Here is a 144179-nt window from a genome sequence, read left to right as displayed (position 1 = left end):
GTAATAACTGAGCAATCTGAAAAATTCAATCAAATGTGTCTGCACATTTGGGGAATAAATAGATTATAACTCTGGAAGGGGTGTGTGTACAGCTGAGAGAGAAGGGGGGTGCAGAGGGGACAGGCTTTTACCCCATGTGAAAACTGGCCTTTTTCCCCCTCCATGAATCTGTGTGCAAGATCTCTCAAGCTACACATATTGTACACAGGTTGTTTTCCAAAAAGAGATATTAAACTTATAGTTGGTTATTTTGCCAATCACTGAGAATAGGACCCTCCAGCAAAAGAGGCTTTTACCATATTTGTGTAATGATGATATGGGGGTTTTATGTTGTTTGTCAATGATCTTGATATTTGAGTTGCAAAAGCAGAAGTGTGGTGATTCTCTCCTGTGATAGTAGTGACATTTTGTGTTTCATTTGTCTTATGGAGACTATTGACTTGAGATCAGATATGTCAAAAGGAAAATTCTTTTTTTGAAATAAAAAGTGACATTTTGTGTTTCATTTGTCTTATGGAGACTATTGACTATTGAGATCAGATATGTCAAAAGGAAATTTCTTTTTTTGAAATAAAATAATAGTTTTAAATTTATCTTGATTTTCTATGTTACAGTCACAGGTTCAGGGGTATATTTACCACAGGGATGTGTTTGTGAGTAGCATATTTATAAAAACAAATGCGCAGCTCAAAGAAACTTCAAGAAATGTGACAAAAGAGACTCTGATGGATACAGTGGATCATGTCCAGCATATTCAACTACTCCTGAACACAAGCCAAGAAGCTAACTAGGAAACACATGAGTGCTCTGAACTTATGATTTTCCATATCAATAGGGAAAAATCCTGTAAACAATTAGGTTTTTTTCTGCTGTCTTACAAAATTTCAATAATTGCTCCTGCTTATGTGTGTGGTCACAAAGTTTCTGTGCTGTAGCCAAATGCTGCATCACTAATGATCCTGTTTTGATTGATCTTAGAACTGAGGAGGAAAAGAGAATGATCATAGGAAATTGGCTTTAAGGGCACTGATGAAGGGCAAGGGATGCACCAAGTGACACCTGGTCATAAACGGCATGTACAGCAGTGATTGGATTGAAAAATAGGAAGGGAGCAACTCAGTAAATAAACATTTACAGGCAGTGTATTCTTTACTGAATATTAATGGTTCTCTTTGCAGTTATGGAATGAAATCCATTATTGCTACTAACATAAATATTACCTGTTTAAAGCATTTCATGAAGGAAATATATATTCCTTCTGTTCAAAATACAGTTTTTCAGAAAAATTAAAGCTGTTATTGGGGAAGTCCACTAAATATCTGATTGCTTACAGCCATTGATCCAGGACAGAAAGTATCCTTTCACTTTAAATTGCCAACTTGATGAAGGAATTCTATTTTGTACTTCATTTAGGGTTTTAGATCAAAAATCCTTCAGGGTCCATATCCTGTATCATACAAAAGAAGGAACTGAATGAGCTCATTTTCTGTTGATTCATGAAAGAGGGTGGTGAATCTAGAAAAAAATTGGCTTTGTGAGGAAGTGCACAGGAAATGAAGTTGATTTGATCTCTGTCAGTACTTCAAAGTTGCGGGATTTGGGCAAATTCCTAGCTCTGTTTCTATAATAAAGTTACAACTACATTTTCTTGTCTAATTTCTTTGCAAAAATGATCTGCTTTATGATGCATAGCATAGTAGGGATTTTCTATTAGTTAGGGCCTTTAAGCAGGATTTTTAGTAATGATCTGTATACTCGTGTGCCAGTAAAGTAGAGTAAAATAAAAATTGGAATTAAGCACTGTATAGAAAGTCATAAAATGAAACTTAGACTGACTTCATTGGAGCATTTGGACAGGGGCTCTGAATAGCTTCAGAAGAGTTTGTGGCATTTTCCTTGAGCCTCAAACTTTCTGCAGAGATTTTTCTAATGTCTTTGCATGACATCTGGAAAGTCATAATTTTCCACTCAGTTCATAATTCCCAGCAGGAACACCTGGCATGGCAAGAACTCCTAACCTGAGTTCATCATTCTGGAAAGTTCAGTGGCTGCTTGACAGCCCACCCCTCCCACAGCCTTGATAATCACAGTAATGCATATTCACTATTTGGTGTTTAGAGTAAGAGAAGCTGTAAAATTTCAATTTTATCTTTTAAGCATGTTATAACAAAGATGTTTCAGCCCTAGGCTGGACATCTGTGCTTAATTCTTCATCTTAGCCACCCTCAGCAGGGTGGGCATCTGTACATTGTTCCTTCATTACACTTATTTTTCCTTTTTGAGGTGGGATTTAGAGAATGCAGGTGGAGGACCTCATTCGCCTTTTCCAATGAGGTGCTGTCTTCTCATTTTATTAGACCAACAGCTAAGATATGCCTTCTACTGGCAGTCTTGATTTGGCTCATTTCTGGTTTAATGTAAATGTTGCAGCAAACCTCTTAATGGCACATAGAACTCTTATTGATTTATCTTTTCTCTCCTGCCAACTGCTGAATGCAAAGTGAAGAGGAGTAATTCCTTGGATTTAAGAGGATTCTCTACAAAAGTTTCCTGGAGGAAAAGGAAGGGATTTTTATGCAACACTTACATTAAAGGCACCTTGTCTTGTAAGGTGCCTGGTTTTTAGTTTTCCACAAGGATTTCCTTGGTCAGATTATATGGCCTGATATAGTCTCCTTTTGTCCAGTTTCCTTTCTTCTTCAGCCTAAAGCAACATTCCTGTGACTGCATCACAGAATCCAAAACAAGGGGCACAGAGGAATTGCTCTTATACTTCACTTTTGTCTCCATTCTTTCTTTCACCACTTCATTCTCAGATTTAAACTGCTTTTCCAAGGATCCTCCTATGGTTTCACACAAGGAGAAAAAGCTTACATTGTCTCCCAATGTAGGGAAATAATGCTGAGAAAGCTTTCACAAATGTTGGTGTCTTGGCTATATTAGGTTACTGTTTCCATGTTAATTGAATTCCATGCAAAACGGTAGCAAATACATGGTTGGTTTCTTGTAATGCCACTAAGATGCCCAGAGAGAGAAGTGAGTTAAGTGTTTGGTAGTTTTGGGAACAATTTTTGTCATCTTTACATGTGCACTTAGGCCCATTATTTGCAGAGAAGCAGGATGCTCTCTGAGGCCATACAAAAGATGTACAGCTGAACAAGAGATGGCAGATGTTCTGGGTACAAATCATTAGAGAGTCCTGACAGAGACTTTAAATAGTCATGAAGGCTGGCTGGATACAGGCTTCTTAAAAGTCCAACTGCTTCAAATTGCAGTGATGCCGCTGGAAGCTGCAGGCACAGATTAAGGGTAGTGGCTGTCCCTTAGGGCAAAATTCTCCACTTGAACTCTTCTCTGCACAACAGATCCTAAGCATGTCATGCCCTTGTTCCATGCATAGGGTTTGCATTAATCTCAGAGTCCCCTTCTTGTTGTTTTGTTTGTGGGTTTTTTAAAGAAAAGTCTTGCTCCCTGAACCAGTGGGGACGCATGTTAGTTTCTTACTGTGCTAAATGCTAGAATCCACAACATCAGGTTTTGAACTTTGATATCATGGTAGGGAAAAGGTGTGGGTCACACAAAGTCTTTGAAACCCATGGAGTTACTCCATGGATAATTTGATGTTGCCCAGAGTAGAATCTCTCTCACCATGTTTGAAAGAAACAAAAGATGAAACATTTCCATCTTCCATTAACCTCAGAGGAACCAGCCAGCGTGACCACAGAAGCAGCATTGCAGGAACAGTATGACTTTTCTCTCTGCTTCTTTTGTAGACATGGCAATGGCCTTCAGAGTGCACTGTGTACAGATTAATCTATAGATTTGGGAATCCTCTTCACAGATTTCTGCTTAAACTGAAAGCTGCAGCTAGTCAAGGGAGGACGTAAGAGTGGATACAGAGGATAAAGACAGCTAAAATAATTGGAACAAGCAATTGCTTGTCAGAAAGGCTCTTCTAAATTGGAGAAAAGTATTAAGCAGAGTTCCCAAAGGGGTAGTTGTTGAACATAGTCAGTATCTAATGTATATACATGACTGACAGGGAGAGTGAACTAGTTAGTTGCTTATTAAACTAAATTTGGAGCAGCAGAGGATGAGGAACAAATAATAAAGGAGAATTGAAAGAATTCCAGACTTAAGTATGAGCCCCAGTGTATTAAATGAGCTTTAATACAGATAGATGTATACCACCATAGAGCAAGCAGGAAAAGTGTTCTAAACAACAACAACAAAAAAAAATTTAAACCGTAAGAGAATAAAGCTCAAGGGCTGTAACTCTTGCAGACCGAGTAGAAAGGTGCAAAGAACAAACAGCATGTCTTTACAACTATTGTTTCCCATTGAATTAATTGATTCACTCAAGTAGCACCAGATTTTTTTGCCATATTTACACACCTAATTACTTGGCCCACAGATTATTCCCAGTCCGTTCCTGAAAATATTTCAAAGTATTAGAGAATTGATTTGTGAGGCAATTCTAACTACTGATTTTTCCCAACAGTAAGAGCAACTGGGGCAATTCTGTGGTAATTCTGTCTCATATTCCATTTAGCCATCTGTAGGTCTGAAGCTATATGGAAAAAAAAAAAAAAAAAAAAAAAAAAAATTAAAAAAAAAAAAAAAAAATTTGGACTATCAAAGAACCAAAGTAAAAGAGCAATATGTGTTTATTTTCAAGGTGTATGTGATTTTCAGCAAAGTTAATAGTACACCTATGCTCTCAGGTATTGTGCTGATATACAGCCAGAATGTTCTGGAAATCACATGTGTTGTGCTGCGGCTGCCAGGGGTCCCCTTATCTCTCTGTTGCCTCCATGTGCTAGATCTCCACTTCTCCTGTCCATGGATATAATGTGAATATATTCCCAAATGCTGTCCATCTACATCTGTGTCCAAACAACTTCAGGGTAGGTTACTTACAGAGGCCCCTCTGCAGCAGAATTGCAGGAGGTACAGGAGATGTGTGCCTGCTCAGCCCAGGGTCTGCTGCCACTGCAGGGGCACGTGGACTCTCCATGGGCTGTGGCAGCATTTGCCAGCTCTCTCTTCACCACGTGCAGCTGCATCCCTCCTTCTCCTGTAGGTGTGTGGACAGTGTTCAGACCATTCTCAGGGACAACAGGAACCAGCCAGGCTTTGGGGCAGTGACTGCACATCATCTCCAAAGCTCTTCCTCATCTCCTCTGATGAAAAGACAACAGGGCAGTTATAAACATCCTGCTGTCTCGATCTGACAGAACCTTGCAATCTTTTATTGCTGGCATGAAAGGATCTGTAAATCCAAGGTCCTTGTCCTTTTCCTTACAGCGACTTCTGTGAGTTACATGCCCCTTTTTGCAGTATTTCATTTTTACACAACCCAGAGGAGCATTGTAGAATCATGTACCCAGAACCCTGCCCAGAACTGCAGCACTACAGTGCTGCTGGCCAGGTGAGGCTCCAAAGAAATCAGTGCAGCGAGGCAAAGCATTTTATTGCTGTTGGTAGTGTAGTTATATTTTATTGTCTTGGCTGTCACCTTGGACAGCTTTTTTGGCACTGGCTGATGTGGGTTAATCATGGTTACTGGGGCAGAGATAGGGTTGTGTATAAATTACTGCCATCAGCTTAGAGAAGGAAAAAAGTCAATAGAAACTTCTGATCATTTTATTTTCAGTTTGGAAATGGACTGGCAAGCGGCTTTGGTAATGATCTAAAAGTGCATCTTAGAAATGTTTTTAATTATGATTAAGATAGCTGCTAAATTTAACAAGATACAATTAAATACCAGTTTATTAAGTTTGAATTTGTTGCTGATTAGTGGTTACGCATGATGTAGGTTTTTAATGTTCCTTAATACTGAATAAATGGTTTGGATAATCAGTTGGTATATAATGTATTAATCTATTTCAAAATGCAGAGATAAACATGCAGTTCTGAGCTGTGCATTACACCTGCCCCCCTATTCCAGAGCTGATCTCTTGCACTGGGCCATATAAAGAAACTTCAGCAATTGTAGGATAAGGCCTCAGAAGTTCATTGAAGTAGGGATTTTTGGGGTTTGGTTGGTTGCTTTGTTTTCTTTTGGGGTTTTTTTTTGGCGGGGGGTTTTGGGGGGTTTTTTGTGGGTTTGTTTTTTTTTTTTTTTTGGTTTTTTGGGGTTCTTTTTTTGTATTTGCAGTCTGCTGTATGACTTGTATATGGCTGTGCTGCAAAGAGAGCAGTGGCCATTCAGAGACATGGTAGCTTTAACCTTTGTCCCACCTTGGGCTCTGCTGAACAGGATCCAGCTCAGCCTTAGCTATGGCACCTTCATTGCTGCTGCTTAATACTTCAGTATATTTGTCATTGAAAGCACTGTCAATAAGAACACATGTGGTGCCTTCAAGAAATCCAATTTTAATTTAGAAGCTAGAAGATTTACTAAATGTCTGCTTTGTTTTCTGTATTTTAGAATTTACTTTTTTAATGGGATGCTTTGGAATACTGTTGCTTGGAGCACACAAGCTAATGTTTTCAATAATTAGTGCTTAACACACCGCTTCTTCGCAAGCTGTTGTCAGCTGTGTTACTTTCATGGGGGTTCAGAGCTTTTTGGAAATGTACTTTGTCTGTGCACAGGGTTTTCAGGAGGCATTTGCTGTGATACAGCACTGATGCCTTAAAGTCTGAATACTGGTGCAATTTAACTTTTCCGCATGTTTAATTAAGTGCATTCAGATACCTTACTCTGGAGCCTCAGTGCCTACCAAGCTCATGTTTGGGCTAGGTGGGTGTTTCAGCCTGCTGTTGTGCCTCATACACTAACAAGGATGCAATGTGCTTTACTATGAAGACAGATCTGCAGTTGCAGAATAGTATTTGCAGAGCAACAGATATCACAAAACAGCATAAATAGATTGTTACATCTGCAGAAATATCCTGCATACTTGGCTTTCCAATATCTTCCCCAGCTCTCTTGCCACATCACCCCAGGTCCTCCTACTGAACTGTCTCAGTAATCAGGAGAAAAACACCTGAGCTCTTCTCATAAGAGACTGTTGAATGGCTGGTAAGATCTTGAACTTAAAGTGTCTTAACAAATTGTTGTGTTACTTATAAGCCCTTTGGGAATTCTGGCCTACCGGATGCTTTGGATGCACATCCTTCAGGTGCCAGCTGTGGGATGCCCTGCAGAGCAGAGCAGGGGGAGCCTCTAGAGCCCCCTCCAAGGTCTGCTGCAATCATGGTCAGAAGTGCCCCTGCCCTGTGACCCAAATCATCTTCACAGGATTTTGCTCCTTCTGACTTTTAACTTCTCATTATTAAAGTCTCATAGAAGCTTTTTGTAATCCATCAAATAGAACTGAGTATTCAAGTGTCCAGATTTAATCCTCTGAGTAATAAAATAATAAAAAACAAGAACACATATGAAAAAATAAATAAAATCTAATAAATATGTTACCTTATACTATTTTGGCCATCAGAATTATCATATTGTGTTCTTGAATAAGGGGCTTTGCTTTGGTTAATAAGAGCCTGAAAGCTTATCTATTTTTTTCCCTGGATCCATCAGTCAATCCAATAAAAGGTCCATAAGTCCCTATAAACATGGCCTCATTTACATTCTTTATTTATTAAAGCTACATGAGAACTGGATCTACAGTTTCATTGTAGCAGATCTTTTATGGTAGTGTAAGTCATAGGAGTCATATAGCCTTTTTCAAGGAGATATCCAGATTTGGGGGTTGGTTTGTGTGATGGGCTTTGGTGTTTTGTTTGCATTTTAAAAACCTTCATTAAAAAATAAATAAGCAAAAAACCCCACAGCAACAATAAAACCCACCATAAGATTTATTCCTTGATTTTGAATTGAAAGGACAACTTTAATCTTTGGTCCTTGCTCTGTTACTCGGTGCTTTTTTTCACTGAGCTGCTTTTAAATTAGTGGTATATAATATTATTGATGTCTGCTTTGGAGAGAAGCTTAGTGTTGACTTTTCTGGCATGTCATTTAATGAAGAATCCAAGATGAATTATTGTGTTAGGGATTGAGACTCTTGACTCCTACAAATGAAACCAAAATGCCCTTTGATGTACTGCCACCAGGGCATGGTGTGGTGCTGTCCTTGAACTGCAGTGAAAGGAGTCAAAAATAAGCCTTGGAGGCAAAACTCAAACTCTGGTTTAAGCAGGAAGTCTCTATAATTGCTGTGTAATGTAATCTGTATTTGGACAAAATCTTTTGCTCTTTCTTGGGCAGACTGCCCAGAGCAGGGACATCCCTCCAAAAGAACAGCAGGTGGTATTTTGGGTATTGCCTTTCTCTTTTCCTATTGATCTTCTGTAGACAATATGTCATTCTCAAGAACATAAATCCAAAGCTTTCACATAAAGACTCAAACTTCCTTTCAGTCTTATAAGTTCTTCAATAGCTGGTGCTGAAAATCCATATATTTCAGATTTGGAAAGTGTTTGATCCTTTCTTTTAAGCTATACAAATAGCTAAAATTTAATATTTTCAGGAGAACTTCAGCTCACAGAAGTATGCTCCACAGTCTTTATTTTATCATCTAAGCCAATTCAGGCTTTGAGATGCATGGATTTCACAGATTTCACTTTAGGGAATCCTGGAGGTGGGAAGGTTATTGTAACTCTTTAGGGGGTTAGGGAAAAAGAGACCTCAAGGCCTTACAAGGAATAAGTAACAGATAATCAAACAGGAGAGTTATTCCGCATAACTGCTAACATAAATGTACTGCCAGCTTTATCTCCTTTAAGAAGTGTAGAGGGATTCTTGCAGTCTTCAAACTTTGTGACTTAGTTGCATTTCCAAAGCCAAGCTGCCCTGAATGCAAAGTGTCCATCTGCCATTTTTTGAATCTCAGACAAATTCCATTTTATTTTAAATTTTTTTTGTTTGTTTCCTTCTCTTTCTGCTATGTTTTTTTTATACTTGTAGTTAGGGAAATGAGTCAAAATCTGAACCATCACAGGGCTGCTGGAAGGAAGGATGACAGATTAATTTGGCCTAGACAGGTAGAAAACATCTGTGATCAGTGGTGCAATTGTATTGCAACTCCTGCTGTGCTTTCCTCTTTCTAACCACACTGCCTAAGGTGTTCCCACCAGATAATTAGATTAACATCCCAAAAAATTTTTCCCCATGCCTTCTGAAAAAGAAGCAGCATAGCATCCCACCAGACAGATTGGATTTTATTGCTATTCTTATATTAGAAAGCAGCAAACCACGAGACAAGAAAGCTGGGAAGTTGGTTGTAAAATTTAAATCAGGACTCCTGTTCTCTTTCTGAAATAACTTAACCTTGAGCTTATTTTTCTCTGAGAAAATTATCTCTGATGTCAGAATCACTCAAATAATCACTGATGTTGCTTAGTCACAAGACTGAATTTGCTGGTTCATTAAATATGTCTTGCATTTGTGGTTTTAGCTAAGCCTGTGACGAGAAAAACGACTGCAGCTGAAGGAAAGCAGCTTTTTATTGGGTTTGGTTTAGATGTCCTTTAAATACTGGGATTCTCCCCAAATCTGATGATAAGAAAAAGCAATTACTGAATTAATGGGAATATTTTTGAAGTCTGTTTGCCTACATGATTGATGTATGTTTCCCAAAGAGAGCATGAGGGGTGATGTGTTTAACACTCCCTGTGCAGCACAGAGTAAGGAGTGTTTGACTGTGAGGCAGCACAATTAGATCAATTGTATTTATTTATAAAATATTATGCATTTGCCTGTTCATTACTGTAGGTAAGGATTTCTAATGTAGAGAGGCATACATACGACATTTTGAGATGCTTTTGAACATTCAACAGGAAAGAGGTTTGAGGGAAAGTGTGCTTTGCAGCAAGGGCAGATTAAAAAGCCAGGCAATGGAACTGATCTCTGTACTTCTCTCTGAATCTTGCTCTTATTTGAGAGTGACAAAGAAAAAATGGTTGTTACTGCTGTTAGACTGGCAAGCTAAAAGAAATTACCTCTTATTTCACACATTTTCTGTTGTGTAGGGAGACAGACTCATGCCTATAGTCTCTGTGAAATAGATTTGAAAAGACAGTCTTGGTAAAAATCCAGGCTTTCTGCATATCATAAAACTGTATTATCTCTCCTTCAACTCACTCCTAACATCATTTCTCCCAGGAGTAGCCCTAAAAACATTTCTTCTTTGCAGTTGTATGTGTTAGGTGCAAATATTGCTTTTCCTTTCTCCAGACTGTAGTGAAATTTAAGCTGAGATTCATGATGTCTGGGGAAACTTGGTGTCCTCAGATGTCTCAATACCTAGAATAGAGAGAAGGGAAGAGTTTGGTAAAAGACTGTTAAATTTACATTTCTTTTGTTTCTTGCTGTGAAGTAATGAAATTGTAACATAAAATATTTTTTAAGAGACTGTAATAAATTCTTATTGTTTTACTGCATATTGTGCTCTTACCACAATATATTCTTTTTATTCATCTACTTAGTTATCACATCCATCTGTATTTTGTATCTCACGGAAAAGTATTCTGCTGATTTTTCCTTGATTATAGCTGGATTACGTGGGAAGATTCAGATCATGATTCTTAGCCAGATCAAAGAGACCTCTCTTCCTTTATAAATCAAAATAGGGTTTTCCTCTCTTAGAGGAGCCCCCTCGATCCTTGCTGCAATCACATGACTAAATAAAATCTAACACTGCCATCTAGTGCCCTCGCTCGGGGACAGGACACGCTGAAAGCGCTGGTGGCAGAGAGCCTTTGATATCGCTGTAGCTGTGGAGTTCTCGACTCAGAGAAACACTGCTTTTTGCCAAAACTTTCCTTTTAATCTCTCTCCCCCCCACCCAAAGAAATAACTTCCTATCTGAAGTCATAATAACATTCAGTGCTTTATAATATTCTAAGAACTTGGTCTCTTGCACAGTTTCTAAAGGATTGTGTTCAATATTGGAGTCAACTGGGATAGGAAGTGCAGAGGGTAAAACTTCTCTCTGTGTCTTCCCCTCGCTGTTGTGCTGGAAGCTGCTTGAAGAATTGACACAAATGAGCTTCTTGCCACAGAGCCTGGGGGCAAAAAATTCCCTTGGAGAATGTGTCCCTGCAGTTTTGTGACACAAATTGTCAAAATTACCCTAATGAAATAAGGAGAAAGGAAAACTATTCAAGAAAGCATTTCATATCTCTGGGGATTTGTTTAGAAATAACATGTACAGGACATATTTGAATACAAAGAAATATCATGTCTCACAGGGGAAAGCCCAATTTTCAGTAGAGATCCCAACAGCTTGCAGAAGAACTCATTGGCTTTGAGCACTGAGGGTGGCAGCGTGAGCAGACTGAGTGTGCTCCCCTTCCTGCTTTATGTGCTTGTAACATAACTTAAACATATATAATGTTTAGAAGTACCTCTTTAAGAGATGCATTGATTTTAGCTCTATTCACTTCTTAAGTAAAATGAACTGCTGCACTGAAAGCTCCTTTCAGAATTGAGCCTGATAGCCCCAAGCAGCCTGTCAGGCTGCATGTTTATTTACTGCTCCATTGCACCCCCATGATTGATTCTTTCTCACATTCCACTATTGATTTTTCTGTTCTGTCTTTCTTCAACCACAAATATGAAGAAGTTCCCTGCAAGCCAAGTTGCCTTAAGCACTGTTTGAAGAGCCCTTTTTTAGGGTCTCTGTCCCCAGCCTGTGGCAAACAGACAGGAGCCTCCAGCTCAGCCTTCCTCAGCTAGGAACACCAGCACAGCTCCAGCCATGGGAATTGTGGAGAGCAGGCAGAGAGCTCCAGAGAACTGCAGAACTCCCCACAACCAAAACCTGTGATGTGATCACAGGTGATTGTAATAATTTTATTCCTGGAGCTTTATAGCAAAATATATTTTGCCTGTATTTTAGAAGATTTCTTATTACTGCCCTTTTCTATTCACAAACACAGAAGATCGACAGATGTCCACAAAATTTTCTGGGATCCCCTTTTCCATAGTCAGGTGGCTGTTGTGTTCAATACAGTCTCAATCTTTGAAATTCAGTGTAAAAATTTGAAACTTTGACTGGGAGATGAGGAATTAAGTCAGGTAGGGTTGTTAATATGCTTTTAGAGCTGTGCATTTCTTTGGTTAAGAGGAACTTTGCTTCTCTGCAGTTTTGCAAACACTTACAAATTTCTCCAATAAATCTTTTACATTTACTGGTTTGACTATTTATTGCTCATGTGTTTATGTTTCTAGTTTATACTCCTGTCTAATGAGATTATACAAGATCTAAAAAGATACTCAAATTTGCTAAATTTTACTGAAAGCTCTACTCACATGCATGATGAAAGTGATTGTGGTTGGTTTTGGGTTGTTTTTGGATTTTTTTGTTCTTTTTTTCCCCCCACTGCTGTGTTTCTTTTCCTCCTGGTCAATGAAAACTAACAAAACTTCTTTTAATCAAGTATCATTTTGTAGGTGTTCTTTGTGGCAATATTTAGTTGCCGAATTAGTGTTGTTTAATTGCAGTGTGTACATAGTGCAGGAATATAGAAAAATGAGTCGTGAAGAACTTCTATCTAAGGAAAATTAGGTGTACTTAATATAGAAGGTAAATGTTGCATCTAACTGAATTGGAAGCAATTTCTTTCTGTTGATAAAAATATTCTATCATTGGCTTCATTCTATGCACTAGCAATGTCCTGTCATTCCTCTGGACTAGAATTTACTTCACATGCCCGTGCCTTATGAAGGTTGCTTTTTTTTTCTCATGCCAATGGCAGGTACTGGCACTAGGAAGGTGAATTTATTCCTCTAGAGGCAAAGATCTTCCATCCTCAATGTCAAACGAGTTAATAAATCACTGTAAGCCGTGGGCTGGTGCTGTGAGCTCAGGTACAGTTGATCATCCATGCTCAGATGTGACTGCCATGGTTTTTTACAGGACAGAAAGACACCCTGGGACACACAGGTTCAGATTTTAGGTGGGAAAAAGGCACATGTGAAATGGTGAAAACAGCCAGTGAGAATTTTCTATCAGAGCTCAGAGAAATATGACAGGAAGGGAGTTTACATGTGGAAATGGGAAAGCTGCCTGTGGTTTCTCTTGTCTAGTTCCACACGGAGCTGCCTGGCTCAGACCTTCCCACCCCACCACAGCTGAAAGGGAGCTGGATTCCAGAGGAGCTCATTTCCATGGACACCAAGGAAACAGCTGACCAGCCCTGCACGTATTCTGCCAGGCTCTCATCAATACAAAATTACTAAAATAGTGCTCTAAAGCCAGCGAGATGATTTCTGTGATGGGTACAACAAACTACAAGTGATGCTTTCAGGAGCTCTGTTGTGTAAGTGCTGTACCTGGCTCAAGATCAGTCCTTCATATTTTGGTGCACTCAAAGTCACAATAAATAGCATGCAAATTAGCCCTTTACCCCTTGAAACAGTTACAGATTCTCCTCCCCAGAAAAATATTAGAATTGCAAATCATAATGAATAACATTAAGCAATCAAAAGCTAATATAGAAATGTATAAAGCAGATATTGTGTTCTGTTGGTTTAATGAAAAATGTCTGTTGCTTTTGTAGTCATGCTTTTATTTGATCTGTTTCTCGGGCTTTTTTGTGATGAAAAATCTGAGCAAATTGATTCATAAAAAATTACTATTCTCTGGTCATTTTCTTTTATAAACATCTATTAAAAGTTCGAGTCCATTTCTATTTAAAATTTGTTTCCAGGAAAAAAAATATGGTGGAGTTACTTTTATACTGCTTGTCTTAGAGAACTTGGGATTACCTATTATAAAACCCAGAATTTTTTATTTTCTTTTTGCTTGTGATAATTTCTGTCTCTCAAGCAAGCTTTCAATATGACAGTGAAATTAAGAGAATATTGTTTCCCTTTTTCTGAAATGGAAAAGAACTACCTGAAAACTATTTTAACAGAGGTACAGGCATTCAAAATTAATAAGTATCTAGGAAGCAAGTATTAGTGCCAATGAGGAATGAGCAGTTTCTGTGCACTTGGCTATCTCCTAAAGAGAAGTCAGCTAAATATTTGTTATTTATTGAGGCTTATTAATGTATGCAGTCATGTAAAAATTATTACAGCTTTTTTAGGAACAGTTTCACCCTTTCACTATAGAAAAAAAAAAAAAAAATATAGGTCAACGCTGTATGGTATTAACACTGAATAACATTCCAGCACAGTAAAATTGTATCAGTTACCTGTTTCTGGAGGTGAGAAAAATACTGCAAGTATGTAAAATCTCAGCCTTTAAACTAAAGTCTCAAGCACACTATTTTCTTTAGATGATCTGTTTCATTTGCATGTGTCTTTATAAGTGATTTTGAATGACTAGGTTCTTAACAATAACTTGTAAAAAATTTTTCAGATAACTCTACTTGCAGTAGTCACAGTATTTATTTCATAATAACTACTCTCTCTTTTCACTGAACTTACAATAAGGACATTTGCATCTATTACAGCTCAATTGCAAGTATTTCCATATAGCACATCTCACACATTATCAAGTTGGTGTTTAAGACATTCTGCTCTCCTTGCAGTAGTTTGAGTATTTTTATTTTGAAGGTGGTAGTAGTTTTGCCTCCTTTTTTGGATCACTTTTATTTCTCTGTTAAGTAAAAAGTAGAACACTAAGTTAGGTCACTCACAAACCCTTCTAATTTTTATTTGCAGATTTGTGTTAGAAATAACACTACAGCCTTTATACAAACATATTCTTTATAACAGGCATAATGTTCACCTGTGTTAGTACAGTTGCCACAGCCCTGGGGCACTGGGAGAGTGCAAATCCCCAACAATAACAACTGATCATTTGGGGGAGTTTATTTTCTGCTTGAAAATTCAGAGGTTGTGGTACTTGGCTTTAACAAGTTTCACACTAAGCAGCTTTCATTTTCCTCTGTTTTCCATGTCACTATCCCTGTCTGAGGTCCTTGATGTGGTCTCCATCTGGCTGCCATCCTGCTCCATCAGGAAAGCAGCATTTGCTTTCCTGACAAGGCTTCATCTCTTCCCTTCTGGAGTGCAGGGCCAAGCCACTTGTTCTGCTGGACCAGACTGGTTCATGTGTTTGTTTCTTCAGGATTCTTTTAAAACCTGAGACCACGGGTCAGAAATTAATAGACACTAATAAAGTAGATATGAGATATTTATATTTAACTTGATCACTTCAACTTCACATTGCTCCTGAGGGGACAGACAGTAGTTAGTCTGAATCACTTCCATGGGGGGGAAACAAAGTTGTGTTGAAAATTACTCTGTGAGGGTATTATCTTACAGTATTTTTGATCTTTGCAATGATGTGTTGGATACTGAAGTTATAAAGAAACTTGGCTTTTCAGGGAAGGAAAGGCTGAGACCAAAGAGCTCAGACAGGAGTAAATTCTGGCCAAGACACCAGCCTGTGTTTTGGCTCACTGAGGGAGGAGGTCCTGCTCCCCTCTCAGAGCAGCTGAGCCGCTTAAGGAGGTGACCTTGGATGGGGTATGACACTTGAATGTGAAAAGGGAAGGGAAAGAGATACAAAGCCTTAACTTTAGCAAAATCAAACTGTAAGGTAAGACAAACAAAAGCATCAGGGAAATAGCTTGCATTAAAATGAATGTATTTCAATTATGGTTGTTTTGCCTCTGCTTCATGTTTTCTTTTCCATCCATCTATCCATCCATCCATCCACTGGATTTCATCATCTCAGCCTTTCAGAGCTATGCTTTATTGTTTTCCCTCTCACTAGATCACTGTACATAATATTGTCATTTATTCTTGTTCAAAGCCTTCTTTCAAGCTTTCCTGCTGCCTGGACCTACTGATACGTCCAGTTAAGTACTGTTTGCTTAACCATTGATGGGGCCACAATCATCCAAATGCCATTTTAAAGGATATAACTGATTTCAGCATTTTTCTTGAACAGGATGCCTAATGCACAAATAACAATAGGAATCAATTAGCTGGTTTAGTTACTGTGAGAAGTGAAGGTAGAATGTTTATAAATTCTATTTGAGCTCTTTGTTACTGTAATACCTGGCATATAGTCTGAGAAATGGTTGATCTGTTTAGGTGAAAATGATCACCTTCCAGGAAGAGGAATAAAGATGATCTAAGGGTCTCGATTTGAGACTTTTGAGAAATCTGGAATACTTCTTATAATGTTGGACAAATATTTTTCTCACTGTAGCTCTATAGCCATCTTTCCACATGCCCTTGTTCTTTTGGTTCATTGAAATTATGTATTCCTTCAAGAAGGAACTTTTACATATTGTGATAAGTTACACATCTTGGCACAAGAAAGACCTGATTGTTTTCAAGCACTTTTTGATGTCTTACAAAGAAACAGCCGGTGTTGAAATTACATCATCACTGTGTTATTGGATTTTGCAAATGCATGGTCACTATTAGACATGGCAAATCTTTAGAAGTGTCACCCAATCACATAGACAAGCTCAAAATCCTCAAAATGTAGAAAGTGTTTGTTCTGACCAATACAAATTTAGTTTAATTTATTAAGCATAAACTCAGTGGGTAAACTGAGAATAAACTCTATTAAAACATGAAATAAAACAAAAAATGGAAAAATTAGGCATTGATGATAATAGTGGCTTGGGTTGTTTTTTGGCATTTTTATCAGAGCTTTTGTCCATCCCACTCCTGTCCAGTCCAAACAAAATTATGGTGATGTTATTTGAGGCCAATGATTCAGGCTGGTTGAATATCTTTTTCCCCATAACAGCTGGAAGCCGCCAGAAATCCTGTAGTGGCTAATTATGAAATTATCTGTCTCCAAGGATAATTTCTTCTTAACTGTGTGAGCTGGCTTATTCCCTGGAGGAATAATATTTTATATTTTTCATATAATTGTACAAGGGAGCTTAGAAAGTGCTGAAACAAATCCTTTTTTTAAAATAAGTGGATATTAGAAAATTATAAAATCAATTTTCAACTTTAGACACAAAATAACTGATATCTAAAGACACAAGGTGGGGAGGGGTGGGGGGGGGGAACCTTCCAGAATATTCCCTTTTATTTTGAAGGGTTATTTGAATATTTTCTCTTTCAGAAATGGCTAATAAGAGTGGATTCCATACTAACTGCTGTGTAGAATGGCAAAATCACGTCTTGCACACCCTCTCCCATACCTAGTCCCAGACTTGCTGGCTCTAACCCACTACTGGCCTGCACCAGCAGAACAAAAACCATTTTCAGCTGATCTCAGATATGAGAGTGTGAAAAGAATGTCCCAGATACATCTAGCTATAAAACTCTATTAAGTTTGTAGACAGTGATATAAGTTAATTGGGCATCACAGTCCCATAGAGACCATATAACAGCATAACCAGAGCTGAGTCAAGACCTTCTGTGGTTTTGAGTCTGTCAGCTCACACAGCATCCCACACTCTGAGGATGGGCTGAGGTTAATAATTAGTCTAATTAATCACCTACTAAAATTGTGCCATTGTAGCACAAGGGAGATGTGTGCAGAGGGGGCAGGAGGCAGTGTTGCTGTGATTCTGAGAGGCTGCTGTTAATGTGAAAATAGAAAACACCACTCGCTGGTGAGCCCTGGTGGATCCCAAGACAGGGGGAGTGCTGTCTTGCCACCACAGTGAGCAGCAGATGTGGAAGAGAGTAAAACTTTCCAACTGGTTTCATGCTTAGCTTGATGCTGCTTTTGTAGTTTTCCTCCCCAGGTCCTTCCTGTGTGATAACCCTGGGATACAGTGAGAGTGGATCAGAGCTGACCACATCAGTTTGGGGCGTTCATCCAGGACTTGGGCAAGAGCCAGGAGCTAATTTTGTCTCAAAGCCAAGGAAATCTGACTGATGAAGAGCACTGCAGGCCAGAGGATTCACAAGGTTGGGACAGAGCCAGTCACAGAACTGCTTTGCACAAGCAGGTGAAAATGAAATATCATGGTCTAATACTACAGTCTATTAGTGACTACAGACAGGATATTTATGGTATGCAGTGTTTAAAGCAATGGAGTGTATATAAGAAAATCTGATTTGGAAAATAAAACAACACCCATCTAAATGTCATATGCACATCTTAGAACACTGTTTAACTATGATGATAACAATTGAGCTTATAATGAAAAGGGTGAAAGCCTCTTCAGTAGGTTTCAGCAAGTACAGGCCTATCAAAATGTTGCTTTGCTTTGCAAAAATGTTAAGTTGGCATACATGAATTATTTAAGTAATTCTTGAAAGCCAAATGCCTGCAAAGGTACTGAGGTTGCATGTAAATTCAGAAAGACAAGGATACTGCTGGAGACAGGTACAGTGCAGTAGAGCATAAGAAATGCAAACTGAATTGCACAGCATACAAGTAGCATTAAAGAAATGTATTCCAGCTTCCAGTCAGTGAACCCAAACATGTTGTACATTATGCAGACTGCTTGGTAATTTGCATAATTATAAATTCCCCCTGAAACAGTAAACATAACTGCAGAATTCAGTAATACCAAAGAAATCATCATTGGTATGAATTGCTTATTTGACTTTTTAATTTTTCTGGGGTCTTTGAAAACACACTGGTTTTAGAACAAGCCAAAAAGAGACTTTTACAGTAACAAATAATCTATATTGGAAAGAAATGGAGCATAAAATAGAAACTTTCGGTTTTAATACAAAGTAGTAGTCTTGTTGACTTTTGAAGCTGTTTCTGCTAAAGTTTTATTTTACAATTTAGATACATCCTTAAATTCCTCCAAAGAGTAATCCATTAAAGCACAGGTTGTCAATATATGAAGGGGTTCAGAAGAGATTATCTTTATTGCTGCGGATGGCAGACAATATGATTATGTTAGGGGACTCTGCTGTGGCTGGAGAGCAGAAGAGCTGCATTAGCAGCAGAATACTAATATTGATAGTACTTCACAGGAGATTGCAGAGAGCTCTTCCAGGGAGATTCAGGGAAGAAATATAGAAGTTTAAATATGAAAATGAAAGAACCCTCAAGGAGACAGGAATAAAAAAATAATCCTTTTGTTAACAAAAAGAAGCAAATAATGCATTGGGAACTTTTGTGAGCTTTATGTCTAGTTCATATTTTAAAGAAAGCCTGGTTTGGGGAGCAGTTAGGGAGAGAAACTTCTGCCCCTGGTTGTCCCCTGAGGGGACCTGTCCTGGGGTAATTTATGTCATAGCTTCAAGTAGATTTGTCATGTTTTTGTAGAGTAAGTGACCCCACTAATGCAAAGTCTGCAGGGCAACTTCAGCCTGTGTTGGCTGCTGAAAACTCTTACTGGGAGGCAGCCACAGGAAACAGTGGTGGTGCTGCTCAGAGCAGCATTTCTGAGGTTCCCTGTTGATTCTGGTTTGTGTACTGAAAGATGTATAAGGGGAAAAAAATAATGCAGAGATGGAGTGCTTGCAGAGTCCAAAGAGTTCTAAAGGATGAGTGGTATGTTGGTGGTGCATCACTGCCCTGGATGTTTCTGACCTCTCCAATTTCGTTGCAGGGCTGTTTGTGTGAGCTTTGAGACAAGCAAAGATGTGTTTGCATTTACCTCTGTGAGCGCTCTGAGTCATCCTTCATTATTCCCCATTCCAAAGCAAGAACATCCTTAATTCCAGGCTTTTAAAAAAGCTTTTAGAAATTAAATAATTAAAACGAGCACCAGGAAAACAAACAATTATCAAGCAAACAAAACAAAAATTATAAGCTTCTATGCAAAAGAAATAATTACCCTGGCAGAGTAAACTACTTCTAATTTTTTCTAGTGAGAATGACATAACAATGAGTACTGTGTAATCTTTCTTTTTTTCTGTTCCTAGGAAAGACAAAAGCTGCTAGCTCAGGCAGAGCAGGATCCACTTAATTTTCTGTATCCTCAGACCAATTAGTCAAGTTGAGGAATCAATCTCTGTCAGAGTCATGCCTGAGTACTGCCTGTGTGGGAGGGGAATAGTTGTAATGGCTAATAGTAATTTATTTCAGAAAGGTAAGAACATTATTGCTATATTTAGTCCATATGTACAATAATATTGTCGTTAAGACAAGTTTTCTGAAAGGTTTTCATTATGAATACCCTTTTTACAAAATAGTTGGAGACTCTATTCTCTTTATTTTTCTTATGTTTAGCATCCTCCCATTAGTGTGACCAATAATGGGATTTACATGCAAGTGATCACTAATGACTAAATCCATAGAGACACTTTATCTATATGGTAATTTCAGGAGGATTAGGAAGGTGTGGACTAGAAACACACACCAATATTAGAATTCTGTTGTATTTCTGAGGCTTAATTTGAACCACCAGCTCAGCTGCTTGTTCCACCCACCTTTTGTGGATGAAGTACTCTGCAAATCTTGCACGGATTTAAGCTCCTGAGCTATTGAGCGCAAGTTAATGCAGACTGTGAAGCTGTAGGGCAAAGGCTACCAAACTTCCTGACCCTGAGGGCCATTTTCTAAATTATTTAATTGTTTCTTATAGCCATATCCTGTTGTAATTCTCTCTGTGTCCCCTGTGTTTTACAGACCAAGCCCTTACACCCCTTTGTTTCTTCACTCATCACTGTTCAGAAACAGAGCTAATTTTGGCAGATTGCTGTTATTACATTGTACAATAGAGACCTCCAGGTTATTGAAGAGTAAAGTTCTATCTGCTCATTAACAAGAATGCATACTTATGGTTTTGTGTTGTTTGTGGGGTTTTTTTTTAACTCCTCCCTGTTTCAGAAATGCACCCAAGTTTAAACTCATTGTTCTGGGATTGGCTGTTCCCCCTTCCTGAGCTTGTGCTCACCTCAGGTTCAGCAGACAGCACTCACTCTCCTGCCCTTCCACACCTCTGATTACAAACACCCTTGAGTTACTCTGCACTTGGCCAGATTTTTCTCCCATGTGCTATTGCAGGCAGAACCCTCCAAGCAAGTGCCCTAATTTGAGGTTATCCAATTCCACATGTTCTCAGTCACTCTGGAAACATGCTTTTAGTAGTTTCACCATCAAAACTGACAATAATCCAGCATTCTCAGTTGACAAAGGCTAGCAGAGGTAGGGGAGATTTTGCAGGTACTCTGCCCAGGTAAATAAAGAGTACAACCTTTTACATTTACACAATAACTCATGTGCTATGTTTGTTCTTTGGCTGTGCCACTTTTATTCCTGCCTTGAGCTATGTGCACCATCAGTCTGAATAAACCAGTCAACACAATCTTTTCTCCCTGTTCTTGCTTTTAGTGAGCTTTGTAATTATTTGTGTAGCTATCTGGGTGGAGTGGGCCCAGTTGTTCAGAGGAGCAGACCTGGGGCTGCCTCTCTGTGTGCAGGCTGGGCTTGTGCCTGTCTGCAGCATCCTCAGAAAAATTCTTTGGAGGAGTGGAGAGTCTTTTCTAGGCACCCAGGGTCTCATTTTAAAATAAACTTTATGTAATGAGTAAACACAAGGAGGCTGTTTTCATTGTTTTAATAGAGTTTATGTGCCAGGATCAAATAATGTAAGTAAGAACCAATTAAAGAAATCTGGGTGTTTTCTTTAGCATTCTCCAGGGTGCTGTCAACAAGCATATTTTGCTGCCTGCAGCCTGTCTGTTACCAATTGTTACCTTTTACCACAGATATTGTTTTATTTTCCTGCCCATTGTTTTAGTTACTTCATGAATAAAGAGAATTTAATTTGCCTCAATCTTAGAGCTACTGCATTTTTAAGTAATTGCAACAGATATGGGACTATCAGAGCTTAGCATATTATAATATGTATTAGCTGCTCCAGCTGGCTCTTGTAAACAACCTCTTTCAGTAATATTTCATTTCTATGCAGCTGGAGGTCTGCCTGAGCATGCAACATTTTAGCCTAGAATTGCTAAAAGTACATTTGAAAAGCAGAAATTCAGGAAGTTAGTACTTGCACATACTGGGCAGTGTTAATGTTCCTGTCACATTGAAAGAATTTTTCAGCCTCTTATTTTAAATTAATTTATGGATTCGAGTCTTGCAGATAACTTGCAAATAGTCTGTTCTGGATTGGACAGCAAACCATCAGGATTTACAGAAGATGTTTTTAGAGAACAGGGATGTTTCTCCCAAGCCATCACTCCCTCTGCTTCATCTCTCTGCCTCTCCTTCTTCTGTGTGCAGTGAAGTTCTTCTTCATTAACAGCCTCTGGAAGATAAGGCATTGAGATCCCCAGAAGTGGCCTTTCCACACCAGGTGTGCGTCGGTGTTCTTTTTTATTCCTTTTTCTAACTCATTATCTTATTTTTACCAAAAGGCTTTTCAGGCAGGTCTGCTAGGAATTGCTTATAAAACCAGCCAGCACAGCGAGTAGAGAACTAATACTGTAATGTTCTACTTTGTCTGGAGTTTAATTAGCCAGAGAGGGGGTTTTGGAGCTCTGAGACTTTCTGAGCAGCATGGGCAGTAGACTGCAGGCCTCTGTGTGTGGGTGCTTTCAGGCCAAACCACCCTTTGACTTCCAGTCAGATGCTCTTTTTCTGGTTATAGAGAGAAGAGAGTGCCAGGTTTTACAGATATTAAGGCCAAATATCCTGTTAGATACACACACCTCTCCCCTCTTAGTTAGGCTATTGATACACTGTGTCTTCTATCAAAGCACCTGAGGGCATGAATCACTGCTTTCAAACAGTGGAAAGCACTGTAGTACTTTCCACAGTACACTGCAGGCCTCTGTGTGTGGGTGCTTTCAGGCCAAACCACCCTTTGACTTCCAGTCAGATGCTCTTTTTCTGGTTATAGAGAGAAGAGAGTGCCAGGTTTTACAGATATTAAGGCCAAATATCCTGTTAGATACACACACCTCTCCCCTCTTAGTTAGGCTATTGATACACTGTGTCTTCTATCAAAGCACCTGAGGGCGTGAATCACTGCTTTCAAACACCTTTGGGGAGCAGCTGTAGTACTCACAGCTGGAAACTTGACCTTAAGTAGTTCTTAAAGTACATAAAGCATATAGATAGAGACATTCTACCTGTTATTGTCATTTTGCAGGATCAATTATTTTATTGATTGACTTTATATTAATCATTTGTTCTTTGTGTTTGTATGGTGTCTGGTCAGAAACTCTTATTCATTTACAAACATTAATGAAATTGTTCACCCAATTGTTCACCTAGGTCAGTTCAGGTGCTGTATGTGCTTCAAAATTGCTCCTCTTTGGTGTCTTTTTGAGTGATATCTTTTCTCTGTTCCTGTGTCAGACCTGTCCAGGACAGAAACCGGCAGATGAAGGGTTTCCCTGCAGTGATCCCTCCTTCATCCACCCTCTGCACTGCATCTGCTGTAGTTGACTGGCAGCTGGCACAGTCACCACTTTCCCCAAACTTGCAAAAAAGTGTAGGTGATGAGACAGCTCTGTTACTCCCACAGGTGGTGTGATAGTGCCAGGAAACTAAATAAGTTGATGTAGACACAAAACATGAGAATACAAGTACTGATAGTGACTAAGTAGAAAGTGCTGTCAGAGTAAAACCACTTGGGAAAAGAAGCATGTTTTCTCTTTCTTATAACTTTGTGTTATGATAATCTCAGGGGACACAGGATCTGTGACAAGAAATTGCATGTTGTGACTATATGAGGAAAAGCAATACTGTAGCAGTGGTCTAGTACTGAGCTTTTGTCAGTTTTTATTGCCTGCATGTTGTTGAGAATGATCAAAGCAATAGCAAGCAAACTGCTTCATTTAATAAAGTATTAAAGATGTCTTTGGTAGTGTGATCTGACTCAGAGGTTTATTGCCTGACTTTACTAGAAGACCAGCGTTTACATCTTGAACTTTCTAGGCAATACTGTTTCATGAGCTTTCATGAGTGGTTTATGTACCTCCAAGACTAAAATACCAAATAGATGAAGTTCTTGTATCATTCTTTCTGTGCTGTTTTAATTATCAGCAATACTAATTTTTTTTACTCTCTCTTAAGGGAATGTGAATCTTGAACTTGCTGTGGTTTGTGCATAAGGGTAGCATCTGCCTTTGCTCCCTGGAATGCTCTTCAAGGAATGTGTGGGTTTCAAAAGGTCCAGTTTGGATTCTCAGTGCTGTCCACAGCAACCAATTTGAACATAATTCACACAAAATAAAGCACACAGCTCATTTATCCCTTTGCTGAACACAGTTTTGCAGTTGTTCTTGCCAGGTGAGTGCAAGCGGGTCTTGCTAAAGGAGTTCCAGAAATTGCCAAGCTCAGCCCTGGGCTGCTGCCATGCAGAGCAGCCAGCAGAAAGGTTCAGGTCAGAGCTCCAGAGCAGTGTCCTGGCAGAGCTCAGGGTGAGCTGTGCCATCAGGAGCAGGAGGTGTGTGCCCAGCACATGTGCTGTGACCAGCAGTGGTGACCTCTGGCAGAGGGCTTTGGCAGAGGGCTCAAGGATGAGCTCAAATCTGAGCTGCCAGATTTGCCAGTGATTTTCAATCAGTCCTGAGCTGGGAAATGCAAGCAGAGTTCTCAGCAATACCTGCATGCTTTGTGAGTTCCTTTCCCTGGGGGGACAACAGCACAGGCTCATAGGGGCGTGCAGATACTCTTTTGCTGGCAGGCTTTGCTCCACCTACTGAAGTGCTGCGTGAGGCAGAGGCAGTGAGGCCCGGCCATTAAATCCCACGTCTCCAAGGGGCTCATTAGCTTGGGCTCAGTGCTTTTAACCACAGCTACACAGCTTTCTGCTTTGGAGAGGAGTCACATCTTCGAGCTCAACGGCCAGGCTGAGAGCTCCCCTCTGCAGACAGCAGAATGAGCAGACCAGCTCCAGAGCCGCGCTGGCACACAGGTGTGGTGGTGATCCTCACTGGGACTCTGATGCTCTGCCGACTCCAGTAACTCAGAAAAAGTGAAAGCATACCTTTGATGTTATACTCTTGTAAAAGTAATATTTAAAACTGAAAATAAATTGCAAAATGACAGGGCCAGGCTGCCATAACAATCTGATAATTCACTGCTGCCACCTGTCCAACCAACAAGGCTGTGACTATTTCAGGTGTTTCTTTGTATCTCCCAGCATGAAGAGTACTCAAATCACACTGGCTGGTGCTTCTTGGCTTTTTAGCTAGGAAAATATTAATTTTCTGAACTTATGCTCCCAAAATTGTCATTGCCTCACACCATAGTAATAAGATACCAATAGCAAAGCTACAGATTCAAACTTTTCTAGTGTCTTTTTAAATTGTTTAATCCCTTTTGCAATACTAGAGGGCCTGAGATGCTGTTTAGAAGCTTAACATTGACTTTTTTTTCCCTTAGAAAACCCTATTGTTTTCACTTTGAGTTAAATATCCTATTTATTTCTGTAGGCTCAACCATGAGAAATGCACTCAAAAGTTTTGGGTTTGGGGCTTTTTTTAAGGAAAAAGTTAACATTTTCTTTTAATCAATTTTAATAGTAAGACTGGGGAATTCAACAGGGTTTTGCCTTTGTACTGATGACTGCTGTGAATTCTTAAAAAATCTTGTTTGCATTTGGCATTTAGTTTCAGTAAATAGAACCATATATTTTAAATATCTCCATTACTTTATGCTTAATTTGCACTTAGCAAAACTATATTAATGGAAAAATAATTATGAAAGAAACATTTCTGGATTGATAACCTGATCTTTAAGTAAAAAGTTGTTGCAATGGCTGTTTCTAACAAGCTCCTTCTTATACAGCTGCAATGCTTTTTTCAAACTGACTTATTTGCTCTTTGATGTGACAAAACCCCCTGCACTTATTTCATCTGAATGATAAATGATTGCAAGGAGGGAAGAATACCTTGCAACAAAAGATACCAGTGATGCTCTTTTCATTAATGATTTGTTATTGCAAAGATCAAGAAGTGAGAGATGTGCACATCTAACTTAGATTATTCATTATTCTTCATAAAATAACCTTCACATGTGAGTTTGTTTCAGCTATAGCTGTGGAAGTCTGCAGGTTTTAATCATTTTTTCAACCACTTGGACCAAAACAGAAATGTCCCTTCCTATGAAAAGTTTTCCATTTGCAGTCTTATTGTAGATCTTTATTACAAGGGGTTTTTTAAATGCTGAAAGTCCAATTTATGGAGGATGAGAAAAATTTCCTTTACAAAAATGGACTTTAATAAATGGGGATTTATCTGTTTTATCACATATCCTTATTTCATTCCTTTTTTATTTTAGCTGATTTTTTTTTTCTATAGAACCGAGTGCACTTGGGATGATTATCTAAAAATGAAAAACAAAAAAAATTCAGAATGTTTAGACCTGTTGCTCTATGATGTCCATTTTAGTAACAGCTTTTCAGCCTCAGTTTTCCTAGCATAGGGACTTCCCACAGTGTGGAGTGGGCTGGGAGAGCAGAACTCCTTGGATACCTGTGGATAGCAGTGTGAGGTGTGACTGGCTTCTGCACAGGGACATGGGAAAGAGTTCAGAAAGATCCAGGGGTCACCAGGGCTTGTCTGGCTGCTGAACATTCCTGCTGTTTGCTCTGTGCCTGCCCCTGTATGACCCTCAAGAAGGATTAAACTTGAGAGTAGCTGATTTCTGACATGGAGAGATCTCTGTGACTGGTAATTCAAAAGAGAGAGAGGTTTTGGGTTTGGAACTACCACCTATGGTCACATCTCAGCTGTGTGGCTGCATGCTCTTGTTTTCATGTTTCAAGGTCTAGACGAGAAAAATGATTGAAGCATGATTAAAAACAGTGTGAGAGATTGTGTATGTATGTACCAAGATGTATCAACACACTGCTTTTCCTTCTGGCAGCTCTGAGCAGAGTTCTAAGCTCAGGTTTGGTTGGTGACATGCATTTTATCATCACTGTTATTTATTTATATTGAGTATTCCCTGGCAGGAGTACGCTCTCTGAGGGTTAGCACAGAGTCCCTGCAGTATCACTGAGCACCTCTCTGTAGTCAGGATGGAGTGAGGAGTCTCTCCCAGTCTCCCATGACAGGCTGAGACTGTTGAACCCCTTGGCATTACTGCAAGGCTCACGTTACCACCCAAATGGTATTTATGCAAGGTCTGATGGTTCTGTAGAATATGGCTTATCAGGCAACACAGTGTGCTGTCTCCATCTCTCTGGGTGCCTCCCAGTGAACCCCGGCCAGCCCCAGGTCAGCATACAACGGGGGGGGGCAGCCCCGAAGTGACCGACAGCAGGGGGGGACACTCTCTGGGTCCCCGAGGGTACTGAGGGCAGCTAGGCTAGTCGCCTTTGCAGCAGAAGAGATGCTGGAGACATCGGTAGAGGGTAAAAGGCCGACTCTCAGCAAGGGGCCAGTTTATTTGGAGAAAGCAAGGTTTATTTGGAGCTCCTCACGGGGCCCCACACCTCAGTGGGCTCCTTGCTGAGAGTAAAACAAAGGAATCTCAAGGTTACATTTAAAGGGGGGGCAGAAACGGAGGGTAGATACATTTGCTGACCAATAAAGACCCTCCAGGGATGCAGCCTTAGGGGATGGACATTTGGGATAGTGTATAACATCATCCTTGGGGGGCTGACCCCTGGCCTTGGCTAATCACTCAACGGCTTTGACCGAAAATTCTAGATAGAAGGGATGGGATGCTGAGTGACTGACAGAGAGCCAGGGCAGGGATTTGGGGGATGATCCCAGGAGAATGGTTACACAGGTAAAGGAAGGGGGTACAAAAAGGGGTACATCATCTGGGGAAAATAAGGGGATACAAAATAAAAACTATTACAAAGTATAAAAGCACACTACAACAATGTGGTAATTGGGCTAATAGTAAAACCGAGAGTTCCTCTTGTATTCTTCTCCTGACATTTGGATGATCCTTCATCCACCAGACCTTGTTGCAGTCCTTTGGTAATGTTCTCCGCTATTTTAACTCATTTTCCAACTAGACCTAAGCATTTCCAATTTAGCAGCTAGTTTCCCATACCCAATTTTTGAAACATGCTGGAGCCTTTAGAAGCATATAATGTTCTTTGAGTTCACAGCATCTGTTCTGCCAGGCTGCTTTATAACTTCGTACTTTGTAACTCACTTTGGAACACCTTGTACATAAAAACACTATCTGAAAAAAAATTCTCTTCATTGTCTTGTTCAGGTGAATTACCACAGCAAGGAATTTCTGCCACAACCCCCTGTTGTGCTGATTTTTAAGAATTTTGGATGAGATTATGAAGAATAAAGAGAATAGATGAGCCTTGTATACTTAGTCCTGATGTCCTCATTTAAGTTATCTGACTGAGTAGAACTTGGAGCACTATTTCTAATGTATCCAGAAAGGCATTTTTGAAAAATAAATCAATAATGTAAAATATTTTTTTAAACCATTATATTTAAAATAAAGATTAATATATTGTCAGGAAAGAGGAAAATAATGATGCTGATAATTAAAAGCACAAAAATGTTGGGATACCCCAGGGCAAAATAAAAATCTACCATTATGCTTGTCCCTGAAAAATCATTTCATAATGCTCTTGTAAATTCCATTTACAGAAAGTGAGAAGAGATATGGGACTCTAGAAAACTGCAAAATTTATTTTAAGCATCACTGGACAGTAAAGTTATTTTTACCACAATATGCAATAGAAGAGCTTGAGTCTCTTTGAAAAACATTGAGTCCGTTGAGTAGGAGAATATGAATGAGGTCATCATGTCAAGATGAGGAAAGCAATTAGAAGGATAAACTGTTGAAAAGCTGTAAGAAAAGCTTCACTTAACAAAGGTTGCATACAAAGGAAGTTCAGAGCAATTGTATGCTGTGTAAGTGTGTGCTAGTTTGAGGGCAGACCAGTGGGAGGAATTAACTCCACACAAATATCTTGTGAGAGATTCCAAGTCAGAAGTACAATTTAATAGGAAAATTAAAAATAAAATTAAGGCAATAGTACAGAAATACTGGCTTAAACTGACAAAAGTCAGAATAAACTGGACACCCTGTTGGTCAGGGTGGTGGTAGCAGTCCAATTAAGTGGTGGCTGCAGTCCTGTTGGACTGGTAGATGTGGTTCTCTTGAAGCTGTGATCCTGCAGAAAGATCTAGTCCTTCTCTGGAGGTCCAGTGGTGGTTAGCAAGCTCTTGTCCTCTGGGCATCCAGTGGTAGGGCTCTCATGGTGTTCCAAATTCGAGATTATATCCAGGTAGGAGTGTTTGATACCTCCCTCTGGGCGGGGCACCTCACCATGGTGTGATTCTGCGAGTCATGCAGGGAGATTTGATGGCCCATTAGAGGAGATAGCCCCCTGGAGGGAGTTATCAGAGCTGAATCATGCAGAAGATAAACTCTTCTCTACCTATTTTAACATTTTATGTCAATGGTAATAGGGTGCATATTTTGGTTACACCTTTCATTGTAACCCAAGACAAAGTGGTAGAAGATAATCTAACAGGGAAGAAAGACAAAGTTGCAGAAAGTTCAGATAAGGCCATAGACTCTTTTTTTCCCATCACACATTTTGTTTCCTGGAATGTTTTGCAGTCCTTCAGGCAGGTGTACAATATTTCAGCAAAGCACATAAGTGCTATGAAATAATGAGGACAAGGCAAAAACAGATGTAAAGGGGTTTGCACAGAGAATGTTAAGGGTTTTTTTTCAAGTAACTTCCAAGGCGACATTACCTTGAATGTCATGACTGGATTACATGACCACAGATCTGTGGAGGACAAAACCACTGCTAGCTGACAACGTTTCTTTTCAGATTTCTGAACTGAAATTAGGAAAATATATAATCTCACCTATCCTTTATGGCTCATTGCTTTGTTTGACTAGTTGGGTAGCATTATGTTTTATCACAGGAAAGCTTAATGACCCATGATTCTAATTTATAAACAAGAAATTATTTTTATTAAAAGACTGTCTGTAGAACACTCTAGATTCTTCTGCCTAGACCTTCTGCCAGTCAAATCATGGTGGCATTTTCTGATAGCACTTGTCACTATTTATTTGTTTATGCAGTAGAAATACAATGCCTAGAATTATTACCCTTATAAGCAGGAGAGCAGAAATATTTGTAATCATTTTTGGCTGACATGAAATCTGTCCTTTAGTTTTATATTTGCATGTGTGTTTTCCAAGAGTAAAATAGAAGATTCCCATTGACCCAACACTTGATGTTTAAAGAGGGGGTGGAAAGTTCCACTCCAGTGGGGAAAAAAAAAAAAATCTGTGCAATTATTATTATTATTTCAATGAAATCCATTATTGCTCATGGTGGCGAGTGGCCAGAATCCATTATGTGCCACCATATTGCCTTTTAATTAATTGCTTTTAGTCTCACAAAACATTGCAAAGAGCATTAATGCCTCTTGATACCATAATTGTGTTTAATGTGCATTGGAACAGCTGCTATACAAAACTTAACACCATAACTGCATTTTTACTGAATGTCTCTCTTTGGTATTTTATATTGTTGGAGCCAACCTTGAAATCGCCTCCTCGTAACAGAAGTGAACAGGCATTGATGCTTGTCACTTCCTTCACCTGCAGAACAGAATTTTACACTTTTCTGATGGTGAAAATTATTTTGAAAATTATTTATCATTGCTGTGGATTTTTTTTTCTTTTGCTGGAAATATATAGATATGGGGGATGAATTCAAAATGCTCACTCCCTGTACTGCACTTAAAGACAAACTTCTAAGATGGTAACAGCATTTCTCTTTGCTAAGTGGAACATGAAAAGGATTATAAAAAGACACTAGTACAGGTGAAAAGGTCATGCTTTTATATAAACAATGACCTCCCCTCTCAGAAACATAGGAAACTTACTATTATACAAGTGAGCTCTGAAATACAAGTTGTTAAATTGTTCTAAATCTAAAACAGTTGTAAAATTTGTCCATCTCTTTTTTTAACCTGTTTTGACTTATCTCTATAGCTAGTTAAAAATAAAGAGTAAGTAGAAATTCCTGATTTGAGACGTGCAAAAGGGGAGGGGGGGAGGGGTGGGGGGGCAAGTAGAATAACCAACCCCATAGGTTCTATTGTTTATAAAGTAGCTCCTCGTCAGCACCCTCAGTGCTTAATCTATATTTGGAAAGTCATGCATATGTCTTTGCCCGTTATTTCTGCTGTAAAGACAAGATCTTAGATGTAACACTGTCTTTCATATCCACGTTGGCACTTGAGACCATGGTCCCCCATGGTATCTGGATGCAACTTTCATGAATGTGTATTATGAGAGAGTTTCTTTCTGTAAGGTGAAAAAAGAGGAGTATGTCTAGAATTTTAAAGAGATTCCTACTTGTGTATCCACAAGATGTTACACATTTGGTGTTCAACACTTGCTCAGAGACCTTTATGTTTCTAAGCTCTTTATAAAGAAGTAACTGTGACTCCAATCTAGAATGTAGCCTTAGGGGGAAATGTGACTAGATTTTCTGTATTAAGGATGGAGAGAAGAGCTTTTCTCCTAGGCTACAGTATTCCTTGGCTTTGACAAACTTTGCTCATTATTTATCTAGAAAATAAGGAACAGTGATTTTCCTGCTCTAGCTAACTGATGCTGCACTAAAGCAGCCTCCTCCCTCTGGAAGTATTTATGTTGGATGTGCTGCTGTTTTAAACAGTGTAATTCTCATAAATAATAATTGATAGGAGATTCTGTATGACTGGTCCATCAGAGGAGGAAAATCCAGACTGCTGCAGCTGTCCATGACAGCAGTCATCTTTTTAAATAAGTATATGAGCTAGGTACTAAATGTTCTTGCATTTCTCACAACAAGAGAAAAGAGACAAAGAAACAGCTTTTAGATCCTTTGGGTACTTGAAAAGGTAATGGCAATATTTGGGTCTAATTTAACACTTTCATAATTCTTCTGTGTAAAGTCTGGTAGTAATTGAACTGTGTGTTTCATCAGTTTCTGTCAGTACATCTTTTTGTTCCATGCAGGCAGTGAGGACCAGCAATGTGCTGTACAGAAAATCAACAACACCATCAAGAGCATGCCCTTTAAAATTTTAATTTTAATTTTAATTAGACATTGACATCTGGTATGGACTGTGAATGCTTATTTGCACACCTGCAGGCTATTTGATATGAAGAAATCCCAAGTACCTGAAGAATTTGTCTGCAGATGGAGTTTAGCACTTTAATTGAATATAGTAATTGTGAAGAATGTGTTGAATGTATAAGTATTGTAAAAATTGTATGCCACATAGGTTCTAAGTATTTGAAAGCTGTTCATTTAATAAATAACACTTTCCCATTTTGTTGATTTTCATAATTGATAGAAAGGCAAAGGGATAATCTTGACAATATTACAGTCTCTGAGAGTAGCAAAGGTTTTGTTGAAACACTTTGATTTTTAATAACATGTAACCCTTACAAGGGACTGAAGTAGCTATCCATGAAGAAAATGCATTGTACAGCAAGCTCATTTGGGCTAAGTTGTGCCTGAGGAATCTCACATCAAACAGTCAGAGGACAGTGAAGTTCACTCAACATTCATAATTACTTTAATGATCTTGTTTGTTCTGGAGTTTAGTTTTAGTCACAGACTTCATATTAAGAACATTCCTAAACCTTTGCTTCTCCTACCTGAATCAAACACAACACTGCTGAATCTTGAAGTTAAGGATCACATTAACAATTTTCTACAGCAATTTTGAAATGTCACATTCCAGGATGTATAACTTACTGTCATTCTCCTCTGCTCTCCTTTACCAGAAATTCCTCTTGAGAAATGAGAACTGGAGACAAGACCCATGTTTTGTGTTAGATGCTTCTCCCATTTAAAGTTACAGCTGTTCTTATTTTTCTCATTTTTCTGCTGTTTTCAGGCAGAGGAAAGGGCTGGGGCAAAAGAAAGAAAAAAAAAAGAAAAATAAAAAGAAATAAGAGAGTATTTAATTATATATAGGGAAAGATAAAAACTTATTACCAGAAATGCAACATGGTCTGCTTTTAAACTATTCATCCCTTCTGAGGTCCTGACAGTCCTTGCAGAGGATTGCATCTGTTTTGCACATTCTAATCTCAAGGATGCAGCATAAAGTCACTAATGTCACCCCTTCAGCTACTTCAGCAACACATGAGGAAGGGATTCATTTGTGTAAGCTGCAGCAAATGCTGGAACTCTGTCATTTTTACTGCAAGGCCCTTTCCTTTTGGTATGCAAAATCTGACACGTTGCTGCTGGGAGCAATCAGAAGCCTGAAGTTCTGCTGCTTTAGAGCCTTATTTAAGTCTTGATATATGGTCTGGAATGCAAAATCTTTTATTTGTTAACCTATGGGCATCTCATATAAGGATTTACAGGGCACCAAAGCATCTGTCTGGATATCAGATGTATAGTCTATTTTATAGGTTTGTAGCATCTGGAAGAAATTATAGCTTGTGATTTATACCTGGTTTCCAGTTCTCTTGTTTTCAGAATCTCTATCAGAAAAATCCATTCCACTCACAGACTCCTATTTGCTTGGAAAAAAAAACAAACCAACCCATATAGCACACACTGCAGTGATGTCATGAGTTTGTCCTAAAATAATGGGCAAATGTGGTGAATCAAAAAAAATGAACTTGTCATTAGCATATACAGATTTCTATGAGTTATATAATTTTTTTAAGAGAGATTGGAATAGAAGAAAATGCTTTACCTGAGCAGTATCACTTCCATGCAAACCTGAAGGAAAGGTTTGAAGGGACCAGAGCATGTCCCTTGCTGACAAATTATCATCCCACTAGCTATGAGCTACTTTTACAGCTGGTCAAAAGCAAAGACTGTAACCTTTGCTTCTTAATTGCTTATTTGGCATCAGTATCAGTGGGAGACATTGTACAATCTTTTACTATAATAATAGTTAATCACAAGCATAAATGCTGCAACATTAGGGCCTGGTAATAAGGAAATCCTGCCATGCTCTTTGACCACCAGACAGGACTGAGTGACATGTCACTGATGCTTCTGATTTGCTTTGGCTACGGAATTCTAACAGCAGAAAAGACGGGGTCTACCAGTTTGGTTTTTTTTTTTTTTTTTTTTTTTTTTTTTTTTAGCTGGGGTTTTTGTTTTGTCCCCTGTGCAGTCTCTGTCATTTTGCCCAAATCCTGAAGAGTAAATAGTCCTTTTCAGTGTCTGGCCATTTCACCAAGAGGATGAAACACTAAGATTGTTCTAACTGTATTAATTAATATGCCGTGCTCAGGCTTTTTCCCAGAGGCCTGTAAATCTTGAGGATCACAAAAACAGTTAGACCAACAGAGAAGGGAAACTTGGCTGATGTGATGAGAGAGCCTGTGCTTTAATATGTTCTGCTAAGTCCACAGTATTCTGCTGCCTTTGTAGAACTTCTGTCCAAGAAAATCTGTATAATTAAATTTGGTTCAGTCCCTTGACCCAGTGTGTTGTTATTATTTATGTATTTTCACTATTTTTTCCTCTGCTGTCTTCAAGTCACACCTTCTTGTTCTTAAGGATAATAATGGGAAACAGAAGGTAAATATATTTGTTTTCCAAGTAACACAGAAGGTGATACCATATGGCAAATATACTTTTAAGCATATGGCTGAAAAAGTTAGTATTTTCTTTCTTAATATTAAAAAATCTGTATGAGTTTCGTTAGGATTTTGCTGTTTTGTTTCTCAGTTAATGTGATTTATAATAGCATCAGAAAGAAGTGTTGTTCTTTGAGTACAGGTACAAGCTGTCTCATGCACAGGGAATTAAAGCACATTTTACTGCAGGTCTTTTCACTTGCATTGTTAAATTTCCTATAGGAAATAGTAAAAATAACAGGACTAGAAGGGAGAAATAAAAGGAATACTAGAGAGTAGGGAGATTCTCCCTACTCTCAGTAGAGTCCCTGATAGTTCCTTCTGTAGAATATTGCTCTTTTTCACTTTCTTCAGACTCTGTCATTCACTCAGCTAATTGGGGAATTTTAACTAGGTCAGTCAGCTCATTCTCTGTATGTCTGTCAAGAGCAGAGGTAGATGTAGAAGCGCAAGCTGAGTATGTTTGACTGTTGGCTTTAGTCCTTGGCTTATTGTCTGGTTATACAGAATTGTGTTCAGTATCAGTCAAACCAAGCTCTGGAAAGCCAGAGCCTCACAGGCACAAGCAACAAAGTGTCTCAGAACCAACTGTGCCTGTTGTGTCCACCTTGCAGTTGGAACTCCTTCTTGGCATATCACATACTTATTGATTAAATAATTGATTAATGAAGTGAAACAGCTGTTCTTTTATCTAGAAATGCATAATACCGTTTCCAAAGCAAGTAAATGTGCTGCTGAGAGAAAAGGGAAGCACTCAGTGGTCTCTGGATCTTGCAACACAATACTGCCTACACTAACAAAATATTAATTGAAGATAAATGATGGGGGAATTGTGGAAAGCAACTTCTTAGTGGAAAAAATTGTCTTTTCAAGTTCTGACTAGCACTGGAAAGATTCAGAGGGACTTGCTGCGCCTAGAATGAAATGGCAAAAGATCTTGCGCTTAAGACAGGTAATTAAAAAAACATCACAAAAAAGTGCAGGTCATACACAATCCTGTGGCAAAGTGAAAACTAGGAAGGATCTCCTAAACACAGCAAGTGCAGGCATTGCAGTGCTATGCTGACCTCCCCAATGCTGGCAGCAGGCATCCATGGGGACAAGACACTGGTAATGAACAAGAGTATATGTCCTCACTGTTCCACCATCACCCTGGGGACAGAAAAGATAACGGACACATATATTCATCTCCAGAACTTAGAAGCTTACTCCTTCTTTTCATATTACAGTAGTTAAAGTCTTCTAATTTCAAATACTTAGTTTTTCCTTCCCATAGAATTCAAACTATCTCAGGAAAAGAAGGGCTGGCAATGAGTGCCCAGAGTTAAATTATTGTGTTAAAATCAATGGCTGTGTGAAGAGTAAGCAAGTCAAGTCTTGCTAGTGTTTCATGTCTTGGCCATTCAGATCTTTTTCTTGTTGTTGGGTTTTTTGGACATTTTGTGTTGGGTTTTTTGGTTTGTTTGTTTTTAACCTTCTTGTTCCCAACCATCAGGTTTGCTCAGCAGCTTTATTCATGTTTGGCATATCATTTCAAAGGCTAGACTTTTACTTTATTGTCGGAGACTGAAATGCTATAACTAATGGCTAAAACATGTTCATGAATGACTTTTGCCTATTATAGCAAAATTGCATAAAAGCTGCAGAGAAGACCACCACACCCTAAGGCCCTGCGCTGCTCATTGATAGAAATAAGATAAAGTGACTCAGGTGTGGACTGGGGAAGAAGAATACATTCACTGAGGGATGGAGCTGAGCACCTTCAGGGTGAAGAGCACAGCCCTGGGGTCCTCAGCTGCCAGGCTGGCACAGACCCTTACATCAAAGGTGAGGAGAGGTTTTGGGTGTAGCCTCTGGTGAGAGGCAGTGAGCACCCATCCTCTGCTGTGCAGAGCAGCTCAGCTGAGGGGCCCCTTCACCCGGGGAAAAAATCCATGTGAAGGACAGCAGAGGGGGTGTCCTGGCCCATCAAAGGCCCCCAAAGGGGTCCCCAGACCATGCACCTGTGTTTAAACCAGTTTGTAACCCTTCTGTGTTTCTGTGGCTCCCCTGAGGGAGTCTGCCTTTCCCAGACTAAACACAGACTTGTCACTGGTGTCAGCTTCAGCATCACTGGCTGCATTGCTATCTGGCTGCCCTCAGCTCCTGTAAGGCTGCACTGCTTTCACCCTCAGGGTCAGTGGTAGCTCAGAAGGGTCATGGCTGCTATAAAATAACAGACCAAGAAGCCAAGTACCCAAGGGACAAGGATTTCTCCACATGAGCATTGACCCAAGCTGTATGATCATGTGAGAACATGCTAAACCTCCAGCTACCACTAATGGAAAGTTCATTTATGTAATTGGCCAACAGACTCTGTAAAACTACAAAACTCAATTTGTTCTGGGATCATGGTCATTCTGACACAGAAATTCAGTCTCTCTTATTCTTCTGCTACATCTGAATGCTATTAGGGGTGTATCTGCAAGCTTGTGCTTTGGAGAGAAGACACTTGAAAGTTAAAATGTTTAACTCTTTCTCCTCTGAAGCCTTGTTTTAAAATTCTGTTTAGATAGAAAAATGAAAACTAGCATGACCAACCCCAGAAATCTGTCATTTCATTTCATGTGTCCCTCACAAAGCCATTCAAGTTCTCCAGATGTTTGAAAAGATTTTGGCACCTACACAGTGAGTGTTTTGACAGGTTCTGTGCAAATCTGGATGCAGCAGTGGGGAGAAGGAAGAAAGAGGCATCAGAGCCTCTTGTGTTGTCACTTGCAGCACTGTCAATCCCATGAGTAAATCTGCTCCAGCTTTCCAGCTGGCTCACCCTTCCATGAGTTATTATTCTGTGTCACTGAGTGATATTTCAGGAACCAAGTCAAACATGTTAAAAATAACTATCTCCTATCATTTACTATTATGAATTTATATTATTTTGAGCAGCAATTACTGGCTGACTCAGTCACTGGCAATGGAAAAGTGTCATTTTAAGTAACTCAGGCCAAGATTTAAACAAGAATGAGATTATTTGATAAGATGACAACAAGAGAAGGTTGCAGCCTTGTCACTAATGACATTGCAAGTTCTCTCGTGTTCTGTGCAAACTGTCATAACCTTTAAACAGAGGTTTCAGCAAGACTAATTGCTTATGTCACACAAAGCAGTGGGTCAAATCTAGACTGGAATAAATGGAAAGTTCAGTAGGCTCTTATTTTCTGGGGTTCTACATCAATTCAAATATTTAATAAATAAAGAGAAGTTTTCATAAAGATTGTAGTACATTTTCTTTGGCTAAAGAACACGACTTGAGACTTGGAGACATAAAAGAATGTTAATGGTACTGTGTGCTATGCAGCTTTTGATTTTGAGTGTGAAAATCCTAGAAGCTGGAGTAGTTGGATGTGATTAAAAAACAAGGTGCTTAGTTTCTTGTAGGATGGGTAATGCTGTATACAGTTGTAAATGTAGGGTCTGTCTGTACATTAGTTCTTGAATTGGAACACATATGTTTATACAACAAACCTTGTCTGCTGTTGGAATAATTCCTCAGATGACCCCAACAATCAATTTTAGAGTTCTATTTTTCATTTGAGTGAAAGTCTACATTTAACTTAAAAGTAAAAAGAGTAATAATTATGTCAAAGATTTCTTCTTCTTTTGAATGGGCAGAAATCCCTCCAATGCTTGCAGAAGTTAAATGTATAAACAAATTACTAGATTCATACATCCCATCTAAGCACAGAAAAACAGTGCAGCGGATGGTGAATGCTCCTGCTCTACAGAAAAGTAGCCGCAATTCACCCTTCACATTCCTGAGGATATTGAGTTGTGTAGATAAAGACACCTCAGAAGTGAGTGGAATTGGCTTGGGAGAAGGTGCAGTCAGCACACCAAAAGGAATGTGAATCAGCTTTTCCCAGAATTGGAAGTCAGAGGATTCTCTGAATCATGAAAGTTGCTGTCTCAGAAGTGTTTACGCAGAGCTGTTCTGTGCAAACAGTCCGTGGGATTGACATCAACAGGAAAAGCAGTGAGGGACTGATGGAAAAGGGATGACAAACAACACAATGTGCCATTTTTGGCTAGTGCACAGTTACTGCTACAGCCACTCTCTTGCAACTGTTTATGTCCATAAAGGCAATAAGAGGTACTTATTATTTATAATGTCTTTGTTGACTGCTGAGGCTTTCATCTCCTTCCTGGAAAGTGAGCCACTCTACCCTAACTCCAGATGGAAGGTTTAATAACTCCTACCTTGCTTGGACATGAGAATGTCATCTGGTGTGTTTTCTAAACCATCCCCTCTTTATATTTGTACTTTGACGTAAGAGACTTTTTTTTTTCCACCTAGCTCATAATATATGAAAGACAAAAATAATATATAGGTACAATAATTGCCAACAGATAATATTTGACAGGAAATGACAGGTTCTTTCCATTAAAAAAACCCACAAAGATTTTCTTATCTATTTATACTAATCTCTCTAACAAATTGCTCTTATATTAAGGATTTTGCAGCTAATACGTCTATAACATCAGAAAACAGTCAGACACTTTGAAAGAGCCTCATCAAGTTATCATCTCTTTATGAAAAAATAATAAAAAAGAGCTTTTTTTGTTTCCAAAGGTATTTCATTAAAATGTCCAGCTTGATTAATCTCCTGTAGAGAAAATGTCTGTAGTCAAGATAATAGTGACCAGATTCCATGACAATCACTCCAGATGACAGACAAAAAGTGAAGCATCAGTTGGCAGTGCCCTGGCTAACATTCCCCACAGCTATTATTCACTTTTTCTGTCTGCTTCATCTATTCTTGTTTTCCCACTTTGACTTATTGCCACTATATCTCTTGAGGTGTCTTCTTTTTTTTCCTCCAAATGGTAAAAATCCATACTTGTCCTTGGTTTTGTGCCATCCAAAAATAGTCTTTATAAGATTTCTATGTTGCTATCTTTCAAGCCTCATCTAAAAACTGAATTCACACTCCTAGATCTCATTTTGCCTTAATGTTTATTACTTCTTTTTATGGTAGAGGAAATGAAATGCCTTATCAACATCTAACTTTAAAAAAATCTTTTCTAATTACATCCATTCTGTTCATAACAGTCACCCTCAGGTTATAGAAGTTGTCTTTAAGAGTGCATCTCTACTACAATGTGGTGCAATAATGGAGGTCTCTTGGTTGGTTTTTTACTTTCTGAGATGTGTGTGGTGTTATCTGGCCAGGGCAGGAGCCTGGAAGTCTCTCTGTGCTCTTCCAGAATGCTGTACTTTTTACAGAAATTCATCTGCAGTACTTGAGCAGCATGCATAATGTGGCCTTCTTTCCATCCCTACCATTAGCAAAGAGACCAAAAAAAAAAAAAGAAATAAAAACTAATCCAACCTTATTTTTCTTTCCCTTAAGCTCCAGTCCTGCTCAGCAGGGTTATTCACAACAGCTGAGTGGTTAAACTGAGTGTACCCCAGCTGAGTCCTGCCTATTGCAACTCAGGTGTCTTGGGGTCCAAATATATTTCCACTCTGGAACCAGACAGCTTTTTTCCTCTCACACTTCCCGGGTGTGGTGCCTTACACCCACTGACTGCAATTCAGCATTTGTGGATTCCTCCTCCTCAAAGCGTGGTTCAGATGGGGCTGTCTGGATCATTTCAACAGTTGTTTAAGCTTTGAATCCCAGCTCTCAGTGTGGGAGCTTTATCCCTTCCCAGCTGCAATAATGACAGTTTTCTGAGCTTTTCTGAAGATCTGCAGCAGTCTGTTTGCAGACATGAAGTTCAAAGAGCCCCTTCCACCACAGCTCTTCTTGCCTACCTGCCCTCCCTGCACACTGCCTGCTTCCAGCTGCCTTTGCTCTTTGACAAAACCCTCAGGCAACTGAAATCCCAGGAGACAGAGCTGCCTAGGCCGAGGAAACACTGCCTGTCTAGTTTGCCAAATTAGTCTATAATAATTACATTCTTAAACTGGTCCATTTTCATGGTTAATTTGGCTGGCAGAAAATGAAGCAGCTATTTTTGCAGTATATGTGCACCATATGAATATAATCACTTGGAAGCACTGCAGACTCCAGGATTGAATGCTTTTTAAAAAAATTTTCTAATGAGCATGAGCAGGCTCTGCTGTTTGCAGTTGCCTGGGTAACTGAGATGAGACCTTTACCTGGCTCTTTCTTGTACCTGTGGAAGAATATACACTAATTCTGATGTTTGGGCTTTACCCTAAAGTATTTTACGGAGATAGGAAAGGTCAAAAAAACATCTTTAAGCCTGACCTTCCTGCTTGCAACGGAGACAACGTTCAAGCATTTGATCTGTTTCATAGGAGAGTTGTGTGTGACTGGAATAGAAAGGAGTTGATTCCCTTCACTTCTGCATCTGATTGCAAATTCTGTCCTGTGATGACAGGCACAAGGAAGCATTGTGGGTGTCTACTCTGAGTCTGATTGGACTTTGGGAAGCAGCTCTGAATGCCAAACATGGGGATTGCAAAGTGTTTTCCATCCACACAGTCACAAGGGCTGCAGGAACCTGCTTCTGTGGGACCCCTGAGGCCCAGCCTGGGCTGGCTCTGCAGAACCCTGAGAAATCTGTCTGTGCAGACAATGTCCGTCTGCCTTCACAGTGCTGCTTCCTGTAGGGAGCACATCTTCTCTGCACAACTCAATAAGCTGCTTGAAATTTCTGAATTACTTGTGTCCTAGTAAGCTTGGAGATTACATTTCTCCTATAGCTACAACTACATTGTTAGAACGGAAGTTTAGTGGCTTTGGAACATTCTGCAAGGCTCTGGATGCTTGGAAAAGGGGGTAGATTTGAAGGTGAAAATGGCACAGTATTGGTACATCCAAGGTGTGGTAAATAGGAAAGGCAGCCCAATCCTTAACGTTGAGATATACTATAGTGCAGATAGCTTTTACTAGTACAGAGAAGTAAGAGACAATGCAGAGGAGAGATTATCAAAAAACCCACTTTTACTAGGAGGTGAAGATGAATAAGCATTTTAAGAAATATTAATAAAAATTTTACTTTGGCTTGTTCCTAACTTGGCATTTGTGACTGAAATAAAGGCTAGAGTGTTATTAGCTGTAAACATGCTGGTTTTTTCCTGTATAACAGTCAAAGAAAATCATTATGCAATAATTATGCCAGAACAGGCTATACCGCTAGAGCTTCATGGTAAATCTCCTTGTGTTGACAAGTTCACTGGCTGCCAAATAGACACAGAGGCCCTGAAGTTATTGCTGCCTCTTTCTGCTGCAGCGTGTCTCACAGGGGGTTTCACAGATGAGGACTGAAAATAGGAAGTGGATTTAAAAATGCTTTCTTTTTTAAACTGTGAGAGAACTGAGCAGGGAGCCTGAGATTTTTCTTCTAATTTAAGATTTCAATTTTTCCACTTAAGAATAAAATCCCTATTTCTCTCAACTGGCCAAGAGAACCGCTACTGTGAAACACTCTTGGCTGCCGGCTCTGCCACATGCCGGAGCTGTGAGCTCAGCCGGGCGCAGGCCGGCGGCGGCGGGGCCTGGGGAGCACGGCGGGGTGGGACAAGGGCCAAGATGACCCTCCAAGCAGAGAGCAGAACACCTACAGCCCCTGTGAGAGCAGAACACATGCTGAGGCATACAGGAAAATCAGACTGGTCCCTCTCACCTGGCATTTTTCCCTAGTACCATTTCCCATCTGTATCTGTAAAACTGAGATTGTGTTTTTCTAGTTATTTCAATCAGAAAGCGTGAGTAAAGTCATACTGGATAACATGAGAAAAGATAGTCTTTTTTCCCAGGAAGATGAACAGAGTCCATGTATGATACAAATCCACTGAGACACAAATCTCCGCGTCAGAAAACCAAATGGGTGTCACTGTTGTCATCTTCCTTCATACACCATGTATGGAATTTTTGCTTAAGAGGGCTGTTACTGAGCCTTGTGTTAACACATTCCAGAGCAAGGGAGTTCTGTGCATCAGAGTAGCATGGATGAATGCATTGACAGATGCCCAGGAAAATGAAGTGGCATCAAGCTCCTAAGATTAGCCTGCTTGCGAGTTCACTTTCATTGCTCAGAAGCACCTTCTTCCTCTGCTCTTCTGCATCTGGAGAGCTTGAGAACTGGATGGGCTATTAGGGAGCACAGGTTTCATAGAGAAAGCAGGGAAAAGTCAGGAAAGCTGCTGCAGCCATTCTGTGTCTTACTTTCTCATATATCTTCAGTTTTCTGTTCTCTTTATGGAATACAGCGGGGAGGGGGTATTTTGAGTGATCCCTAACAGGGATCAGTTTTCTACCACCTGTGACTTAGAAACACTGCTGAAAATTCAACCTCTTTGCTTTAACTTTCTTCTAATCATACTTGGGCTGCTGTCATGTGAATGATGGTGAATGGCTAAGGTGGACAGATTTCTTCAGAAAAATCTTCCTTGGGAAGGTGGCAGATTGTCAGAAACTCAAGACTCCATCCTGGGCTCTGTTGCAAATCTGCCTCAAAGTTTCCCAGCAACAGCCACACATTGCCAAGAACACTTGAAAATAAGGCATCAGTTATATTTTCCTGATCTCCTGAAATGTCTGGCAGCAAGCTCTGCTGAAATCACCACCTGTGCCACAGCCAGGGACAGCCCTGCAGGTGCCCTGCCAGCTCCCGCGCAGCTCTGAGCCTGACCTGTAACATCTGGAGCTCACACCCAGCACAGATTGACAGCTCTGCAGGATGCTGCTGCCACCCTGACAGACACTCCCATGTTTAAACACCAGCTCCTGTCCAGCCACATTCACAGAGTGACCTAAGCAAGCTTGAACTTCTAGGGCTCTGGATGCCAAATGTGAACAGAGTGCTTTGAGAATTTTCTCTTGCAGTGCCACAAGCAATTTTTTTTATTCTAATGTGTTGCTTGGCTACAAGTCTTTCTTTGCATTTGAAAGCTCACATAAAAAACTAAATAGACTTCTCTGGCGGTGTTGGCTGCTGAAAGAATATTTTGTTTTGCAACCAGGAGTCTGAAAATTAAAATGTTCTGTAAGGCTTTGCTTCCTTGCCACGTAGCCTATTCAAATATTTGTGCCATCCTTTAAATAAAATCTATGGCAACTGGAATAACTGATGCAGAAAATCACAGAGCACAGCATTCTGTATTTATTGTTTGTTTTTCAGTGACATGGCCGTTGTTAGTTTTAGTGGACTTGATAGCAGTTCTTCCAAGTGAGCTATGTAACATAACTACATTATGGCTTCTTGCTCTCATTAGCCTAACTTTGCCATCACAGTTGTTCAACATGGGCTCTCAAAAAAAATCAGTTCATTTCTGTCAGTGATATGGTAGGCAGTGAGGAGGTAAAGCACAGAACACACCAAGATGGCCATGTCTGGTTTCTGCTTGGCTAACTGGGGCTGGACAAGGAGCAGGGCAAAAGATTTCTGCCAGGAAATGATGAGAGTTGTACTGCTGTAGTTTGAATAATTTATCCAATATGCCTGAGTGTAGCTGTGGCTCTTGGTTGCTGACAGTCAAATAACAGCCTATAACCCCTGAACTGTTTATTTGGCACTTATTGGGGTGTGGGGAGTTAACTTCCCCTCTAATCCTTATCCTTACTACCAGTCCTGCAGGAAGAGCTCGCCCACAAATGCAGCTGAGAAACAGAGGGTTGGTCTGGCTGCATCTCTCACAGCCTTCTCTCGTCAGGCTGGGGTCACCAATCGTCACTGCAGTGCCCCAGAAATGTGTTGCCATAGGAGATGGATCCACCTCAAAGCCATCACACAGAATTTTCACGTATCTGCCATGGTTTTAATGAAAAATTTGTAGTTTTGATTTTGCTGACCTTTTTATTTCTGTCATATCCTGATCTGAATATACGATTACCGATTAGTTGTGCCCATTAACTGAGCTTCCAATTAAACTAACATTTAAAAATTTAGCAGTCAATTTCGAAAAGGCTGGGGTTAGCTAAATGAAAATGTTGTCAAAGGAGCTGTATTAAAGGCGTTGCAGCTAAATTCTGAATGAAAACAGGTGTCATGCTTTCCTGAATATTAATTTTTATTAAATCCTTGACTCCAACAAAACTTCTATGAATCATTCTACTATAGTTTAACTACTTTGTGTTGGAAATAATGTACATGTCCCACTTCTGATGCAGTAGCTAATTAGGTTAACAGCCCTAAACATGTATAAGAATGTAATTAAAAATTAGGCCACACTACCCATAACAAACTAGAGACATATCTGGCTGCAGAAAAGTTTGCCCTTTATTCTGTACCTCTCTGGAGCATGAGTGGATTTTACAATGCAGAGAGAAGAAAGAGTACATTTTTCCTTCCCCTACCCTTTTTCTACTATCTAGTACAATTTCAAGTGGCTCTTAAAAAAAAAAAAAAAGTTACTGAAATAAATGGCTGCAGCTTTCAGGTCATGCCCACCTCTTCTAAAACACTTGCATTTTATATTGTGTCTGACTGGCTCAGTTGTGTGGAACAAGTTGGGCAGTCTGAAACTGGGGAGATTTCTAAATATGTTCAGCAGTTTAAACTCTGGACATTCATAATGCTACAGTAATAGTAGATGGTGCTATTTTTCCAAGGTTTTCTGGACATTTTAGAAATTGTTGTTTATCCTTTGTTGCATATTTTCATCTCCTAGGGGTAGATACTTAATTTAAAGCATTGACCTTGTACATTTCTTTCCCTAGACAGTTTACATAATTACAAGAAACAGGTTCCTTGTGTTATCTCAGATTCTCTCAAATCATCCTTTGCAACTCTCTCACCTGTCCTTCTACCTGAAGGAAGATTAGGATATGAATGTGGGTATTTTGGCAGTATCTCCCTAGAACTGTTACCATCACACAGCAGAATTGGTACCCTTATGAGACGTCTGGTCTGTGTGTCTCTGAAGTTCTTTAAGAAGTATCTGTGGTGCCTCTGTCCTTGGAGATAGGCAGAACTTGAGCAGACAAGGTCCAGAGCAACCTGATCTGCCTCTGAAGTTTGCCCTGCTCTTCTATGGGACATTGGATCTCTAGGGGTCCTGGCTAGTGTAAATTATTCTGTGCCACTAAATTCAACAGCTCAGGGCATAACCTTGCAAGAGTTTCCTTTCAAGCTCTCAATTCAGAATAGTTCATCCCCTGAAGCAGGAAATGAAGGAGAATACATAAATCTTATATGTTTGTAAATGATACAACTATAATTCTAATTTGGATAGCAAGAAACATGCTCCCAGTGTATCATGTATTTTCCCTTATGAATTTCTGGGGTTTACTACAGTTCTTCAAGCTCTAACCATTCCTTGAAAGACCAAGTGCTCAGAAACCAGCAAAAATCATTTCTGCTCTGTCTAGTAAGTCAGGAGGAAAAACATTTCAGGATCTGGGGAGGGTTTTACTTGCTCTAAGTCTGCTCTGCTGCTCTCTGAAATGGTGCTTGAATATGCTGGATGAAAAGAGCATCCTGGATTCAGCACTAAGTAGGTGAAGTGATCTGGATGGGCTCCGAGGGCTGCTTTCCAGCCCATGTGGCTAACATGGGTAATGTGCCTGTCTCTTCCAATGAGCAGCACAGTGTGGAGAATCCAGTAGTTGCAGGAAAACAGACAGAGAGCATGTGCCAAGAGGATTGTAAGATGGCCTGTTAAGCGCTGAAAACATCGTTTGGAATGTGTCTTGTTGAAAAGATCTGATTCAGTTGGCACTTGTTTCCAGCTTCAGCAGCATGTCTGGAAACAGAAAGCTACTGTGAGTCAAAGCAGGGATTTAGGCAGATAGGAACAGGAAGGAGAGAGCACCCATCTGCTGGAGCTGTCAGCAATGTGTGAGGTTCCCCAGGGGCTGTCCACATAAAGGAGCTGTCTGGGTGGGAGGTTTGAAGGAAAGCCAGATGGCTGCAGTTGCTTGCAAGAAGGTTGATATGCCAAATAACTTTTTACATCTGTAATGTGTGAAAAGGGATCAGCCCTTGACTTCAAAGCAACAGAGTGCTTGTCATGCTGCCTGATACTTTTCTGGCTTTTTTGCTGGTTTTTTGCTTCCCAGACATCAGGGTTTGCTATAGCCATCCTGCAAATAGATCACAAGTTACCTTGTGCTAAATCTGTGAGCTGCCTAGCCAGCAGTCCTGCCACAGCAAGTAGTGGGGATGCGGTGCTATTGAGATTGGCAGCAAGCATAGAGTTCAGAGTTATGTGTATCTGGCTGAGTTCCAAATGGATAATTACATTCTGCCTACCTAAAATTCCCCCATAGAGCTTTTTGAAACCCATTGCTCAAAGTTGTTTTTTATAATGTTGCTATCTGCTCTTAATCAGTAACTAACTTCCACTCTACAGGCAACTCCATTTCAGTGACAAGTGAGGTGACCTTGTATGCATTGTAGTGTCCCCATCATCAATTGCAAATCCATGTTAAAAAATTGAACTTTTTCCTGCATGCTTCATCCCAGCTGCCATCTCCCCAATGATATGTTTCTTGTACTAGATACTTGTAAAGTAGTTGCCTCTAGTTTACCTAAAAATTAATTTTTCAAAGTTCTTCTATCATATAGTTTCTTTCTGCTGTTTTTGCAATAAGCCTTTTTTACCTTTTCTTGGTTTTTATCATTTTTTCACCATGTGCAAAACATCATTGGCCTGTATCCCTTGTATTTAAAGTAACCTTAAATTCAGTGATGAGAAAGAGATTACTCCAGATGTGAACACCCCCTGCAGAAGCTTCCATGCATTCAGAATCTGTCCATAATGTTGAGTCATAACATTTAATAAGATATGATGAAGTAGTACAAAAGTAGGTAGATCAATATCAGCACCTGTTGTAGGAGATATTGTCATCCCAGTGGCTGGTCCATCAACAGGGTCCATGAAATCCATTTTCCCATTTCCAGGGCCATCTGAAAGCTGATCTTGGAGTCCTTATCACACAAAGCTCAGAAGTGGGTAGTGCCAGGTGTGGGTATTGAAGGCTGAAATTATACAAGTTCTATATTTAACTGTAATTAAGCAGATACTTGAGTATCCGTTCATCCGGTTTGTGCTTTTTTAGGCTTGCCACCATTCAGTAAACATATCATTTTAGCTGTATTCCTCAGAAAAGGTATATACTCGGGAATGATTAAAAATGTTAAGCTCTGCAGGGTGGACTTCACATAATTCTTGTGGAAAATGTGTTTTGATGCCATTTCCATCCTGTTTCCCGCAGCCTCCTCTAAAAAGGAAAAAAAAATGAAGACTTGTTTTAGAATAGTATGTTCCTCAGTGGGAAAGAGAAGAAAGCAGAACAAAACATGTGCAGCACATTGGAGACTTGCAAACTTGTTCTCAGTTTTGCAAAAAACGTCACAAGGAACCTCCCACTTAGAGATCTGTCGTAAAAAAATGAATCTGTGATGTTCTTGCTAATAACACCATGTTCCATGTTTCAGTAACCTGTTTATGCTCTGAAGCTTTGAAAAAAACAACAAAACAAACAAATGCTTGAGCAGTGCAAGTTCTAAAGCCTGGTTTAGGGCAGGAATATCAGCCACCGCAGAATATCACAGCTTACACTTGCATTGTGGCCCTTCTTTCAGGGAAAATTGCTGGTGCTCAAACTCCCTCATTGTTTATTTGTTCTCCGAGAGTGTATTTCTGCCACAGGCAGTCCTGTGAACCAGATTACATGATTTAATATTTTGCAGGAGTTGTAATAACGAGGCAAGTAGGACTATCCAACGTGGACCATCTTCCATTTCAACCAGTAGGTGAAGCTGAGGAGATTTATTGGAAAGATATACTGCCTTCCTGCCATTAATAAAACTAAAGGGTTTGGGTAGTGCTGCACAGTTATTTCTCCTTGTGAATTTATGAGGGCATTTGTGGAGAGCTGTTTTTCTTCCCCAGGTTCTCTTTCCCTTGCAGTGAGTGATGGTTGTGCCGTGCTGGCCGCAAGGCGAGCAGAGCACAAACAGTTCATAAATGTAACTACCTTCAGGAGAGCTCCTGGAGCACAGCAAAGTGCTCTAATGGAGGGAGCAGGAGGGTGGGCAGGCTGGAAAATAAGTGCATGGCTACTTAAAGAGTTGTCTTTGCTCTGTTTATACCTCACTTGCTGCTTGATACGGACTGAGTGGAAATATTTTCAGTAGAGATATCTCTGAGTCTTAGGCTCATCTTCAGTGTGCCCTGTCAGTCACCTACTGCCTCTGTGCCTGTCCTGGTGATCTGTGCTGTGCTGCACAGGGAAAAAAACCTGAATCAATGCCGGGAACTCATAAACTTACAAAAGTCACATATTTAAAAATTTAATTCTAATTACTCCTTGCACACTGTATAAAAGGAAAGATTGTTACTATTTTTAGTTTGTTTCTTAATACCATATAGCTCAGCGAGGAAGTTTGTTTAGTTCCTATGGTTCAAGAAGGGCACCTTCTAGGTTCATTAAGAAAAAAAAGGAAAGTTTTTAGTAAATCTATGTTCAAAATCTAATCTAGTAGAAAAGTGTCTTTTTTTCCACTAAAATCTGTCTATATTTTTTCCTCTAAGGGCCACAAGATAAATATATTGTTTTCTTTAAAACACTCATTTCTAATAAATGGCACTGACCTACTTCAGTGCTGTTACATGTGTAATTGGGGCAAAATAATGTGTTAATCTTTCTCTAAATATGGGAGTATCCTGCAAAGCTAAAACATGTAAACATAGGGGGGAAAAAAAAAAAAAGGAAATAGAGCCCTGAATCCACATAGTCTGCCTGCTGTTTGTCTTTAAATATTGTGCTGTTCAAATTATAGCTGTGAGTTTGCCAAGCTCAGAGACTTGTAAAATACTCGGCTGATGAGGGTTAACCCAACATTCTTCAAAGTTCTACTTTTTACAAGCAATACTTTGATGTGAAATCCTGTTGGGATGAGTGTAAAACTGGGACAGTTGTTTCTGAGTTTTTGTCTTTGCCTGTGACAGTAACAGTCATATTTCTATTTGCAAAATGGGTGGTTCATTTACATCATCAGCTCTTTACAGTGACTACCTAGTTAATGTTTGCAAAACAGACAGAGGGCTTCAAAATAATTGGTAAATTCTTTCTTGTCCTCCTATTATAGTAATTACAGCCACAATCATTTGATATGGCATTATTTAATATTTGACCTCTCTGCCTGTTTTCTCATGCTGTCACTAGTTACCCGCTCACTTGTGTCCTGGGTGATTAGCTGGGGTTGTGCAACCTCCTTGTCTTGCCTCTGCACTGAAAACATCTCTAAAAGGCTTTTTTTTTTGGTAACCTTAGCATCTGTGTTGCTATTCTTTGGGTAACCACCCATTTGCAGCATACTGTGCGACAGACCTCGAGGGGAACTGCCTTATGTAATACCACTAATCCCAAGAACCATCATCACCTCTTGGAAATGTCAGCAAAAAGTGGAACTTGCTATACAACAGTCTTGAAATTGTTTTTGTTCCTTTCAAATTTCTGTAGGAAATCACCCTGCTGTGTCTGTATAAACCTGTATGTTATGTGATTAATCAAGAATTCCATCAAGCACATACTTAATATAGGCACAATTTGATAAAAGTACTGGCAAGTGTGACAATGGGAAAGTATTGATGAGTGTTAACAGGAAATCAGGCTATGCAATCTCATGCCTCAGACAACTACAAAACTAGGAATATTGACAGTCCATTTTTAAAAACAGCTCACTTTTCTCTTACCAGTGAGAGCGCAGCTCCTTGGTAATAATTATCCCTTGTGAACATGGTTCCTAAAGTGTATGCATTGCCTTTCATGCCAGTGTTCCATGAAAAAGTTGCTGAGATATTACAGATGTGCTAGACTGTTCTGTAATGGCAAGGGTGACCAATGTGACCTGTGGGTTTTGTCCAAGGGGAACTTACTTCTGAAAATAATTTCTTTTGTAGAATTCTCATGGTGCAGTAACAAACCGTATCTTGAGGCACTGCAATGCACTGATGAATGAAAAGATGGTGTACTGAGTACAGAAATAGATGATTTTGCCATGAGACTTTGTCTTCTAACTGCTAAGAAAAGCAGTAAAACCACCGTGCAGCACCTTCCAGTTTAGACTGGTGTAATAGTAACTACAGATTGCTGTGGTTATCCTATAACCATCACCCACTCAAGCAGTGATCACAGTTATTGTTCTTGGAAGGACTTGCAAATGTCACACCTCTTATTCCAGGTAATGTAACTCCCAGCAGCCCGTGGTATTTATAACTTCACTATATGCTCATGTCATATATGCTTTCATGAGAAAGGACACAGAGATCAACACACACAGCACTCAATTTAGAGAAAATAATTAAGGAATAGAAGAGAAGAAAGAACACCATTTGTTGAAATTTGTAAAGTTGTTAAATCTGTCTCTGAATTTAGAGGAAAAGGAGTTCTGCTGTTTGCAGCAGGTCAGCTGGGTTTACATAAGATAACTAACAAATGAGTAAAATTCCAGGAAGTTAGACTGACAGCTTTCCAAGCTAATAGCACTCCCTGCTCAAAGCAAAGTTGTAAAGAATTATGGTTTCCACCATCCACTTTAGGGTTATAGCTAAACCCAGCTCACTTAATAGCTGGAGAAAATGACTGAGTGAAGTGCCACGTGTAACAGCAGGCTGTAATCAACTTCAGTGTGAAGATATAAATTGCAATCCTGTGCTTTTAAAAGCAAGAAAAGTCAGTTTGAAATCACTGTGGTAACACACAGGTAGATTGCTCTGGCAAAAACACAACCTTTGGCAGTGGCACAGAAGCTCTTTCACACACTCTGGGACCAGTTGTAACACTTCAGAATTTGTGAGGAAGACTTGGCTGAAAGTCTCTCTTGTGTCAGCAGTATAAGTAAGAAGAGGATGATAAGAACTTTTTTCCTTTGACTCAAGAACAGACTCATGACCTAATGTGATTTCAGTAAAATTATTGTGTGTAAAAAGTCAGCCTGGAAGTGAAGGCATTAATACATCAGACTCAAAGAGCATTTATGTTACTAATGCTTTTGGTTGTGTTTAACTTTGGATGTCATCTGGTTTTGATTATAATTAAATTAATTGACTACTTTGAATAACCAGTCTTTTAGTTTGTAACAGAAATTAGCCACCCTCAAACTTTAAAGGCAAACAAAAATATTTTCTGGTTTTGTTCAAACAAACCCTGGCTACAAATCATCAGAGTGATTGTATGCTCATGTTCTGCTCTTTAAATACATACTAATTAAAACCTGAAATTTTTTCCAGTGTTTATGATAAAGTTCTACAACCAAACAAATATATTGCAGAACAGAAGAACAAAACAGGTTTTTATGAGTTAGAATTTAAATGCTTACATTTTAAAAATTAAGAGAATAATAGCAGAAAATATGTTTGCATTAGTTTCTTTGGGTTTTTGTCATTTAATGCAAATCTTCAGAATGTTTTCTCAGTCTGATACTTATTCTGCTTTAAGAACATATTTCATTTGAGCAATCTTAAGAAAAATTATAATTTCTTCATTTCATTGGTTAAGTAATAATTAACAACATATATTATGATAATATTGTCTTAGATGTTGCAACCAGATGTAAGTGAAGAGCAGACATGGAATCAGATTTATTAAATTCATTTTGGGTTCAGCCTTAACAGTTGCCGTTCTGGTATCACTTGGATTCCATTCTGCCTCTCATTTCTGGGATCAATCAACTGTTTTCCCATTGTCTTGATTATTTTGCATTCACAAAAATGACTGCACAAGTCATTTGTTGCAAAGTAACAAAAAAGTAAGCCTAGGGAATCTTCAGAAGGACAGAGGCATATATTTGCTTTTTACCTTAAGGTTTCATGTGAGATTTCAGACCAGAAATAAAAATCTGCCAATGTTTGCTCTTCGTTTCCTTACCAGAGATTTTGTGATAAACTTTACTTGAAACACAGAGTTTGAACACAGATTGGGAGAGCAGGTTTGAATTTGCCAGAGATTCTGACAAGGCATTATCTGTACCCAGCTCTGTTGGGATAACACTCTGTTAGGCCCCATGTAGTTATGGCATGGGACATTTGCTTCCTGTCAGCCCATTTTTCTTGGCCTTGCCTAATTTTATAAAATAACTACACTGCTGAATAACAAAGAGGTGCTTCATCAGGTCTGACCCAGTTCTGCTTTCTAATTCTGGTATTTGCATATCATCACTATGTTCTCTAAATGCAGCCTGCGTGAATCAAATAAAATAATTTTCCTGAAATTTTTCTAGATCTCAAAATTTTATGTGCTTTTGGGTCTCTGCTTATGCTGCCTCACTGCAGTACATCTGATATTCTGCAATTACATGGTTTCTGACATTATTGGGTTAATTTCTCTTGCTTCAGTTATGTATTTTTCTATGGGGATGAGATGTGACGTTTTCCAAAATTACTTAATAATCCCTGTTTCCTTGCAAAAGTCTGGCTTGAGTCACCTTGCAGTACAAACATAAGCTCTCTTTGTCTCCATGGAACATTGCCCATGGCCACTTCTCCCTGATTTCTTGCTTTAGAAAGAGCCAGAATAGCTGGACTAGATTTAGGCACCTGCAGTAATTTGCAGTGTGAGTGCATCAGTGTTTACCTCCTACCCCTGTCTTCTCCCACTCCTCCATCAGTGCTGCCTGAGCTGGCTGCCTGTCAAGTGACTCATTTTCTCTGGAATAAGAGACATTTCCTAAGGTTAATGTTGTAACTCTGTGACCTGACAGATGGAGGAGCAAGCAAGATTAGAGATATGGATAGGATAAGCTGGTTTTTTGTAGGAAAACCAGCCTCGCCTGGGCATACTGTAAATTTTGGCCTTTTAGATTTTATTAATAGGGGTTTGGGGAGAAACACCCTGCCAACAAGTGAATTTTTGTATTATACTATTTTGTGGTCTTATAAAATAATTTCTGTCATATTATCCTGTTTTATCTATCTAGTTTATTTAAATGCAAAAAACGTGTATCTTAGTTAACCTAGCCTGGGAGAGGATGGCAGTATAGAAGGTGAAATAGGATTGAAAGGAATTTTACTAATGTTATTAAAAGGGAATTAATGCTACCAAGGAGCATTTTACAAGTACATACTATTATGCATTTTATTCTCAGATTCTTATATAGAAATTCGCGGTACTCTTCAAGGCCAAGGAAACCCGTGAGCAAGAAGGGGAGATCAGTTTCCTGTATCCAGGTTAACCTGTGTCCATCCAGTAGCTGACATGGCCCTCTCAGGTCTCCAGGTGTTCTCCATGTGGTGCACGACTGCCAGCAGTGCTTTTCTGGACTGACATAATTTTCATGTCATTCTTTCAAAATTTCCTGAAAATAATTGCTCTGGAGAGAACCAGAGCAAGTTCATGCCGTGTGCACGTTGTGCACACCACCAGCCCAGGTGTCACTGGACATTCCTTCAACAATGCTGGGTGATTAGGTCCTCATTAAGCTTTCTCTTGATCTTTGATTGACATGCAGCTGTGCCCTAGTGAATTGGCAGTCTTTTTAGCTTTTCTGTTTTTTCTTTCCATTTCATATAAATAAGTAACCATTCTCTTTGAGGCACTTTAATATTCAGATTTGGAGAACTGAAATTAGAGTCAGCACATTCTGACAAAAACATAGATGCATAAAAGGTTTTTACATATAAAGGATCTTCTGGTCAGTTTCCAGTTTATTTTCATTTTTTTCTGCTTCCTTTTGGAATTTTTTAGCATTGCTGAGTTCCCACATGAACATCTGCAACATAATTTTCCGCCTAAGTGCTTTATAATCATACACACTATAAATATTAGATTGTCTTTTAGAGGCCACTTCACTTTGATTTTGAATATTAAGTGGAACAAACAAAAAAAATTATTATTCAGACAATTGCTCTAATTTTGGTGTCCTCATTTCTGGGCTAAAATGCAACTAAATTCTGCTGTTGCTGGAGTTTGAAATACATGGTCTTCTAATTAAACAGTGTGCAGGATCACTCAGAGAGCTGCAGGCAGAAGCATACACTGGATAACAGGTATTGGTTTCCTTTCTAATAGCAAACTCAAAGGACTTCTAAATAGGCAGATGAAACCACAGGGAACATTTCCCAATCCTGCAGCAGAAAATGCTGCTCATGTGATTTATTTAGAAAAACAAGAGACAGCTGTGCAAAAAGCCTCCCCCAGACATAGATGTTGGGCAGGAAACATTTATTTGCAGTTTACTGAGTAAACCTTTTCTGATTAAATGGGCTTCCAGTACAGTGGGTCTAAACTGTCTCACTTTGCCCTACAATAATCTTGACTTTCCTCCCCAGTCTGTCTCTCTGTGCTTCCTTTTCCCCAGGATCTGGGTGGAGATGGCTTCTTGCAGTGTTACTGGTGGCCAGGATTGTGTCTACCCCAGAGGTGACTCTGCTCAAGCTGAGTTACTGCAGTCATGCTGAATTGATGTTTGGGAGGGCTTATTGCAGCCTGTTACTCCACTACTCCCAGAATATACTGGGCCCAAAATTCCTTAATACTTTTTAAATCCTTAAAGATGGACTTTTCTCAGCCATGGAGAGATGGTAAGAATTGTCAAACTCTGATGGTGCTGGTTGCTGCTGTTTTCTCTGATTATTGGTGTCTGAAGTGTTTTTATAGATAAGGAAGGTTCCCCAGATGCAGAACACTATCAAGATATTTTCACTTCTATATTACCTGTAAATCAAGAAGGCCTCAAATAGCACAAGTCTCTTCTAAGGCTTTATTCCATTATTCCAAAATTTTTATTTTATTTCCTAATTGAAATTAGCAGCAACTTTTCTTCATGTTGCCCTATATGGATGATGCAGCATCCATGCAAAAGAGCAGTGGTGAGCTGCAGATTTATGTCCTGTGAGCTGAATGAGTGAGAGGCACTGTAGCACACCCATCTTTTCATTTCCTTATCTGGGTTAGGGTTTTTTCTGATAATCAGGTTATGGAAAGAATGGAGATGAAGTTTTCTAGAGCTCAGGAAGGAGTTATGTCTGGAATATTTTTACTTTTTCCCTTTGAATTACCCTTTCTTCTATAAGTAAAGAAAGAATTGTATGTTTGCCTGTATTTAAGACCTCATATGGAGGCTGTTTCCAAAGGTCAGTGGTATAGGCTGTATATACAATTTTGTTTAGGCCAATGTATGTTCATGTGGCATGGAAATTTTTTTATATTATTTAAAGTGAACTATAAGAGATTCTGTATCATGTCTCTTATGTTTCTCAGATAAGATAGTAAAGGCCTCTTTTCAGAAAACCTCTGTATTTAGGACAATACCTTCATGTGCATCCTCAAAACAATATCCATGCTGATACGTATTTCTTAAAATGGCCTTACTTCTCAGTCTCACTTCTACACTGGCCTGAGCCTGCAGTCTTCTGTCTGCAACTATGTTTACTTATTTGAAAATATATATGCATATAAAATATTTTTAGGAATCCACTGCCAAAGTCTGGCAGTAAGAAAAGCCATAGGAAAAGTCATGACAACCACAGCCTTGGCTGCTGTTTCTAGCTGATGTCTCCAAGTAACACCATGCCATTTTGGGCTTTGTAAGGGCTCTATGAAAGTGTCATTTTCCAATGTCTCCTCAGCTGAAAATGTGAGCTGGGCAAATGTAATCCCTGCTTTGAAAGGTGGCAGAAACTGCCTCTGCCTACACTTGTGAAAAGTACAGTGGGCCCAAATGTAATAATAGCCCACTGTAGTTCTTGGGCGTGCTGGCAGCAGTGATATTCCTTGCAGCAAGCCAGATAATTTTAGTCTAACTCTCTATTTAAATGAGCACATAATGTGGGAGACCAGAGCAAGCTCCTTATTCACAGATGAAGTTAACACTGCATCCAACATTACTGTTTGCAAGCTGGAAACTTCCCTCTTGAATAATATTTGATAATCATCCTTGTCTGCATGACCTGTATGTCAGCATATGCTGAGAGCACATCTATTTTGAAACCAGTCTTAATAACACAGCTGCAGCCCTGCAGAAGGGAGAGCTGTCTGAACATGCCTCTGCACTGCTTAGCTACAGCAAAGTTCTGCATCCAGCACTGAAATCTGGGCTCAGGAAAGAGCCTCATAATTAACCTATTATTGCAAGGTTTTTGGGTTTATTCCCCAGGAAAGAGCATCTAGGTAAGACATGGGAAACGTGTCAGTCTAATAGAACAGTGAAGCTCTGTGGTCTGACGCATTGGACTTATGAAAAGCTCTTTTCTATTTATCCCTCACAAACACAACCTTGGACTGAAAACCATTATATAATTGTTAATCCATAATACATTTCTCTTGTCAGTTGAATGACAACAGTCTGCACTGACTAAGATTTTTGAATGAAGCTCTTTTTTTTGGAGCTCTTTTTTCACTTGAGCAACTTTCTTTAATACTGCAAGTATTATAGCTTTGCTATAAAATGCTACAGGATAATTTTAGGCTGTGGTCTGTATCCTGCTAATCAATACAACTTCATTCTTCATTCTCCCTAATCTCCTTTCCTTTTCCCATTAGTCTTAACTACATGATACTGTCTGTGAACTGTGACCAAGGAAGAATTTCTATATAGTGTCACCAAAAAGTGAAAGAGCTTTCTAGCAGATAATTGCAAAGCAGATAAAGAAGCTTGTGGCTGAAATTTCTATAATACTCAGTTCACTTGGTAATGTTTATCTCCCTGGTCAAGCCTTCCCCAGAATGGCTCTTTTGAATGGATGCTGCATCATCCATATGGGGCAGCAAGAAAAACAGCTGCTGCTGCTTTCAATTAGGAAATAAAATAAAAATTTTGGAATAATGGAATAAAGCCTTAGAAGGGACTTGTGTTATATGAGGACTTCTTGATTTACAGGTAATGTTGAAGTGAAAATATCAGGTCAAAACATGGAATAATTTACTTAGTTATAATTCTTGATAATGCACACTCCTGAAAGCAAATGCTACCACTGCACTTTCTCACTGATTTTCAAAAATAAGCTCTACCATGTCTGAAATTTTGCCCTGAAGTTCCAAAAACTAGCTTTTAAAACAAGGTGCAGATCTTGTCTTTCTTTGATGGTTCTGAAAATGACTGTTTTGTATCTCTACCTTCTGAATTTGTTTTTGCATATGCCTGTGAGCAGGGTTGTTTTTCATTTGGAAATATGTGGATCCCTTTAATAAACAGCACAAGGCATGATTGTGTAAAACTTGTTTTGCATATGCAGGAGAGACAGGACTCCTTTCTCCAGCCTTTTAAGTCTGGGATGCAGAGATCTGCAGCTGAGCCTGTTATTTGGAAGAAATGAGGCAACCTCAAAAGAGAGAAAATTGTTTTCTTATTGCTGACTTTCTTGTGAGCTTTCTCCTACAGTTAACAATACCTTTTTTCTATACAAGAGTCTTCAAAAGAGAGATGGCATTTGAAAAAATGCTTGTAAATTATATGTCACAACCTGTCCTTCCTTGCTAATAGCGTGAGCATAGCTCTCTAATGCAGTCTGTTTCTGTCATATAAGAGGGAGTTTTTCTCTAGTATTGGATGAGATGAAGCAGTCACAGGGAGAATACTAATTATATAGGCTAGCTATGAAAAATTGAGAAGGGCTCTTTTCAGTGTTGACACAGGAGCAAAAGGAAAACACCATCAGAGATCTGTTGCAGCATCCCTTTTCCAATAAAGGGAAGCATTTCCCAGATATATTTTGCTGACTTAGAATTGCAGTACTCACAACTAGAAGATAAAGTATTTGGAGATAAAAATGCCAAATTGTGTCTACTGCATGCTAGGTGTACATTGCTATCTTCCTACTGGTTTCTTTCTTGTTAAGTTCTTAAAAAGTTCACAAGTTGCATAAAAATGCTTACAGCTTCCCATTATCATATGACATATATAAAATAATTTTAAAATAAACAATGGCCTGGCTGGGAAGGCTTGAGACAGGTAAGTATATGGTATATATATATACTGTGACATGCAGATCCATCTGTACATGTTATAATCCACACTTGGAAACAACTTGCCATGGTGACTTCCTTTGTCTCTGCCAACCCAGTGTGCCTTTCAGCTCTTCCAACCAAAGGAATAAATAATTACCCTGTTTCTCTCTTTTTTTCAAATGTGTTCATGTGCCCTGGATGCATTATATGATAAATACAAGCACGGGCTATCTGTGAAAGTTTATCACAGTGCAGGCTAAATCACGAGCACAGTGACTTCACAGATGTTTAGGACAGAAAAGTAGCACAATCTTACCAATGATGAACATTTCATTCATTGATTAAATACAGGAAGAAGAAAATAAAAGAGGCTTTCAAAACATGAATGGTGGCCTTGGTTTTTATAAGGTAGAATTAACAGCTGCTTATTGCAGTGAATAGATTACTGTTGTGATATGCAAAATCCCCCTTAGGAGACAGGCTTGTCAATAGCTTTTCACATACAGGAACTTTTTCAGAATACCATTACAAAACTATTAGGGAAAAAGTGCCCCTTCCAGGAATAGCACGATGCACTCTTTTAGTTAATAGAAGATGGATATTTTAATCCACATGCAAATGACAAATTGTTTCCTCACACTGTTCCTCTGAACTGGCTGATGACACAAGTTACCAAATGGCACTCCAGAATCTACAGAAAGAGTATGGCAGTGCTCCTTTTGTTGCAAAGAAATTATCTTTTTTCAATAGCTGCCTGATGACATTGTGAATGATACCATTTTAATTTACAGCATATCATTCACTTCATTCTTCCATCAAATGTCAGAAATCTTGGAAACTTTCTGGGACACCCTTTCTTCCACAGCTTTTTGGGAGAGGTGCAAAGGTTTTCACACTTTTGTTACTGCTTCATATTTCAGACATTTTGATGCAGCTTGTGAAATAATGTGAGTACTGCATCTACCCTCCTGCACTGACACCATCTTACACAATTATCATCTCACATCTTAGTGTAACTGAGTGTCTAGCTGGCATATTTCTGTATGGGAAGTCACCTTTGCTATAAATAGATAGTAGTTTAATCACTTCTGTGTTGATGGTCTGGTTCATTACAACTGCAGAAGTTCAGGAATTGAGATACCTAGATACATTTTAGATTTTTGCCCATCTCTTGAGACTGTAGTATCTCCAATCGAAACACAAAGACTGACAAAAAACTGGGGAGGAGTGCTTTTTCTAAAAGGAAGAACAAAAGAGGTAATGTTCAGCTATAATTGTATATAATGATTATATCTCTGGGGGGTTTAGAAATTTTGAGGGGCATCTACACAAGGGGGGAGGGGGTATGTCCTAGGCTAGGTTGCACAGTTTGCTCCTAGAAAACCATGTAGGAGTTACAGATGGGAAAACTGTGTCTGCCCTATTGAAAACTGCCCAAAGAGCATCCATCAGTAATAGAATAGAATAGAATAGAAAGAAAGAGGGTAAATCATTTTTGAAATTGAAACTTTTTAGGTTTTCAATTAGGGAATGATGATAACAGCATTAATTGACTGAAACTTTACAAAAGAGGGTAAATCATTTTTGAAATTGAAACTTTTTAGGTTTTCAAAAAACCTAAAAAAGGTTTTTAGGTTTTCTAGACTGAACAATGAGACACTAAAAGCTTATGCTGTATGATTATATAGCAATAGAGGGGGAATTGTCATGGATATTCCTCTGCATGGCTCACCAGAAGTGGCTGCCTCCTACTTATTAGCTTTTGTGAACATAGGTTCACATTTGAAGAACATAGATGACTTCTTTTTGTTCCCCCTTCTCCAAGTCTGGCAGTGCTGAGCTGCACTCAGCCATGGCTTGTCCATACATTTCTCATCCTGTTGCACAGGGACAGGGTGACAGCACAATGCAACTTTCTGCAGCCCTGCCTGCTGTTTCTGATATTCCCATGGAAAGTCTCAAAATCCCAGTCAGAAATCAAGCATGAGCTTCCTGGTTCCTTTTGAAGGCAGTATTTCAGAAGTGGCTGACAAAGGGCAGCTCAAGCAATGCTGCAATAGCTCTAAATGTGCCAGCACTGGAAAAAGCACCTGTTGTAATCACTATGTGAAGTGGAATAGGTGGTAAATCCCAAACAAGATGATGTTGGAAAAGTCTGCATCACCTTGGTGTTTCAGGATATGAATTGTGGTGCTGAAGCTTCACTAACCAGATGAAAGCAAGCCAGCTACTTTTGTAAAAGTATGTTGAAAAAATCCACACTACATGGGTTCTTTTAGTGCTATCTCTGTGAAAATATAAAACAAATAAGTGTGTAGAATATGCTAGAATTGCAGAAAATGGATTTTAAGATGCTTTTTCAAAAAGAGTTGGGACAGACACATTAAATATATTGCCAAAGGAGTGCAATATGTTTTGTAGATTTCCTGCAGTACAAAAGATGGCACAACACATCAAACTTCCAGCAAGTTGGAATATTCTTTTAAGACGTTGTCTGAATTATAGAAAATTGTCATTTTACAGAAGTTTCTGCTATTTTTTCACTCTCAGCACTGAAGTTCACAGGTCAGGAAAACCATTATCTTGCTGCTTTGATTATGAGTGCAGTTGTGTAATTCCCCCACAGAACACTTGCTTAGTTCTGTGTGGTTTATGAGGAATCTCTACATTTCCTGCAACACCTTCAGTTGCCTGATGGCAGCAATTGGCCTCTCTTCATGGATATTGCACTGTCTGACTACTGCCTTTCAAAGACAATTGGGAGGAGGGCTGAATTCCAAACTGAATGAAACTAAGTCATTTCATTAATTCATTGTACAGCAAGAAATTTGTTAAGATGGAGAGCAGAGAGACCCTCTCTTGAATGTCAAGCAGGCTTGCCTAATTGTGATTTGTGAAGCTTTAGAAAGAGTTTCCCAAGGGAAGTTGTGGAAGACATGGTTCTATTATGTGTAAAGCTGCCTTAATTAATCTTGTCTGCTTTTATTTTTTGCGATATGCTTGAAATTATTGTTTGTTTCATTTATAAATTCTAAGGAATTTCAAACTACCTTGATGTATCTCAGATACAGAATGAGGTGCTCTGTTAGGTAGTGAGTAACTCTGTCACCTGCAACTTATAGGAAGATAGATATAGATATATATATATAGATATATATATAGATATATGTATAATGTGGTTAAAGATGTATGTAGTACAATATGTATCTGGGTCACTTTTCCATCCACTGTTCAGACCTTAATTTAAGCTGAAATCAGCTGGGGAGTTAATTGCTCAGAACAAGAACAAGGTGGCAGAATTTTCCAGGTGTCCAGCCTTTAACCTAGAAAATATAAAATCTATCATTTCCCTACAATGTTTTCCCTGAGTACTCATTGTGTATTTTTTGGGAACCACCAACAATGGAATTTCTGACTTTTCATTATAAAATCCTTCAGCATCACAGTTTAAAGATTACACTGTAAGGACATGATTCTAAGTTAGTATATATTGAATATAACTTTGATTTTAGTTAAATATTTATTCATTTGCACACTGGCAGAGGAGTTTTCTTCCAAAACTCAAACATGCACATATTTTTTAATATGATTAAGGGTTTGGGTTTTTTTCTAAAGAAAGTCACATACTCTGTATTTCCCCCAGTATAAATTAGGTGGATTCAGTTCACATGTTTTTTTCAGTGGAACCTTGAAGCTGCACAAGGCCAGTACCTTTTATTTTTGGTTTGCTTTTCCCCATTTAGTGCCTTGTCATTGCATGGCAGCTTCCAGTTCTCAAACTCACGCTGTTTGAGTGAGATTTTGCTGTGTTCAGATTGAGCTACTCTTGTGTGGCTGGAGCTGTGCATCTGGCACGCTGCATCACACCTGCAGCTGTGAATGTGGAGCAAACCAGGAGACAAATTTTCAATGATAATAGGATTAGCATTGGTAGATTTAATTCCTTTATCTCTCCAACTCATAAAACATCCATTGTTTTAGTGCTGGCTGGGATTTTCCTTTCAAATCAGATTTCTTTGAAGACTTTGGAAAACTGTTACCTGTGTGTAAATGTGATTAAGCTGATGCTGCAGCTCTTTATTATCTGAGCTATTAAGATTCAAAACCTGAACCAGTCTTGCTGTAAGAATGAACAGGAAAAGTATTGTAAGAAAGTCAGACATTTTAAGAAAAATGTCTGAATAGATTTGGTGGCACTTTATAATTTGAAAAATAGGATACAGGATTCATGATGGAAAAGTCGATGTTCACCACTGTTAAATTGGTTTTATCTCTGTCAATTTGCTGTTCTAAGACACAGAAAATAGATTTTAGATATTTTTTCATCTCCAGAGATAGAAATAGATTTTCTCATATTGAAGATTTTGTTGTGTCTTTTATTCTCTGCAGAAGTTCTAAGATCAAAGAACATGCACTGCACTGAGCAGGAGAATTGTCTTTGTGTTAAACCTCTGCTTGCAAACCATGAAGGGAGTTTTCTACCAGGGTGGAATTGGATTTCAGCACTTGTCCTGCTTTTCTCTTTCAGCCTGCCCTCCCTCTGCAAATGGCTTTGTCTGTGGACTCGGCTCGGTACCGCTGGCAGCGACGGGGAGCTCGCAGTCCCTCCCAGGCTCCCTCAGAATCAACACCACTGCTGCTTTCTGTCAGAGCCAAACCAAAACTCAGTCTAAACACGTGGAGGATTGTGCTGCCTGACAATGGGAGACAGTGGGAAGAGTGGAAACAATCTTCTACATTTTATTCTAGAAACAGGATACAGACCACAAAGTCCACGTGGTTCACTTTTTTGCCCCAAAATCTTCTGAGACAGTTTCACAGGTAAAAAAATTCATTCAATGTAGGCACACAGTTTGTGTGATTGGGACAGGGCTGGCCCAGCCCCATCCCCATGGCACAGCTGTGAGCAGCAGGTGAGCAGCACTGACAGCAATGAGCCATGGAGTGCCCAGGGGCACTGAGCAACTACCAAAGGGAGCAGAGGGCACACAGGGGCAGGGCGTGAGCAGGAGGGGTAAAAGGCTGGGCTGAAGGACAGGAAAGGCAGATACATCTAAGTGATGTGATGGTACTCTGTATGGGCTGAAGCTTTCTGAAATTGTGTGGTGATATTCTGTGTATCGTGGCCATCTCAGCTGCAACAATGCAATCAATGATCCTTGAGATTTAAGAACTCTCTCTGAAACTGTGATATTCAGGCATGCTGGAGAAGGGCTGCTTTTGTAGTTGCAACCATACTAAAACTTACGTGATGATAATTTGTAACAAAATGGCTCTCAGTTGGCACTGAAATGGTGGATTAAACCAAGCAAGTGCTTAACCACTGCTGTGACCAGCTTTTTTAATTGAATGCTGCAACAGTTCTCTTTGTAAAAAAAAAAAAAAATCAAGTTTTTATTTAAAAATCCTTCTGGTTTTGTGTTGCATAAACCTCTGGTTTTTAGAGCACAAAAGGAATTCATTGGATATGTTGAGACACTTATGAAATTCTGCTCAATTTTGATATATTTTTAATGTCACAAAGTGACTGTCTACAGATGTAGAAATATGTATGTGCAAGGTCAGGTTTTTTTCCAAATCTTAGTTTAAAATTATGTAACACCCCCCCCAGCATAATGAATCAAGTCAAAAAGATGCTCAGGGAACAATCATCACAATAAAGAGAAATGAAAGTTGTATACCCATCTCTAGCTTTGACATTTTTGTTCTGTATACTAGATTGGCCCATTCCTAACTTGGCTTGCCATTTGCAGAATCTTTCACAGATCCCTGATGGAAACATTTCTATCAATTCATTGGTTAGTTTTTAAAGTTTTGTTTGTCTTTTGTTTAATATTGTGCTTATTTTCAAGACTGAATTGCTGAGGGGCCATTAAAGACCTTGGATATCCCAGAGACAAATATTATTCCCAGCATGTGAGAAACTGGAGCTAGCTATAATAATATGAAAATTACTTCATACTATTCACAGGCTCTTCTGAAGAAAAAATTTGCATCTTGGTTAAGCAGCTGATTAATTTGTTCTGGTGAAAGGAAAAAGAGGGTAGAGGATTGAAATCATTAATGTTCCTTTGACACAGAATGGGGGTTGTTCATTAAGGAAAGGATACATTCTAATTTCTGACTTTTCATTTATTTTATACCTTTTCAGGCTGGGTAATCTTTACTTTTTCTTTCTGGTGGTTCTGAACTGGTTCCCACAAGTGGAAGTCTTCCACAGGGAGATTACGATGCTGCCTCTGGTTGTGGTGCTGCTCGCCAGCATGATTAAGGATGCTATTGAAGACTACAGAAAATACCAGTATGATAAGACAATAAACTTCACTAAAACCAGGGTATATGACAAGTAAGTAAACCAAATCAATTATTTGTTTCCTTGCTTCTGTTGTGATATAAACTGCACATCTGATTTTACAGTAACTCCCTCACTGACCTTTCAGAATACTGTAAGTTTGGAAGAACCATTACAAAATACTTTTTCTACCTTTAAAAATACCTTATTTATCTCACTTAAATCATCTCAGTATCACTGAGGCTTTGTTTCATATCACAACATTGTGTGCTGGTATATACGGGTTTTCATTCCAAGATTTCCAAGCAGCTTGTCAACATGCACAACATCCTCTCCCGATAGAAGAAGGATCTGGAGGACATATGGAACTTACTCAAGTCTGGAACACAAAACTAGGGCTGCACAGAAAACTAGAGCAACGTCTTTCAGAGGTCTCACACTAAAACTAGTAATAGTTTTAATTAATGATCAACTACATTCAAGGTGAATCACATAGTAATAATCAGGAAATGAAAAATCAGGATGGAAAATCATATAATAATCAGGAAATGAAAAAGTTTTAGGACTTCCAGTAAGCAGAGAGATCAATACAAGCCATCTTGGCTTTGGAGCTGGTGCAACACCTGGGGGAAGCTGTTTGCTCAGGACTGACTCAGAAGGAAGAAATAATTTCACTGCAATTCTTGTTGCAACATTTTGATTTCATCAGAGTTTCTTGTCCAAGTACTAACTTGAGACTGCTTACCCTCTCACTACATCATGAAGCAAACAGGAGTTTTCATTTAAAATAAGTTTCAATATTTGTGTGCTTTCCTTTTTTCATCTGCCCTTAAGCCCAAGCCACAGAGAAAAAAATTGCTATGGTTTACATACATGTCATTAGCTCTTCTGGAAATGAGCCCTCATCTGTGCTGACGTATTTATGTGTCAGAGGAAGAAGGATCAAAGGTGCTTAGGTGAGAGAGGAAGGTTTGGGGTCTGTTGGGGAGAAGGATCAGGCTGAGGGCCAATCCAGGTACATTGCATTTCACTTGCTTCTGTCCATGTCTGATTCCTCTGGCTACAAAATCATAGGTTTTGTATGATTCCCTTAGCTTGGGGGAATGGGGGTTGGTTGTTTGTTTAATAATAATCGATCTTATGGTCATGAAAACAAACAATAGATAGAGGAAATAAAAGAGAAATGCTCTCTGTACTGAGGCTCGTAGCAATCCTTTGTTGACATCTGGGACGCGGAGCTCTGCCCATTACCTTTGAGCTTCCTGGCAACTCCCAGGGTTATAAAGTGATTCTGAAACTCCTGGGGTGACCTGTGAGAATCGTGTGTGTGTTCTCAGCTTTGCCACTGCTCTGTGTTAAAGCAGAGACACTTCATAAGAGCAGAGAAGGGAAATGGTCTGAACAGGGCCTCCAGGCATCTGCTGGCAGGAAGAACAAAACATTCAGGATGCTTTTGGCAGACGTGAGGTGCAGCTGCCCCAGCAGGATCTAGGGCCTGGTGCAGCTGAGTCAGGATGATCCCTGGCCCTGGCTACGTGGAGCTTGGAGTGGAGGAGGCAGCCCTGGGATTCAGACATCTCAACTCTTCTCTCCACCATTTCGGAGTTCGTTTGGGCTACTGAACTCTTCTGACTTCATTGGTTTTCAACTTGAAGCTACTTTTTGAAAGAAAAACAAGATGCCAAGGAAAATTGCTCCAGGTTGCTTCTCTACAATGACATGGAAAAAACATTTTTTCAAGGAAACCTGCTGCCAGTGTGGTGCTCCAGACATGGAAATCCAAAATGAGGATCTGGAGAAGAGAGGAAAAGTAAGAAAAAGAAAGAAGAAAAATGAAAATAAACGTGCGATCATCTCCAATTTGCCCTTTGAAAGCAAGAAGAGGAAGGAAAATCCAAACAGATACTATGACTCCAATGAAATTAAGACCACAAAATATACCATCTTAACTTTCCTCCCTAAAAATATCTATGAGCAGTTACACCGCTTTGCCAACATTTATTTTGTGTTCATTGCACTGCTGAATTTTGTGCCAGTGGTGAATGCCTTCCAACCAGAGGTGTCTGTGATCCCAATTTGTGTTATAATGGCCATCACAGCCATTAAAGATGCTTGGGAGGACTTCCGGCGGTACAAATTAGACAAAGAAATCAATTATATGGGATGCTACATTTACAGCAGGTAAGCTTTGTATGGCTTCCATTACCAAAAACATTGGGTCAAGATCTTTGATCACTGGTGAAGCTTTTTGTTTAAAAAAAAATTAATAAATAACTGCTGAAAAATCACAGTCATTAGATGAAATAGGGAAAAGTCATGGCCACTGTGTATGACTGGTATTTGTTCTCATACAGGAAAATATTATTATTTTTTTTTAAGTATTGTTGTACTGGGAGTTGAGTTTCATTGTATTGGTGTGTCTATCAGACTCTTAGACATGCAGTGCCCTGAAAACAGGTGCTTAAAGAGCTACAGGCAGCTGAATTTCTAAGATATCTTCAAGAGGGTTTAATTCTACCAACCTAAGGTAGCACAGAAATAGATCTGTCACAGGACTTGTTTACATTCTTAGATGCCAAGAAATCACTTCAAAACCTGGCCCTTTGAACTACATTTTATTTTATACTCTATGTTATTAACTAGCTTTCAGTTATTTTTTTTCTTAGGTAGTATGTAAAATGAACCTGTAAAAACACAGTCTAGAAATGAAGGATAGTAATTTATGCCTCTGTTTAGTCACCTCTAAATGAATTAACTACACGTGTCTGTGCTCACTTCTTCAAAGTGCTTCATGACTTCTTGCTTTTAGGACAGTCAGAAGATTGGAAATTATGTTTTATTGTATCAAAACTGTTCTCTCAGCAAAGTAGCAAATTACTTCTCCCAGATAAAATATCACATCTGGGAGTCAGAAGTGCAAAATTTTCCATCTCCGTGAATGTGCCTGTCATCCCCCAAAATAATCAACAGTGCTTTACATTACATGTGCTTTCACGAGCAATATCTTGCAGAACTCTGGCTTTTATCACATGGGGCTGTCATTTCTCTTTGTTCTTCCTGAAGGTGTTTGTCAGATTTTTATTTTTATGTCCTGCTGGTTAAACAGGAAAGCAATAGGTTTGCTTGTTTAGGGGCTAAACTTAGGCCCACATATGATTTGTCATTTAAAAAAACCTGCACTCCTCTCCTTGCCAACTTCTTAATAAAAAGCTGGCATTTCACAGGTTTTTAAATATTGTGGATTTAAGATCTCTTCTGTGGTGAAGAATGTCAGTAGTTGTAGCTCTTTGGGTAGGGTGGCAAAGTGCCTTTTCTGTCTATCTTTGAAATTTCAATCTGGTTGAATGTTCTAGCTTTTCCAGTGTTGCGTTTGCCTATGAGGCAATGGATTGTTTGTTAATACTTGTTAAAACCAGTACAGGACAGAATAAGTGGGGCAGTAGTAAGTGCTCATGAATAAATCTGCAGAGGGATCTTATTTATTTCCTCTTTACACACAGAAACCATGCCAGGCTAGATCTGAAAGCCTTTTACCATGAGAACATGAAGTAGGGAATACAGTAGAACTTGTTTTGTATAAGGGAAAAATATCCAACATGGAATTACGACATATATTCCAATCCAGATTCAAGATTGTTATACAGAAACATAAGACAGGGCTGCCTTAAAATTGGTTATTCCATCCCATAAAAAAGATTTTGATCTATGAATCAGTCTTGTCTAGGATCTTGTCTTTCACCAAAGTTTTATGGCCCAAAAAGGTGGTGTAAGGGAAAGGAAAATGTGAAGGCTTCAGACTGCAGCATTCATCCTGTCTGAAAAAATTGTGTGTAATAACAATTGCCATCAGATCAGTCACTACAGCTTATTATATTATGAATAATTTCAATCAGGCTTCTCTGGTGCTTTTGGAAGCTGATATTTCTTGTTCTTCTTGCTAGCTGCAAAGTCATGGAAGGGCACAATGTCTTCTAATTTTCTTCCATATGAATCATGAAAATAGGTAATTGTTTTAACATAGGTGAAAGTCTTTTTGGGACACTGCAAATTTTGTTAATCTTGTGGCAGCAAAAAGTTATTTCTAATAGAACAACTGATCTTCCATCCTAGATTAAATATTACTTCGATTTTAAGAGGTAATCTTGGAGTGTATGTTGTCTTTATTTCTGATTTTAATAAAGACTCTGGCACCTGTTCCAAAAGAAATACAAAGGCAAACCAAACTTTTCTAGATACTGAATGTTCTCCAAAGCTTTCTTGAAGACCAGGGCAGTAAATTGCCCTCTTTCAACAGAGAGCAAGGAAAATTAAAATTAAATAGGCTGGCATGTAAACATATTTATTCTAATTTTCTTTTCACAGAGATCAGCTGAAATGGGAACTGTAGTCTGCTGGTCAAATGAAAGAAAAGACACTTCCAGTAGTGTATTTAAAGAATGTACAATTGAAAAAATGAGAAACAATTAATAGGCATTAAAGTGTCCTGGGGAGATGCAATAACCCAGATGTTTGATTGAGGAGTTTGTACTTTTGGAACAAAAACTTTTTGATTATCCTCTGTAGACAATCTGCTGTGCTATTGGAATAAATCACACACCAAAAGGAGAGAACAAAAAATTGAATTGCAGATGGTACAGACCTATGTTTAAATGCCTGGTTTCTCATGGTGTTCTTTAAAATGTACTTTGTCTACTTTAAAATTTTCCAAGCAACGTGGACTTCCATTACTACAAAATGCCAAAGCATTTTCTATGATGCTATACTTTATTATCCCTCTTTAATTGCATTTAAATTTCTCAAGTCACCTGATTTCATGGAACCCTAATTAGTTAGACTCCATCCATAAAAGTTAATTATAATCTTCAAATATGTGTGATTTTTATCACGTTTGCTTTGCTTAACCCAGATGTGGGTGAGGCTCTGTAGTGACACAGGGTCCCCAGGCAGGTGCAAAGGAGAGCTGCTGTATTGCAAAAACCAGGCCTTTTTAAGCAGTTAGCCCATTATCAGTTACATAGTTTTAAAGCATAACAAACATAATTCAACCAACCACCATACACCACGATGTGAACACACCATGGTTATATAATTTGTTTTCCTACCCCTAACTCAGCTGAGTCTCTTTCCCACAGTCCTTTTCTACTTAGCCCAAGTAGCAGGCCTGAGCCATGGTTTTACAAGAGTAACAAGGCTCTTATTTATAAGGCTGTACCTATATGCAACACCCAGAGACATTTTGGTCAAGACTGGCACAGATTACTCTTTTCATCTTTCTAGTCAGTCAGTCCCTCCAAACCTCCCATGGTTATTTTTCTCTAAACTTTCTTCAGTTTGCCATTAACTTACTAACAGGGGCCAGCACTGAATGTGGTACACAAACCTGAAAGTGAATGTCAAGCAATAGTTGCTAAAAGCTATTATATATATTCAATTCCCTTGAAGTTGTATAATGTTCAAGGAACTAATTGATATGAAATTATTATATAGGTTGGCTGTGATATACCCCAAGGGTAATATCAAGTTCTTTAAGTACTCCATAGCATTCAGACAGGTTTTTGCATCAATTTCACATTTTTGAAAGATTAAACCTATTTTTTCCTCAGTGTTTTAGTAGACACTAAGATACAAATGCAAGGGCTATGCACAGTTCAGTATGGCATAGCAGCAGCCACAAAAACATTAACATGATTTAAGCTATTCATATTTCTTAATTGTAAGAACCTAATTCAGATATCTGAGACAGTGACTCAGAGAAACCTTGTTCATGTGCCATTAATCATCCTGTGGCCCTTTTGGAGAAGTAGGTAAGCCAACAGGCATCCTAAATGAGGTAGCCTGATTACTCTTTCCATAGAAAGTTCCTCTGTAATGCTTTCAGACCCTGTCATTTTCAGGTACTTCCTACAAGCATCCATCTCTTCCTCCTCTCTAAGCCCACTGATGCCTGTGGCACAAAAAGTTTAGGCTGGCCTTCACTCTGACTCTTTGTCTACTTAGGGTAAGTTTTTAGAACATTTAAAGATTTTTGTGTCAGCACTAACTCTGGGTTAGCCCTGGAGCAGAGGTATAGAAAGAAGGAAAAAACAAAGTGCTCTTAACTGTGGTGCATGAAATCAGAACTGCCAACAGCTGAAAAACTGAAAGTGGCTTAATCTGGTCCCACTGTTTTGAAAGAGAATTAAAATTTTTCAGTCAATTCAAGTATTGTGATTCTGTGCTGCAATTTTCTCTGACAGCAAAGGAGATTTGCTTGCCTTCAGGTGACCATACATACTTTATGGGAAGCTGGGCAGCAAAGGCTGCCCTTCTGTTTGAACCTCCTTCACCTGCTCTGTTCAGCTGGATTTCTGAACAGAGGATTGTTCCTCCTGTGGGTGCTCCCTCCCCCTCTCTGTGATAGTGCCAGGGATGCAGTGACCAACAGAGGTATGGGGAATCTGGAGAAAAGGGATAGGAACATGCTGGAAAACAGGAACTGACCTTCTGTCAAAACTCAGAGTTTAAAGAAAAACAATTTTTCTCTGGACTCAGAAATATCATATGCAACTCATTCAACCCAAGGTGAACCTGAAAGTTTGTAAAGTGGAAAGCAGGATGAGAGGAAAATCCCATTCTGACAAGGGCACAGTGAGCTGAAAGATTTCTTGCCAACACTTAATTTAAAGTGTTGGTCAGCAGCACTGAGTTTTCACTTGTTAAAGAACCTTTTCTTTCTGTTTTTTTTTTATTTTTGTTTTCTGACAAATCATAATTTTAAAGACTAGAAGCCTGCTGGAGGCTTTAGTGGGTTCATTTTATACACAAAAAAAAGGGCTACAACCTGTGTCCCGTTCAAAACCTCACCACAGGCAACATTGCAGTCTGTTTTCTTGGGCATAGCAATATCAAGGCTCCAGTGGTACCTTCCTTGAACAGTGTAGGAGTCTCATCAGCTGGATGCTGAAGACCTCCGATAGATGAATTCCTGTGACAGCCACAAAGCATGCACTGGGATTAGTTGCAAGTTACCACCTCCCCTGCCTAATGTTGAACATGAGTGTTGTTCTCTGGCAATGGGCATCCCCTGCTCTGCCATCCCTCTAATTTTTGTCTGCTCTTCATGTACTGTGGAAATGTTGTACCTAGTTTAGCTGTGGATACCTGAATTAGCAGTGAGTTTGACTGAAGGCACAAACAGCGCCTTCGGCTTGAGGCATTCTTCAGCCTTGCAGAGAGCTGAGAAAATGTCCTTAACCAACACAACTCTGGTGTGTTGTGTCACCATGACACTGCTTGAAACCAGTGCTGCCAAAATCAGGAGGAAAATAAAACATTTTATGTGGGATATGATGATTGTGTTGTGAGGAATTATGGGACAAGCTGAACTGACTAAATGCAAACCAGCTCTCAGCTGGTCCAGGCAGCAGCACTTGAAAGTGGAAGAGCAGTGAGCTGCAATTGTTGTCAGTCAGGGTGCATTGCTGCAGGGAGGATCCTGGGTCCCTGTGGAAGAAAATCCATAAAATACATTACTAAAGCTACCACTGCTTCATGTATTGCTTGATCAGAGCTTTCTTCAAGATCTATTACCTGCCAAGACAATTAAAGCTGCTTCACAGAAAAGGTGCAATGGCTTAGCAGCAGGTAATGACTAAACATTAAGACCAAATAAATAAGAATCTCTGGCTTTGGCTCAGAGACCTGCAAAATCATGGCCTTGTGGCACTAAGATTCAACCTAACTGTCTGAACTTTTAAAATACCATTAAAACCTGGAGAGTGGCAGGTTTCTACCATGTGACCTCATGAGCTACATGGTCATATAAGGATATGACTACCAAAAAAGCTGATGTAGGCTGTGCTTTCCAGAAATTTTGCAAGTTAATGAGAGCCCATAGAAACTAATGCTAATGATTAGGAGACATCAATTGAATCACCTTGAAATTATCTGTTCCTTCCCGCTGGTGCCAGGAAGAATTGTAACAAAAGTATTTGGTTCAAGACAGTAAAAAAATTTTAAAAACTCCTGAATACAAAAATCTACAGTTTACAAAATTAATCTAGTAAAGTCTAAGCAACATGCTGATTACATCTGTTTTATTTTATTTCCTCAAAGGTGAGTTAAAATAAATCCAAAACCATCTATATGAACAAATAATACATTTATAAAATTCTGCTACTTACTTAAAGTTTATGTAAGCTTCAATGGGCTTGTATCATTGAGAAAGTTACTTGTTATGCTGCTATAGGCAGTTTAAGCACATGAGGAAATAGGATTTGTTACTAGCATTGAGGAATTTGTAATGCCAGTATGATACAAGTGCATGCACTTTATTAGACTTCAGAAATATTCCAATCTAGTTGTTTTTAAAAGGTGCTTTTGCAGTCTTAACATAGTGTTCAAATCCTGAGAGTTTGGTGCTGTGGGGAAGGGCTGGGGCTGGGTACAGGACTGGGCACTGCCAAATTACATCATTGATGCTGATGGGATGGGATGGGATGGGATGGGATGGGATGGGATGGGATGGGATGGGATGGGGTGGTGGCAGGAGCAGTGACAAACCCACCCACACACCCTGGCACCTTCCCATGCCCAGGCAGCATCTGCAGCACAGGAACATCATCAGCGAATTGTGCTGTACTCTGACCTATGGACAGTTTCCAGAATCAGTTGCTGTCTGACCTAGTGCCTTCCTTGAGTCCTAAATCTGCTCCTTTGTTGCCAGTTTTTTTGTTTTGTGGAAGTAGCTCCTAATGGTGAGGTCATGGACATGAAGAGATCTTTGAAAATATTTTGTGAGGAGTTTGCATATAAAAGCTGATATAATCTTTGTTAGCATAAAATTGTGCAAGATTTTTATCTGCAAAAATAGACTGTGAAGGATAAGCAGCTGTGTGATTCAACCTGTTGCCCATGCAGAACCAGGATCTCAGGATATTGGTGTTTTTCATAAAATAGGTGCTGCTTGAAGGAGGCCATTTTCAAATATAGCATTCTAGCAAACTTACACACAACAAAATAGAAATATGTAGGTTTCTCTATTGACAACACTGATACATTTTTCTATGTGCCATGACCTGGTGACAATTTGGGGGGGCAGGTATAGTACAGAACAAACAATATCTTTATTTTGAACTGCAAAGGATCCTGAGATGGAGCTTGCAGTAATTCTAGGGAATAAGATTCACTGGATTAATTGTTTGATAAAATGTTTCTAGATGACAAAGATTTCTGAAGATCTTTGTCTAAGACAATCTAGGAGACACACATGTGGTGGAGTGCATGTGAAAAGTTACTTTTATTTAATCTTTTATGTATAGCAGAAAAATAATTTTTATTTCCCTCCATCCACCAGGAATTTTGGTCCTGTTTTTGTTTGAAGTTTATCTTTATTGAATCCAAGAAAGTGAAATCAAATTGTTGACACAAAGTCAATATTTTATTCAAGTTCCCCCATGATCTCCAACTGCAGCAGGACTTTTTTATGGTCCTTTTTTTCCCAGAAATGCCTTCATAAAATCTGTTTAGTTCAGACCTTCTGTTCAGATTTGATGAGTTCAATAACAGTTCTGGCAGACATCATTTTGACTGTTCAAGGCCTCTTTTCATTGGCAGTATCCTCTGATGGGCATCACTGTGATACCTATGAGCAAGGGCACATTTTTGAATGTGCTTTTGATAAATTGCCAGGTAAAAGAGAGCAGGGACTGAGGAATTTTCTTCTTACAACTTGTCTTCAGTGTGCCACAGCCCTGACACCACATGCTGTAAGAATCAAGTTTCCAGATTCCCACCTATCGAAAATCCCCACATCTGGTGATTTTTATTTTATTGGCTCAATACATTTGCCCTTTTTGTGTGTTTGTATATTTGTTGTCAGAGCATCTTGGATTTATTAAGCTCCTCTGTATATTTAGCAACCAGAGCTTGTGCTGTTAACTGAACAGAAAATGGGCAGTGTTCCCAGTTACAGGGATTGCTGAAAGGAAACTGCTTCATCTGAAAAATCTTGTTAGACAACTAGGACAGTGCTGCCGTGGGGTGCACCAGTTTCATCATGAAGTAATTTTCTTCCTTTCATCCACTGGCAATTCCCTACAAAGTTGTAGAAAAGCTTTGTACTATTTTTAATATTTTAAATTATTCATCTTATAATCAAAATTTTAATCTTACAGGTTCAGAGTTTTCTTCAGGAGCAGAAAATGTGTATTCTTTGAATAATCGTTGGGATAGAGTGACAGTTCACCCGAATGCAGGTTTGGGATTCTAGCAATCCCTGAACTGTAGTCCCTGTGCCTAGTAAGGCTTTTCCTCTGATCTGAAAGAGGTCATTTGGCTTTTCTGACTCACTGTCTCCTCTGTAATTAGTGACTGGGTAGAACCCTGAAGCTTTACTTGTAATGTAGGTTTCATAGGGAGCTATTGGAAAAAAATTACAAATCCATTATTTCTGTGGATTATTTGGGCTAATCTGGTTTCTTTCAGCTGATGTAGAAAGCAGCCAGCTAGACAAGGCCCTTCTATAGCATTTTATGAGTGGACAAAATCAGAAATATGCTCTGTAAACTTCTGAATTGTGCAAGAGTTGACGCACAGAGAGGTAGGATTACCATGGAGAAGCCACAGCAAACATTGTATGCAAACTATAAATGGCATTCAAATGTCTAGGATGGCAAGATAAGACATCTACTTCCTCTAAACTGATCTTGTACTCTTTCTTTCATGTTTTAAACAAACAAATTAAAAAAGTCCTATTCAGACCTTCAGAAGAAGGTGTTTGGCATGGAAAGGATTAGTACTTACATAGTTGATTTGTTATATTAACTTAGTATCTGCTTTGTAGAGGATTAAATACTCAGCATACACTTGCTAAAATACTTTGCAAATAGAAATTTAACTAGATTTTTTTAAAACGTATAGCAGCATCTAATTAACTTACAACAAACCTCTGTTCTTCTCTATGGTCTTTTATGTCTGTTGTTGAGCAAAAGAAAAAGGACATGCAGGTAAGCAGAATCGGACAAAATAAGAAGAATGAAAAATTCAAGAAAGAAAAATTAATGTTAGATGAAAAAATATTGCTACAACCCCATCATTTAGTAAGTGCTTCATAAGCAGCAGTAAAGGGATTCAAATGATCAGGTTGGGGGGTTCTGTTTTTTAATGAAAGTCAGTACCACTGGGAAATGGACAGAATTTAACTTCTTGCATAACCTGCGCAGGTAACTGCTTGTTGTTGTTTTGTGGATAAGGGCACAAGCCAAGTGTGAGGGTTTGCCTGGCAGCGTTGTGGCTGGCTCTGCTCTGCAGCAAGCCAGGAAAGTGGGTTATCAGGAAATAGCCCTTGGCCTGGCAGTGAGGCAGTGCTTGGATGTGTGCTTTGAACTGGAGCAAAACACTTTATCTCTCCCATCACTGCTCCCCTTCTCATGTTACAAACACTTCAATGAAAGATAGTATTCTCCATCCAGTAGATGAGGATGATTAAAAACTTATCCAGAAAAGACTCTGAGCCATGACAAAAGGGCTTTAATTGTCTATCTGGTAAAGTATCATGAGCATTTTCCCTCTCACAGAGCAAGGCATAAGATGATTCAGTTATTCATCCTGAAAAAATAATTTCCTCTCAAGGAGTTAGAACAAAATATGGCTAACAAGCCATTGTTGCAGTGCATTTTTTTCCCACTAACTAATTTTAAAGCTTATTGTCTGTTTGGATGGTTAAGAGCAGTTGAAGGATTAATTACTAAAAATGCAATGTCAAAAAAAAGTCTGCTATTTGCTGAACTTAGTTTGTTGATGAAATAGTCATTTCTTTTCCTTGAACCCCATAGGCTCTTTTTTTTTTTAATTTTTTGTTAATTTATAAGCTCTTTGTTTCTTACTTAACTTTTCTATTAAATTTGGACTCTGGTTGGTTTTTTTTTGGTTTTTTTGTTTTTTTGGTTTTTTTGCTTAATGCTAAGGGACCATTTGTCAGCTCTTCCACCTTTTGAAGTCGTTTCTCTGCACTAAACTAAAAATTTGTAACTACCTCTTGAGAGTTACAAACTGGAAAGACCTGAAGCAAGTGTGGCTGAGGTATCAGTTTGCTTCTTTCAGGAGCTATATGCTGTTGTTGGAAAGTGTCTAGGAAACAGTCACAGTCAAAAACAATAATCTGAATTTCTTCAATAAGATACTCAGAAATACCTCTGTAGGTCTGAACTGCCTGCCAAACTTTGTGCAGATTATAGGACTAGTGCTAGAATGGAAGAGAACTGCTGTAAATGCTTTATTCCATGTAAAGATTTAGTTTGAATGTGACATATGGTGAAGTGGTGCTGTGGAAGTATCTGAATCATTAATTTCTGGCTTCTGTGCTGTGTCCTGTAAGAAAAGGTCAGTGTGCCCCCATGCCCTATTTTGTCTTTTTGAAGCCCCACAACCCAGCAGTTCCTGCCTGCCTAATGTCACTCACCACCCACGACACGCTTTTAATGCAACAGGGAGGAACATGCTTACGTGGAGAAGTGCTGGAAGGATGTCAGAGTGGGGGACTTTGTGCAGCTGCAGTGTAACGAGATCGTCCCAGCAGACATCCTGCTGCTCTACTCCTCTGACCAGAACGGGATCTGCCACCTGGAAACCGCCAACCTCGACGGGGAGACCAACCTCAAGCAGCGCCGTGTCGTGATGGGCTTCAGCAGCCAGGTCAGTCTGGGAAATGCAGCCCACAAACGGGCACATTTGTCCCCAGCTGTGGCCACTGTGCCACAGCAAAGCCACTGCCACGAGGGATTTATTTCTGCATGGCAACTGGAAGAAAGCTCATGGTCCCCTGATGCAGCATCCGTGGGTTTCCTTATGGACTCTGTGTCTCCCTTGTCATGACACACCACACTCACTGCATGGGCAGATGGAGGTGTGAGAGCTCAGCTGGGAGCTGCTCTAAGGCACTCTGGGCTGGCAGTTTAACAGGAACTCAAGGTAAATTTATTTTTTTTAAAGTTAAATGTTTGAAATCAGTTTCTAATTCAGTTTGAATTCTTAAAATCACCACTTCTTTTTCATAGGCAGTATGGTTTCCTTTTTACCTTTTTCCTTTACTTTAGTGCTATGTTCACGTGGCTGGTATTGGATAAACCTGAAGTAAACTAGAAAATATGACTTAGGGAGAGTTGTTACATTTTCAAGTATCTTTAAACACATAGCAGGGCAGTTTTTCAAATAACCCAGAACAAGTTTAAGGAGTGGTAGCACATGCAGAGGAAAACTTTGTTCCATTGGAATCACTCCAGCAGACAGGAAATAAACTTCACAGATAATTCTAGGAATTACATTAATTTATTTAGCAATTAGTACCAGTACCACTAGGAAGATCTTTTGAGGTTACTGGTGTTTGGGACACAGCTGCCATTGAGCAACCAGACATTAAATAAAAGTACATTTCCATGGCCAGTTGAGATCAGGTGCTGTACTTGTGTTATTTGCTTGTTGTTCAAAAGGAAATCACTTTTCAAAGACAATTAAGGCCTTTCTCATATTGTGGCATAGCACAGGCCTTTTCCAGTGCCTTCCAGTGACAATTAGGGAGAGGTTTTGTTCCTGAGACACACTGGAAATTTTAATATGTAAAGATTTAGCAGAAAAACAGTAATCTGGTTACTTAACATTTTTTAAATGTTGCATTTTTGTCATGTAGTTCTAATTCACATGTTAGGTTTTCTGTTTTTCCTTTTAGAGGAGAACAGGGTGCTCTACCATTGCATAAACTGCAAACTTTTGCCTCAGTGGTTTGTAATGTGTGGAAGTCTTCCATTATATCACAAAATAGCCCCATGCCAAATTATGCCCCAGGTGATATTCATGGTGATTTTGCCTAGACTTTGAGTTGTTACTGAGATAAGCTGTATGCCTAGGAATGTCTATACTTAAGATCTCCTGTTATATTAACAGAGTGGGATGCAATTCTGGCCATGGTGGCAGCCAGTGCTCAGGAAGGTCAGAGCTGACAAACTTCCTGTATCACCCTGCTCTTGTGGTGTGTCTGTGTAAACAGTGTGCTGCATGAAAACCCCAGTAGTATCACACTGCAGGTTTTAGTGTGCCAACTTCTTCCTTGTTCTTTGAGCTTTGCTTAGTCCTGTGATTTATGAACTGCGTAAAACCCCTCGGATGTAATTCTGCCTATAAAGTGACTCTTTAAGCAGGGAGGAAATAAATACATATTAGTTAGTTCTTCAGTTGGGTTAGAACTAACTGGGGTTAGTTCTTCAGTTTAGGATGCAAGAAAGGTGGAGAAAGACTATTACTTTGAGTTGTTACTGAGATAAGCTGTATGCCTAGGAATGTCTATACTTAAGATCTCCTGTTATATTAACAGAGTGGGATGCAATTCTGGCCATGGTGGCAGCCAGTGCTCAGGAAGGTCAGAGCTGACAAACTTCCTGTATCACCCTGCTCTTGTGGTGTGTCTGTGTAAACAGTGTGCTGCATGAAAACCCCAGTAGTATCACACTGCAGGTTTTAGTGTGCCAACTTCTTCCTTGTTCTTTGAGCTTTGCTTAGTCCTGTGATTTATGAACTGCGTAAAACCCCTCGGATGTAATTCTGCCTATAAAGTGACTCTTTAAGCAGGGAGGAAATAAATACATATTAGTTAGTTCTTCAGTTGGGTTAGAACTAACTGGGGTTAGTTCTTCAGTTTAGGATGCAAGAAATGTGGAGAGAGACTACTTAGAAGAGCATGGAGGGGCAGGACAAGGGGGAATGGCTTCAAACTGACAGCAAGTAGGTTTAGATGAGATATTAGGAAGAAATTCTTCCTCTTGAGGGGGTGAAGCCCTGGAACAGGTTGTCCAGAGAATTTTTTGCATTTCCCATCCCCGGAAGTGTCCAAGGCTAGGTTAAATTGGGCTCTGAATCAACCTGGTCTAGTGGAAGGTGTCCCTGCCCACGGGATGATCTTTAAGGTCCCTTCCAAAGCCCTTACCATTCTGTGATTCTCTGATATGCTTAGGAATATTGAATACAACTCTGTGTAAAAGACTGAGAGAAAGGATTATAATTTTTTCCTTTTATGACATTTTCTAATTTGAATTATCAAACATAAAATTCTTGTCATCAAAAGAGAAAAAATTTGAGACAAGAAACATTCTTCTGGACCCCTTTCTATCTAGAAGCCTAATAGTTTTCTTTTTTAGCAATGAAAATGCCAGGTGACTTTTGTATCTTCCTGTTCTCCTGTTGTACAAATACTTCTAGCAAAACAGAATATGAACTGATTTTCCTGTTGAGTTTTCAGAGTTGAACAAGATTCAGCACAGGTGAAAATCTCTTAACAGACATTCTAAAAATACTCAGCCAGATGGGTCAGAAGGTATGCAAAATGCCCTTAAATTCCTGAAGTTTTTATATTTCCTCCAACAATTTTTTATCATATTCTCTACTTTTTTGTACTTATATATATGTATATAGTTAAAAAAAGGAATATATGTATCATTTATGAAAAAAAGAATCAGAGAGAAAATAATGTAAAAATTAAAGCACAATGCTTGCTTTAGAAAAAGGTAGGGAGACCCAGTAGCAGATTTGATTTCCAGCTTTCCCAATGGAGGATTTTGTATTAAGTGAGCTTCAGTTCTTTCAAAATGCTGTGGCACAGCAATAATTATTATCTTTCACATTTCTCACATCTCATTTTTATTACATTTTCTTAATCAAATATCAAAGTTCTGTGTATTTTTCAGTTAAGACTAAGTCACCACTTGTGGCAGCCAAGTACCTCTCACTCTGTCTGCTTTCTGGACTGCTTCATGCAGTCCAAACCCCAGGCTGTTCCCCTGAACACTGGGGAACTCAAGTAAAATCCTGTGCCTCAGTTAACTCCAAACTGAGTGAGCACTTAGCCTGAAAAGCTTTGTCTCATTTTGTCTCTCCCAGCAGTGTGGGTTTATTCTACTGCCTTCCCTTTTCTGGATTTGTTCTTCATTTTATGTTTGGGTGGTGGGGGTTTTATGCTCTTTGTCTTGCTTTTAGTTTTCTTTGATTATGATACATTCATTCAAATGTGTGTTCTCTTTATGATTATACCATCATGGATATACATAATCAAAAATCTTGTTAAATCCTGAAATTATTTTCATTTGAGCTTGTTCTAGGTTGACCACTGTTTTTCTTTTATAAGTAATCTGAATATTTCACAGGACCATAGAATCCCAGAATGGTTTGGGCTGGAAGGAACCTTAAATTTCATTTTGTTCTAACCCCCACCATGGGCAGGGACACCTTCCACTATCCCAGGTTGCTGAGAGCCCCATCCAACCTGGCCTCAAATACTCCCAGAGATGGGACAGCCACAGCCCTGGGAAACCTGTGCCAGGGCCTCTCCACCTTCACAGGGAAGAATTTCTTCCTAATATTTAATCTAAATCTACTATCTTTGTTATATTCACTTAAAATTAAGTGTTTCCACTAATTGGCATCTGTGATATCTTGTTTAATACACAGCATTTTCTTCACTTAATTTAACCAGTTGTTATTCTAACAGAAGGAAATACTCAACCCTTCAGAAGATTTTCTTCAGGCTGAATGAGTTAAAATGTCTTTGTCTCTCTTTCTAGGCCAAGTGCTCCAGCCGTGGTGGTCTAAATTAAGCTTCTCTTATTGTTTAACTTTTCAAATACTTATTGGATTTGACACTCATTCTCAGTGTGTTTTCTCTTGTAGGATACAGTGTTTGAACCAGAATTTTTCCAAAACACCATCATCTGTGAAATGCCAAACAACGATCTCAATAAATTCAAAGGTTATATGTAAGTACTTGTTATCCATAAATACATTTTGAACCTATGCTTTGATATTCCTCTTGGAGGAATTGGATGGAAGGAACATATTTTGAGGAAATTGATGGTTGTCACTATTATCTATTCCCAGATTCAGAAGTCAATAAAAAAGGTAGACTTGGACTCTGTTTTGTGGCAAGGTAGAACCAAGGCTTGGCATTACATTTACAGTTGTTTCCTGCAAACTATTTTCACAGAGATTCAGCTCTCTTCCAAACTTAGACATAAGCTTATTTACATTTGACCTGTTGATTAGACTAAACTAGATTTTAGATAAATCTTTCCACTTGTTTAAAGGTATCCAGCTGCATTCCTCTAGGTTTCTTCACTTTTACAGCTACAGGGAAAGGTGTCCAAGTTCTAATAAACAATCCAGTTTCTTCTTATTAGAAAGGTAGAAAAAGCAAACATGCATGCAAACTGCTATTGCACTGGACTAGTATAAAAAGGTAGGGTAGGTTTCTTTTTTGTCTTTCTTCGTTAAATAATTTTGGCACAGGCATAACAGCAAATTCAGCAGATTTAGCCCCATTTATGAATTATAAGGCAAATTTCTATGTCATGGCTCATGTCTTAAAATTCTCTTACCCTCCAACACAGAGCAGCCTTTCCCAAGGCTCTCTTCAGAGCAGTCATCAGTCCATTCTTATTCACACACCACAGCAGAGAGAATTGTCCAAAATACCTACCCAGACCAAATGCCCCATTGTTATGCAGAAAATTGAACTGCGTGAATGTGCCAGCATCCTCATCCATGCCCCAGCTTTGCTAAGTTTACCAGTAGCTAAACCAGAATTTAATGGCTCTGCAAGAAGCAGTGAGAGTGCTGTACCTGGAGGAGCTGCAATGGCTGGGGCTCTGACAGAGTAAAGCAGGGATTATCTCCCATTAGCACTGACCATACCTAATCTGCTTTTGGGGCTGTGCCCTGTAAGAATGGTGCCTCTGATAGCAATGCCTTTTCTCTTCTGCTGCAATACCTTACAAGGGAAAAAGAGGTCGAGTTTGTATTGATTGCTGGCTGTGGCTGTTGGCTCCAGGGAGCACTGGGTATAATCTGAATTGAAGCAATCCCTCCAATTAGCAGAGAGCACTGAGACTATAGAAATGTAGGAGATGTATCACAAGAAAACACACACAAATACACACCCTTAGGACTCAGGGCTGGCTTCAAAATATTCAACTCTCCACTGAAAGTCTGTAACAGAAATCTCTTTGGTGAAAGCCTATTATCTCTCTCACTTGATGGAATATGGAATTAGCTGCCTTTCTCTCCCCTCTTCAGGAACAGAAGAGAGCATTTGCTGGGTAAAATTACTTGCTAAGAGTAGTGGAGTTGCTGTCTTTAGTCTGCTGAGATTTGAGCTATTTTGTAAACACAAATTATTTGGAGCAGGCTACATTTTTGTCCATGAACCCTTAATAAATTATTGAGGCTCTATTGCCTTGCTATAAAATAGCAGGAGTGCTCTCTGATAAAAATGATAAGAAATAACTTCGTGGCATCCATCTGACATGTCTGATCACAGAAAATTCTGTTCAAGGGGATGCAAGAAGGCTTCCATTAAATGAGTTCCCCAAGGAGGAATTTAGATTCCAAAAGAAACAGATTTCTGGCATTGTTTTTACAATTCCACCAGCTGTAGGTTGTTGACACCTACACCTTTTCTCTTGTCTAGTTTAAGTTGTGTAATCATGTGCAGCTGCACTTAGACATTGGACTTTACTTAGCTCTAATATAACACCTAGCCTTGCCCTTCATTTGAGAGATGAGACTATTTACTGGTAAATGAAACACAAAATACTAAATAGAAAGTAGAGAGAGATGATTATTCTAGGAAAAAAAAGGTCTTTTCCCACCCTGACCTTTACATAACAAAACAAGACAAAGCATCAAAACAGAAGCTCTCAGCTTTGGTAAAGATCTCAGGAGGAACCTGCCAGTGTAAAATAAAAGCTGTGTGTAGGGGTAGGTGTGTGCCATTAATGTTCAGAGGCAAGAAACAAATTGCCTGCCTGATGGAGCACTAACATTATGGTTTTCACCAGTTTGTTCTGCAAGCAGAAGGACCTGGTCTGTGGTGGGGCACCTTTGGCCAGGATGAAAATTCTTCTGTCCAGGATGAGATGAGGAAGAGCTCCTCAGCCCGAAGGCTGCTGCAGTGAACTGAGATTCACAGAGACCTTTGGTGGCTGATGGAGTCACAGAGGCTCTTGCAGGATGTAGATTATTCATCTGAACCTCTGCTCATCTTTCTAAAATAAATTTGTCTGTAAGAAATTGCAAAATTGGTCTTTTTCTTCCATAAGATAGTGAATCTGCCAGATAAGTTTCCAAGTGAAAGCCAAACTTGCTTTGTATTGGCATCGTGACACACACTGTGCAAGTGGTCTTTAAAAGAAAGACTTGGACTTCTCTGTAACTTTTTTGCTGGGAAAGTTTCCTTGAAACTGAGGGAAATAAAAGCTAAACAGAGCCTACAAAATTACTTTATTTCAACTTGAAATAGACATGCATATGAAAATTTTCTTTAACACTCCATTAGAACAGAAAAATTAATTGCTCTATTTGATTATATATCTTCTAGGGAACAGCCAAACCATGAACAGGTAGGTCTCAACATTGAAAACCTCTTGCTTCGTGGATGTACAATCAGAAATACTGAGGCTGCAGTAGGAATCGTTATCTATGCAGGTAAGACATATTTTCTGTTCAGGTAAACTGAGAATTACCCTGTAAATATCCTTAAAAAAATAAGTATAGCCTAATATTGCAACATAGTTTGACATTTTGTTTTAAAAACTGGAAGTGCACAGAAAAAGTATATAACTTTTTTTTTTAATGAAGGTATTACTCATCCATCTCCAAATCCAGAATATTGCAACATAATTTGACATTTTGTTTTAAAAACCAGAAGTCCACAGAAAAAGTATATAACTTTTTTTTTTTAATGAAGGTATTGCTCATCCATCTCCAAAGCCAACAAGTCTTGCACTGGGTCTTTGGCAAGTGACAGCATCCTTGTGCATGGCAAATATCTTGTAAAAATATCCAGACAAATAAAAAATTGCTCAGGTGTATTTAACCCTCAGCTCTTGCTATATTACTAATTCCATCTGTCATAAAATCTACACAGCTGCCCTAAGGGAGGCCTCACTCGCTCCTCAGGGTAGAAACTGGAGCAGCTAAAGAGCTAATTAGAAGAAAAAAAAAAAAAAAGTCAGCTGTGAATTTCATTCATGCCTTCAATCTGTGGCAGTGCCAGCACGCAGGAGGCAGTGAGGTGCAGCTGGAGGTGACAGAAAAGGCAGCAGCAGCACAGGTTTGTGCTGACACAGACAGAGTGTGGCTGTGCAGCCATGAACTTCACGCAGGAGACACACGGACAAAGAGAGACTGTTGGTGCCCAGATCAAATGCAGCAGTGCCAGGTTCAGCAGTGGGTCAATTAATCTGTTTCTCAGCATCTTTTACCTTTGGAATGTTAGCACTGCTTTTATTCAGTGAGCATTATTTATCTTTGGCTTTGCCAGCTGTGTCCTCTTCTGCGTCAGATAGAGTGTATCAGCTACCCTCTTCTTTGCAGATTCAATAAAAGTCAATTCAAACACAACAATTAATCCCATTAGCTATAATTATCTTTCCAGTAGAGTTATATTAACTGTTTTATGTCTAATCAGCAGCAAGGGGTTCAGAGTTGAGTCACCTAAGAGAAAAGAGAAGTCACACCTTGACAAGAGTCATTTAGCTTAGATTCATCTCCACAGCCTGGCACAATTTTCCTGACAACAGACTGTCTATTTCACTACTGCACAACTGGACTCTGATGTCTGCAGCTCCCATCTGTTTGTTTTCAAGGCAGCTTTGCCTTTGCAGTTCTCTCACTGTGTGTCTCTGTGAACACCATATGCAAGGGTGGTGCCCACCGGGCAGAGGAGGAGGGCCAGAGACAAACTCTGCAATCTTTTTTTCTAAGCAGCTACTGAGATATCCCTATCTCAGTAGGGATCATTCCTGGTGTAATTGGAGTAATTTATATTCCCTTCTCCTGTTGCAGTTCCTCATTTTCTTCTGTTTAGCTCAGATTTCCCAATATGTTCCCTTGACCACCAGCACAGATCCTAATGTGGATCTCCTTTTATGTTGCTTAAGCTGCCAGTAGAAAAGGTTGGAGTTTTAAAGTTATTCCCAAGACATGGTGGTTTTCATATGAGTAGGTCTTCAAATCAATTTCCAACTGAGTTCTTATTGTTAATGTCAGCATAAAAGTTTTTTGGGTTTTTTTTCCTAAAATTAGACTGGCTTCAGTTAGTATCATCTTCATTTCTAGGGTTCTTTGACATTGATTATACTCTAGCTTTTAATCATGGTCTGTGACCTTTTCTGAACAATCAAGATCAGTCACATTATAAGATGGCACACTTTCCATTTTTATGACTCTATTACTCCTCAAATTTTCTTTCTAATGGAAGCCTTTGTGGGGAGTGCAGCCATCACTCAGTGCCGCTGCTTGGGCTGTGCACTTCTCGTCTGACCCGAGGACAGTTGTACTTTTCATGGCTACCCAATTTCTACACAAAGCAATAGCACTAAAACACAAAAACCTCATTACAGAGTGACAGCCAATGTAGTTTTCTCATTCTGATTGGGACAGCAGTAAGAATTATATGTTTTTCATATACTGAAGTACCAGAAAGAAGTTTTAGATGAGCCCATCATCTTCTAGAAATAGAGAGCCGATCAGCATCTAGAAATAGACATCTATCTAGAGAAATAAAGAAATTGGGATGGTAGGTGAGGTGCTGTGCTTCACAGCATAGGAAAGGGTGAGGATTAGAGGAGAACAGAGCAGTTTATTTCTCATATTTCTGATTTTCTCTTCCTTACAAGGTGATAGCTGTGTTACAGAAGTGTCCTTTTTCTGATGATGACCTGAAGTGGAAAGCAGTGGCAGAACTGATATTTGGAAATAAGCTCATCATGATTTCTTCCTGAAATAAATCCATCAACACTTCCTTGAGGGTTTTCTGGGAGGGATTAGAGGGATTTGGATTTGTTTAATTTCAATACAAATCATTCCACTACGCCTGACATAAAAGAAAAGTGAGGAATCAGATTCCCAGAGCTGCTGGAGGAACAGAAATTCAAGCAGCAGTGCTCTCCCCTTCAGTGTAGCTTGGTGGTTAAGAGATTTTGCTCACCAAAGAAAAGGCTTAGGCTTTGTTCTGAGTTCTGCCTCTATGGGAGTGAACACACATCTCCTGCTTCACAGCCTGTACACTGGATACCTGCCTAAGTGGAACAAGAGGGTTTGTGCTTATGTGTGAGGTGGAAGGGCAGGAGCAGGGGTACTACAAACTGGTCCCACTGACACAGCTCCAGGTTGTGTACATCATTACATATTCATTGGAATAGTAAGCCAGGAGCCCCAGCTCTTGAGTGAATGTCCTGAACATAAGGCTGAAGACTAATTTTCTCTCTAGCTCTCTTCTTAATTAATAACTGCTGATGTAAACCTGGAATGAATCCAGCAGGTGTGATTGAACTGCACCTAACTACCAGTTTTTGGGCTAAATCACTTCCCTAGAGAAAGCTAAAAGTCAGCTTGGAAAACAGTCCTTGTCACACACATCATGCACATACAAATGAAAACTAAATACAAGCCTGCAGGGTCTGTACTTTCAGGGAAAAGGGCTGCAGAAATAAACATAAAAGGTACAAATCAATGTAACAACAGATGGTGTCCAGATATCCCAGTTGTGGAGCCACAGTTTAGATAACATTAATAGAATTGAAAAAGTAATTTCTGCTTCTTGACTACTTGCAGTGCTCTTTTTTTTCATTATTATTATAGCAGCTCACTTCTATCTCACTAAGTTTAAGGATTGGGGATTTTTTTTATTTCTCAAATGACTGTTTTGTCAGCACTTTACAACCAAATTGTGAATATCTAAATATTATTGTTTTTCACTGGCTTGTTGAATTTTATTTAATATGCAAAATGTATCTAGTGGTTTTGCATTGCTGCTGAAAAATATTCAAATGCAGTTTTCAGGAATCTGTATAGCACCTAAATAATTTGTTCATAAAATGCAAAAACATAATATTATTGTAGTTTTCTTGTTCTTCTCATGGATATTTGACTTTTGATGGTTTATATAAACCTTATGATCCTACTTAATCTGCTGTCATTGGGACAGAAAAATGTATATGACAGCTGAAACCTGTGATAAAATGGAGGTTTTTGGTAAACGTCAAGATTTAGAGTCTGATGTAGTCAGTCAAATAGGAAGATGGACAAGGAAAGTTCTGAATGTCAACATTAGTCAACCTGCTCTCAATTGGGGAAAGAATACTTTTTAAAAAGCCAAACAAAAATACAACATATTCCATAAGCATGATAATATTCATTTGTGTTTTGAAGGTCATGAGACGAAGGCCATGCTGAACAACAGCGGTCCTCGTTACAAGCGCAGCAGGATAGAGCAGAGGATGAACATGGATATTTTCCTGTGTGTGGGACTCCTGTTTTTGATGTGCCTTGTTGGAGCTGTAGGTATGAAGCACTGACAAAAATCTATTTCCCAAATGGTGATGAAAATTGATGATGTAGATGTGAGTGAGATCTACGGGTGAATAATGCTCTTGGAGTCTTTAGACTCCTTGGTCTTTCCAATAGGTGAGTTAAGATGGCAAATCTAAGCAATTCAGGTGAAGAAAACATGGCTATAAATGTTTCAGACAAGATTCATCCCCACCATGGTATCATACATGTAAAGCAAGAGAAAGGCATCCTGTGAGTGCATTGCAGGAATGGATATTTGTCAGCTGAGATCTTCCTTCCTTCCCAAGTGCTTCCTGAGGGGGTGTTTGTTCCTTGTGCACAGCAGCAAAAGTAAAATGATTTTGCTTTACTTTCATTTCAGTTGTGTCTTCCTCTAATATGTTTGGGAGTGGTATTAAACAGAGACACACAATTTAGAACCCATGAGCTGCTCATAACTATTTCATTCAGTTTACATCCTCCACTGCTTCCTTCCTTCTCAAAAGCCCCTTTACATCAGGCTGTGAAATTGAGTAATTGCTTATGTTGGAATAGCCTGCATTTTTCTGGGGTACTTGCAGGTGAGCATGTGTGAATTTATTAACTGGTGTTTGTTAACTGACTGGATTGCTAATCTCAAAAATATCATCTTCACTGCATGTAAGCACCTGCTTGCCTTCCAGCTCTGATTGCAATCTGTCCCAGGCAGGCCAGAATTAGCAGGATCTCATAATTCAGAGCAAAGGACCAAATTTTAAGTGTACAGACTTTTGAATGGGGCAATGCTTTAAGGAGATAGCAGGGGCTCCCATGAACCCCTTTTTCTTTTAATGGATTTTGTTTCAGTGCCAATTTACTCAGTGCTGCTGCTCTGATTAAGCAACAGTCAAATCAAGTTTTCCTGTGCCTGCCCTGGAGGCAGGTGGGGTGGCACCAGTCAGTCATCAGGCGTGATACCATGGCAAGTAAGGACCATGCAAAACAGATGAACAACTGAACTGACTTGATCACTTCTTTACTATTACTGCTTCGTGTTGCAGTGGGACTTTTCGCACCAAAAGTTTCACAACTGAGCTCTGTGTGAGGGAGAGATTTTATTTTCCTTGTTCCCTAGCTGCTGTCATGTGAATTTAGAGACTTGCCTTTTCTGGTGTGTAGGGGCTCTTGAGTAATAAAGTCCTTCAATTTAAGGTTAAAAGAAGTCTCAGATGAAAAAAAAAAAAAAAAGCATTTGAAAAATAATTTATCTAGTCAGGTTAAAAAAGAATATTCATCATCAAAGTGAAACATGTAAAAGCATGAAAAGTCCATTACCTTCCAGCCATCCAAAGTGTCCAGAGGCTCTACCTCTGGAGTTCTTGCTTTGCAGCCTCGTCTGAATGTAGGGTTCTAGGAAAAAGTGTCACTGGTGGATCAGTTATCAGGATTGTTTTTGCACACAGCGATAAATTGGGGTAAGAAGTGGCTTGTAGAGCAGAGTTTTCCTTGTTCAGATGTGACTGTGGTCTGAAGCAGCCAAAGAGCATTGCTGAAGTAATTTGGATCTTTTTGGCAGCGTTTCAGTAGGCAGATGCTGCAAAACAACTGCTTGGTTAACTGGTGTTAATGGAGATTTTATTTGAGCTGGACTGATAGAGGCTTTTGGCATCTGCACAAATTATGCAATGAGAGAAACCAAGTTGTTTGCCTTAGCTCTGTGGGAAGCTCCTGACGCTGTAAATTTAGAAGCCTCATTGACAAAAGTTCATTTCAATAAGGACAGTATGGAAAGTGGTAAAACAATTGTGATTAAGTCCTGGAACAGAGGCTTTGCTGTAGCAGTGCAATGATATCTGCTGGTATTTAAAACATGAGGAAGAAGCAGTTTGGGATATGAATTCATTGAAGAAATGTAAAGATGAGTTGCTCAGGTTGAATTTAGGGGATTTTTCAACTCTTAGCAAAGACAGATTGAAATCAAGAATGGTCAGGGAGAATCAGAAATGTTTTAGTTTGTCTGTATACAAAGGTTCTAAGCTTTACTTCTGTGAGAGGAAAGAAAGTCTTCAGCTCTGAGGATTTTTATGGATAGGTGATAGAGATGGAATCTTCTAGCAGGGAAACACAGAATGAGAAAAGATCTGTGCAGAGCTAAGAGCTGTGGGAAACACCAGATGAAGCAGAGGTGAATGAAAATATCCCAGAATACTCGTTTGTCACTCGCATAACAATTACGTGCACGTGCTACAGAGCTCTGCAGGGGCTTTGCATTCTCCAAAAGATTTGCAGCATTGCCTGGGGAGCATTGTTTTGGAAATGCTCTCTCTGTTCTGTTAACAGAGCAGCCCATATCTGCACATTTCAGAAGCTTTGTCACTCACTCCACTGCTCAGCTGATTTCAGTCTTGTATCTCATTCCTACAGGGCATGGCATTTGGACTGGAAACTTTTGGGAGCATCCACCTTATGATGTTCCAGACTGGAATGGCAATTTTGTGTCTCCAGTTCTTGCTGGTTTCTACATGTTCCTGACAATGATAATCCTGTTGCAGGTAAAAGACAAAAACGTCTGTGTTACCTCCAAGGGGGAAGCTACTACTTAAAATTGAGTATAATCACTAATGAACAATTAATATCAATTAATAGCTGTGCAGTGCCTTCTTAATCCTCTTTGAAAATATTGCTAGGAGTGTTTCAAATCAGCCAAGTGTGAAATAATGTTTTTTTTTTCTTTTTTTTTCTTTCTTACTTACTGCAGATTTTTTTCTTGCTATTGAAACCCCACAAGGATATAGATAGGAAATACATCTATAATATCTTTAACTCAGAATATCTAGCAGATGCGATAAAGAAGATATTTACATCTAAATGCCAGCTTTTTTTTTTTTCTGCCTATATCCAGAATTCTAAAATAAGAAGGCCACTTAGCAGCTCAGAAAAACAGTGAAACAAAAATTGCCAATTTGCCAGTGGGGAATAATAACTAGGTATGGTTCATCTGGTCTAGGAAAGAAGCTGAATTAGAAGTAGGATACTTGTATAGCTGAGTGTGATTAAGCCTAATTGGGAAAGAATATTTTCTTGGGTGAGGGAAAAAATTACATTTACTTTTCAGATTTCTTTATGTCAGTTCTGAAATTTAAGTGGACAGAATTTCTTTAATATGAAAAAAATCTGAATATAACTTTCTGAGCTGCTCAGAGCTTCCTTGGGGGATTATTCTTCATTACTGAAACAGAATATTTGTGCATCTTAAGAATTCATTATTCTTTCAGGACAAGGAAGCTTGTGGGTGGGAAATGTTGTGTGCAAAGTAATGGTTTGTGAAACTTTTCTGCACTAAGAGTTAGTCTGTGCTAGTCCTTCCTTTCAGAGTTTCAGAAGGGTAAGAGCAAGCATGACCCTATGTCCAGAAAACATGCTTTGTAAGGGCATGCTCTATAAGACCCACCTCTGAATTTAGTACTCTAGGAAATTAGCCTTAAGTTTGCCACTTATCCCTGTTTCTCCATTATCATATGCAGGATCTTTTTTTACCCCTGAATTATTATTCAATAGCCCTAAAATATGTCTCTAGGAACCGTTTCTTTGGAAATCATTAGTATACCTGTGCCAGGACATTGCTGATAGAAAGCAGTGAAATTTATCTCACCTCTCACTGAGAATTTAAACTCTCTTTCAGATTTTAATCCCCATATCTCTTTATGTGTCAATTGAGTTGGTCAAACTGGGACAAGTCTTCTTAATTCACAATGACATTGACCTGTATGATGAAGAAGCAGATTTGCCCATCCAGTGCCGTGCCCTCACTATTACTGAAGACCTCGGACAGATCCAGTACATCTTCTCAGACAAAACTGGGACACTAACAGAAAACAAAATGGTATTCCGACGCTGTACTGTTGATGGAATTGAGTTTTCCCATCAGGAAAATGGTGAGAGACATTTTTTTGTACTTGCTTTTTTTGTCTGAGCAATTATATGTTATTAATTTAAATATTAATACCTAAACATACTGAGCCCTCTGATCGAATGTGGAGTTTTGTGGAATAGTCACTTTTTTGTGAGGGACTGCTGTTATAGAGATTCACAAAAGTGAAGGTGTTTTAAATGATTGAGAATTCAGATGGGAAAGGTTTTCCAGATCCCTCTGCAGGCACCTCCAGGATTTGCCCTGCATTCAAAGAGAACACTTTCTCTCATTTCTAAATGAACACGGGACAACCTTTTATAAGCTCACAAACTGATACTAGTTAATATTTAAACTCAATGGGTCCAAAATTAATTATTTCTGTGACTATGTAAACGTACACTTCTGTGTGATATGAAAAATACAGGTACTCATTTCCTGGAGTGGATCCTGGCTGCAGTCCGGGTCTGAAGGATCCTGGCACGCGGTGCTCTGAATTCATGGTGTTGACTCAGGGCCCTTCTTCACCATTACTTTCATGCTCTGTGTAGTGGAAAGGATCCTGTTAAGCTGGCAAGCAGCTGCCAAAAAGATGTTTGTGTTCTGTGACTGAAAACATTAGCAGATTTGTGAATTACCATATTTCACTCTCCTGTTCCAAATGCAAAAAGCAGCTGAAGAGACAAAACATTAAGAGAAGCTCATAAATGTGACTGATCACTTTGAAAACACATTTTTATTTTCTTGTGATAATAACAGTGGCAATAGCCAGAAACTTCTGGACAGTGGGCATTTTTCTGGTGATGGCTTTTGAAATGTTTTGGCTTTGATTCAGGTTTTTTAACTGATCAAGGAATTCCTCCCAAACAATGAAAAAACAAATCACAGAAGAATCAGAGGTCAGGTTTCATTTTTCTTTTACAGACAGGCGACTGAAAACACAGAAAGAGCTGGATTTAGACAATGAGGATTTTGCAAAGCTTCAGCATTTCACTCTTCCTCCCATGAATCTTGAGAGACCAGCCACCTACAAGCACTGCACCGCGAGGCCTTTGAGGAGGTGCCAGAGCGACCGGGCGCGTCCTCAGGGGCACACCAGGAGCAGGTCGCTCGGGCGGCGCGACAGCAGCCAGTCCCAGGTGGCCTTCAGCAGCCCCATCGTGAGTACCTGCAGCCTGAGCCCACGCCTTCCAGGCCACCCCTTCTGCTGCTTCTGTGACGGAAAGCTGTGGGAATCAGAAAGATAGAAATCTTCACACACTGGAGAGGGTTTGAGTCACAGCCTTAGAGAAGTCTAGATTGATGTGAAAGGAAGGAAGACATTGAACAGAGAAATCACCAACTTATGTTTCTGTAGAATATGCCTTAAGTAAGAAACTGTATTAGATAAGATGATGAAGGGTTTTATAGTGTAGTAATGTGATTGTAATAGTATAAGCTGAGAGTTTAGATGTTATAATAGGGACATATATGTGTACATGTAATAAGACCTTATTGGGCAAAAGTATCCACATTGCAGTAGAAAGAAGTAAAGGTGACAGGTTAGAAAAGCAAAACACTCTGTGGCACCTGTCCATTGGATTAGAAAGTTATATACCTCTTACAACAAAGAACTTATGACCATCTTAGACTATGGCTGACTGCTTGCTGTCTTATAAATCTCATGGCCTTTGGGACTGATGTTATCTGAGCAATAAACCCTTCTTAGTCCGATCTTGGTCCCATCCCTTAGATTAATGTGACAGCAGCCACAGAAAGCCAACAGGCAGAGAGGAGAAATCCAAGCCTTGCTGGAGCTAAGAGAGGGAAGGAGACAAAGAAACAGAGTCCTCGATTGCAGCGTGCAGGCTGCAGTCAGGGGGGAGCAGGATCTGTTGCAATTTAGGTCTGAAGCTTCCCAAATTCATACACAGCCTAATTAAATTCAGACTGTTCTGCTCTTCTTGAAAGCTTTTTAACAGACATTTCAAACAAGGCTTTTGTGAACACTAAAAGGTCATACACTTTCAAAATTAGAATTCCAATTAAAGTTAAAGGCCTGGAAAATGCATCCAAATCTTTTTATTTAAAAAAAATAGTCTATAAAATAGTTGTTAATAAAAAAAAATAAATGCAGCATTCTCAGAACTTTATTTGCTGCAGTTGTTTATAAGATCCTACTTACCTCATTCAATTCTGCTGTCATGTAGTAAGTACCACTTAGAACTCCTACTGTTCTTGGAATATGGGAGATCTGTAAGTTGTTATCCTAGTACTTTCCAGCCCAAACCTCATGAGATGCAGAGACCATTTCAGTGGATTCTTGAGAATCCATGAGCCACAACTTCAAGAACTTCTTATAGGTCATGACTATTGAAGGATGATAAAGAAATTTCTTGCCAGTTCATTTTCCAGATACATTTTTTTACTGCCAGGCCTTTTCTTTTTCTTCTAGAACTAAACATTTTTTTTTTATTTCACTGCAAAGCAATATCTGAGGAACTAGTATCAAATGCCTCTTTTGTAGAAGAACATGAAGCTGCTGTTATGGAAATAAGCAGCCTTAGCTGCTCAAAGGTGTCACTTTATCTGGATAAATTGTTTTAATGCCCTATGACAATTGTAAAGATGTTGTAAAAAAAGAGACATTTAGATATTGCACAGAGACTACCCTGTATGACCTTTAAATGAGACATAGTACTACCCTTTGCCACCTGAGGCAATTTCCTATTAATAAAATGGCAATAATAAATTTTTGGTGTCTCTATAGTTCCAGCCCTTTGGAAATTGCATCAACTCATCTGATGCATTTTTACTCTGCTACAAATCTGCAGCATCCTGAGTACTCCTGGTATAGAGAGTGTGTTTGCAGACCTGTGTGTATGTCAGCAGACAGACATTTGTAAGAAAAATCCATCGTTCAACAATGGAACACAATAGAAAATTAACATTTACTCTGTTTACCTTTAGGAGTTTGTGTGAATTAAGAGAGTGACAGTACATTTCCTTCAAGACTTAATAGTTCCAATAAGTAGTGCCTTGCTATTAGAAACTTCAGAAATATTAGAAACTACAAACATTTAACAAAGATTTTCATTGTCCCATGGTCATCAGATTTTCATGCCATCAAGTAGAAGAAATGCTATCAGGTTAATGAGGAAACCTTAAAACTGAATGGTACTAGCCATTTTATATCAGCATTTTCACTAACTAAAACTGTTAACATTGAAAAGGTGGCAAATTTAAATTATTATCATCATTAGTACTGTTTTATTCCGTTTTCTTTTTGCTTGGTTAGGGTTTTTAATATATAAATATTTTTTAATTTTTCAGCCTGAAAATTCAGGTCAGTGCTGCTTTCACTTAATGTGAAAAAGAAGATGAGAAAAATTTTTCTAATAAATATTGATTTTTTTTTTATTGTTTTGTTTTTAAAACCTGTCTCTGAGGCCACAATTAGCCTGTCAATTTTTGATTTTTCCACAGGAAACTGAGTTCAGAAATTTGCTGCTGAAGTGAAATACCCAGTAGTGCATTGTCATTGTGACAAGAACTTGCAGCAGACATTGAGGATATAGATGAAAAACAAATTGAGTGGGATGATGACAGATAGGAGAGATGAGATACACATGTAATAATTTGGTGTTTGTGATGTTCATTCTAATTGTGGCAATGCAAGAAGAACTTGGATAAAAAATTGTGGAAGGTGTTGGTGAGATTCTAATCTTTCATGTTTCAAATTTCATAGAATTCCCAACATAACTGTTTGAACAGTTCTATCTGCACATATGTATTCTTCACTGGAATTGTCCTGTTAGGCTATTTGGGATTATTCTGTGTATTGGCATAGTATTGGCATGGTATTGGCATGGTATTGGCATAGTCCAATCACCCACAGAACCACTGCAGTGCAATATTGTGAAATGGCTTCTTAGAATCAGCAGCTTTACTTTCCAGCCTCTGATCCTTTTTAGGAGACCTGAGAAGATAACTGAAAAATCAGGTTTATCCTTAGCATGTTTTTGTTTGTTAGAGAAAGGACTGCACCAATACTGCAAACAGGTCCCTGTATGTAAAGTAAAAACACATTAAAATACTGAGCCAGAAGAACCAGAGCTTTCTGCAGCAGGGAAAGTGCAAAGCTTTGTTCCAGCTTGATTTCAGCTGAGCTGCAAAATGAACAGTAGATTAATTTGTAATTATTAGGATTATTTAAGAACTACTTGTCACTTAAGCAAGCAGGAGAGGGAGTGTAACATTCAGCACAGTGCAGCCAGAAAGGTGCTTGGGTGACTTCTGTTGCATGTTTACAGAACATGGGAAAACTCTGCCAGATGGAACGAGGTGAGGGCAATAGCTGAGGTGAACTAGAAAGCAGCTAAATAACTTTGGCAGTTCCTTAAAGAAGGCATACAGAACTGTTGGTTCATGAGAAGATGTCTTTTAAATTTGGAATTCCTTGTTAAATATGGCCCTGAATTTAATCCAAACCAGATTCTGATAACATGAAATTTATATTAAAAGTAATACTCCCATAGCTCTACATCAAATTAAATTGTAGAGAAGTGGCATTGTTAAGTAGTTTGTTTTGCACATTAAGTTTTGATTAGAAAGATAGTGGTGGTAAAATTACAGAAACATTTCAGGAACATGTAAATATGCATTTATTTATTTATTGCAAATACTGAGGAAGAAATGTTTGAGAGCACTTCTCTTTCTGAGTGCAAAATGAAACTGCTCTGGAAACAAAAAGTGATAGTGCTGTAATTAAACCATAAGCACAAAATATTCTCTGTTGAAATAACTATCAGCTTCCACACTGAACTGGGAGACCCCAAGTATACATTCATCTGGAATGCCCTTTAATTCAGGAGTCAGCAGTTTCCAAGTTAAGGAATACAGTATAGATTTTAGTAGATCGCAAAAGAAATTAAATCCTGAGATCACCTTCCTTTTGAAGATGCATTTCCTTCTAATTATCTAGTTATGCAGCTTTTTGAAAGACATCATCTTTCCATAGATGTTAAGTACAAAAGGCATTTTCTAGGTCTAAATTCAAGAAATCTATGAAGTTGCCAGTTATTCCTTGAGGACAAGGGCAAATGAAAATAATCCTGACTGAGTAATTTCCCTTCCAGGAAAAGGACGTGACTCCTGACAGCAGGCTGCTGAGGCGAGTGCGAGAAGCTGCCCTCCAGACTGAAAGCTTTTCTCCTTTTATACATATGAAGACTTCCACATCCTTTACTGACTTTTTCCTTGCTCTTGCCATTTGCAATACAGTTTTGGTCTCCACAGCTACTGAGCCAAGACAAAGGGTAATCTAACTTTAAATACATGAGGAAAATGGGTCATGCTTCCACTTAACAACATAGTGTCCACTGAAACCTGAAGTGGTGAAAAATGGTTTGTTTGAGAGTTGGCCTCTAGTTCCTTTACATTTTCTGTAGTATCTACTGCTTCCATGCCTGTGTATCCCTTCCTAGCTTGTTGTCTTATGTTGGAAGGCTACCACACTTTTTCTTTTAGATTTTGTATTATATATGCTGTAAGAAGTTTGTTGAACACACTGGGTTTTCTCTGATCTGCCAGGCAATTGACAGAACTGCAAGGGCTTCATTACATCTTTGCTTCAGAAGCAGAGATACAAATCACCATCAAATTTGGATGCCATCTCACATATGGCTTCTCTATGAAATCCTTCCATCACAGTTAAATGGCAGGAGAGGGGGAAAGGGGAAGTTGCAGTTATTGTCATTTAGATGCAGAAAAGTAGAGAGAGGTTTTGAGAAGGGTCTTAAAGTTCACATTTATTTATTTTTAACCTTCATTTTTCTCCTATTTCTAGGTCACAATCCCACCACCAATAAAACCTTCAGGAATCACCCTGGAGAAGATTCATCAGATATTTCAAAGGCTAAAATTAGCAAGCCTTAGTCAATCTTTTTCATCATCTCAGTCTAGCTCACAACTTGGTGCCAGCTTCAGTGCAAAGAACGCCGAGGAGCCTCTTGCTGTGCTGGAGGGCTGTGACCTTGAAAACGACGGCTCTGCCAGCAGTGGAGGCCAGGAGCTCCAGGACAAGGCCAGCACAGAGATTGGTACTCCTTCCTTGGATGAAGTTTTTGGGTCTGCAACCAACACTTCTCTGCCAACAGGGTTTTGTTACGAGGCTGAGAGCCCGGACGAGGCAGCTCTGGTCTATGCTGCCCAGGCCTACGGCTTCATCCTCGTGTCCCGGACGCCTGAACAGGTCACGGTGCAGCTGCCACAGGGCACACTGCTGACCTTTGACATCCTCTACACCCTGGGGTTCGACTCAGTCAGGAAAAGGATGTCTGTGGTGGTGCGACACCCTCTAACCAAGGAGATTGTTGTCTACACAAAAGGTGCTGACTCTGTAATAATGGACCTGCTGGACAACTCCACCAAAGGTAATTAGCCAGGGAGCTTTTTCTGTTGTGACTCCTGACAATAAGTGTGCTGTAGTCTTTTCTGCATGAAATCTTATATCAAGATATTAGGAGCATAAAGAAAGAATAAGCTTTGTCTAGTGTTATCCTTGCAGATCAGAACTGATATATTTATTCAACTTCAGAAGTGCTTAGAATATGGAGAAAGAAGATTAAAATTCACTGATAATTCACTGATAATCCTAACCCATGGGGGTTGTGTACTCTGCAATAATACTGTCATAAGGGCCTGACCATTGTTTTTCAGGTTGTCAGCAAGAGTGATGTAATATTAATTTAAAAAAAAAAAAAAAAAAAACACAAGTAATATTATCTTAACGGAAACAGGAGTTTTAGCAAGATTTCAGCTTCTGCACAGCCAATACTTTTGAGCTTTTCAAGACCTTGGTGTTATAATGGAATCCACTTTTCTCCAATGCCAACTCTTTTAATCTTTGGCCATTAGATTGAAAATTATCTGTACTTAAAATATGGAACCTTCTTGTGTTTCACAGGTGACATTAGCTCAGACAAGAGACTGAAAAGAATAAAAGAAAGAACACAGAAGCATCTGGACTACTATGCCCATGATGGACTGAGAACCCTGTGCATAGCTAAGAAGGTGGGAGAGCACCAGGATCCATACATGTCAATAAAATTGCTAGAAAAATATAGTGGTTATAATTCTGCTTCAGACAATCAGCCAGATACAGCCCATCTCTTTGTCCCTCTATTTGCCTTGTCTGGAGTATTTTTTTTTCCTTTTTCCTCAGTGTGACCAAATGAGAGGTTTTTAGTCAGTCTCAAAATATTTATTTCTGTTTCTCCTGTAGTAACTCCAGCTGACCTACTCTACAGGGCTTCCAAGCAAGAAACAGAGTCTGCAGAGCAGTCAACCTTTTTCTCTTTTGCTTGGCATTCAACTTTCAAAAACCTTGCTCTCAGCCTGAATTAGTGAATTTTAGCATCATACTTTCATACAGAAGTTGTCAATGTGCAACAAATAGATCATATTCAAGCTCTGGAGAAATGTAGATCAGCCCTCAGAAACTGTGTGCTCTCAGCTAAGCAACAGTTGTGGGAGCAAGAGTTTTTCTACGTCATATTTTTTGAGTCTCAGTTGTAGATCACTTGTACAAACTACTTGTTCTTGCAGTTTTCTCTTGGAAAAGTTATTTTAAATATGACACAGTACATTACCAGTTTGGATAGGAGTTGAGTCTCTGTGATCCAGAATGTTGGCATTCCTCTCTTATTACAATTTCAAATAAACACTGTTTAAATTGTGTTATGCAGGTCTTGAATGAGGATGACTTTCAAAAATGGGCCAATTTTCGTCGGGAGGCAGAAGCTGCAATTGACAACAGAGAGGAACTGTTAATAGAGACAGCACAGCATCTGGAGACCAAACTCACCCTGCTGGGTAGCTAAAAATGAGAATTGTCATTGCATGAAGTATCACTTGCTCCTGTGATAGTCTTGGCTGTATGGCAGACAACATCCATACATAATACTAATTTATGTCTAAAATACTTCCTCTGTGGTTTGGAAATCTCCAGGCTAGGGAGATAAAATCCAATGCCAGTGTCCATACAAGTTCTCATGCACTTTGGGCAGCAGTAACTTTGAAAAAGTTCCTTGAAGCTGTTGTGTGCCCTGAGCAAAGAATATGCACATCAGCTGTTACTGTGGCTCAGCTGACACAGTAGAGAATGAAGTTCCCACAGTTCAATTGTGCATCCATAGCCTTAGATAAACCTATAAAATACTATAAATTAACTTCCATTTTGAGCACAAATTCTGAAGGAATTTTGGTAATTGAACTGTATTATAAAATCCAGTAACTTGAACATGTAGGTGTTTTCCTACTGAGTTCCTGCTGTTGTTGCATTGTTGTGCCTGCTTTGTGCACTTTGTAAAAAGATGTTTAGCATTAAAACTTACATTGATTGACATTTCTGCATCATTCATCACCGTCATATCTAACATCATTCTGTTAAATTATGGGACACTGCAGTGCTTTCTGTTCTATTTTGTTTGCAAACATTTTGTTCTTTATGACTGACTTTTGGAATTGTCTCAGTCTCATTTTTCTCAGACTGCAATTTGTGCCCATACTTAGTTGAATTTCTGTGATTGCAAGCAACAGCTTGCATTATGGCTTCTCATAATCTCTGCAGTGATTTAAAAAATTAGAGTAATAATGGTAAATGCCTTAAGCAGACCACATAAGAGGTAATGTAGATCTTGTCAGAGTCTGTTACCTTTGCCAATTACTAAGGCTCTATGTACTTTCACACTTTAATTTGCAAAATGTGTTCCCTTAGCCTAAATCGATATCTATATTTAATGTACCACAGTTACAGCATCTTCAAACTGACCTCTAGTGGAAGGGATAAGGAGTATTGTAACATTCAGATGGTCATTTCCCAACATCATCAGGATGAATGTTGGCATCTGCTTCTAAGTTTGTGCATGTTCAAAAAGAAAACGTACTGTATGTTTCTTCTGCCTTTGATGGCTGAAGCATCTGACTTGACAACAGGGACAGCATCCATTTAAACAGTCAAAGTTCATTTTTTCTGGTTGCTTTGATGGGACTTAATGCAGTATTTTTAAAATTCATATGCTGTGATTCCTCTGCCTGCACATTGTCATTTTGGATTATTAGGAAGAAATGAAATGCATTGTTCTTGCAATGAGCAAAATGAAGAGACAGAACTTGATTGTTGACACATTCAGACCTTAATCCAAATGCAGATCATGTGCCTGCATGTTTATTTGTTGGACAAAACCTTGGTTCAATTCTCAATAAGTTTCAGGAGCGTGATTGGAAAGCAAAGAGCTTTTTTTAAACAAGAAAATAGCAACTTGATTTTCAAGAAAAAGAAAATTATTTCTCTTCTTTTCTTATTTGCCCAGGAGCAACAGGGATTGAAGATCGCCTGCAAGACGGGGTACCTGACACTATTGTGTCTCTCCGAGAAGCTGGGATAAAAATTTGGGTGTTGACAGGAGACAAACAGGAGACAGCAGTTAACATTGCATACGCCTGTAAGCTTCTGAACCAAAGGGATACTGTCTTCACCATTAACACTGAAAGTAAGGTGAGTAAAGAAAGACAAAATGCACAGAATTTCCTATCTTACCTTTTCTTTGTGTGTTGCAGTTTGGCATTCTGTTGCTTTAGACCTCACTTAACAAAGAACAGCCAAAAAACCCCAAACAGCATCAGGAGCAAGAGGCACAGTGAGCTCAGTTCCTCCAAGGGCTGGCAGGAGGCTGTGGAGGGCAGGCAGGGCTTCCTTGTGTGACCAGACAAGTCACCCATCTGGGTTGTCTCAGCTTTTCTCCCCAGAGAAACAGGGTTACCAATACAAGCTTGCTTTTCTCAATAAAACTATTGTGAGGATTAAGTAAATACTGCTAAAATACTGACTGTTTTCCTTATGGTGGCATTGCATGGAGCAGTGAGATGGCCTGGTTTCTAACTACTTTGTCTGCAGCTAGTAGCCCTCCAAAGGAGAAAAAATCCTGTGCAAATATCTGTCTCTTTCAATGGAAATAGAGGAACACGCAAAGATGATGTGGAATCTGGCACAGAAAACATACCAAGGTGTAATTCCATTTGAAACACATATCTGCTTTAACAGGAAGCAGAATGAATACATTTAGGATGGAAATTAGATGGTGGCTTGTGCCAGAGCAGAGATGCTATAGGCAGGACCACCCTGGCTCCTGGAAATGCCGGCATGGGCACTCACCCACGGCATCCTCAGTGCCCTGGATCCAGGCTCAGAGGCAACCTGCATACACATGGGGACTTTGGGAATCCCCTTGGTATAGGGGACACTGGATTTAGTTCCCTCACTTTCAAAATTAAACTGAAGACAAACTTCTGAAAGAGGCTCCCAACAGCAGCAATGAAGGACACAAGTCATATATACAAAGCATTTAACCTGTTAATTTTACCAGACTTAGGTCTTGAAGTGGTGTCAGTGGGAAGGGCCTCTCCTTACCCCTGAGCCTAGCAGATTATTCAAACACTGAAAATTAAATATCTTCCAAGAAGATGTAACATAATTAGGTCGCTTGACGGATTTGTTTCAAAAGGCAAGTCAAGGCAAACCAGGAATTTCCACTACTGTTTTTGGTTTGTTCACAGAAAGATGACGTTTCTTCAATATTTTTAGGGGTTTTAAGTGTTCATGCTAGGTGCAGGTTTTTATTAGATGTCAGAAGTACATTTGATTCCAGAACCTCCCACTTAAGTGTAATTTAAATCTTGCAAACATCCTACACATGTACCTTATGCTACATAAAGTGAAAATAACATTATAGAACTGAATCATCACTCAATAGAGCTGACAGAAAAGGCAGAAAGAGGAGTGATTAGCTCCTCAGATATTCAGGGCCGTGCCACAGAAGGAGGACTTTGAGTACTAAGAGGGAGCAAAATAACTTTGATAATATTTTGGATTTTCTCTCCAATTTAAGAGATCTGGAGAGGTGAGAGTTTTCCCCTTAAATCTGTTTCTATCTAGTACTAAGTCAATTCCACTTGTTGGCATCTAAAAGGGGACTTGATCCAACATGAAGCAGATTTGCTAAAACAGAAGGGCATTGTGTTTGAGGCACAGTGCTTGAAAATATGAAGTTTCATTTCTGTTTCTAATTGTGAAACATGCCTGATGTGTGACTTAGAAAAGGCCTAACTCTGGAAGTTACTGGGTAATTTTGAAAATGCAGACCTCTTTTTTCTCTTACCACAGTTTATTTTCTGTGGAAGCCAATGCTGCAATATCTCACATCATTCATATCAGAACTAGATTTTTCAATCTCCTTAAAAGAAAATGTTCTCTTTTTAATTTCTGAACTCTCAGCACAAAGACACACATGCCTTCCTGATGTAAAGATTATTATATTTTCTTTTAGAATAATTCCTTACCTCAGTTAACTGGCTGATAAAATGTGCAGTGTTTTCACTGAGGGATTGGATGGTGTCATATTGAAATAATCTCCAATCAGATGAATCAGTGCATTTCTCAGTAAATTTCCCCTAATGTTCATCTGATAGGCTTAAACCCACTGGCGTGATTACACAAACATACATTTGGCAAGGTGCTGTGCTGTAAAGGGAGATGGAGATAACTATTTCTAGAACCACGTCTGTTTTCTCACAGGAAACTTGTGAATCTCTCTTGAATTTAACCCTGGAAGAGGTGAAGAAGAATTACGAGTACAACAAACCGCAGAGGAAATTTTTTGGCCTCGTGCCACCATCTTTCCCAGTCCCTGAGGCCCCCAGCCCCGAGTTTGGGCTGGTGATCGACGGGCGGACGCTGAACATCATCTTGCAGGGGGGGCTGGAGGAGAAGTTCCTGGCGCTGGCGCGGCACTGCCGCTGCGTGCTCTGCTGCCGCTCCACCCCGCTGCAGAAGAGCATGGTGGCCAAGCTCGTCCGCAGGCAGCTGAAAGCCATGACCCTCTCCATAGGTACCTCCCCTCTGCATCTCACAGAGACACCTGACAGCAGGTTCCTTCTTGGAGAGAAGTGTGTGGAATATGTTGTACGGGGCAGATTTTTGTGCCTCAGGTAGATGCAGTGAGCAAACAGCGTTGGTTAATCTTTCCTGATCAAAACCCATCTAAAAGTGCTGCTTCAGCTTTCATGAAGTAAATCTGCCCTCCTTTAAACAGGATGAAGGCACTCCCGATTCAGAATCTCGCAGCAGTCCCTTTCATGCACATCAGTACAAACACATGTACATATTACCTCCAAAATGTCCTTGTTTTGGGCCTGGAAATCACACATGATTAGTCACTATTTTATCTTTTCATAAAGCCCTTTTCCTGTCAGATTTTCCCTGGTGAAAACAGAATTATCTCCAGAGTGGTATTAAGCACTGACTCATTTGCCTTTTACCTCCAAATATTGTGAAATGCTTTGAGTCTCCTTCCACACTTTTGGTAAGTGATGCCACTAAAATCCTTGATGAATTGATTTAGATAACTCCAAACTAAACAAATACACTTCTGTGACAAAACAAAAAAGGAAGTCTATTGTATTTTTGAAATATTACTTTGCCTTACAGTTCAAACCATAAGCTTTCAGCCTTCTGCATCATTTACTTTACCAGCTAACTTAATTTACAATCTCCACATTGCAAGCAATAAGCATGGCCATTCTTTCCCTGGAAATTTGGTTACATATTTGACATATTGCTGCAAGTTGAAATGAGCAAAATAATTCTTGAAACTGGCTTGTTATGTTGTCATCTGCAATCAAATTTTTCATAGATTCAGAGAGTTCAGTGAAATAAGGTGTTGCAGAACATGTTCCTGAGCAGGCCAAGCAGAAACACAAAATGATGCTGATGTAAATGGTGTTGGGGTTGCTGTGTCACCACCCAGCTGGTCCCAGTGCTGGATTTTGCTCTGGTGGAGCCAGGTGTCCTGGGAAGGAGGGAGACCAAGACCACAGCCTTGATGTCGTGCTTGATGCCACGCATCAGTTCCCCTGATCAAGCTGCCTGGTAGTACAGAATATTTGTTTAGAGATTATTTCCTTGTGATGAAGGCACCCTTTCTTGCATCGTTATTGTTCCCTCCTGTCTTCCCATTCTAGGGGATGGTGCAAATGATGTAAGTATGATTCAAGCAGCTGATGTTGGAATTGGAATATCTGGCCAAGAAGGCATGCAGGTATCCTCTGTTTCTTTCCCCTTTTGTCAGGTAGTCCCTTAAGGCTTATTAAGTTTCATAGCGGCCCGACACTCTCAAGTGTCATCTTAAAAATGTAAGTTGGCATCATAAATTAATATGCACTTTGTAATTATGGGTCCAGCTGTAAAAAAAAAAGAGCATTTTGAGCCAAAAAATTATCATGTGAGGACAAACCTGTGTTTGCTCATGAGACTGGAAAATTAGCAGATGTCTGCCCAGTGTTAGGTGAGCATCTGGTTTCTGAATCTTCTCAGCTGCTGCATTTCCAGGTTTCCAGATTTTGTGGATTCTCTTCCACAGTCTTCTGCCCTTCTGTCCTTTCCCACACATCCCCCTTCCTTATTCTCTTTAAATGGAGAGCTCTGCAGAGACAGAAAGTTCCAACTATGTTCTTGAGGGTTAGTTTGTTAGTTTGTTTCTTCTACAATATTCAGTAGTAGGAAATTACTTCAATGTCTGTGTTCAAATTTTGCTATACAGCATGTGAAAAGGATGTATTGTCATTGTAAATGACCTTCTGTTCCTTTTCCCAAAGGCTGTGATGGCCAGTGACTTTGCAATATCCCGATTTAAGCATCTCAAAAAGCTCCTTCTTGTCCATGGACATTGGTGCTATGCTCGCCTGGCAAAGATGGTGATTTACTTTTTCTACAAAAATGTGGTAAGATGATTAAAATTATTAAGTTTTCATCCTAGCAAAGGTTAATTCCAGGTCTGAGGGTTTTCTTGGTTGTTTGTTTTTTGTTTTTGCAGGTAATATTCTTATTTTTTATGAAGCTATAGCTCGTGTTTCTTCACTTTGCAAGTTTATAGTATGCCACTTCCTTCTTAGCAAGGGTCTGCATAGAGCATTGAGAAAAATACAGGCTCTAAATATATTTTGAAATAGCATTATTCCTGAGGGAAAAAGGACTCAAGGCTTAGCAACTTTATATGGCAGCACAAGAAACTTTATTGATAATACCCATGAGCCTCAAAATAAAATTTGCATAAGGGAGATCAGATTATTAGCACTCGAATGTAGATGAGTGTTCACTAAGAACTGCCTGCCTGTAAAACCTCTGAATTTTTACAGGAACCACTTGCAAGTAATGATGCATTCATAGCTGTCATTTTTATTAAAAATTTAATGTATATGCAAATGATCTATGTATTGAAGTACGATATAAAGTGGAAAAAAATAATTCAGTTTCTACGAGACTGGGAAAACAAGTCCATTTGACATGAAATACGCTCTGAGCATGAAAGGCTTTTTGCCTAGAATTCAAGGTATCTGGTTTTTTGTGAAGTTTTTAATAATTTTCAATAAGGATTGCTTCTTATTACTGTTAAAATTTGTAGTGGAAATGAACATTTTTTGCTTTTTTTGAGTAGGCATCCTTTTAGGGTTCAAAGGCTATTTATTTGCAATGTGAAATAGTTCTCCAGACTAGGATGCTGCTGTTCTTTAATCTCCCCCATATCATTAGGGAGCAGCACGCCTTTGATTCCACATGGACAACAAGATTCTAAAATCTGGTGCTCAGGGCTGTGAACAGTTTACTTAATTATTCTCTGATATGTTCTCAAAGAACCATAATGGCTTTTAAAAATCTGTATCACAGTCGATCACCTTTAAGGTATATTGCTTTATGGAATGAAGTGCAGTGCCTTTAACCAAAATCCTGTCCTCTCAGGAGGCTCTGTTAATAACCAGTGTCTCAATAAACGCCACTGGTGTAACTATGTGTTTGTATTTGCTTCTCCCCAGTGCTACGTCAACCTGCTCTTCTGGTACCAGTTCTTCTGTGGCTTCTCAGGCAGCACCATGGTAGATTACTGGCAGATGATTTTTTTCAACCTCTTCTTCACCTCAGTGCCCCCTCTTCTCTTTGGAGCCCTTGACAAAGATGTTTCTGCAGAAACGCTCCTACGTCTGCCCGAGCTGTACAAGAATGGACAAAATTCAGAGGTATGTCACAATTGCTGAAATTACTGCTTGATAATCCAAAGGACCACAGGTCTTTTTCTTTAGGAATGAGGGAAGGAAGAAAAGAGTTTAGACTTACTTGGAATGCTGAAACAACAGGAGCCCAACCTTCTGTCTGTCCCATAATGCATTCCACCCCATGGGAGATGTGACACCATAGGTCACCACATAAAGTTTAAATATGGCAAATAGTCAAATTAAAATGGCACAAAATCAGTGTTGCATTAGAAGAAAGGATTTTTGACCAATTTTATAACTCTAGAAAGAGCTTGGATAAAGAATTTGAAGAATAAGATCCCTTGTGAAGGGATGTGACATTTGCAAAATTCAGCTTTTAATACTCTTGGTAGACTTGGTAATATTCCTAAGGTCTATCTTTACTTAACATAGATAAAATGCCTGTTTAGAGATAAGCCTTTGGTTTAATCAGCTGCTCAGGAGGTATTTATTCATGGAAGGAGACTAGTTAGCAATAATTTGTAGTCTGAATGGAAGACAAACAGCAATTATGTTTGCGGGACAGCCTAGAGACTTACATCCCATCATAATGACTGTTATCTGTAAACTCCTGCAGATATACAACTTGTCAGCTTTTATTATTACTATGTTGGACGCCTTCTATCAAAGCCTCATTTGCTTCTTTGTCCCCTATTTGGTAAGTAACACACTTGTTAATATTCTCACTCTCCTGTCCTCCTTAGAAGCAGTAAATTCAGTTCTGAATAGTCAGGGTTCACCACAGCCTCTCTGCCTCTTTTGTAGACGTACAAAGACTCTGACATAGATGTGTTTTCCTTTGGAAACCCCATCAACACCATCTCCCTCCTGACCATTCTCTTGCACCAGGCTCTAGAAATGAACACATGGGTATGTATTTGACCTGTCCTGTTCACAGCACTGGGGTTTTTTTGTGAATGTTGCATCTTGTGTAGGCATAGAATTCTCTTTCAGAGTCATTTACCTGAATTCTGGGTCACAAAAGGTAAGTAACAGGTACACTACAATTTCACAAAGTGCCAGAATTTGTTATTAGCCCCAAGTTAATACCTTCACGTGCACAGTGACAGAATTTGTTTCTATCATGACTTTGGACAGGACAGTACCAAATACTTGCATGCCTCAATATATGAGGAAGTGTTACTTGGAGAACTGTATTCACTGCTGTTTTCTAAATTACCTTCTGGCTATTTCTCCTACTGCAGATTTCAGTGAAATGCACTGTTAGATGCACTCTTTCCAGCTGCCTTTGTCCCCTCCTGTCTCACACCCAGCCAGGGTCTCACTGGCATCACTTGTGCTTGCAGACCGTGCTGCAGCTGGTGACAATGATCTGCAGTGTGGCTTTGTACCTCATCTTCTCCATCATCTACAACGCTGCCTGCCTGCTCTGCAACCCCCCCACCAACCCCTACTGGATTATGGAGAGGCAGCTCAAAGACCCCATCTTCTATTTATTGTGCCTCATCACCCCTGTCATCGCGCTCTTACCAAGGTTTGAATGTTCTCCTCTTTTCCTTTTGTGGGTTTGCAGACATGTGAGTGAAGAAACAATTGGGATGTGTTCAGATATGTGATGTGTCAGGCACGTGCTGCACAGGAATAATTGATCAGAGTGGAAGTCAGATGCCTGAGTTCAACCTTCCAGTTCATGAACCATTCATTTATTCGGTTATATAACCCTAGATCAGTCCCTTTATATTTTTACTTTTCCCATCAGGAAAACCTTTCTTTTTGAAGTGCATCAAAATTTACCAGTACAGATCTGCTATGTAATTGTTCACTGTCATAACCACAATATTGTTGAGCAGATCAAGATTATAAGCAAATCTTGGAAATACTCCTAAATGTTTGAGAGTTACTAAATATATTCTTGTTTTTAAGTACATTATGATGCATTACTAAGCTGAATTTAAGAGCATTTCTATACGAAAAATATTCATTGCATCCAGAATTTTAGTTTAACTTTGTATTGCAAAAAATCAGATATGTTAAAGATAACTTTAATTGAAACTGGATAATATTTGGAGAGGGATAGTTATTGTGATGTGTTGCTGAAAAAAAACTGTTTAAAAACCAGAATTATTCTGTTCCCATGTAAATATGGGAACATTACTATTTTCGTGTTCAATACATTACTAATTCTTAAAGCAGGTATGTTTTAAGTTGCACCATTTGTTTCAAATATGTATTTGTTATTTGCTTTGACATTGAAAGAAATGGGTTGGTTAGACTATCTTGCTAGTTTCCTTCTCATCCTAATTCCCATGAAGTAATGCAGCACACTGGTATTACAAAATTCAGGACAATATTTTTAGTATCTGATTTTGTAAGTGCTTTAAGGCATTAGAATATGAGCCTTAACTTTGGCTGAAAAGGAAGTTTTAAAGAATAGATGGTGGTTTTCTTCAAACTATTATTATTTTACCATTTGAGTTGAGATGCTCCTGTGATTTTATGTTGTATTATATAAGTTCAGATCAGAATAAGCAACAAAATTCAGTAAGGTCTCATGGCTTCTAGGCAGGGCATCCTTTCCCAGTCTGTTTTGCTCCTGCATGACTTTTGTTTTCCTATCAGCCCTCATTCACAGTGTCATCTTTGACCCTGAGCTTTCTGCTCAGAGCTGCATCAAGCACATGGTTAGAGAGCTCATGTCTCCAGCCTGGGAATTTAGCACACTTAAGATCCTTGCTGCCTCAGCTGGTTACTGAGATTAAGGGTTATATATTCATATCTGCAAATCTGGACAACTGCTGTTCCTTCCTATTGGTACCCCAGATTATTTTCTGCACACTCCTTCATCTGCAGAATATCCAGGACCTGTTTCTACTCCAGCTGAGCTGTGCCAGCAGATCACAGCAGTGGTGAAACCACCCTTTGCTGAAATGCACTAAATTTTAACTTCCATTCCATGGTCCATCGCACTGTGCTGCCTGCTCCCTATCTCCTCACTTGGTGTCTTGAAGTTCTGGGTTCCTTCTAAGAGGTTTTTTAAAAATAATTGTTCTCCTGGGTTCTTCCCCCCAGTACTGCCTTTTGTTTGAGCTGCAGCACCAGGGGGAGGCTTGGCCTGTGCCCTGCCTGGCCTCACAGCCTGTAGGGAGGTGGGAAGGAGCACGTGAGAGCAGTTTACAGGACAGGAGACACAGCTTCCCATTCCTTCTCTGTCATCCTGTCTGGTTTGCCCGGAACTTGCACAAAAGATACAGGAAACGAGCTGAGGGGAAAGACACAGGACATTGTGACCCACAGCAGATCTACACAGAAAGTCTTGGGCTCTCCCATGCTCTTAAGTACCTGACCAGCCCTGGGATTCTGTTGGGATTGACCAGCCTGAGCACATGCACAGCAAATAAACTTTACCCACTCCTGCTTGAGCAAGCCCGAGAAATCCTTTGCCTTAAAAGCCTTTTCTGTACTGTTGCTTGTTAGCCTTTTTAACCTTGTAAATCTTGTTTATACACATACATTGAGCAGCAGGATGTGAGGATGGCACCTTTCAAAATGCAGTTTCACAGAGTACCCATGTTTGTTATAAAATACATGTTGAAGCCACCTATGTAAAGGTCAAATACTAATAAAAAGATGCCTTGAAAGAGACTTTGATTTTCACACAAAGCTGACATTACATGGAGAGAGGATATACGCAGTCTCACAGTACACAATATTTAGTTACATAAGTTCTCTGTCCTGCAAAGGGCAGGGAGGACGTTTCTGTTGCTGCTTTCTGAAAAAATCCAAAAGCTGAGGTTTTCAACTTCTGATTTTCTCTTATCTAACAAATTAAGATCTCTTCTTTAACCTGTTTTAGCAGTATAAATGCAACTTCCATATTTTCAAATATTGCATCTCTTGAGATTTTTTTTCTATTTTTCTTCACTTTTCAGCAAACAAGTAGTTATAAATACTAAAAAAATGATAATATATACATATAGTTGACTCTATATAGGCCAAGATAAATATATAGTAACATGCTGTGTTAAGATCCAGGAGTGAACTTTCACCTGCCAGGTATAAGGTGTTTACCAGATGTCTGTAGAGCAATGGAAAATTAGTATCTGTATTTGAGAAATGTGATGTAGATTATGGAATGAGCCCACTGATAAAAAAAATCCATTCCCTTCCTCCTTCATCAGGTTCTTTATTTTTGCTCTACGAGGAACCCTTGGAGCATCTCTTGTTCTGAAAGCACAGCAAGTAGATAAGCTTCCTAAGGAGCAACGGGATCTTGAAATCCAGAAACTAAGGTCAAGAAAAGAAGCTACTTTGAGTGCACCTGTGGCCGCACCTGCATCTAATGAGGACCTTGACCAAAGCACCAGCCACTTATGTGTGTCACCATTTCTACATCCAGCAGCAGCCCTGTCTCCCAGGGACACAGAAAATGAGGGAGTTTCTGCCTCTAATCCTCTCGGGAGAAGGACACATGAGGAAGGCTATTACTTCTTTAACAGGTGGGCAGAGGAAGAATCTGCTGCTACTGATTCTTCAGCAGGGCCTTCCTCTGGCCATCATCCCCTTGTAGCCAGCAGGGAAACAGCTCCTGGGCAGGATGGTGGCAAACTGACTAAAGATTATCTCAAAAACTTTAATTACGGAAGCCACCGGCGGTCAGTGAGTTCAGTGACACTCTGAAGAAACATTCAGAAATGGAACCCACAGCCCATGTGGAGAAGGACTCAACAGGGAAAATAAAAATGTTTATGCTTAGCCATTATTCTCACTAGAAATGGAGAGAGAGGCGACTGGAGTGGTGCAATATGCAATGTGCAACTCCAATATGCAACTTTAGCTGAATGCATCCTTGTCTGGGTTTATCAGTACATGACTTTTTGATCTTCCTGGTTTGGTCATGTCACAGGAACATTACATGAGCATCATGCAGTTGCTGAGAATTGCGCAATTACTTTCTTTCAACAGATATTTTTGTATCATATTAATAGGGAATACTTGTGAAGTTTCAATGTTGTTATTATTATGCTATTGAGTTAATAGAAAGAGAATCCATTCTTTATTAAACCAAGTCAAAGCAATGCATCCCACTCTAGATTTTTGCTATCAAAGTCTTAAAAAGAGCTTAGTAACTTAAAAATTATAATTCTGCATGAAAATTTACTACCTGCAGATACTAAAGGTACTTGCAGAATAACAGCAATGGAGAGGCATTAGAGAGTGTTCCAGGTTTCAATATATGTAATTTACACGTACAACAATATCAGCTCTACAGCCTGTGTTCCCTGAAGAGTAAGATTTTTATGCAGATAACAGTTTGACCTGATATTGGTAAGAAAAGGACAAATGAGCTTATGAAGAATACAAATGCTGAACTACGTGAACTGCCAACACAACTCGGTGGTAAAAGGAGTCTACTTCTTCATACCTACAAAAGTAGACAGATATAACAAGTCACATTCAAGGATTTATGCCCTAGAATTCTTAAGTTGTCCCTGATTTTTCTTCTAGAAATTCAGTTTCTCATTTCAGTTCCCCATATTGTTATGTGGTGCTGCTGCATTCAATCAAGTATGAGTCATGCTCCTCCCCACAGCTGGTCACATTCCTTAGCTGATGGATCTCAATAATGGAGATTTTGACAAGCCATATATGGAGGTCCCTAATCATGGTGTAAATGGTGTACATGGTGTAAATGACCAAAATATGCATAAAATGTTAGCCCTTTTCTGGTATCTCAGGGCAAAAAGATGCGGAAGAAAACTATAAGATGTCACCACCATAACTACTTATTGCAATGCAATGAAAGGTGACTGATATTTCTTATAGAAATGTTGACTAGTAAGACCATTTCCCAAGATTTTCTTGACAATGTGGGATGAAATCTTACCTAGTTTAAAATTCAAACTACCTGTACTTTTGTGAATCTACCACTGGTTCTGATTTAATAGGTTTTTAACCTTTTTTTATACATGCTGTGTTTAGCTATTTACTACCTATGACAACATGTGATCTTTCTAATAACCTATTTAGCAAATGCTAATTTAACTTCTGTATGTTATAATAACTACTGTAGCTAGAGTCTTCAAGTTCTTACTTTAAAACAATTCAGGCAAAATTGAGTAGCATATCTCCCACTGGGATTTCTGGTAGCCAGAGCAAGATCATATGTTAAGAACTTCTTTTGTTACAGTATTAATTGTCAGCAATTAAACAATTCAGTAAGAGGTTTTTTTGTTTGGTTTTGTTTTGGTTTTGTTTTTTTTTTTTTTTTTTGTTTTTTTTTTTGGTTTTTTTTTGGTTTTTTTTTTTTTTTGCTTTATGAGCAAAATTAAGGAAAATAGGTACAGATGAGATTATGGTTAATGGAGGGTGAGATTGCTCAAATGTTTACTCACTAGCTGGGAACAGACATGGGGCAGCAAGACTAAAGAGCAATCCTTTACCATTCCCAGCTTTTTTTACATTAAATGGTCCATTTCCTTTGAGCTTAAAGATGTCAATTGCTTACACATTGTACTACAAAATGTGAAGTGTTTTATAGAAATAAGTGTGATAAGGTCATGCCTTGCTGTGCTGCTGAGAAGGCAAAAGCAGAGGTGAAGGAGTGTTTTTCCTACAGTCACCCAGGAGCAGCAAACTCCTGTGTCCAGAGGCTGCTCCTCTGCAGAGCAGGAACCCTTATCAGAAGAGCTAGATGACAAATGTATCTGAATATGCAGGGGGCAAGAGATCATATATTTAACCAAACCTGGAAGACTTCCTGAATTGAATGCCAGTTGTATGCCTTTCCTGAATTGAAGGCCAAGAATTAATCTCATGTTTTCTCATCAGTCTGTGCAAAATGGTTCTACCGTGGATTTTGCCCTGGCTTAGGCAGAAGGGCATATGGAAATAGCATAGAGGGGAGGGAAAACAGGATTGATTAGGAACTCCAGCAAAATAACACCCTAAAAGCTATTTAGTGATGCATTTCCTGCTGTGTCTGGGAATAAAAGAAGTGGAAGAGTCCTTTTCTAAGTATTTTTGAGGCTGCAACCAAAAATAGTTACGTTGGTTAAAAGAAATAAATAAATAATCCAATTTTGCATGGATGCAATTTTGTATGCCTTAAATAATTCTGTAGCTAAACATACAAACTGATAATTCTATTGTGTGGTAGATTGCCACAAATGGTTCAATGGATGAATTTACCCAGAGAGTTTGCAACACAGAGGAAAACCACCCCTTCGTTTTCCGTGATCCTTGAGGAGAGAGAAAGCAGAAATAAACAGAAAAGAAAGACAGCACCATGCAAGGCTTGACCTCTGCAGTGCAGCTGGCTCTAGAGCTTTCTGTATCTCCCCTCCTGGGTGACAGGGCTGCCAGCCATCCTCTGAAGCAGATGCTGTCTCAGTTTGGACCCATATTAACTGCTAAACAGTGTGATCTTCCTTCTGCTCCTGGCTATGCACTTACCATGAACTATCTCACGTTAAAAAAATGTTGAACAGGCACTTACTTCCCTTTGATCATGAGGTAAATTAGCTGAGACTATCCATCCTTTGGGGATGTAAGATTAAGAGAAAAAAACCTTCTTTTCCAGTGAAAACAAGCCTACAGCAAGACAGATACTCTCCTAAGGAATTTCTCTGGAAGAAGGGAAGTGTATTTACTAAATGGGTTATTTAGCCTTAACTGGATTTCCAAGGTAGCTTTATTTATTTATTTCAAGACATATTTAATAATACTGTCAAGGTCCATGTTCCATTAATTCTAATGTGAATGCTCCATAACAGAACAGGTATCTCATTTTTAATGTATCCTCTGGTGATATTCAATATGTCATATGCTTGGACAATAAAACAATTAAATAATGGAGGAGTGTGTGAAATTACTGCATTCTTTTTATTCTTGTCTGTGATGTCATTTTAATGATTCTGCATATTGGAGCAGTGCTTTGAGCTATACATAGCTTTAGCTACGTGAAAAGGAGCAGGTGACATCTCACACGGAGCTGAGCAGGACTGACCTGCCAGGTCTGCTGGCTCTCAGATGCAGTCCCCTGCTGCTTGCAATGGGCAGGGAAGAGCCATCCCTCATGTTCTCAAAACAGGCAAAATCTGGGCTCTTTTAACACGAGATGCAGGGAGTGCAAACACATATACACTTTGTTCATGTCTGTCTCAATACAGCCAGCTGGAGATGTCTCTGGCAGTTATTGATGATTATCTGCTGCCAGTCAGCAATAACTGCACAGTGCAAAACCCAGAACTATCCAGGTGTGAGAGAGGAAGGATTCCAGCTTGTTCTCTTTCCTTACAGATCTCTTCTAATACTCTGTGGAGATGGGTTCTCTGCTGAAGCACAGTGAGCAGCTACTTTTCCCAAAGATGAATTGCATTTACTTTCCCACTTTGTTGGCTGATGCTGCAATGTTTAATTCATTTGTTTGGCTGTAGTTTGAGGTATGAGCACAGAGCTATTAACTTTAGGGGTAAGGTGACTGCAGGCAGGATGTGGCATGATTAGATACTTGTAAGCAGCACTGATGAGTAAAAATATAAATGTGGAGACAAGAGGCTCTTGAAGATAATGATCACAGAGGGTGGGATTTAAAGAGATGACCAAATAATACTGAAGAGCTATAAAGAACTTTTTACATTGCCAGGGACTGGAACTTGCTGCAATTATCAGTACATGAGACAACTGCAAACAGAACTTGCTGTCTGGCCTTTAATATAACACCAGCTTATGCTCAGTTACATGAAAAAGGTTGAGACTGAATTGAGTCTGAATCATGATTTTTCAAAAAAGATCTGAGGATCTGTTGTCTGAAGGCATAGAAGGCAATGGTTATTCCCCCACATTCCCAGTGCAGCTACTGAAGTATGCTTCCACATCCAGCCATCAACATAAATTACAAAAGGGTCAAGTTTTGGCTCACAGAGACTAAATTTTGACCTTCACGTGTCATGCTACTGCTTTCTTGTATCCATTACTGTACAACACCATAAAACTGAGACAAAAATTTAATGGAACTGGGAGGGGAAGCAGTAAAAATATTTGCAATAAGTAGACAATACAATGGAAGAAGAGTCTAAACAGAGGTGGTTCCTGCCTTTTGTATTCCTCTCTATTTTACTAATATTTTTCTATTTAATGTCAAACAAATCATTTAGGGAACTTCCAGACATTTATTGGTTTTATTCAAAAAAGGACAAACAGAAATCAATAGACTGCAGGCAGGTCAGTTAAGTGCATTTGAAATCAGCTGGCTTCCACTGGAGTTTTATTAGTGCCTATCTCATTCTGTTAATACTTTAATTCTAAGGACTTTTGCCAGGAAGGACAAATACATCAAAGCTCAGTCGGAATGGATCTTCTTTCACAGTGTTTAGGCAGCTTGTGGCCGGCCAGTGATTTCATGGTCTGAGTCAAGATCTGAAGAGCAGAGGAGATTTTCATTCTGTTCCTGTGTACATGGGATGGAATGGGAGGTGGACTGTCAGTATCAAGACCAGGAGTGCACCATAATGATAAAGGAGGAACTTGAGCAAGTCCAAAACCTTCTGGAGCTTTCCAGACAAATTCTTGAAGTGCTTTCCATCTCTGTTCACACATCATTTAGGCTTTAAGTGTCCATCTAACATGCTTTATGAGTTGAACAAGTGAAGTGTGCATTCATGCATGTTTTTGGTTAAATGCAGAGGACTGTGAAGAATGGCCACACTCTTGCAGTAGCTAAAGTGAGCATGGTTTTAATCATGTTTTGAGAAGAGGTAATGCTGTACACACTCAAATAGGATTTCTCAAAAAATTTTAATGTATGAATACTGGCAATCTGTTCTTAGGATCCTTTGCTCAATTTCATAACCTTCAATATCACAGTAGGGGGGAATATAGCACACAGACATCAAAGAGACAGAATTGTGCTTGCAGCTATTAGTTCTTACACCAAAAAAACCCAAAGCTAAAATTTAGAGTCAATAGGAGTCTAACTCTCCAACACTCTTCAATAATGCAGTCCAAGCACCACACCAAATAAACATTTTCATTCCTAGTGCTGATTTTGAAGGCAGGTTTTTTAAAATGAATGTTCTGGCACCACATGTGCATTTGACTTGCATTCTTTAACATTTAAAATGATTTGCAGTTTCTTGAGATTACTTAACTCCTTATTCGTGATGTATTTTCACAAACTCAAACAAAAGTCCAGTGTCTCAGGAGAGAAAGACAATCCATGTCACCTATTTGTCTATGCAAGTCTTTATTAACAAAAAAACCAAACTCAAACGCTGTGAGAAAGGGGATTACCCCTACAGTGGAGCATGCTTGAGGAGAACCTGCTACTGGAGTTTTGAAGATTCATCCATTATCTGTCATCAAAATAGTTTTTCTTTTCTTCCAGATTGTAGAAATAGATCACAATAATGGCAGGGATCTGGAACAAGCTCATAGGCTGTGAAGACTTCCATGGTGTACAAAGCAGTATCAGAATCTGCTTCATACCTCACCTGTTATTGCATAAAATGTGCAAATATTCCCCACTGCTGTAAATGTCAGCATGCTGGGGGCCAGAGCTTTGATTTCTTATCAGCAAATAACATTAAATTGTATAGTGTTTAATCATGCTTGGTGAGAGTGATGAACTTTAAGGAATGAGTTTCCTCCCAATCACATCAGTTCTGAAAATCATTTATAAAATCCTGAAAAAAACTTCCTCAGTCTGTAGAGCACTAAAATACAAACCATTGAGACATAAACATTACTTTGATTGAGGAAATCAGGTATTTGAGCATATAATTTGCAAATAAACTTTGAAAATCAGACCTCTGATTTGCTGGCACCTCTAGGCAGTGAAATTTTCTGCATTTACAGAAGAGTATACATTATCTGGTAAGACACAGCCCAAAAACTGTTGATTTCTAAATAAAGCAGTTGTATTTACCAGGCCAGAATGTAAGTGGTTAGAAGGTAGGAGTGCTCTGCTGGAGTAACTGAAGTCTGGGGTTTTATATGAGTGCAGAATCCCACCTACACCCCCCACCTGCTCATTTCAAAAGGAAAAGTGCAGGTAAATGCATGGAGGAGACTTGTACAGGGGTTAAAAAATATAAAATTTCAAATACCAAAGGCATAGCAGAAGATAATACTGGTAGTATCTTAGCAACCAGTGAAACTTGAGGAAAAGCTGTACAGGGAAATCAGCTATAGCCCATTTTAAGGCCTCTCTCTGGTTTACATTTGTTATTTGTTTCTGAAACTGGCTTTGTAGTCACAGTATTTGAAAATGTTTTTTATTGGAGGACTTCATCATCCTCAGTTTCTGCTGAGGGAAGATACATTTTTATATTTGGATCAGTAATTACTGATTTATTAGAGCAATTTCATTAGTGTGTGCCTGCCTTGAGGGCAGAGTAGAAGAGAGAGCAGTGACAGGAGGGGTTGGTGCTGTGCCCTGTGGGGTCAGTGGCAAAGCCCCTGCTCTTCCAATGGCACAGAGACAGGGCCTGCATGTCCTGAGAAACAGGACAGTTTTTATGTGATCTTTTTTCTGATTACAATGGTTTCATCACTGTAACTACAGTCTAGATTTTCAGGATTTCTGTGTCACCCCAACACATAGAAAATTACAGGGTTTGTTTTTTTTTAAATCATCTGAAGTAAAGATATTTGCTTCATAGCAGTCAAGGGGCTTATGGCAAAATTTTATCACAACGCAGAATTAATATGGCATCAGTCTGTTTTCAAAACATCAGATTTCTATCAGTGCTTTTGGAATAAAAATGCAGAAATCTTGAAGGAAAATGGAATTTGCAGAGTTAGTCAAATATTAGAATAATTGATACACATAAATGCCAATACATTAAAGATTCATATTCACTTTGTTGCTCTTTGATTGTAGGAGTTTCAGCACCTATTGCATGCTACTATTTCTATCATTATTAACCTTTGTGGTAACGACCACAAACAACAAATTTTGAAAAATATTGAAAGTATGTCCTTAAATATTTTCTATTTGTTACATATAATAGTCTCCTATTCTCATACTGGAAAGTTATAATTACCTAAGGAAAAGCAGAAAATAGCATAAAGTGAAAACTAGTTTTGTTTTATAAAAAGCAGATATCCAAAGTCATTTTGTGGGCAAACCTCTGTTTTGCAATTTAGTCAGACCTGCTTGCTGTTCAGTGATAAATGAAAATCTTTCTAAGGATTGACAAGAAATAGGAAATTATCCAGAGCCCCCTAAATGCTCGGCTCCAAGAAATATATTGTCTGCTTAATAGTCTTTATCTTGCTTAATCAATACTGTCACAATCAAACAGATTGTTCAGCTCACAAAAGGCAAGCAGATAATTTACTGTAAAAGCATTTTTATTGGCTTGTATATAGGTCTTTCTTTGTTAAGCCACTAATGGCTCAACTGTGCTAAATAATCAGACTTTTGGGAAGAAAAAAATAAATAATTGTACTGAATTGCTGATAAAGAAACTGTACACAAGTAGATTTAATCATGTTTCAGTAAGACTTAAGCTCTATGTATTGAAACTCTCTGTCACCAACAGTCTGGTCTTATAGGTCTTGCTACTTACTGTAAATTCATCCCTCTCCAGGGCCTTTTGTCTTGCTATCTGACTTGGAGCTGGCTCAAGGGCAATTTTTAATCAGTATTTTGAGGCTAAAGTGTCGCTTGCTGGCTCCGGGCTGTCCTTGGCCAGCCCCTGAGGATGGTCTTCCCTCAGCACAGAGGTCCCAGGGCAGAAAGATGCAGGTGCCAGCAGCAAAATGGATAATCGTGCTGCTAAAACAGAAACAAAACATGCCTTGGCAAATGTCTTTTTTCCAGAGCTATCTGTGCAACAGACGCTTTAAAAGTTTCTCCCTCTGCAGAAGCACTCAAACGAAACCAAAATGGATAAAAACCTTAAACCCACCAAGACAGGCTGCCTTGCAGGCTCACATCCCCCAGCAGGGTCTGGCCCTGGGGAGCTCTCCCACAGGTAAATAAATTACCTGCTGTGGGTTTCAGCAGTCACAGGTGCCACTCAGGGATCCTGACAGAGGAAAATACCTGCCAGGAAATGGGAGCAGTCTCTCCATGGTTCCCTCCCAATCTGTAAAGGAAATAATAATCCTTTCCTCTACATGGAACAAGTGATATGAGAATAAGCAGGCTTTAAGCTGTAGTGGCTGGAATGCTGGCAGAAGTGGGGGATGCTGAGCAGAAAATGTTTGTGCCAAATGTGGAGAGAATACAGATCAGATTTATCAGGAGAAATCCCTACTAATGTCTTTACCTTATGAGAACTAAATTTCAGAGGGAAATCTGAATAGACTCACAAAGTGGAAATTTTTAACAGTACTAATGTCAATAGTTAACACTTTGGACAATAAACTGGAATTATCCTCTTGTGCAAGTACAAACATTCATCAGCACTGTTTCATGTCCTGCCACTCTAGCAGCTGACACTTAAAGACATTCAAATGTCTTTAAGTCTTTCCAGACAATATTAACAAGACCCTAATGGACAGATTGCACCTGTCCATTAGACTAAATTGACTAGTTTATTGTCTTCATAGTCTTCTGAAGAGTAATAAGCAATATCTTGGGTTGACAGAGAAGATTTCTGGATTAGAGCCTTTACATCCATGCTGGGAGGAGGCTGACGCTGCCCTCTCTGGTGTGGAAATAATCCAATGAGACTGACTGCCAACAGGTGATGCTGCCTGAGAAAGCTTCTGTGCTGGGACACCAGGTGATACCTCCATCCCTTCATTTGAACATTAAGGGACAGACTGGTTGAGAAGTAAGTAAGGAGGGATAAGCACTGTGTTAATACCTGGAGACCAATTAACAGCAGAGCGTGAGCTGCTCAGTATCCCTGAGATGGTCTTAATATAGAAGAGAAAGTTTTCATTTTAGGTAATTCTGAGATTCCACTCAGGGCAGGTAAGCAAGGGGTGGCGTTCACACTGGCATACTGATCCAGTACACTCTCTTCCAGGGAGACTGGGAAGAGTCTTGTGTTTCAGGTATTAAGTACTGAGCCCTCAGGATGAGAATCTCAGCCCGGTCATGCAAGGTACCAAAGATTTTTTTTCTTCTAAGAATGTCTATGAAAAGTGATACTCAGTAATTGAAAGTTTGAATTGTAAAATAACAAGAAATATTCCCCATTGTTTTTTTGTACTATACGGGTAGCTTTTTTTTTTTTTTTTTTCCAACAGTAATCACTTTCTGCAGACACCTGCTGCACTTGCAAACACAAATTTTTATCTGCTCGCTTATGCTGGGAATGATCCAAGAATCCCAGAAAGACAATCCTTACCAGGCAGTCAAGTGGGCAACAGTGCTACAAATAGTTCCCTCCTGGCCAGAAGCTGAATGCTTTATTTATGTATGTATGTGTGTATATATGTGATGTATACATATCTATATATGAAGAATGGATTGAAATGGCTGAACATGGCAGCTTGCTATCCCCAAATAAATGTGAGATAAGGCCTGGAGTCCACAGTGGGTTTCCTCTGGGCTCACACCCAGCCACAACCCTCCCAGGGGGGCTCAGAGTGCCTGACCAAGGCCAGGGAAGGAAAAATGAGGTAGAAACTTCAGAGGTGAGCACACAGTGGCCATGAGCAAGCAAAGAGGCTACCAAGTTGTGCACCTTGCTCCAGATATTGACAGGTTTCTCTTTCTCAGTCACTGTTCCTTGCACAGATGCAGCCCAGATTTATGTAGTTTTATGAAATGAGTTTCCATTTGCAATCCCCATCCACTTCTTTGCCTTCTTGCTTCTTCTTCTTGGATGTTTTCCTTTTGCTTCATATTTCTCAAGGACATCTATAAACATGAAAAGCAAGAATGGAACAGAGCTGAGCTAATTAATGGCTGCTTTAAGCTATTATTTACCCTGCACAGGAACACATCTTAAATCAATGCCAGTTTGGATCATAAAATGATGCTGGAAGAGACAGGCCAAATCCTTGAAAGCCCATCGACACTCTCTTTTCACACTCACCATTTTGCTTCAGAGGAGTCCACTGTGAGACATTTCCTGGCTCCACAGGTCCCTGCCTGGAGGAAAATTTTTAGAAACACGTTTCTCACCAATTCCAGGTAAGTGAAATCACCATGTGAGCAGTCTGAGTCAGTGCAGCATGATTACTATTTCAAAACAGGGAAGAAAGAAATCAGGAAATATTTGTCTTAAGGAAAAGAAAAAAAAAAAAAAAGAAAATAGAGAGAAGAAATTAAAGGACTTTTGCTCTTTTCCTCCTTTTCACTGTCATAAAGTTCTAGTACTACCTGTTATGGCACCAGCTACTGGGAAGGAGCCAGAGAAAAACTATTCTTGTTCTGGTTAAGGATACATATTTTCAGCATTCACTCATCTGTCCTGGGTGCCCAAGCACAAAACGCACATACATACATGTTTGTGTTACACAGACTGGGTCCCTGTGGGTTTGCAAGTGCTCTGACTGAGAGTGGAGGAGGTTGCAAAGATGCATTTCAGCTCAGCTGTTCTGCATTTCAGTGCAGGCAGCAAAACAAGAATAACTGCAGTTCAGGTTCAATGCTCTGAAATTTGTTAAATTTTCTGGATCATTCTACATTGTTGCTCATGCAAATATATGAATTTGCTCTGATTTCCATGAAAGCAACATGGAAAGACTTGCATTGGCTTTATTAACTAAATCACAACCAGCAAAAAAATGTAATCTGAACTTGCTTGCAGTTCATAAAATTATACAATGATTTGCAGAAAGGAAAAAAGCCTCTGTCAAAATGAAAGCAGGGTGTTTGGTTCAACACACTGCATCAACATTACGAGCTCTCATTTGTTCAGCAGACTGAGGTATGACAGTGTCACCTAGCAACTTCTGAAGGGCATTCAGACTTGGCCGTGCTGAACTCCACAGAAAAGCCTGTACACATTAATTTACAAACCAATACTTTCTATAAATGTGTCAAAATCATCACATTTGATATTAAAAAAATTAACACTGTACAGGAGGAAAGGAATGAAAAAATAATGGTCATGCTGTCAGTAATGCAGTGGGGGGGTGGAGCCACTAAACATGAAATGCTCTAACCCTGGGAAATAAAGGTGTGCATTTCCAAAGCCTCTCCTCTAAAAGGTGTGCATGCACACCCAGAAGATTTATAGACATCTACGTATGCATGTATCTATGTACATTACTTTAGACAGGTTCCATGTTTTTCCAGGTTCTTGTACTAACAAGGAGGAAAGATTAAATTTGTCATGTTTTGTCCAAAGTATTTAATACTTCCTTGTATGTACAATTATTCCTTATTCTTCAGTAAGTCCAGACTGTGCTGCTCTCAGCTCACATGAAGATCAAGGCATGGAGCATCACGGTGGGCTGTACTGCTAAAATCCAGTCACTTTCCCGGGCATTGGCACTGCCAGGACTAAAGGAAAGATAAGTCTCTCTGTGTGGGAGAGTTCAGCCAAAATGAACAGGCATGGTGGTCAGCAAAAAGTGGGCTAATTTTGGCTGATGGACCAGCTATGATGAGGATCAAGTCAACCACTCAGTCAACAGTCTGTGAGCTTAAACAGGAAAAAAAAAAAAAAAAAAAAAAAAAAAGCATAATTACTAGAAGTTAATTTAGGCTTATAATAATTTTAATAGGGTATTTTGAGTTGTTCTACATGAGGCAGGTTTACACATTCTTCTGCACAGCTGAAAATAAAAAGTGTCCCTTGCAGTGATTTTCTAGGTTTTATTTTAATTATTAAAAGCTTTCAGAGAATTAAAAAAAGCAAAATTTCCTAAGAATTTTCAGACTTTTAATGCACCGGGACATTTGCTAAAAGTAAGGGGAACAACAATTCTAGAAAAAACCAGGAGTGGGTGCACATCACATTGCATTGTCTGGCTATTTGTGATTTCCCTTCACCCACACAGTCTGCAGGTGAATTAGCTGCTCCCTGCAGCTCACCCTGCACTCTGGTTTCTCTGAGCTCACACTTGCAGCCATTCATCACCCTCCAGGTCACACAGAGGGACTGCTCCAAGGTGGGGAAGGAGCAGGTGCTAATGGGATCTGCCTGCAGGCTTGTCTCAACAGGCTATTCCAGAATGCATCTAAGAAGTCTACAATGATTTAAATCAAACCTGAGCCCGAAAAAGAGAAGAAGTTTGAGTGTAGAGGGAAAAATAAAATAAAATAAAAAAAAACTTAAATGGAAGCAAGAATGGTAAAATCTTTTACAATGATTCTTGAATGTCTCCCCTCCAAAACTTTTCCTCTGTTGCTTTCCTCCCATCTCCTGTGACTCTTGGGCTTCTCCTTTCAAACGCCTCCCACCTGGACAGGCTCTGTGGGGTCACCTGGCTTTGAGCCTGTCTGTATTCCCAGCTGGCTGGTGCCTCCCATGCAGGAAGGGTCAGATTTGAGGGCAGCAGACTTCACACAACAAACATAATTGAGGACACTGACCATTCCTTGAGTCCTCTGTAATTCTCATTTCCACCTGACCAGCCTCTTACTGTGGCTGCGGATGGCAGAGCTGAGGCACCCAGAGCCCTGCTGGACCCTGCCCCTGCAGGCTCTCCTGCCTGCCAGCCCTGCAAAGTGGGGGGGCTGGCAGTGTCTGGGGGTGTCTAGCACAAAATAAAAGCACTGTTGCTACTACAGTGGTTACAGACTAAATCACTACCCCTTAATAACATGGATGATGCAAGGTCTGACATCAACATCTACATTTATTTATGCTGAGTCATCCCACAACGACCTCACAAAACATAATTTTTATTGAGCAGTATTTCTCTTCCACCACCTATATATATACAAAACAATTCTATATAATGATTGATGGTAATTAGGAACTAAATCTGGCCTTGCTACCTCCAGTCAGAATATTTTCTACTCCACGGGCTAAGAAGAAACCACACCAGATCAGTGAGACAATTTTTAATCATAACAATGTTCCTGATCTCCCTGTTCTTTCCTCAGCTCCCTTCCAGGACTGATATCTTCCACGAGAGAACATGAGCAACTTGTTTTCTCCTGAAGTCACTGAGCAATGTAGATTGCCCTGCGAAGAGCAGGCAAAAAGCCTTGCTGCCTGGAAACCAAGGGTGATAAAAAGTGAAGTGACACCTCCCAACACCAGCTGTTCCCACAGCATTCAGGGTGTCCTGTTATCCCTCCATGCTCTTGGTGAGCAGGAACAGCCTGGAACCAAGCAGAGGACACCAGAGCAAAAGGCTTTCCAACACACAGTAGCAGAGAGCTCCCCTTGGGATCAGCAAGAACATAATATAGGATCCAGCAAAAGAAAGAGTAAAAATCATTTATTTGATGGGATTTTTTTTCTGACAAACTAATTAATCACTGGGGCAATCTGTCAGTGTTCCATATTATGTGCCTTTCCAGAGTATTTGGTTCTACCTTCCTGTGGTAGCTGAACAGCAGGCCTGTAAAGTTTCATAGACTGGACTTTGGCTCAGTCAGACATAGCTGTGAGAAAGCCACCAGCCTTTCCTAAGAATAGAATCCTGTAACAGTGAAAAACAGCTTGTTTCCCTGAGAAAGGGTTCTAAGATTGGGACTGTTTCTTGCACCAGTATAAGCTATTCTAAACTGTCAAAGAGAAAAATGCAAACATCTAAATACAGATGCTGGCCAGCACGTAGGCACCTCTGATGAGCTCACCAATTGTTGCAGGTAACAACTTGTTACTGACCAATGAGAAATAGGCACAATATGTTTGTAAAACTCTATATAATGGGACGTGGGAATAAACCTTTACCTTTTTTTGCTTCATGAACAAGAGTGTGTCTCATTTCTCTAAAGTGAGGTCAACAGTGATTCCTTCCATCTGTAGTATAAACTGTCTCTGCCTTTTTATTTTTTAAAGCTTCCCTTTCTATTTCACCACTGCTTTCACTAACAAATAAATTACATCTTTCTACTTCTTTCATTATTACTTTGCTCTACAGCTGCTGGAGAAAGTGATGCTGAAGCAAAGCTGTAACCCCAGAAGAAACTTGGACTTCTTCATCAGAACTAAGCTCCCATTTAGAAGGCAGATGGAAAAAAGTTTAATTAGTTGTACAAATACTTCACAACCCATGGGCTGATGAAGTCGGCTTCTGTTTAATGCTTTCTTCTGTGGTTATGTTATAGCACCAGCCACTTGCACTTCTTCTCATTGATAGAAGAAAGGTGGTAAGAAACCACAGAAAACTCAGGACTGATAAAAAGATTGCTGGTGTATGGGATAAAGGCAGAGCACCCTGAAGTGCCTGGCTGCCAGCACAGGAGGTACTTGTGAGCTGATGTGCACCAGCAGCAGGGTGGGAGGGGAGGCGACTGGAAGGCACAGGAAACCCAACACACCTTTCTGTGCACTGTGTGCAACTGCAACAGAAAATCAGTTTCTGTTCTAAATGGTTAAAAAAACTCTTTGTGTTTATCAAATAAGTGCAAATCATGTCATTTAGATGACTGGCAGCTGTAATGGGCTGTAGAATGATACTCTGCCAGTTTGAGTGGGATTGGGAATGCAATCAGATTTCAGAGCTGAAGAAAGAGCTCACTACTGAGGGTAAAGGCACAGAGACAAAACCTCCCGTGGAGTATCCACAGACTAACAGTGGCAGGGGGTTAATGGGTCTTTCCAAAAGAAACCCTCCTATTGATATTTCCCCAATTCTGCTCCTAAAGGCAGGGCTGAAATCGTAGGCATTTGGTGACTTAGATCAAATCACAATTCCTGATAAATTCATCTTCAGTGGTGGAAAAGGCCACTCCCTTCTACTCCACTAGCAGCTGTGGTCTGCTGATTGGGAGGGTCTGCCAAGATGCTGACATTGCATTTCCATCCAGAGCCCCCATGCTGGCTGGAGCTGCAGTCAGGTTACACAGAGGCAGAGGGGAGAGTCTCTGCTGAAATTCCCCAGAGCAGGCGTTTTTCCTCGCAGCTGTTCTGGCTTTATGCACACTCCTCTGTGATCCATCCCTGGGCAAAGGCACACAGACTGCTTTTAGCTGCCAGGGACAATCAAGGTCACTGTTTGACACTGATGTGCAGTGGTATTCCTGTGCTTCACCAGCCCCTGAGCATGTGAATCCCACTGTGGGTGGCTTGAGCTCCTACCAGACACCAGAGGATGACCAGCTCCCCTGTCTCTCCACCTTCCTGCCATGCACACTGAGGCCTGGGACTAATGAACTTTGGGGAGCCCTGCACCTCCCAGGAGGTCGCAAGCCCCACTGGCTGAGGCACACGTGGACATCCCTCCTCCCCTGCTTCCCTACCTCCAGAGAGCTGTGTGCCAAGCCCAAGCAGCCAGCTCCAACACTGCTGCAAATTCCCACGTGTGGAGCCAATTCTCTGCCAGCTAACACCAGCCTGGGGACCATGGCCCCTGCCTTCAGTGCCATTCACCCATCATCAGCTTCTCCTGAAGGTCAGCCCTTCTGAATTCCCACACTGCTACTCACAGGCAAAATCAGTTGCTCACAGACATTTTCTTTTTAAGAAATCTTGTAGCATTGCAGTTAGCTCTACTTTTCTCATATTATTAATTTTGCTCTGGTTAAATTAAAGCTGATAAATTAGAGACTTCTGTAAGGCCCACAGAAAAATGGGTTATATAACATCTTTTTTATTTATTTAGCTTGATATCAAAGTTGTTTCTTATCGTTCTTCAGCTATATTGTTCTCAGGAAAAAATTCAATTTTCTATTCAACAAGGAGGAGCTGATTTTTCTACTGCTGATTTTCTGTCTTTTTCTCAATTCTCACTCTATTATTGGGGGGAAAATAACAAGCTTAGCTGGAGCTGGAGAAACCCTTCCAGCTTTGCACATCACACTGTGCCATCCCTCACACGATCCAAGTGGTCCACCTATTGGGCTCTGCTCGACAGAGCAAGCACCAAAGTCAGAAGTACAATGATGTTTTTCTTGACATAGTTACTTGCTCATGTTGACAAACGGAGTGACAGCTGTGCCCTTTTTAGGGCAACATTTGTGCAGAAAACAAAGTCAAATAAATAATTTCCTCGGGTGTTTTTTCCCCCCTTCTCCTACTACTGCAGTCCCAGCTGGGCTGAGCTCCCGGGAAGCAGCCAGGCTGGCTGGAGCTGCAGATGGGCCCCAGGTTCACAAGTGCCAAATCCTGCTCCCCATGGTTTCTATCATGTCTTGAATTGCTTCCACAGCAAAACACGCTTATTTTACACACATTGTGATGGGAAGAGTGAGCAGAGACCTCTACACCCCCAAGACTGAGAGGAAGTAAGAAAGAAGGAGAAGCAGGAGGATAGCTAGAGACAGAGCTACATCTTGGAAAACCCAGCAGAGCTGTAGGGTTTGGCCCCTTCTGGATTTACCTCTGGCAGTGCCAGGCACAGCAGGATGAGGAGCATTCAGCCACCTCTGGCTGACACTCACTGGAAAAGCTCAAGGCTCCTGCTACGCTGTATTTCTGCTGGAAGAATCCAGCAAGGAAAAACAGGAACCAGCAGGGAGCAGGGTTTGGGGTGCAAGTGAAATGTTCTTTCTATGTTCTTCCCTGTGGCCACCGGCTGAGCAATCTCAGCCCTTTGCCCTGCTTCCCCCAGTCAAGCTGGAGACAGTGTGATGAGAACCCTGATTTCCCTGCAAAGTACAGAAATACAAAAAAAACTTAGGAAAATCCACCTCTGCCTCTTAGACTTCACAGTCAGCAGAGTAGGTCTTCCAGAAACCACACAGTCCCTGAGGAAGGCAGAAGCACAGGTAGAGGTGGTTTTCTCAAGGCTAATAGCCCAATTACTGGTGGCTGCAGCCACTGCAGATTTCCTGTGATAGCTGTCATTTTATGGCTCCATTTCACCCAGAGAGCAGCATGGGCAGCAGTGCCTCCAGTCACACACAGAGGCAGGAGAAGCTGGGGGTGCTCATGGGCAGGCTGGCGTTTGATGCCCACACAAGGATATGTGATGCTAGCTAAGAGCAAGGCATGTGGCAAAACGTGTAAAGCACTGGGAGCACACAGCTGGATGTACAGACAGCAGCAAGGCATGTGGCAAAACGTGTAAAGCACTGGGAGCACACAGCTGGATGTATAGACAGCTGTGCTTGTACACCTGTGTGCCTGTACACCTGTCAGCCTGTACACCTGTGTGCCTGTACACCTGTGTGCATGTACACCTGTCAGCCTGTACACCTGTGTGCCTGTACACCTGTGTGCATGTACACCTGTCAGCCTGTACACCTGTGTGCCTGTACACCTGTGTGAATGTACACCTGACAGCCTGTACACCTGTGTGCTTGTACACCTATGTGAATGTACACCTGCCAGCCTATACACCTGTGTGCCTGTACACCTGTGTGCATGTACACCTGTGTGAATGTACACCTGTGTGCTTGTACACCTGTCAGCCTGTGCATCTGTGTGAATGTACACCTGCCAGCCTGTACACCTGTGTGCTTGTACACCTATGTGAATGTACCCCTGCCAGCCTATACACCTGTGTGCCTGTACACCTGTGTGCTTGTACACCTGCCAGCCTGTACACCTGTGTGCCTGTACACCTGCCAGCCTGTACACCTGTGTGCCTGTACACCTGTGTGCATGTACACCTGTCAGCCTGTACACCTGTGTGCCTGTACACCTGTGTGCATGTACACCTGTCAGCCTGTACACCTGTGTGCCTGTACACCTGTGTGCTTGTACACCTGTGTGCTTGTACACCTGCCAGCCTGTACACCTGTGTGCCTGTACACCTGCGAGCATGAACACCTGTGTGCTTGTACACCTGTGTGAATGTACATCTGTGTGCCTGTACACCTGTGTGGATGTACACCTGTGTGAATGTACACCTGTGTGCTTGTACACCTGTGCGAATGTACATCTGCGTGAATGTACAGCTGTGTGCATGAACACCTGGGAGGGGTCCTCGCTGTGCACTGAAGGGCCTGAGCAGGTCTCTCCCATGGTAAAGGGCTGCAAATATGTAACTGTTGGAATAGCTGATCAGGACCTGACACTGTGCCTGTACACCTGTGTGGATGTACACCTGTGTGAATGTACACCTGTGTGCATGAACACCTGGGAGGGGTCCTCGCTGTGCACTGAAGGGCCTGAGCAGGTCTCTCCCATGGCAAAGGGCTGCAAATATGTTGGAATAGCTAATCAGGACCTGACATAGCAAATAGATAAGTAATTGCTGGAAGGCCCCAAGGTTCAGCTCCTGAGCTAATGCTCTAACTGTGTGTGTTAATCTCAATTAGGCAGAAAAGTCCATACTTACTGTAATTGCAATCTTGGTATTTAGTATGTGTAACAGAAAGGGACAAGTAAGTGAATGTGTGGATGACACCACAGAGAGACAGCGCAGAACACACAGACACAAAAGTCCTCATGTCCTTTTTGGTTTTCAATAAAAAGAGAGTGTGACATCAGAGCTCCTGCATCTCAAGAATCTACCTTCCCTGGGTGCCTTGATGCTGTTCCAGAAGCACCTGAGTCAGCAGAAGGGGCCATGAAGGTCTCAGCAAGCTGGAAACTTCAGGACATCATTGCAGCATTAAGCTGGAGGAGACACGGTGTCCACCTGCGAAACCAGAGGAGCGACAATGAACTGAGGGCACGGGAGAGGGACTGGGGCACAAGGCAGGTGGCAGAACGAGCCTGAATTCTGAGGAAGGAAGAAAAAGTGGAAGGGGAGAAGGCAGTTGGTTCTCAGCCCAACTTGCATGATACCAGGAAATTTTCCCAGTGCATAGAAATGAAACAATACAGGAGAGAAATACTTTCTGTATCTGTGGGTGTTTACATGTGCTTTGGGGCATTAATGCAGCTATAAATGACCCTAACATCACACTAATCAGTTGTGATTTTCAGTATGACTTTTTATCCTGTTTCTTCTTCACATCTACTGGCCTGAAAATGGCAGCTCACCTGTTCAGACTTCATCATTAGCTTTGGAAGTTATCAGATTTGTGCTTATATAAAGGTTAAGAACAAATTCAGTTCTTCTGCTTAAACAAAAAGTAACATAAATCCTTACATTTTCTTTTCTTTTTTCTTTTAAATGACAACAAAACTGTGAACATAGGTAGGAAAATAATTGATATTTTCTAAGAAACTGTCAGGTGTGAAAAATACTGAAGGCTCAACAACTGTATTAATGCTATGAAAAGTGTTAGACAGCAGATTATAAGATATATATGATAGAAATCAAGACAATTTTTTCCTTCTAGAATTAGGGCTGATACCCAGCTGTTGGCAGAGGGAATATAGGGCAGGCCAGGTCTACCTATTGATGTGGGTGGAAAAGAAGGGGCAGAGCTGTCTCATCCCAAAGACAAGTGAACTCCTATAGCCATGCTCCCTTGTGAATCTCAACACGAACACCCCCTAAAAAAGTCAGGTTCTACTTGTTCTCCAGTATCTGTAACCAGGCTTAATGAGCTGGAGTACTTTTCAAAGATAATCTATCTGTGCTGACTGGTTTCAGTGAGGACTTCTTTCCCTGCCCCTCAAGGCTGCATCCTTTAACTCAAAGTGCTTGGCATCCTGCCCTAGTCAGGTTTAGGGAAAAGGCACTTTGTCCATCCAGCTGTTGATAAACCCAATGAAGACTATCTGCCATGTCAGTATATGGATAAAGGACCGTGACAGGAAAACATACTTTTCTGTAATAGCCTGAGGTTTTTTCTTTTAATCAAAAGCAAAACACAACCCCTGAAATGCATCAATTTCCCATTAGAACTGGAAATGTACTGACATCCTACGATATTGCCTTTACATTTTAGTGTTCCACTGACATTTCAGGAATTAAAAATGAAAAATTAGCTTCCAAAAAGAAAGATCTTCTTGATTAGAAAAACTTGTTGAAATTGTAATGGAAAGATCAGAACAATTTCATTAGTCTTCATTAAAGAAAATTAATATTATTTCTATTCCCTCAACATAGAATCATCTATTACGATTATTAATATGGCAGATGTTTCTTTTGTCCCAGCATTTAATGTATAAATCTGCAAACCTTCTTGCATGAAAAACAACTTATGATCACTAGAATGACATGCAGTTCATCTTTTTTAAGTTCATTAATTTTCTGTAAATAGGGCAGAGTCACTTTGCATTGTTTGCATTAATGGAGAGCTCAGAGCAGTTTACCCTCTTACTACTTATCATTCATTTGGGTGATAATTTTTAAAAGCTTTTAAATTAAAATGGTAAAGATAGTTAGGGGAAAGATACAGCCTTTCAGAACGTTCAAGCATGATAGATTATGCCAGCAAAAAAGATGTTTCTCATTTAAGAAACGTTCCAGGGCTGGCTGCATCTCCAACAATTGCATTTCAAGGTATTTTTCAAGCCCCCACCTTGTTTTAGGCAGCTTGCCCATATCAAGTTTGGAGCATAAGTGAACCAGCCTCCTGCCTGTGTCCCCCCAGGGGCTCAGCCTCACCCAGCTTGTCCCAGGACAGGTGACAGCACCAGGGTGGTGGCCACACCTGGTGCCCGGCTGGGACCAGTGACCCTCACAGCCTGGGGAGCCAGGCCAAGCCACCAGCACAGTGAGGCTGACACCTCTGGCTGAGCTGATCACCCTCGGCCTCTCTCAGGGCAGGATTCAGGGCAGGAGCTGGCACAAGGTACAAATTCCAGCACACCTGGTACCACATTTGCAACCTCTTTTACACCAGCCCTCCTCACGAAAAATGCCTGTTTGTGATGAGAACACTGCAGCCAAGGCACTGAGGGAAGAAGGCACCCCTGTTTCCTTGGCCGTCACCCTTCAGCAGTGAGCCACCTCTCAGCCCTCTGTTTAACAAGGGCACTCTCCATTCACCACGTGTCCCAAAGCCCAGGGCAGCTCCTCAATCCCACACAGTTCTGGAGGCAGCGAGCAGCGGGGACAGTGCCTGTGGGAATGCTTCTCTGGGGAGCTGCTCCTCAGCTCGAGCTTTTTTTTTAAGACTTCTGTGTTTCTGGCAATAATCATTCCTTGTGTTGCAATCCAGGTGTCCAACATACCAGTCAGGCACTTTTTGAAAATGAAACTTTGCTTAAAAGAAGTAAAGATGAAATGAGTTCCCACACTCATCCAGGCAGGTGAGCCTGTTCTGCCACAGCAGGAGCAAAGCCATGGATCCAATAGGCTGATCTACACTGCAAGTGGTACATTTTGTGTGCTTATTTTTTGTTTGGAGCTCTCTGAGAGACGGTATCAGTGTGATGTGTTAACTCTTCTGTTGTGGTTGTGAGGGTCCCAGGATGAGGGAAGAGATGAATCTGACTCCGTACTCTTAGAAGGCTGATTTATTATATTATGATATTATATTATATTATAATAAATTATATACTAAAACTATACTAAAAAGAATAGAGAAAAGGATACATCAGAAGGCTAGAAAAGAATGAATAATAAAAACCCTCAGACTGACCCTCTGACTCCTCAGAGCCTCAAAACAGCTGGATCATGATTGGTCATTAAATTAAAACAATTCACACGGAACCAATCAAGCATGCACCTGCCACATTCCAAAGCAGCAAAACAGGAGAAACAAATCAGATAACATTGGTTTTCTTTTCCTCTGAGGTCTATCAGCTTCCCAGGAGAAAAAATCCTGGCAAAGGGATTTTTCAGAAAATATCATGGTGACACCCTTCAACCAGCATCTCCCTCTGCTCCTGCAAGAATTTTGGTTGCCTGCCAGAGGGATTTGGGATGGGTAGGAAAACTTAACCAGCTCTGGGGAATGATTTCATTTCCTCTCAAAAATCTGCTTAGAGGTTCTGAGTAAAGAAGGATGAGGAAAGGCAAAACCAACCCAAAACAGTTGCCTATAGTGGCAGCTCATCTGACTATGGAGGGAGCCCAGAAGCCTGGCTAACTTAGACATAGGCTTGGTGGATCCAAAAAAGTAAAACATAAAGGAACCGATACTCCCTAAGTTCACTCAACCATCTCAAGAGACATTTCAGTCTCCTTCTAGAACCGTTGTCACCTCATCAGTTTCCATTTCTAAGGCAGAGACCCTTCCAAACCCAATTCCAGCCTCAGCCTTGGCTGGTGATCCTGCTCTAAAGCTCACACACCAGCCTGAGGCCACATTTCAAACCACCCCCAGGCAATTTCAGTGCAGGCACAGGGGAGTACTGCCACAGAAAGCAGAATCAAACTGTCAGTGGCCTCATTAAGCAGAGGGCACCTCAGTCCCCTGACCAGGAGAGCAGCTCATGGGCCTTTAACAGACCCAGGGCTGCCAGGCCACTGCAGTGCTCGGGAGGGTGAGCCCTACTGCACTGCGAAGGAACCAGCAGAGAGCGAGCTTTGTTCGTTCATACCTTGCCTTTCCTAATGGATGTTACAGATATAAGTCCTGAAGTCTTGCTTATCTGACAGAGTACATTTATTTCTTGTCAAATGGGCAGCATATGTTTTCCCAGCCAGCTGTGCCCAGGTGTGAACAGACAGAGCTCTCGTGAGCTGTGTGAAACTGGGAGAAGGCATTCACAGCTCCAAGGCTCACCTCTCCTATTCACACTGTCTATTAATCCAGTCTGACAGGCATTTCTACATGGGCCTGGAGTGTGCTCTGTGTGTGCTTGTTTTCCTGTGTGTGCACACAGCTGTGGTTTCTTGTGATTGTTAGAAACAGGCAGGTTTGTGTCTCCCACCTTCTCCTCCATTCTGCTCCTTCTTTTGCAACAGAGTGAAGGAGCTGTTCACCACCTGCAGGGAAACCTGACCTGGGGCAGATCTGCTGATTGTGGGTTCCATCCCTTCCCACTGCCAGGACCAAGGCTGCACTGCCAGCCAGAGCACAGCTCCACTGCCTCTGCTCTGACCACCATCCTCCCAAAACACAGGCACTCCTTCCTTTAAAGCAGGAGAGACACCTCACTGAACACAAAGAGATGCACATGGGTTTGGAATTAACCCTTTGGACAAATGTCAACAAGAGCAGGCTTTTGCCCCACATTCAGCACAGCCTGAGGAGGCAGACTGACACCATCCACGATGTCACATTCACCAATAGAGCTGTACTCCAAAAGAGAAGAGTTTAGCCCCAGAAATTAGCAGCTCACTGTGCTGAAGCATCTGTCAGACTTCTCAGTGACTGGGGAATTGTGGTTCCTTTTAAGTGAGGCAGTGGTGCCCTGGATCACTATTTTAGTAAAGGGCAGGGGTCCCCTTCCCTTCACAGAGAGATTTGAAATCCAATGTCACGTGCAGAACTGAAGAGGTGAAAGAATCAGACCTGAATGCTTCCAACAAAACTTAATAGCAAACCTAAGCAACACTCACATGGCTCTGTGGCATCCACGCTGAGAAGCTGGTTTGAGCCAGAAAGCCAAGCCCCTGTGCTGTTGAACCAGCTGGGAATATTGATGTGATTAACAATGATTTGATTTGGAAATCAATGTGAAGGAGGTTGTTTGCTTGCTTTGTCCAATTTAGTCCCTGAAATACTGGGTTCAATACAGGGAGAAATCCAGTCAAAGCAGGAAGGGGATTCTGAGGAGGGCTGGAGTGGGATGTGTTTGTTATTTTATCAGACATCCCTCTGGATTCTAGCTGGGGAAAACTTGAGCATTCAGTCAAATATTTTATGTGTGTCTATAATAATCCAAACAAGGGAACAGCTGAGACCCCATGGTCATTTAAAGATAGAGCAATTTCTGTTTAGCAATCTTGTGACTGCATTTTCTCTATCTACGTGCAAGACTTCCAAATAATTATGTGGGGTTTGCTGCAGTTTAGCTGCTAATGAAATACTATGAATTTAGAGGAAAGCCAACACAAACACTAAGTCTTTAAGAGAAATATTAAGAAGCCATTCCCCTGGGTCGCAGAGCAAAGAGGCTGCATATACACAACCATTGAATATTGCCAGATGTAAGATATTGGGCTTATATTCTAACCCTAGGAGGAGTGATAATTCATCACATATAGTTTGAATTAGAAAGGAGAGAAGCATGTTTTAAACTTTAATCACACTAAATTGTCCTCTCCAGCTCCAGGGAGCTGCTGCTGCCAATAACTCCTGGGAGAAGTGCAAGAACCCCTGGAAAAAAGTTTTGTGGTGTAGTCTGGGAAGCGAACTAGTAAGCAATAGATCAATGATCTCTCCTGACAGTATTATGGTTTTTTAAATGCATGAAAAGCTCAGTGATGATATCCCAGACCCCATATAAAGTTCTCATACTGACATATTACTTTTGCTAAGTAGCCACTTGCTCCATAGAAACCACAATAAAATACCACGCAGGGAAGAGCAGTAAGTGTCATACCAGAGGGAAAAGCTTGTCATCTTAGTATGGGCCTTGGGGAAGTGAACTCCCTTAAAATCAGCAGCTTTGTCTGTTATGATGTAATTATTTCATTATTCACTGTGGGAAAATGAGGTTTTTCCAACCCCACACCATCCAACAGGTTACTCAGAGTCCCATGAAATGTTTGATCTCTGCATTTAATTATTTTGGAGCTGTAAGACTCTCCCTGGCTTGAACAAGGGTAGATGGCTGATGCTCAGACTTCTGTGAGGGAGGGAAGTCCATGGAACACAGGAGCAGGACAGCCCTGCCTTGGTGCAGATCCTTCCCACGCCACAGTCAGCACTGGCTGGCAGGGCTGCAGGCAGGACCAGGAGCTCTGCCCACAGCAGAGAGAGCTGGCTGCTGATTCCCACCATCACAGCTTCTAAGGCTGTACACCTCTGGGTACAAATGGAGGTGCTGGAGGCTGGCTGAGTTCTGCTGGGCAGAAAGCTGAGAACTGGCTTAGCAGTGAGCAGTGCTGCCATGTCTGATTGGAGTCACTGACAGTCCTGGATACCCTCTGGTGAGTGCTCACAAACATCCCCTTGCCACCCTTACACCACCTTCTCCAGAGAAGCTGTTCTCTTAAAGACTAAAATTTCCACCTTCTCGGAAAGGTGTCACCTTTCTGATCCAGTTCCTGACCTGATAGGAACAAAGTACCTCCTTTTGAGAAAGGAAGTCACATCTGCAAGATTTTCACCACAGTTTCAGTATGCCTGTGTAGGCCTGGACTCCTTTGACAGAAGAGTTTCATCAGCTGAAGGTACCTCAGCTCCTTCAAGCAGTGGGACCTCTGCAGCTCTGCCTTCTGTGCCAGCACATGTTTCCCCTTCTGAGATTTCAGGAAAATTGAAGTAGCCATGGACCAGAAGATGTGTCAAAATATCAGTTTATGGAGGATGCTCTGCTGCTTAGAGCAGATTAACACATTCTGCATACAAAAAGCACTGAATTGAACCATTCTCTGTATCTGGACACTAGGCAATACCAATATAATCCAAAGAAAAGCAGGAGAAGAGTCCTGCAGTGAAAAACACCATCAGCAGTGAGCTTCAGCCCAGACTGCAGCAGTTACCAAGTTAAAATGATCAGAGCACTTTGGGCTGTGATCACCTTACACTCTGGAGGCTTTTCACTAACCTTTTTTCTGCAGCTGAATTTCTCATGCATTTGACAATTTAGGTAGTGATTCAATTCACTGCAATCTCCTCCTGAGTCATTACTGGACTGAAAAGGTAAAGAATTTTAAACAAATAGCTCTGCCTTGCCCAAGATGGGTTACAAACCCCAGCTGGTCACAACTAGACATTCAGATAAAAGGGATTTCTATTCTCACAGGTGAGATCCATTTACATCCACTGATGAATTTTGATTTCAGCAATTCAGTGTTACCTTTCAGTCTCTTTGTGAAAGTATTCAGTGAGACTCTACCTTTTTATAATGTATTCGAAATATTTACTCATTTACTCAGATAAAAAATACCTTGATGATTTGGAAGCAGCCATAGCTTTCCAGATGAAAAAAAAAAATATTAGCTTTACCATTAAAATTATTAACTAATTTGAGCAGTTCTTCAGTGATGGCAGAAGAGGAGACTAGTCTCTCTCCCATGCGTGAAGAAGCAGTTTTGGTGCTTCTGTGCATTGTGGAAAGGCAGCTCTACCCACAGGAGGGCAGTGCTAGATCAACTGTTTCTATTTCTGTAATATGCTCTCCCAGCACAGCACCTGAAGAGCTGTCTCCTTCTCTTTTATATTGTCATTTTGTGTGGAGAGTGGCAGGCACAGTAGCAGCCCTCACAGCACTCCATGGTGACAGGGTCTTTCCCTCTGTGTCCAGCCTGAGCCAGATAAAAGCTTTCCTTAGCTGCAGTGCTGCCCCAAAGAGCTGCACTCGTAGGAATGCTCAGCACTGGGTCAGGGTTCAGCCCTGGAGACAATTGGCTCAGTATTAAGCCCAGCAGCCACCTAGACTTCTACCCTTAATTCCAACACCTTTATAGACTAGTATCTCCACTGCCTCAACATCAGTAGCTGAGCCAAATCCAAAATGTGTGTGTCTGTCAGATAGACACCACCCAGACTTGGCTTGCCTAATATTAATGGGTTTGCCCTGTTGTTCGTGCTGACATCAGCAGTGTTGACAAAAAGCAAGCAATGCATTTTGATAAATCTGGAGATTGTGTTTGGCTTCCCAAGAAGCTCTGCAGCTTCACAAAAGGGAACAACAGGCTCCTGTAAACCAGGAGTCTTCAGGGAAGGGGGAACAAGATGAAGAAAATGTTTCTCAGGTTCAGCTCAACAACTGTCTGTGCAAACAGACAATTCCTGAAGCAAAGGCAACCATAGCTATTTTGACTAAATAAACCTGGGATCACTGAATCTTTCTTCCTGCTGAGCTCTAGAAAGGAATGGGAAAAGTTCCCAGTGCTAGTCAGTGAAAGTAACGGTTTTGAGAAGACCCATGTTTTGACTTAGCCCTTGTTCCACTACATCTGTAAATTCTTTGCTAAAATTAGTATTTTTAAAGTAAAATTATGAAAACATAGAATGGTTTGTGTTGGGAGAGACCTTAGAGATCATCGAGTTCTAACCCCCTGCCATAAGCAAGGACACCTTCCACTATCACAGGTTGCTCCAAGCCCCATCCAACCTGGCCTTGGACACTTTCAGGGATGGGGCAGCCACAGCTGCTCTGGGCAGCCTGTGCCAGGGCCTCAGAGGGAGAAATTTCTTCCTAGCATCTAATCTGAACCTACTCTCTTTCAGATTAAAGCCATTCCCCTTTTTCAATCACTCCATGCCCTTGTCCAAAGCCCCTCTCCAACTCTCTTGAAGCCCTTTTAGGTACTGAAAGGTGATCTGAGGTCTCCCTGGAGCCTGACTTACATGCAGGACCTCCCAGAATCACAAGGTTGGAAGAGACCTTCAAGATCATCGAGTCCAACCCGTTCCCTGACACCTCAACTAAACCACGGCACCCAGTGCCAATCCAGGCCTTGTTAAACACACCCAGGGATGGTGACTCCACCACCTCCCCAGGCAGACCATTCCAGGACCTTATCACTCTTACAATGGAAAACTTTTTCCTAATATCCAACATATATCTCCCCTGGTGCAGCTTGAGACTGTGACCTCTCGTTCTGCCAGTTGCTGCCTGGAGATAGACCAACCCTCACCTGACTACAACCAACTTTCAGGGAGTTGTAGGGAGTGATAAGGTCACCTCTGAGTTTCCTTTTCTCCAGGCTGAACAACCCCAGCTCCCTCAGTCGTTCCTCACAGGATTTGCATTCCAAGCCCCTCACCAGCCTCGTTGCCCCCTCTGGACATGTCCCAGTGTCCTTCCCAGCTGGCCCTGCTGAAGCCCGTGCGGTTCCCTCGGCCTGCCCAGGTCCCTGTGGATGGCATTCCTGCCCGGCAGCTCCCGCACAGCTCACAGAGGGCAGGGCTGCCCCAGTCCCTCACCAGGGCCCGTACAGCCTCCCGAGGATGCCACAGCTCCCTCAGTTTCTAATCCTGTCATTACTGCCAGGGTCCCTGCTCTGTTTCGCACTGCCCAGAAAGCTCCGCAGGCCCAGCCTGTCTCACTGGATGTCCACTCTCCCTTCCCTGCTGAAAGCCGGATCTTTATCAAACCGGGATCCCGTTCACAGCAGAGGGATCGCGGTCTTGGCCGCGACATCCCTGCCCTCTCCCGGGCAAAGGGAGCCTCGCACCGCCTCTGCTGCCCCGGGAATCGGGGAAAATCCCTGAAAAACCCGGAAAAAGCCCCGAAAAGCCCCAGGCCGGCTGGCTCTCGGGACTCCGCGGCGGATGGCAGCGCACAACGAGAAGCAAACAGGCAGACGGCAGCACACGGGCCTGAGAGCACGCTGTAAATACTGGGCTTGCTCAAGTACATGTGTTCAGACTCTCAGCCAAATTTGAAGAGTATGCATCAGGGAACTTGCCTTCATCACAAGATTTCTCAGACCTCAAACCGAGTTTATATCTGCTGGTTTTATTTAGCAGAAGTTCAGTGAACTCGTGCGTCAGGGGTAATCAGACAAAAGGTGCCAGTGCTCAGTAATACAAACCTGTGGCACCTGAGGAAACTGTCTGCCCACATCTTAGACAGCTTCCACTGCAAACCGGTAGCTTCAAACCTGGTCAGGAAAAAGGAAAAACAAAAACTCGAGAGTGATGGGGCAGGCAGTCACCTACAGCAGGCAAAAATCCTGTCACTAGGAGCAAACTTCCCTGCTGCAGCACTGGGAGCTGCCTAGCAAAAATCCCTGGCTGTTACAGCAGTAATTACATAAATCCCTTCCATGCATTTGTGTCAGAACCATTGATCAAGAAACAGTATTAATTAGACCTAATCCACACTTTGGAGGCACCAGAAGGTATCAGCATGGCTCCAGGGGTTTAGGGCAGCAGACTGTGTGTTTCAGCAAGGCTTCCTTAATTTCATCCTCATGAGTTTGAAAGCGTAAAGGCAGAGAGGAAAGGAAGAGGCAAGAAAACAACAGAAAAATAGCAGATTTGCAAATTTAACCTTTCCAAGGTGAGTTGTGTGGGAGGATAAATACTGCTGGGGCTGTGCCTAGGCAAACTGAGTACCCTGTGACAGTTTGTGCCTTTGAGAAAGAACACTGAAATATGGTGGAGATACCAAATAACCCAACTACAAGCACATCTATTTGCTTCTCTCTGAGCAGACAAACAACATGCAAAGGGCTAAATGAACCCCGAGTTATTTGCTGCAGGATGGCGAAGTCTGACACCCCCAGCACTGCTCCAGCCTAGTGCCAACCCTACTGGTTGCCCTGTGCCTCCAGTAAAAAACCAGGATCTGCAAGACAGAGTGGGAGGCAGGCACAGACAGGAGGGAGGGGCTGGCACTTGGAAAGCACTCCAGGTCTTAGGCTCTGAAGAGTTAAAGCAACCAGAGCAATTGTAAACAAAAACAAAACAAAATAAAAACAACCAAAAAAAAAAAGCAAGAAAAAAAAAACCAAGCAGCAGCCCTTACAACAAAAATGCATTTTCCAAAATTAATGAGATTTTGATAACCCCCTCTTAAAAAATGGAATATTTCAATTTTAAAATGTACAAAGACTAAAATCTTCATAAATATCCTATTAAGAAACTTCTGATGCTGTTTTAGGTTTTCCATTGAAATACAGTGCACGGAGGTTGCCATAGCTACAAGCAAATTTTTAAATAACTGTTTTTCGTCAGAGCAGCTGCAGTATCCTGCAGAAATGAAGTGGGGAATCTAGAAGGAGTCTGACCTTCCAAATTCAAGCTCCTAATCAAATGAGTCCAAGATTTTCATAAACACTGCTTAGAAACTTTTAATAGTGCGTCCTGGTTTTTAGAGAAAATACCACTCTGTTATTTGTCAGGACCCCAGGAAATGCTGTCAGCAGTGACAGAGATCTCAGTCAAGAGAAGAGCTTTGTTTTCATGCTGGAAAACGCAAAAATTTCCACTGCTAAGCCCCAGCCTGGTACAAGTCCCCAGGCACCAAGGGATGTGCTGCAGCCTCAGCTTGCTCTGAAAGGCTTTGTGAATGAACTGCTTGACTGGCAGCAGTGGGCTTAAAAATGCCCCAAGAGCCACAGATTTCTGTACCCAAGAAAAGCTCTTCATTGCCTGAGCTTGCACAGGAAAACACAGAAAGGAGGAAATGTGAAAAACAAGCCAAGCTGTAAAACACTGGCAGGAGGCTTTTGAGGAGAGGCTGTGATTTAGGAGGTCCTCCCTCCAGTGATGTTCAGTGCTTGCTGGGTTCAGGAGGCTGTTTCTTCTTCTGTAGGCTCTCTTCCTGGCTGGAACAGGCAGAGAAATGTTCTGTGCAATAGTGAGAGCAGGAAACAGACATTTCTGCTCTGTGGGCACCTGTTCAGGAGAGGCCTAATCTAAGGACAAGACTGAGAGCCTCCTTTCCACCTGCAGTGTTAACTAAGGCAAAAGTCCTACAAAACTTCAAATAAAATCATTTTGTGCCCTCAGGCAAGTATGTCCCTGTGTCTCAGTCCATAAAACAAACATAAATAAAGAATAAAATTTCTCAGTGGATTATCAAGAAATTTGACTCCACCAAAACAGTAATTGAACTGCCATCTATGGAAATGCTTGGCTGGGCTTGGGTGTTTTTCTTAACAACAAATTAATGATTGTTATTAATAACACTATTATGAATCTGAAGAAACCATCTCAGTGATTACTGGTTTTATGCACATTCCTGCATTTATCTCTGACCTGTTTCTGAGAGGCAGCTCCACAGCACAGTGGAAGTGCTTCCTCCTGCCAGGGTGGGAATGCTGCAAGGCTCCTGTTGCTCTGCTCTGCCACCACCTGCACAGCACAGCAGTTTACAGGCAAGCAACAGATACTAATCCATATAGACAAATCTTCTGGACAAGGCAATTTTATTTCAAATGTAATTTAAAATTTCTTTCACATCTTGAAATGAAACAGCTTCCTCTCCCAAAAACTGTATGCTTGTTTGATCCAGAATTATTATGGGGTAAAAGACAAAGAAAAACAAAGAGGAACAAAGTTAGAAAAAACTTTAAATAAAAGTTAGAAAAAGGAAAGTTAAAAAAGCTATAATGGCAGATTCTCCTAACAAAATACAATTTTTTTACTAATTCCAAGTACTCAAGGAGGTGTTCAAGGCCAGGTTGGGGCTTACAGCATCCTGGTCTAGTGGGTAGCCCTGCTCATGGCAGGTGGTTGGAAATGGATGATTTTTGAGATTCCTTCCAAACCAAACCATTATATGATTCCATGATTCATGGGTACTGAGGCAGTTTAAGTACTATCTTTAGCACAGAATAGAAATTTTTAAGAAAAGATGGAAAAGTCCCTCATTTAGGAATTAGGTACTTCATGGCAGGCAGAAACATCTCAGGCAGTCAGTGAGAGCCTGGCACAAGACTGTTCAGCTGGCTTTGCCCAACATCCCTCTCCAGGTTGGCAGTAAGTGCTCAGAAAATGGAAAAAAATAATGGCTACCAGAAAGACAACCTAGTAGTGTAGGTTATATATATTTTATAATGTAAGTTATAAAAATTTCTCTTTGCCAGGGTGAAAATAGGCTAGCACAGCAGAGTGAGGGAGGGATGACAATGAACAGAGAATTCTGTATCCTGTCAAAAGGTCACACCTTCCTGTATATCTTTAGGCATTAACTTTTCTGATGTAGGGCTTTTTTAAATAAACAGATGATTTTAAAAAGCACAACCTGCTGTATGGTTGGGCTGCCAGAAAAACAGATTGTGAGTCATTGCAAGCTACTGACCTTAGTCAGCATATTGTGACTCCACAGCTTTCCAGCCCTGCTGTTCCTTCCCCAGGGCAGGTGAGAGGCTTGTCAAAGCTGCAGAGGCACAATCACACTCACAGTGAAGTGATTTCTCTCAGCTGTGCAGACATCAGGATTGCTGAACCCAGCATAAACTCAGCATTTTCCTGGAAGGAAAAAAGAGATGTTAGCCAAAAAGTTGAGCCACAGAATGCAAAGCTACCTTGTCCTGGAGAGCCAACGAGCAGGGGCAGAGCCATCTCCAGAGCAGTGAGCAATGCACAGCCGCTGTTTGGAGAGTCTGAAATATCTCCTGAGAGCCCTCCCTGCAGCCTGCACCGAGCCTCTCCTCAGCATCCACCAGGCAGGGCAGAAATGCAGAGGCTGAAGGAGAGGATGATGGCTGGGAGGCAGCAGAAGGCAGCAGTGGTCAGTGCCACAAGGCACCTTCTCCCCTCACCTGCAAAGGGAAACACAGCAGCACCTACAGACCAGGGACTGCTGCAGCTCCTCTTTCTGTGCTGCTTTGCTGTTTGCTCCCATTTTGCTTTTGAAGCAGTTCATCGGGCCCTCCAGCACAGGAGGTTTGCTTTTTTTCACTAGAATCAAGCATTATCTTGAATCAAGGAGAAGAGAATCTTGGGGGATAAGCTAAAAGAAAGGAAATAAAATTTTTAAAAAGAGGGAGAGAGATAATACACAACATATAGGGCAGAAAAGCAAAAAAAAACTCTTCAAGAGATATGCCCTGAGAGAGGCAGGGATGTATCAAGAACCAAGAAGTGG

At 40.1% G+C, this 144179-nt stretch overlaps 1 protein-coding gene and 1 long non-coding RNA gene across 2 annotated transcripts; one reads left to right on the top strand and one right to left on the bottom strand.

Annotated features, from left to right (window-relative positions):
- Positions 1 to 62732: 62732 nt before the first annotated feature.
- Positions 62733 to 125514, top strand: ATP10B (ATPase phospholipid transporting 10B (putative)). The gene is made up of 23 exons (XM_041397887.1): positions 62733 to 63007; positions 64338 to 64532; positions 76946 to 77150; positions 81168 to 81253; positions 83872 to 83978; positions 87708 to 87839; positions 90231 to 90358; positions 91489 to 91741; positions 92641 to 92876; positions 96834 to 97013; positions 97544 to 98129; positions 98663 to 98769; positions 99444 to 99570; positions 101070 to 101254; positions 103331 to 103643; positions 104776 to 104852; positions 105409 to 105534; positions 106624 to 106824; positions 107417 to 107497; positions 107605 to 107709; positions 108147 to 108334; positions 110979 to 111172; positions 125483 to 125514. Exons 1-23 carry the CDS (start codon positions 62733 to 62735, stop codon positions 125512 to 125514), a joined length of 4119 nt encoding a protein of 1372 aa, XP_041253821.1.
- Positions 125515 to 130265: 4751 nt separating this feature from the next.
- LOC121332532 lies at positions 130266 to 143975 on the bottom strand. The gene is made up of 3 exons (XR_005952155.1): positions 143854 to 143975; positions 143391 to 143560; positions 130266 to 130365 (listed from the first exon to the last, which is right to left on the bottom strand). It is a non-coding gene; the product is annotated as an uncharacterized LOC121332532 (long non-coding RNA).
- Between the last annotated feature and the right edge of the window lie 204 nt (positions 143976 to 144179).

This window comes from Onychostruthus taczanowskii, unplaced genomic scaffold (assembly GCF_017590055.1).
Source record: "Onychostruthus taczanowskii isolate IOZ18803 unplaced genomic scaffold, ASM1759005v1 scaffold14, whole genome shotgun sequence".
In the NCBI taxonomy this organism is placed as follows: Eukaryota; Metazoa; Chordata; class Aves; order Passeriformes; family Passeridae; genus Onychostruthus; species Onychostruthus taczanowskii.
Note: the sequence above shows the minus strand (reverse complement) of the source record. Positions and strands in the feature narration are given on the sequence as shown.

Coding starts and splice junctions, on each gene's coding strand:
- ATP10B (XM_041397887.1), top strand. CDS start 62,733: ATGGCTTTGTCTGTGGACTCGGCTCGGTACCGCTGGCAGCGACGGGGA. Junction 87,840..90,230: donor GTGCCTTGTTGGAGCTGTAG/GTATGAAGCACT, acceptor TCATTCCTACAG/GGCATGGCATTTGGACTGGA. Junction 103,644..104,775: donor AGCCATGACCCTCTCCATAG/GTACCTCCCCTC, acceptor TTCCCATTCTAG/GGGATGGTGCAAATGATGTA.